General features: G+C 48.1%; 3 protein-coding genes and 1 long non-coding RNA gene across 13 annotated transcripts; 2 read left to right on the top strand and 2 right to left on the bottom strand.

Annotated features, from left to right (window-relative positions):
* The first annotated feature begins 17479 nt into the window (after positions 1 to 17479).
* On the top strand, positions 17480 to 30308 carry LOC149916431 (uncharacterized). The gene is made up of 7 exons (XM_090148220.1): positions 17480 to 17615; positions 18740 to 18802; positions 20223 to 20366; positions 21075 to 21227; positions 22333 to 22482; positions 28109 to 28192; positions 28773 to 30308. The coding sequence occupies exons 4-7, from the start codon at positions 21188 to 21190 to the stop codon at positions 28898 to 28900; spliced, it is 402 nt and encodes a 133-aa protein (XP_090004346.1). The 5' UTR covers positions 17480 to 17615; positions 18740 to 18802; positions 20223 to 20366; positions 21075 to 21187; the 3' UTR covers positions 28901 to 30308.
* Positions 30309 to 30402: 94 nt separating this feature from the next.
* Positions 30403 to 31225, bottom strand: DNAJB8 (DnaJ heat shock protein family (Hsp40) member B8). The gene has a single exon (XM_031607787.2). It carries the CDS (start codon positions 31152 to 31154, stop codon positions 30528 to 30530), a length of 627 nt encoding a protein of 208 aa, XP_031463647.1. The 5' UTR covers positions 31155 to 31225; the 3' UTR covers positions 30403 to 30527.
* LOC149916430 (uncharacterized) lies at positions 31136 to 72533 on the top strand. Of its 6 annotated transcripts, none has more exons than XR_016470107.1 (17): positions 31136 to 31435; positions 36814 to 36909; positions 38719 to 38808; positions 39738 to 39810; positions 42431 to 44483; positions 45085 to 45263; positions 48676 to 48798; positions 50530 to 50584; positions 52412 to 52544; positions 53855 to 54038; positions 56437 to 56489; positions 57787 to 58039; positions 59527 to 59623; positions 60395 to 60466; positions 62156 to 62298; positions 63813 to 63893; positions 65107 to 72533. It is a non-coding gene; the product is annotated as an uncharacterized LOC149916430 (long non-coding RNA). The 6 variants fall into 6 exon arrangements; XR_016470108.1 differs by lacking the exon at positions 65107 to 72533 and adding an exon at positions 64601 to 65088; XR_016470111.1 differs by lacking the exon at positions 31136 to 31435 and having other exon boundaries at positions 36817 to 36909; positions 42431 to 43484; positions 44387 to 44483.
* A 2487-nt stretch (positions 72534 to 75020) lies between these two features.
* GATA2 (GATA binding protein 2) lies at positions 75021 to 91439 on the bottom strand. Of its 5 annotated transcripts, none has more exons than XM_090148218.1 (6): positions 91302 to 91439; positions 85431 to 85866; positions 84203 to 84802; positions 81575 to 81753; positions 78609 to 78734; positions 75022 to 77795 (listed from the first exon to the last, which is right to left on the bottom strand). In XM_090148218.1, the coding sequence occupies exons 2-6, from the start codon at positions 85657 to 85659 to the stop codon at positions 77496 to 77498; spliced, it is 1434 nt and encodes a 477-aa protein (XP_090004344.1). In that variant the 5' UTR covers positions 85660 to 85866; positions 91302 to 91439; the 3' UTR covers positions 75022 to 77495. The 5 variants fall into 5 exon arrangements, with proteins under 5 accessions (XP_090004345.1, XP_090004344.1, XP_090004342.1 ...); XM_090148216.1 differs by lacking the exon at positions 91302 to 91439 and adding an exon at positions 86270 to 86544; XM_031607797.2 differs by lacking the exon at positions 91302 to 91439 and adding an exon at positions 86270 to 86538 and having other exon boundaries at positions 75030 to 77795; positions 81575 to 81720.
* Positions 91440 to 114788: the final 23349 nt, after the last annotated feature.

The following is a 114788-nucleotide window of genomic DNA, read 5'->3' as shown; positions in this document are numbered from 1 at the left end:
ATGCAATAAAAACGTGTGCACCCCCCCCCCCCCCCCGCCCCAACCCCAACTAAATTGATTACATCTGGTGGCATGAAAAAAATAGCCAAAATGTCAGACTGAGTCACACAGCCCCCTTGGGTGGTTATATTTATTTCAGGGTTGGAGCACTCATCAAAACAATTTATCCTTGGCTCTCCTTCTCTGCCTTCCCATCCATGTGCTTACAAACTCTTCTGTGTTCCCTAACACTTACGTTTAGCCCCAAGCTTGCTCCTTCCCTGGACGTTCCTTTCTCCCTCTTTTTTCTCCCTCTCTAGCCTGGCTCCATTCCCTCTCTCCTTTCCCTTTGCTAAATCAACCCCAACAAACCCTGTAGTTGCAACTCTCCACTGGGGATAGCAGAGGAAGCTGGAGCACAGACTGTTTCTAAGACTGTGTCACCTATTTAGTGTCTTGTTTCACATTACTTGGGGTGAAGGGACTTGATAAAAATGAGTGAGTGAGCTCCCTGTTGTTGTTTCCATCATTTCTGCCACCAGTGGAGCAGCCAGTGTGGGACTATCTTGTTTGGACTGCCATGGCTCCATCCCCAGCCTCACTTGTTCTCCCGTGGCTGCGATGGAGGTAGATCTGCCAAGTCTCTTTGGGTGAATTCTTTGTTGGGCTCATCTCACTTGTGTCCCATGTTTTCCCTCTGGCAGGCAGTATCACTAGAAGCAAGTTCAGGGTAAAGAGAGAGTGTGATGCAGCAGGTAAGGAGAACTTCATCACCAAGAACATAAAACCTCATTTTAACCCCTCTTCCGAAACCTCGTCCTTCTATCCAAATCACAAATAGCCACATCCTACCTGAGGATACCCTATATATCTTGGTTCATAAATCAATTTGCTTGCAATTTGCTTCTAGGTTGAGTCTGATTTAGGATGAGAAGACTGGCTTCAAGTTGTGTCAGGGGAGGTTCAGGTTGGACGTTAGTAAAATCTTCTTCTCCAAAGGAGTGGTCAGGCACTGATACAGACTGCCCAGGGAGTGGTGGAGTCACCATCCCTGGAGACGTTCAAGAAATGTGGAGATGTGGTACTGAGGAACATGGTTAGTAGGCAAATTAGAGGACAATTGGACTGGATGATCCTAGTGGTCTTTTCCAACCTTAACAATTCTATGATTCTATGCTCTCATACATTGTGCCAACCACAGTTGTTTAGAATCCTGCTAAAGAGTCTGTCCCCTTCTTTCTTACAGTCCCTCTTTAGATACTGAAACGCCGCTCACAGATCTCCCAGGAGCCTTTTCTTGGGACTCAAACTCTTGATTACTCTTGCTTTGGGGCTGAAGGATTGCCCAGCACGCTGCTTTTCCTCCAACAGAAAGAACCCCTTGCTTTCTCCACTGCTCCTGAGGAACCAATGGCAGATGATGGAGAGAGCGGCTCACTGCTCTCATGGTTGGAGAAGTGGTAGGAAGCTCTTGGCACCATAACATCTGAGTTAATGTACTTTGCTCTGCCCGTTGTGCCTCCTTGCTCCCAACATGGGCATGGGCTCCTGTTATGCAGCGTGCCGCATTTTTTTCCTGCGGTAAATCAGAGCCCCTTGGGATCTGGTATTGTGCTTTTTTTCCCCCCCAGGTATTTTTGTCTGTGAACCACAGAAAGCTGAATAGCAGGAAATGAAGTGCAGATTGAGAACATGGTTGAGTGCACTTGCTAAAATAAAACATTGGGGGGAGGAGGGAGAGATTCTTTTATAAATAGAAAATGAAGTGTGTTTATTTTTTATTGATGAAGTATTTAATTGCTGTGAGGATTTGAGAGATGTTTGTAGCTGTGCATTGACTAGAAAAGCTGCTTGGTCTTTGGTGCAATCACCCTGCTCAATCAAATCACCTGCTTCACAGCAGGAAGGGCACAGGGATGTCAGGATTTCTTGAAGTTCTCTGATTTGCCACAATTGTGCCAGCAATTTTGGAGAAATTGCTGGTTTCTTCTCACTACATCATAGGAAGATGCCAAGACTAGATGAGAGGATGTGTTGGGCAGCAGAAGAGAAAGTCTCTGGCCAGCACACTTGTGCTTTGGCCAGGCTGGCTTACCCAAGCAGTGATTTTGGTCAACACACGTGAGTGAAGGATGTGGAGATAAGGCTGTGACCTTTTAGTTTATTTTGTTCCTCTCCCACTAATGCTGGATGGGTCCAGCCAGGCAGCTGAGTTCTTTTGTGAAGCTAAATTAATCTCATTAATTCAAACGTCTAAAATTAGCAACCTTTAGTAATCAGTGACCTGTACTGCTTTCTTCTGGCATGGTGGTAGGTTAAATCTCTTCAGGCCATCTCTTTTCTCTGGAGCTGTTCTGCTCTCCCTGTGTCTCTGAATTACCGCCTGAAAGATTGCACTTTTAAGCTGTTTGCTTTGCTCCAGTGAAGGGTTATGGGGCTTCAATTGCAGAGACCAGTGTGCTTGGAGTCTCCATGACAGGTCTGGGCACCTTCATAGGAATCATGGGTGTAACCAAGAGGTGTATTAAAGGAAAAAGGGGGGACTGCTTTTGTTTGAGGTTTTGTATAGTCTTAACTTAGTAAAGCGTCCAGGTAAGCTTTGAGGCACATGCTGAAGTCAGTGAGTAAACTGTCTTTATCAAAGCTCACTTGAATTAGATCCCCAGTGTACAGAAATTGGACACAAGAGTTGCATTTCAGAGGGACCAGTCATTGATCAGCCACATGTCTGTGGAGCAAAACCATCATGAAGGAACTCAGGGTCACTGTTTCAGCTTGCCTTCACCCCAGCTGTTCCGATGCAGGAAAAGACATCATTCCCTTTGGCCATAAGAGGCTGTATAGGTGATCCAAGCCCTTTTGCCTCATCTATCTTATCCATTTATACTAAGTCTCTATTTCTGAAAGTCTCACCTTGATCTTGCCTCAACAGAACTCCAGTCCTGACCTTGCCATAACAGAAGAAAATGTCCAGTTATGCAGCCTCTGGACTAAACAGCCACCAGCCCAATGGAGACGACCTCATCTGTGAGTAAACTGCAAGTTCATTTGCCTTTCTTGGAGATGAAAAGCTCTCAGCAGCTCATGAGCTCTCACAAGAAGGTCTGAATCCCTCCACATGGCAGTGGGTAGTCCCTCTGCTGGCTGATTCCAGTGGAAAGCAGAAGGGGGATTCAGGCTGAGGAGAAATTCTAGAGGGGAGAATAGATGCAAGAAATTCCTAGGAATGTCACAGAAACCAACATCCCCCCCTCTGCTCCTTCCAAACCAACCCACCTAAAAAATGCCATTTTGTGGGCTATTTTGGAAAGGAGTCCATGCCTGGGGAATTTTTGGCTGATGCTTATGGCTTTTAGAAGTTTCTGGGAGATCAGACGAATAGAAACAGGAACCAGATGGAACTTCTAGCTGCTGGAAAGAAAGGGAGAAAGAAAGGAAAAAAAATAATCCATCCCTTGTTTAAAATCTGAAGAGCACTTGTTCACTTTTGGGGAGTTTCCCCTTCATCCTGGTTTTCTTATTTTAAAGTAATTTAGCACAGTTCCATTATATTCTCATAGAACGTTTCTCTCTTTTGTTGTTGTTGCTAGGAATTTTTCTTTCTTTTGCAATAAAAACCAGTTTATTCTTAGGAGAATTTAAGCCTTTGCCTTACTAGATAAAAAGAAAGACAGCTGTTGGTTTTGTTCTCACAGCAACCTCAACATCCCTTGGCCATTTACTCACTGAGTTTATCTCTGTGTGGCTGCAAAATACAAAATAAGATGGTGGCAGTGAAGAGTAGAGCAAAGTCAGAGATGGCTCTGAGCTAGCAAAACTCAGTGTGTGTAATTTCCATTTTATGTAAATGACCAAAAAAGGGAAAGTTGCACTATACTGAAATTGAGGTGCACTCAGACATGTACTGCAGATGCCTGGTGCCCTTGATGACCCAACTTGTCGGGTACAGCGTTGGATTTGTAGAATCCTGACTGTTGGGTTTTGGGGGTTATGGATTAAAAAAAAAAAACCTAGCCTGGTCCAGTCCCAGGCTCCATTTTATCAGACCTTGGCTCTGGAGCTGGTTCATTTCTGGAATATATCCCAGAGACTGAATAAGGGCCAAGGAGCATTTTCCAGCTCCTGTGTCCAAGCTGGACTCCGTGCTGGGAGTTGCAGTCCAGCTGAGATCTGACACCATGCTGGAACTGGGCTTAGTTGTGCATCATCCCCATAGTCTTTTCTTTCCATACTGATGGGCCAGAGGGAACCAGTGCCATACATCACATCGTGCCCCTACTGTACTCAGGAAAGACATGGGATCTTATTCCCTGGCTGGTGGGAAGAATGGAAAAAAGATAGCAGCTTATAGGTGAAGGTGATAACTGGCTATTACCATACTTGGAAGCTTTGCCAATTGTCTTCTTTTAAGCATTCTGCTTTTAAGGAATTCTTTTAGTGGTTAATGTGTCTTCCAATTTTCCAGATATTTACTGCTTCCTGGAAAAAAATGCACTCTTCCCAGGATCCTATCTTGTTTTACAGTATTCCTCTCTTAACATCATTTCGTATTATTTCTTGTGCTCTCTAATCTGCAGCCATTCCCAAGACAGGGTCATCAACACAATGCAATGATCCCTGATAAACTTTCACCCATGGTTTGTGTGTCAATATGAGAGGAAATCCATCCTTGGGACTTAATAAATGTGCATTTCTAGGGATTGGATGCTTCACAAACAATGCTTAGACTATACTCTGTGTTATGATACTTACTAATGATGATGCACAAAGTCAACAGTAGATATTTTAAGACATGATAGTTGATGCAAATGTGCGTGCACTTGAACACATGGCTTTGGTTCCAAGGTTCGTCACAGACAGACCTAACTAAGCCAGCTGCTTGAACCCTCTGTTATGGTGACCAATTGATTAGATTAGTTTAGATGAAAAAAATGCCCCCAAATGTAAGGCTTTGGTTTTGTACATCCCATTTGAGTTCTGTCTATGGCTTGCTTTTTTCTTTTGGCTCTAACTGGTCAGGCAGGATGTCCCGTATTAGAATGCTGCTCAGTTGTTGTTGTTCTTTGTGGTTCCAATGAGCTGTTTTTTCAGAAATGTCTGGAAGGAAAGAGACAGAGGGGACTTGGTTCACAGGTTTTGTACAAAAGCTTTTATTTTCCCTTTTTTCCTCCTCTTTTTTTACTTCCCATGGATCTGATGTGCGAGTGCTGTCAGGAGTGACATGCTCAGATTTTGAAGCGAAGCGCTTATCACATGACTCAGGTGACTGCTGTTGCGGTCGAAGCAGTATCATCCTAGGAATTTTGTTTGAATTTAGCTGCCAGCTCAAACAAAAGTCATCTGAGTAGGCAAGCTTTTACTGGTTTCACTTTGGCTTCCCACGTCGGTTTAATTTGGCCCATGCTTGCTCAAAATGTCTCCAGCTGTCTAGAAACTTGTTCCTAGCGTTCTGGAACACTCACAATCCTTTTGGCCAGTGTGACCTTAGTTGTAAAGGCTGGATGTTGTTTATTTCAGATCATTTTTACTAGCTCTATTATATATAAGGCAGCTTGCATAATTGTTAGAGACAAATGTGTTGGTTGCTGTCCTTCTGTTCACAGGTTCTAAGTTACTGTTGTCCACAATGGTCAGGCATGAGATTTCCCAGAGAACGCCACCTCATTTTGTTCCATGGGAGTTTTTGCTAATATTTTCTTTTATATTATCACTCTCATTGTTTCTCTATTGGAAACTTTCCGTGCACTTCACCCTGAGGACCAAAGTGTCAGAAGATTAAAGGAATGTCTTTTTTGCCCAACTAACATGAATTGGATGCTGAACTAGGCACAACTATGCACTACTCAGAAAAAGAAATGCCTTCTAAAGAAGTAAGTGGCTGCAAGGAGGCAGCGAAAATCCATCAGATTTGCATGACTAATTAGCTTATCCACTAGTTATTATCCTTGTGTTTACTTGTAATGAGAATCTTCAAAGATTATTCTATATTGGACATGTAGCTGACTTTTTGCTTACATAATTCTTTCTGTACCCAGATATTGCTGCGATGGTTGTTCTACTTCAGCGAATCAAATTTGCTCTTTAGATCAGGTACAAGTCAGGGAGGCCATAAGAAGGAAGGGGAAAGACTCTTCAGCAGGGTCTGTTGTAATAGGACAAAGGGAAATGATTTCAAAATAAAAGAAGGGAAATTTAGGTTGGATGTAAGAAGTTTTTTACAGCTAGGGTAGTGAGGCATAGGTTGCCCAGAGAGGTATTGGGTGCCCTGTTCTTGGAGGCAGCCAAGGTCAGGCTGAACAGGCTCTCAGCACCTGATGCAGCTGCGGGCGTCCCTGTTCATTGCAGGGGAGTTGAACCAGGTGGCATCATTCCAAAGAGCTGAATTCAGCACTGTTCTCTTTCTGAGTATCACAACCGAGCAGGTCAGTATTGTTTCCTGTTTTCTGACATTCACAAACTTCCACTGGATGCATAAAACTTTACATTTACCACAAAAAGTCATCCAATTTTAACAACAACAACAACAACGGTAAATATTGAAAGTACTTTCAACTTGATGAGGCCTTTATGTATGGAAAAAAAAATTTGTGTTTGTTACCTAACCCATCAGCTTCCTCTTAAGAAATCTTATAATCCTAGAATCATAGAATCCTTGGTAGAGAGAATCTTAAAGACCATCTAGTCCAATTCCCATATCTGAGTCTTATGTAAATGAGGAAGCTTAATTTTCAGCGCAGTTGTCTCTGATTTTGAATACTCTTATACAAAAAAATAAATACAGGTCCTATGGGGGCATGCCAGGTGTGTTTTGCCCAAAATCAAAGTTCCTGATATGTTTGGGCCCCATACCTTCACCTACTCCTCTTTCAATGAGATTGAAAGAGAAGCAGCAATTGATATTCTCTCCAAGCATTCACCCATAATTTCTGTAAGTTTTTTATAGGGCTTCTAAGAAATATTAAGTGTGTGTTGTCTGGAGCATGAAGTGGTTGATGTCCCATCCCTAGAGACAGCCAAGGCTGGATGAGATTCTGAGCACCTGATGGAGCTGTAGGTGTCCCTGTTTGTTGCAAGGAGTTGGACCAGATGGCCTTAAGGTCCCTTCCAACTCAAACGATTCTGTGATTCTGTGTTCGAAGCATCTGCCCTCTGCTGCCTGGACAGTGGAAAGAGGGACATTGCATCTTTGGAATTGTCTGAATTTCTGCAGCTCTCCATGCTTTGGGTCTCCCAGGTTCCGTAGGCTGGCATTTCACGACAAGGACATCCCCAGAGCAGCCTGGGACCTCCACAGTGCACATCCTCCAAAGAAAATCGAGAAACGAAGATGAAAATGGGTCCGGCTTTGCCCTGGGTGAGTCTGGCTGGGCCTGATTCAGAAAAGCCCACCCGTGTTTCCCTCTGAGCACACAAATTGCTGGGACGAGACGTGTCCCCTTGGCGAGCACTTAAGTGCTTCGCTGAACCGGGGCCAAGGTCCGGCCTGGAGCCACCCCGCTCCGCCGGCTCTGTCTTTGGCGCCGCACCGTGGAGTTGGCCCTCCTCTTGGGCTGGAGAACGTTACGAAATCCTGGCCCTGACAGAGAGCAGATGCATTATTGGGAAGCCCTCGGGTCATGAGAGGGCTAATAGTCACATTCCTGGCTGGGATGGCGAAAGATTTACGCTGGGCGCTTGCTCGCCTCGCCCTGCACCAGGCCGGCTCCCTGCTTCACCAGCCCCCTCGGCTTTAATTGTTGTGTTAATGGCCCTTTTATTTGAAGCAGATCCCCTGGCTTACAGAGGAGAATGTCATTATGTCGTATTTTAGATGTATTTACATTCTCCTTGCCACGGGGATAACGTTCTAATTATTTTCTATAGCCGACAGCACCAGCGTCTCTGGTATTAGGGACCCCTTAGACCTGATTACGTGGTCTGTTTTTCTTCAAGTCACCCACAAATGACAGCGTGGAGCAGGTTTATTATCTATTGACGTACCTTTGCTTAACGCAACTTGCTCCCGAAACAAATGTCCTGAACAGATAATACATGTTAAGAGCAAGTCTTTCTGCCTGCGCGAAGGCAGATGGGCTTTGGAGGTCAAGCCAACGGTTGACCTTTCCTGACTCCTCGGCACAGCGCTGGGCCATGTTTCCTATGCAAATCCTATCCAAAGGCCATCAGAAAGGACTGCTGTCAATTATACAGCTACCGTGTCAAACAATTGCATGGGTAGGGAACAGTGGGTACTAGGCTGGTTTTGCAGTGAGGTGTAGGGAGGCACCAGGCTCTTGTGTGAGAAGATTCTTTTTAAGGGGAGAAGAGGAATGGAGAGCTGAAAGGAGCCAAGGCTCCTTGCCGGATAGAGCTGTACAATGCACATTGGCCTTGATGGAAAGGGTGGTGAGAGGAGACGCCTGGCAGGGTGTGTGGGGCTGGGGAGGGAGGTTGGGAACTGCATAGAGAAAAGTTGCAATAGAAGACAATCCAGGAGAAGCCTAACAGCTTTGTGAGAGGAGCTGGATCGGGGACCACCAGGGCCAAGCGCTGGAGACAGGGATGGAGAGGGTGGCTGCAAAGAAGGGTTGAAGCCCTGAAGTTGGCCATAGAGGTATGTGGACATGCAGAATTAGGGGCAGCAATCAAGATGAGGAGAGTGAAAGAAACAGTTGTTAGAACAGAATGATTTGATTTATCCCAAGTCATTTATTCACCAAATTTTCCCCCTGAGATCTTAAACAGACTGAAGTGGTTTCAAGCGTCATTATTTAAGACAATTCAACAAAATGTTTGTTACTTTGAAAAGAAGGGAGAGGCGGGGGATGGAGAAATGAAAGAAAGAAAGAAAAAATAAAAGTCTGGATAGTCTGGTTTGCCACATTTGAATTTTATTGCCAAATTGGGATGGATCAAGAAAATCACTCTCGTTCTCTTCTCTGAACAGGGGACTTGCACTTACAAAGTCCCTTCTGATGTGAATGCTTACCCAAGCCCAGATGCAATCTCCTTGTGTATTCAAACAACAAAAGGCAAGTATCTGTTCTAGTGAAACCCTGTCGAGGAAAAGTTTGTGCACCGGGACATCTCAACATGAAGACAATTTCATTACAAAACTCAGACGCGTCTTAGTGGAGACTTTTCTCCTTGCAGCACCAGAGATTATTTTTTCCTTGTAGCTGCTGGGCATGCAAGGCATTTTAAAAGCAAATAGAAAAGCAAAGATGCTGCCCCAAGGGGAGTTACAATTTAAGTCTGACTAAAGCAGAATGAAAATGCTGGCTGCCTGGTATTAAAAGCCAGAAGATGGGCACTTTTACTTGGAAAGCCAAGACTTCCATTAAGCTATTTAGATTTTTTTGTCTATACGCATGGCTTCTGTAGCCATTTTTAGCTTCTCCTTAAAAGAAATAGGTCTCACTGCTTCCTGCAGTAACTTTGGAGCCTATCTGCAAGGTTCAGTGAAAGGTGGCAGTGGGGTGAAATGTCTTATGTTTGTTGAAAATAAAAAGCCAGGTAGAAGAGAGACAAACCATTTATTTCAGCTGAAGTAAAAGCTGCTTCTTGTGCAGAAGCAGTATTACTAATGTTCAAAAAATCTGAGAGACAGAGAGGGATAGATGTTTTCTTGCAGTCATTGCAACTGCAGCCAACTGGAGAAAATTTCCATCACAGCATGTGCACGAGAGTTGTACCCTTTAAGATGCAGGATAGTTCAACCATGGGAACACAAAGTCCGGGTAAACAGGATTCATGCTTCCACCTCTCTTAAAGTTAATACTTTAATTTTATTTTAATTTGTCCATATGAATTTGGTGGACAGCAGTTTGGAGATTCTTCTTTTGGCTCAAAGAATGTGAATGAGAACCGCATCCTCTGCCTCTGCAGGAGAGCATTTTGGGGTGGAGGTGCCAATGGGTCATCATCCAGTTGGCCACAGTGCGAACAGGAGGAGAGAGGATGAGCTGTAATTTTCCTACCACTTTTCTTATGTTGGACTGAGTAATAGAATTGAATATCTGTTGCCCTGGCTTGATTTGATTATCCGTAGGCCTTAGTATAGGATGAGGATTGACTGTGTGCCACCGGGTTTGTACCAGCATCCATTTGTAGAGTTTCCCTTGAAAATACTGGCATATGTGTGTCTTTTGAATATTTGACTTGTAATTAATACTCGTGGAAAGCAAAGGTTTAATTAGTTCTGCTGTTTCCATACTTTCTTAAAGTGCACTTCAAATCATATATTTTGTTGTGAAATCAGTCATCTCTGCTGTATTTAATAGTTACAGAAGTTGGGTGTTTTTTCTTAGCGTTTCTTCCACAAGAGACCCTGATCACTTGGCTTAATTTTCAGAATACAGCACAAAAGAATAAATTGCAAGCTTTCATTGCAAGTACTCTGTGAACTATTAAAGAAAAATATTATGGATAACTTGGAAGAGGAAATGCGTGCAGGAATGTAATGTCATGCTGGCTAATTGTCCAGTAACAAATGGGAAAAGAAAGACTAACTCCATTAGTTCAGATTATTTTTTAGAAGTTGTTTGCTGATAACTTTTGGGTAGCTGTGCTTGGCAAACCAAATGTTAGTGTGAAGGCCATTCCAGAGATCTGGGGCTTTGATTTATTTATTTTTTAAATAAAAATGATTGGATCGTTCCACCAACAGATAGAAAGATGCTTTTCTCTAAGGGTTACTCACAGGCTGTACTGATACAGTGCTCTTCCAAAGTGGTCAATATGTAGCACTACAGACAGATAAGAGGGGCTGACGCTTAGCCGAAAGCACTGACAGACTCTGGACATGCATGCTGAACATGCTGGAGCAAAACTCTAGAAAAGTTTAGAGTCTATAAATCACTGCTGGTGGAGCCCAAGAGTGACAGCTGTAGCATGGACAGACTTAGGATACTACACCTCTGCTGCATAACAAATCCTCTTGTATGCTGTAGGCACCACCATCCTTATCTCAGGTCCAGTTGGGTCTTGCTGGTGAAGATTGACAAGTCACACTTCTGCATGGAGCTCACTTTATCTTCATCAGGAGGTTGTAGGGCTGAGTCAGCCCTGCTGGGATTTGCACCGGTGGTTCCAGGATGTCTGGGTATTTCAAACCTAAGGCTTAGACCTCTAATCATCCTCTTATCTAAACTGCCTAACATCTGAGTCCGCAAAATTGGGTTGGAAATCTCACACAGTGAGATTTAACCAGTAGCACTTCTGTGTTTATTTGCCAGGGGAGCTTGGGACTACTGATGGGCACAGAAGATTCAGCTTGGAAGCCAAAGGTTTAATCAAAGTATTGCTTGGAAGGTCCAGTCCTTGACTGATAGATGGCTTGTTTGCTGACAGCTGGAATGGTTCATTCTTTGGGGCAGAAACCCAGCGGCAGCACTCAGTGAGGCAAGTGTTGACCTTTCCTGGGCCATAAGACTAGAGGAACCCAGTTATTTTATATTAAGTTTTGAATCCACTGGGGGTGGAAGGCAGAGCTGGTTGCTTCCTTGTACTTACAAAGAAATAGCCTCATCCCCTCCTACCCCCACTCTCCCAGTCCCTATTGCTTGGTGCATGCGGAAATTGTTCAAATTAACCCATGTTGTTGCTTTGTTTTTGTTTTTTTTCCAACCAAAAAATCCAAAGGCAAGTAGTATGAGGTCCTACAGCATCCCAGCATCTCTCTGAATCCTTCCCCTAGCAACTTTTTCAACAGCACTTGGCCACAAAGTCTAGAGAGCTCAGAGATACAAAATTCTTACAGGTTTTATGAGAAGATGGTTGAATGGAGATGACAGACTAAATTAGCACCTCTATTGCAAAAAGTAGTGTTGTAGTGTTAATTAATTCCTTAACAAACAGCAAAGGATCCTCAGCAGAAGCTGGGTCAAGGGGAGCCAAAGGGCTTTCTGATCTTCCCCAGCTGTGGAGAAGCTCCAGTTAAAACTCTCACTTTATCAGCCATCTCATTGTGCAGTGGCACCTTGAAAAACAAACAAACTGGTTTTATTTGTTCCCTGTCTCTCGGAACTTCTTGCTTATGTGACATCTCCATTGATATCTTATGTGCATATGGAAGCTCTTCTGTATCTCCTCTTTAGACTCATTTCTGAAGGAAAGGAATATCCCCTGGCTTAGAGCCACATTGGATGGGGTGATACAACAAAAAGGAAAGTTTCCAGTTTTGTCTTCTAGTCAAGAAAGAGGGCTGGTGTAAATAATTCCTCACAAATGAGTGCTTTGATATGTTTGGCTTCTTTCAGACTATCTGGGAGTAGATGCATGATAAATTTCTCATTTTAACTGATGTAGCAAATCTCTGGAGAAACCAACTGCTGTTTGCTGCACATCTATAGTAGTTAGCCAGATTCTTCTGTTCTGATTTGTCAGATAGAGTGACTGATGATGTTTGTAAATGTAAATTTTAAGTTTCCTCAAATTCTAGTGTGTAGAGCTTCAAAACAGTCATTTTCTATAAACACTGTTGCTTGAAAAAGTCCTGCCACTTGAATATCTGGTGAAGATGAATGCTCATTGCATACAGAGTTGGCAACGAAGCACCCATCTATAAACATAGAGTTACTATTCATGGAGATTTCTTTTATCCTCTTTCCAGTTGTACAAACACACCACCGCCACCACCCCCGGCAATATTGCATTGTAAATTACCCTCCTTTTAAAAGCCCTCTCCCCTTAGTGCTTTTCATTCAAGAGATGGGAGACAGCCCAGGGCTTGCTGTCTTCAGATCAAATACAAGCTGCAGACCGAGTATTCACCTGAATTATATGAACTTCTGCCGTAGCTATTTACTTGTTGTGATACATTTCCTTTTCTTGATTAGCTAAGCTCTGAGAGAACACATCTGCTTCAGCATTGCCCCCTCAAGGCTGTCCATCAGCCCTCTGTCACATCTTTTTCTCCCACCTTTTCCTTGCCTGATCCTCTATGGTCTGCTGCAGTTTTTTATCATATGTTCATGATCTGTGTTACACAGGGGAGTCCTGGGATAGGGAGTGTTTTGTGGTGATTGCCCATGAAGGCTCCTATCCTGCAATGGATGTGAGAAATATTTAGGGAAACAGTGTGCTGCAGTCTATTCTAAGTAGTTATGTAGTGCCTCTCTATAGCATCCTATGATGCAGGTCTGACTGAGCAGTTTGGTCTCTTAACTTCACTGGTGTTCATTCAGCATCTTGGACACCAGGATACTAATGTGCCAAAGTCCTTTAACATCTTAAATATATATGTGTATATGTTGGACACTGCAACAGGCTGCCCAGAGGGGTGGTGGAGTCACCTTCCCTGGAGGTGTTTAAGAATCGTAGAGTTGTGGTACTTATGGACATGGTTTAGTGGGCAATGTTGGTGATAGGTGAATGGTCGGACTAGATGATCTTAGAGGTCTTTTCCAACCTTAACAATTCTATGATTCGGTGTTCAGTGCTATTTTATTAGAAATTGAACAGGACCGTGATTTGTGGTTAAAGTAAATCCAAAGCCATTTATTAGAAGACACTCTTAGAGTCACAGACTCCGCAAGACATTTTCCTCCACTATACTATCCAAGTACTGGAGGTGTTTACTGTATGGTTTACTACGTGTCATCCAAAACGCCTCCATAAACAGCTGTTGATTTGCACATAGGAACCATGCGAGGGAGAAAGAAGAGCAGGAGCCTTAGGCTGAGGCTTTGATCAGGGCCCTGGGACAGCAGCGTGCCCCCACCGCCCAGCAGACCTCATGCCATTGCCACATCCCATGCCCTGCAGTCCTCGCCCAGTGGTGCTGCTATCTGCCACTGTGTTCTGCTCCCCGGCCTCTCTCATCCTTTGAAGATTCCCCATTGTTTGGGCTATTAACATACTTTCGGGGTGGATGTTTATCTTTTTTGAAACTTTTACAGCAGGCGCATTGTTAAAGCAAACTCTTCGAAGCTCCTTGCAGGCAAGCACCACCAGCGCCCTTCAGTGAGCGCAGTGCAGCTCTTCCCTTTATTTGATCAGCTTCTAATACCTAACAGTTCTGTAAGTAAACATTTATAGATCAAATCAAAAGCTCGCAGAAGGAAGCACTCTCGATAGATTAGAAGCTAAACTGATCTAAATTAGAAGAGATGCAGAGATAACCTTGCCTGGCTAAAAAGCATATACTATCGGTTGCACGCAGATAATTAAATGAATGAGCCCTTTTCTATTGAACAACTGATGTGCAATTGATAAACTTAATTAATAATTAACTTTTTAATTAAATATCAATTTAAAACAAGTGTGGTAATGTGCTGCTTGCATTTAATTTTGCTGCCTTTTCTTCATTAAAGAAGCATCATTAGGGTTACAGGTATCTGTTTAAGATGCCTCTGTGCACTGCGCAGGGAATAAGTGTCTGCTGGGCACTTGCCAGTGAGGAGATGGCTGTAAACAACAGCACCCAGAGACAAAGCCAGCATGCAACTTCTGAGAGGCAGCAGGAACTGCAGATAAAAGGCATGTACATCTCCATCCGTAGCTTTCTCAGCAGCAGAAGGCCTACCTGTTGTATGCCCTTGTTTGCATAAGAGAGGCTACAATGGGAGTAGAGGAGCTGAGTCCCTGTAGCAGCCCTTTGGGAAGAAGGTCCCTCTCCAGCTTTATGAGTGGAGTAGCTTGGTGAGGGCAAGGCTAAATATCCAGAAGCACCAGTTATTGCCTTGTTTAGGAAAACAATCCCTAATAAGCACGGGAAAGCTGCGATCTTTTTGCATGCGTCTTCTCACATGATGCCTTAGTGCAATTCCTATTAGTGCTAATAGGGTAATTGGCTCCCCTCAATGTGAACTCCCTATAATGCATCCACATAACTTGATTTGAGAGTGTAAATCCCATTAGCCTGAATGGCGATCTTCTCTGCCTCTCATTTACCCATTTGATCCTGCAAGCACTAACAGCCGATCTCGTCTCCCTTTCAAAGCGATAAATAGTCATCCAACTTCCGCTAAATGGCTCTCAGGCACCTTCCAGATCATTCCTTGCACTGTCCTGCATACAGCAAGGAGCAAGGCAATGTGCAGAAGGCAGGAAATTGGGTTTGCAAACTGGGGAAAAAAAGGTGAAAGGCTGCAAGAAATATTTCCACCAACCCTGCGCCTGCTAGCAACAGGAGAAATATTTGAGCGCCTCGTTGAGGATGTAAGAAAATCTTTCCACTGCAGTGAAGGAGGATCTGGGTGAAGATTAAGGGTTGCTATTTTTTTTTTTTCTGTTAATGACTTGATTTGTTTCCAACTGGAAGAAGTTGGATAGAGGATAAGCCAATGGGCCCTACACTGTCTGTCTGCAATGTGGGGCTTGAAGCCAATTGGAAATGACTCTTCAGAAGGTACCATCTTGGACACAGCACCAGACACCTATCCGGTCGGAATACACCGCCAATGAAAGGATGATTTCTTTTCCTGCTTTGCCTCATAAGAGGATATTCTTGCTTCTCCACATGTGAAGGGAAGATGGGTCCCTCCCATGGGGAATGTTACTGCTGGCCACCACTTCCTTTCTGAAAGCCCCATTTGAAAAGGAGGAAATAGTTGGTGGAGGAAGTTCCTGAAAAGGAATCTTTCAAATCCTTATTTTTGTCAGGTTTTTTTTCTTTCAGGGGACACCCAATACGATGGAAATAATTGGCGTGGCTGCCTCAAGTGATGGAAAAATTACAGAAAACTGCAAGGGTGTGACAGCAAGAAAACCGGCTTCTTCTCCATTTATTGTACAATATTTATCATCAACCCGTTTTGTATATTTTGCTTTCTTTTGTGTAATCTTATCATCACTGGGGTTGAAAACGATGTGATTTTTCTCCTTTGAGTAGTTGCCAAAAAAGCACTTACGTCGGAGTATTAGTGTATCATTTGGCTAGCACATCACATAATGGTTTTTTTACAGCAAGTATTTAACCATATTTTCATCCTGTGGGAAAGAATGATGGGTCTGTTTTGTAAAAATAAGACCTTGTGGCAATGTGGACATGCGAGAGATAGAAACATAATGCAACAAATTAGTTTCAACACACAAAAATGAGGTAGTCCAGGCTCCATATACATTCTGCAGTGCTGGTTTTTCTCTCTCTCCTTTGTCTCTACTTTTGTCTCTTATTTTGAAATGCATTGCCTGATCTTATGGGAAAACTTTGCAGGCAGAACCTATTAGAATTCAACCAGCCACCTACCAGGTTTGGGTACGCAAGCATATGTTCTTTGCATACATGTAGGTAAAAGTGTTTATGAGAACGTGTGAGGGAAGGAATAGTTAGGAGTGCCGTGCAGATATGATCAAATTCATCCATTTTGTGTGATTCAATGCAAGCTCATGGTGTTGTATCAAGAAGCAAATTAGCTTTATTATAGGCTGAGAAGATGCTTTGGTTTTTAGCGACAATGAAGTACGAGAAATTTGATCATTCTAATGTCATCACAGAAAATGAAGACCTGAAGCAAAAAATAATTTGTCTTTAGGTACTTCAGAAATAATCAAACAGTTCATCATTACAGTTTCAAGTGATCCCATCAACTCTTTTCCAAATAGCAGCTAAGTGAATCTCTGTTATAACCTGAAACCCACCATTAACTTGAAAACCATTCATGCTGCGATCCACATCTTTCCAATCTGTGTGTTTTATAACCTGCCCAGAGTAACAGTTGTGCTCACCTCCATTGAGCGGGGAAAAAAAATATGTTTAGAAATGGGAGAACTTTATTCTTTTTAGTAAAATATCCCAGTGAGCTGTGACTTTCTTTTCCTTCCTATGTAAAAATTCATCAGGCTCTGTCTCTATTTTCATAAAGTAACTGTATAATCTGTTTGATGTCCATCTTCCCTCTTACTACCAGCTGCTTATCCTTTTCTGCAGTTACATGCACATTCGTATTTTGTCATGTCTGAATTCAGACCTGCAGTCTGGAAATGCCATGTACGTGCCTAAATGTACTTATGTGAGAAGTGGATTTAAGCATATGGCTACATGATTTCTATGTTTAAAAAAAAATGCCATTCAGTAAATTTATTAGGGCTTTATAATGAGTTATCATCAGTAGTTGCACTAAAATACAACTCGGAAAAAAAAATCCATTGCAAAGGCTTTGTGGCAGAGTGGGCTTTTTGTGTGTCTTTTATTTGCTTGCTAATTTACAACATTCCATAATTCTGGCCCTTCTAAAAACATCTACCAATTGTTCTCCGAAAGCCTTTCATCCTGGAAGGTACTGGACAGGCACAGAGCCTGATGTGAGGCAGGGCGCTTGGATCCTGCCCTTCGGGTGTGCGAGTCACCCCTTTGAACCATCGGGTTTTATGGTAGCAGGAGCACACCTAGGGAGGGTTTCTCTAGGCTGCTTTAGTACTACGGGACAGGGACTATCCTGTTTTGAAAAACAGGAAAGCCCCTGTTGCATAATGCTGCCCTGTTGTACTACAATAACAAGTCATTAGAAAATAGAGGTGGGAGAGAGAGATGAAGGCTGTCCCCTTGTGTCTACAGTCCTGCTAAGAGGATGCACCCAGTGGCACAGCAGTATTTTTCTAACCAGTTTGTTTTCCCAACCAGTTTGCTCTCCTAACCAGTTTTGCTCTCATCACGAGTAGAGCTTCACCTTTCTTGTGCTGTAAGAAGAGTGATTAAAGGCAGCTGAGAGAAGGTGAGTCAACAGTGACTAAAGACCATGCATAAATTCCTAACGAATGGCTAGCAGGGGAGATAAACAGCAGAAACACGAAGCAGCCTTAGAATACTTTGAGTAACGCTTTATCTTCATGGAAACGTCACCACTGTGTTATATCATTTCCTCTCCAGATATGGCAATGGAAGTGCAGGACCTTCCCATAATGGGGCATAAGGTGATTGGGATGCTTTTCATGGCTGCCTGGGGAGTGCCATCAGCCATAACAGAGCAAGTACTTGGGGCAAGGAGAAGAGCTAATAAATGACCTTTGCAATAGTGTGATCAAGTCAAGCCCACCAAAAAATGATAGGTGAGGCAAGAGTTTGCTCAGGAGCTGTGTCCTCCCCTCAGGGCATAACCAGGCAGTCAGCTAGATAGGAACAAACTTGCAACACTGGATTTTTTTGGAGGGCTTGTGTTATCCTTGATAAAAATCTCTTTGGTATTTGGGGCAGAATGGCTCTGCTGGATGCTCCATCCAGCTCTTTCCCATTACCTTTACAAGTATTTTCATTGCCAATCTGCCAAAAATCATGGTGTTTACTAATCCTTGCTTCAAATAAAATGCTCTGGTCTACATGCATCTCCTTGAACTTGGGGATGTCCTTCTCTTCTGCAGGGTCAGATCCTGCTCATGGCACAAATTCAGCACAGAGCATTGCCGCAGGGCTGCACACATCCAGCATTCCTTGTAAAAGACTCCGAAGTAGATGTCTTGTGCAGAAAAAAGTTTAAACAAAACTTAAGCTTCTAGAGAATCTTTTTATTTTTCTTGGAGAAAGAAAAAATCTTCTCTCCCATGATGAATTCTAATTAATTTTGGGGAAATATGGTTTTTTGCAAGGTCTTTCAATATGACAGGAACCAAAGGATTACACAGAGCCTTATGTCAAAATCAGAAATTTAACAGAACGATTTGTTTTCTTATTTAATGTGACTTTGAGCTTAAAGATTTGAATGTTCCATTTCTCATATTTTTTTTTTTTCCCCCTTAAAAAGTTTATCTTTCTGTCTGAAATATTTTATAAACCTTGTTTTTTTACTGCTGTAGAGGGTATCTTTCAGGTAAGTTCTTGTTTCTTGTATTTTCTCTTTTACAGTGATGGGGATGTAAGAGAAGGAACATGCGTTTTCATGGAAGAATCATCTGACATGAACTTATGGTAAATGTATTTGTTCTGCCTGTTTCCTGTTTGTATTGACTTTCCATGAATTTCCTGGCACACATACAGATGAGTATATATGGGAATATGGCTGGCAACAGAGACATGCAACTAATGGTAGAAAATGGTCAGGGGTAGGGGTCAGTTTCAAGCTCTCTTTAGTGTCTTTCTCTAAAATTTTGATGGACTAACAACGTATACACAGTCATCTGACAGGTACATTCACTTAAAGCTAGATGGAAGATGTAATTTCTGTTTTTCAGATGACAAATGCTGCAATGAGTGATGCCAGTAATAAAAATTAGTTGCAGAAAATTAAAAAAAAAAAAAAGATATCCAAAGCCATTGCAAAGTTCTTACTGGCTGTTTGCAGGGTGAAAACAAAATTCATTAAATAAATAATTTGATCCAAATGATTAATTCAGTTGTTGGTGGGGCTAACAGGATGTCTGGGCTTGTCTAGCAGTTTGGTTAGAGTTACAGAGATGAGGAATGTGATGCAGAAATACATTTTTTTTAGAAAGCTGCTCTTTTCTTGGCTGGGAAGGAAGTACTAGTGCTGTATCATGAGACCTTTCCCAGTCTTTGAATGCAACCATTCAGTTAGAAGAAAATGGTACTAATAAGGAGATGGGCCAGTGCGTCTTGGTGTTGATCCCATCACTAGAATACTGAAGCATAAAATTGGAACACTACTTGTAGGAATGGTTGAGGAGCATTTCCATGTAGCTTGGATAAACTGTGTTCATCTTTGGCCCCACTCTATAACATGGAAATCAGAGTGGTTTTGGAATATGCATTTGGAAAACCAGGTGCAGCATGGATCCAGTTTTTGTTTCATCCAAATGAGTGGATCTTAGAGAGCATAGATTTAACAGAAATGGGTTTGGCCAACAATGAGAGCAGTCCAGTAAATTCCACCAGTACCAACAAACGTCCCCAGCCTTACATATAGTTCAGAACCATCTCCAAACTCAGGGACCCCCTTGGCTATGGGTTTTATGTGTCACAAAGGCTGGCTCTGACAAACATTTTTAGAATCACCATCTGTCAGCTTTTCCTTCAGGGATCCCCATTTACAATAGCTTGTATCCAGGCCATGTGCAAATCCCACTGGGCTGAAACTTGGCCCCGTACTAGGTTGGCCTGGATGCAATTAACAAACACAAAATTTATTCAATTTAGTTTGGCCAAAAATATAAGATTCTTTTGTTTGCAGATGCTGAAGTTGAGATGCCTTTCCAAACTTATCAAGGACAAGGGAACTGTTTTGGAGTAAATAACAGCCAACCCCAAAATCATCCTAGAATTCAAGTTGAACTGCAAACCTAAGCACCAAATCATTTGTGAAGCTCAGAAGTTGAGTCCATTTTTTTATTTCTTTAATTTTCATTACTGTCTCTGAAATTCATTGTTCTAGTTGGGCTCTAGACAGAAACATTGGAAGAGGACACCCAGCACTCACAGCATCCAGCAGGAGCAGCAGGAAGCATCAGATATTGTCGGGGAATTCTTCAGTTCCAGAAGTTTTGAAGAAACGTCTGATCCAAATTCTGGAGTGGAGGTTAGAACTCATGGCAGCACCTCTAAATAGCTTCGGTCTGGAGATCTTATAAGATCAGGATCTGTCCCTCTTGATTGTCCATCCAAGACTTCCATTTTTCAGGTCTTATCTGTCTGACTTGAGTGTGATAAACCTCATGGTGCCTGATTAATCTGTCTCAGAAAGATGATGGGCTGAGTCAATCCTTCTGAATTCACATCTTTGTTTCCCAGCTCCCACAAAAACACCAGACCACTTTATTTATTCCCATTATCTGTGCAGGTACTCTGTGATTATAAAACAAAATTCATGTCTAGGACATGAGCTTTCTTTGAGCACTTTTAACCCTTCACCACCCATCTATCACAGTGAGCTCTGGAGTCATAGAATCATCAAAGTTGGAAAAGACCTCTAAGATCATCCAGTCCAACCGTCCATCTTCCACTGATATTACCCACTAAACCATGTCCCAGACCACTAGCCCTGATCCAGGAATGTGCCATGCCTCTACCTGAGTTGAGCAGTGGGATGAGAAGATAAAGGTGAGGTCCTCTGCACATACCTAGCAGCAAGGAGGCCTGAGGCCAACAGTTAATGCCGTGCAGGAAGGAGTTCACATAGGCATTGATCAACGTGGCATAAAATACTTGCAGATGTTGCCTCCCCCAGGTTACTTTATTCTGAGAACTAACACTGGAACATTATTATTATTTTTTTTTACTAACTAAGGGGAAGCTGCCCCCAACACCTCCAACAATGTGAAGACCCAGAGGTACTGATGATGTTGGGTCACCCCTTCTCCATGTCTCCCAGCCATCCCCGCAGCTGGTGGATAGGAGCTGATGGGGTGCAATGAAGCCACCAGCACCTCCACTGTTGCAGGTTAGTTAGTATGCTGGGGCTGTGCGGTTCCTCTGCCATCTTCATTCACCTTAGAAATGTGGAGTTTGAATGGTTTATCTCTATTAATCACCAGCTCAAAAAGCTTTGTGCACCAAGGGCCACAGATAATTAACTTCACTATACTGCTTGTCTTATCAGTATCAACCTCTTGTCCTCCTGTGAAATAGTTAAAACCATCAGCCCCTTTTTACTTTTCCATTTAACTCTAATGCTTTAACACTGATGTTCTAAATGGCCCTGCGATTCATACTTATTAGACAAACCTTTCTTTCTGCATCTCTTATATTTTTTGATAATTGGCCATGTACGTTTCTAAGGGGCTCAACAGCTTTTCATGCCACTATACTAATAATTAAAGGTTTCTCACAGCCTTTCAGATTTCTCTTTACTTTCTTTTCTTTGATAAGTATAATTTGCTGTTTAATTTAGGGGCGGGGTGGGGATGAGGAAAAGTAGTGAGAGGCTGACTGAATAGAAAATATTTTGTTTAACAAAACTCACTAATTTTAAACAAATCTCCATTGCTTCCTCATTTTTGTCACTCCTCTTGCTGGAGACACCCTCCCTCCTGCACTGGAAAGAGAAGTGGGGAGGCAGGAGATGAGAGCTCTGTTCTTGCTGTTCTGCTTGGTTTAGCCCTTTGCTGTGCTCATGTCCTTATCCCCATTGCTCCTGTCACTCGAAGGAGCTGATATGGGACCAAGTCCAGTCTCGTGCAGTGGAGCAGGGTTCTAGCTTTTCGTCTCCCAGGTTGCTTTCAAAGGGATATTTCTCCCAGAAACTTTCTTAGCTCCATCAATCTGCCATTTGGTTCCCCCATCCTATTTAGTACGGGCTAAATCGTGGTGTTTGTGCAACTGATGCTTATGCCGTTCAGAAGTTTTGCTACATTTCCTGCCTGTCTGTCCCTGTTCTTGAGGGCTTTCTTCCTTCTCCCATTTGCATTACTTGAGTTTTTCCCTTTTATTTCACTTGCTTTTGTGTACGTTTGTTTTAATCCAAATTCTCCAGTTCTCAAACTAATATCTTCTCTCTTCTGTCTTTAAGGTTCTTTCATTTAATTTCTTCTATTGTTCCTGCACAGGGAACCTGCTGGGGAGAATGACGTGTCTGGAGCTATCCTTGTCCCAAGCAATAGAGCCATCCCATGTGGAGAACGACCCCAGACGCATGATCCTGCACCCATGGAGAACGCAAGGACAAAGAGGTTTTGGAGCTCTTAGCACCACCCTGGGTGAGTACCACCACACCAATGGAGGGAAGGCACAGAGTCTGGGGCAACCCTGTTATTGTTTGTCATCTCTGCTTGCCTACTTTGAGAGAGGTGTTTAAGGGCTCCTGGAAACAGGGATATTAGGGAGGACTGGGTCTAGTGCAGTGACAGACAATGCTGCTGTCTCTGTTCACACAGGTGAGGCCACCTGAGCTCAGAAGACCCAATGACTTTAGTTTTCAACAAAACTACTCTGAAAAATAGTACTCAACAGCTCCCATTCTAATTTTTAACTGAATTCACCCCAACTCCCTCTTTTGATGCGCATAGGTTCAACAAGCATTGATACTCGTGTAGGACATGTGCTTTGAGTGATATGGTTTAGTGGGCACAGTGGGGATGGGTTAATGTTTGGACTGGATGATTTTTAGTGGTCTTTTCCAACCTTGATGATTCTATGATTTTATAGTGTACACTCTTCCTGGAATCATGCGATGGGAGGTTCTTTAGCTTTCCTTCAAAAGAAAACATTTACACAGTTTTGCAGAGAAGGATGCACATGTGACCCCAGTGCTCTGAAGTGCCTACACAAACATCCAATGCAGTTTTTTAAGGCTTGTGATTTTTACACTACCTCTTGAAGTGAGGAGGAGGTGGGAGCAGAGGGAAGAGCTGATCATAAATTTCTCCTGTTGGAGATGGGCAGCGTGGTGTTGTGCTCCTACAGTTAACACACAGCGACCGTTTCTTATCAGCTCTGGAGCTGAATTGCAAAACAAGTTCATGCAAAAGTCATTCCATTTGCTTTTTTTTTTTTTTTTTTTTTTTTTTGAGCAAAGAATTCACACAACCTGTGATCTGTTCTGGGTTTATTCTCCAGTAGGGGAGAAGAAAAAGACCGGTGATGCCTCTGTAGTGAATAATTCATCCCATCCTCTTTGCTGGGTGCTAAGTGACCCCTTTGCTTAGCTCCCGCTCAGGCTGGGGAGGAGAGCAGGACGTCTCCAGTATCTCCGTTAGCTGCTGGGGGTTAATAGGGGCATTCAACACACACATGCAGGCTCTAAACAGGGTCAGGGGGCAGCCAGCACATTGCGACCTGAAATCTGACAGCTTTTACTCATTCCAGGTTAGGTGACCCCATTTCTCTCTGGGTAGCAGCCTTGCCTGGTGCCCAGCGTGGGCATCTTACACAGCACAGTGGCTTGAGGTGTTTCTTCTCCTTCCCCATTTCCAGTTGTCTGTCTCCCTCCACCACTCTGTCACCCTGATGCTGATGAGTCCCTACTTTCCTCCTCCTTCTCCCTAGTTGGTCCATTCGTTGTTTTCTCTCAGTAGTCCATCCTCCTTTCTCTACGACTTCTTCTGTCTCTTGTTTTTCCCTCCTTTCTCTCTCTTTCGTTTTTCCCCCCTAGTGTCGGAACTTCTTTCTTTGATTCCCCCCCTCCACCTCCCACCCTTTATAGTGCTGTTATCTGTGATTTTGGCAAAGAGCACATTTATTGGGGAGGAATATCCCCATGGCAACGCAGCAGATGGTGACTTTTGATTAGCTTGGCTTTTTTTTTTTTCCCCCGACTGCCAAATCACAATCCGTCTTTGAAATTAAATCAGGCTGTGATAGCATCAGTTGTTCTGGAGAGGGGACGAGAGAGAAACAAGACTGAAGTATTACAGCGGGAGCCAGGATGTAATGCAAATTCGTGTTTTTTAACCCCAGCAATAAAACCCCCTGTTCATTCCGGGAGCAGAAGGAACCACAAGAGAGGGAATAATAAAACTTAAAAAAAAAAAAAAATAAGATTTATTATTTTTTTTAACGTTATCACCCCACATGGGCTCCTCACTCTGACCACAGCGGTGTGTTTGTCTCTGTAACACTGATGTCACCGGAGCTGCTGGGCCTAATCCTGTGGCTGTTTAAACACTGTTGAGAATTTTCTTCCTGTCATGGGTGATGGGGACAGGCCGGGTTCTCAGCTGAGCCACTGGAGCAACTATTTATTAATGGGGTGCGGCATCCCAATTGGGAAGAAAAGCATTAGCAAACAGCTCCTGGAGGGCAGTGGAGGAGGAGGCAAGGGGAATTCAGGATAACATGGGGAAGTGGAGCAGCTGGAGAGGGCGGATGGCATCGGCGAGCCAAGATGTTGAGTGATCAAGGGCATGGGAAAGTGAAGAGCTGTCTGAAATGGCACCAGGGAGGTCTGAGCCTGGGGAAGGAAGGGTGCAAAGCTGTTGCCAGCCACGAAGAGAAAGTTACAGGGCATAGCTCCATGGAAGATGGGAAAGCAGATACCAGAGTCAAACAGTAAGGAACTTTCTTGAACGCTTCAGAAGTGGGTGGTATTCAAGACCCGTGAGCTCTTTTGCCTGGTGCCTTCTGGAGGGTGACCAAAGGTGAACGCAATTGAGTGCTAATCATAGCCAAAGATAAAGGAGGGCTTGAAAATGAAAGCTGCAGAGAGGAGATGACTAATGGCCCAGCCATTTCGTGGGAACTGACGCGGTGTCTCGGGCTGCGAGTCGCCGGGCTGCTATCTCCAATTACCCACGCAGGAGTTTAGAAAGTGGTTGTCTGGTCTCAGTGCTGGCTCTTGTGGAGGAAGGGAGTCTAGTAGTAATGACTAAAGGTAAACAAAGGGCCACGTCCAGTCTTGGAGGAGTTTCATCAGAAACAAAGTGCTTTTTCTATCTGGGATTGTAGCATGCACATTTTCTGGTACTGTGGAGAGCAATCACACATGAGCAAAAGATGCATCTCCTGGAAGAGCTCTGATCTTAACGTAGGATTCAAATCTGTGCCCTTCTGATCTGCAGAATCTCTGTGTATATGGGACTATCCTGTTAAAAGAAATAATTGAGGTCTTCCCACTTCTTCCTGATAAGTACTCCTTACTCTCCTGCTTGCTAGCAGCTCTGGGCCACCACCACATCCCTCCCACTGCTTTTTCAGCCCAACCAGTGCCTTTTCCTGCTGTGCTGCAGGGGACTCTGCAGGCTGTCTTAAGTTCTTCCAGGATAAGCCTTCTGGCCAACAGATAAAATTTTGCTGCAGATGTTGCTTCTGCTGGAGAGCTCAATTCAGGAACATTCTGTGTATGCCTTGCATTACATCTGATGTTCTTTGGGGAGCAGATAAGATTTGGGTGCAGGAGATAAGTCAGGTAGAGATGCTGCTGCACCTTAATTGCCAGGAGATATCTGAGGGCTGGATCCTTCCCTGTGAGATGCAGGCTCAGGGGAGAGCTTCAGCCTGAAGGGGCTCACATGTTGGTGGAGAGCATGGGAAAAGTGTTTCACAAGCAGAGTGAGATCTAAACCTCTAACTGAATCTCAGGGGATGTTCAACCTAAGTTCCATTTTGTTTAGAAGTTATTCCTAAATTAGACAACAGTATGTGGAAGCTGGGCATTGCTTCTTGCATTGGTCAGACAGCTGCCACCCAAATGGCTGGACTTCTTGCCCTGGGCTTACCTTGCTAGTGAATGTCTGCCCTCAAATCTCTTTCCCTTGTCCATCCCCCATTGTCCTGCACAAGTACTTTGCAACCACACTCTTCCTCCCTGGCTGGCACTGGTAGGAACCACTCTGCCCCACAGCACTGCTGTGCCTGAGTTGCTGATCCCCAATAGTGTGCAAGAGGGCTGAGAGTCAGCGCTGCTCTACATCCTGCCCACAGAACCCATCCCATCAGCATGGCGTGCGTGTCCCCAGCGGTCCCAGCACGAGCCTGGCATCTGCAGGGCTGCAATCCAGGCTCGTAGAGCTGCACAAAACAAACCGGCTGTGACACCGCCGCAGCGCGCTCGAGCCTCTCCAGCTTGACACCACATCATTATATATTGATGCCATGACACCAGTGCTCAAAATAGCATCAGGACAATTTGATTTCCTGCAGATCTCAGGATGGGGTCATAAAAACGGAGACTGTTCTGGAGAAATAGGATAGGGTGGAAATGTTTGTAGTGACATCACAGCCGCTTCCATGCCAATGGCCTCCTACTGCTGCAAACATGTGATTGTGATTTTGTTGCACGCTCCATCAGAAGAGAGCCAGGCTGGCCAGGGAGGGAGGAGAAGGGACGGAAATATTCAGTTCTTGTATCTTGATTCAAATATCTGACAATAGCGTTGCAGCCCTGGGGTGCTGAGCGATCAGGAGTGGGGCTACGGAGCTGCTGCCAGATCAGGGGGCTGCAGAATATAACTGGAGGCTGAATATGGACCTTTGGCTTTGTGGTGGAGGATGTTGCTCTGCACTGGGGTGCTTAGTTGGAGAGTTGGGTGGTCTCATGCTCACTCTTCCCTACTGGTCCCTGTTTTGTCTAACATCACTCTTCTTGGCAAGAACCACCTTTAGGCCAGAAATATAGCTGCAAAAGGCTCTGCATAGCTGTCATCTTTAGGGGTTCCTGTTATGGAGAAGAAAAGCAAGAAACAGCAACGAGGGGATTTAAGTAGATGGGGATAAGAGGAGGGAAGAAGGGAGAAAAGAGACAGGGAGAGGAGAGAAGCAGAAGTCAGCCCAGGAGACAAAACCTTGCAGGAGAAAAACTCATCTGGTGACCCCACAAAAGGCTCTGACAACTGCAGAGCCCAGCTCAGAGCTGGGGGCACATGAGAGTGAAGGGATCCAACTAATGCACCCGTCCATCAGATTAGGCTGTCAGAAAACCCAACCACTTCCATCACTGTCTGAGGAGAGAGACTCACTCCCCGCTTAATGTGATCGCAGTCCTGTTGTTGCCACTCCAGGGAGAGGGGCCACCGCCACCGCAGTGTGCAGCAGGCTGTGAGTTTAAAATCCTATTAGGCAGAGACTAACAGTTGCAAAAAGAAAGCAGGTATCCCCTAGTGGGGATTTAAAGATGTTTAGACATAATTGGATTTTCCAAGCAGATGTCATTATTGTTAAACAGTTGCCCACTTGATATGTTCAAGTTGTTGGCTGTAATTGCTAAAATTAGCAGGTCTGCATAGAGCAAAGGTCAGTTGGTTAATATTGTGATTTAGTATTTTATGAAGTAATTCCAAATGCTTTTATGTATGTTTTTGTTTTTGCAGTCTAAGCCCACATTAAAGTAGTTGTGGGGCCTGCTAATAAAATAATGACTCAGCCTCTCCGAGCCGGCTGCTGGCCGGGCTCGAGCCGTCTCTGCTATGTGCTCTTCCCATTGCTCCAGCTCTGCAGCAGGAGACTGCAAACTGCCCCCAGACTCTGCATTCAAGCAGAGCTCATTCTCAACCAACCCATTCCCAGCTGAGCTCTGCTGTCACAGCTTGTGGTCCTCCTTATGGGCCAGCTGTGTGTGCAAGCTCACCAGGGAGAGTCCCAAAACATGGCTTCTTATAGGGACAATGCAGTTCTGGGAGAACCTGTCCCTTGCACAAGCAAATGATTTCTTCCAAGGCCATATTGACAACACTGGCTGAGATTTATTTTTGTAACACAGGCACAACCCATTTCCATGTGTGGTGTGGGCACACCTGGCAGATTTCTCGCTATTGCAGCAATGTGGGCCTTTGCAAGTGCAGTCCGACCTGCTTTCTTACCACCTACCATTTATGGCTCTCTCTCTCCTTTTTTTTTTTTTTTTCCCCCTTTCTTTTATCATTTTTTTAATCTCCACTCTTTTACTTGCAGGAAGTGCTGAGAGCTGCTGTGTGCCCTGCAGTGCACAAGGAGTTGTGGAAGATCTGCATTCCTCCTGGACCCAGCGCTTACTGGGTGAGCAAACTGGGTCTTTTCCCAATCCATGTTCCCATAATCCGAAGAGCAAGTTTTGGTGTATGCAGCTTCCAGAGCTGCTACAGGAGCTCTCTGCTGCTGCAAGCAGTGATAGAAATGTTCTGAGTGAGGGATGAGAAAAGGAAGTGCTCTCTCTTGGATGCTATCTTAAGTAGTGATACAACATCCCAAGCAGACTGGGTCTAGGGTAGGTATAGATTGATCACAGATCAAAACATCTTGATGGACATGCACAAAAATATCAGATTAGGGACAAGACTGAAGCAAAGTTTTAGCCCAGCAAGCTGAAAATGTTATGGACTGGGATTTCAACTCTGCTCCAGATTTCAAAACATGCTATTTTGATCAAAGACCATTTCAGTTTCCGATCCAAAATGTACTTTTTTTTTTTTTTAATAAACCCTTGAACTTCCTCCAAAGTAACATAAGGTAAATTCAAATGGCCATCTCATGTAGTGAGCACAGAGATTATTGGTAGAAATACGTAATTGTGTTTGCTCTGCCCGAAATAATAATCTTTGCCAGTTTGTAAAACTGACAAATTCTTTGCAATCCCCAGGGCTCCAGTGCCTGCAGGGCTCCTTCTGGCTCCCAAACCATGGAGGAACAGCAGACGGGGATTGTACCACTGGCTGTCCCTACTCCCATCACTGCTGCCTTCCTTCTACAAACCCAGCAAGTCCTTAGGCATCCACTTGCCTCTCAGTGTTGTGTCCTTTTCTTATGGGACAGGGACTCTCACAGGGACTTAAGAGGCCTTGACACAGCAAATTCAGTTCTGTTCTGTTTCTTTTCCAAGCTGGGCACAGCATCAGTTTGCAAAGGATACCGATTTGTGCTGTGTTTTTCCTTTCAGAAGTAAAAGGTTTCTGTTAAGTGGCTGCAGTATTCTGGCTAATTTAACTTAGCGTTGGGAGACCTTTATGTATATCACTGCTTTGCAGTCTCCTTCAAAGCACAGGAGCCTGTTATTCCCATTTCACTGCAGAGGAAACAGATGCAAAGACCTGCCCAAATGCAGGCAGCAATTGCAATCTGGATTAGAGTGAAAATGTCCCTGAAAACCAGTTCCACCCTCCAGGGAGACATCAGTGGGCAGGGCAAGCTGGGAAAATCAAGGGGATGTAGTGTAGGACTGAAAATAAAGCGTGTGAGATTTTAAATGCCTAAGGTGATCTGGCCAAGCAAGAAACAAGGCTCTGTGGTTCATGTCAGCACAAGGGGAGGGCAGAAACATGGGGAGCGCGTTCCTCAGCTCAGTGGAGGACGAAAGCAGCATGCTGCCAGGCTGTGCAAGAAATGCATTGTGAGCTGGCTCTAGCAGCTGTGAGCAAGACAATGAGGATGGTAAAGCACCATCGAGCTCCCCATGTTCAGCTTTGCACAAAGAGGGAGCTAAATTCAGCCCCCTGGATTCTGTTTGCTCGTGGTTTGAATTTAGCTGGCTTTGTCTGAACAACTCCAAGCAGAAAGGAACTATAGATTGTCCCAGTTCAAGACCCAAATTCACCTTCTGTCTGCTTGTTTTCAGCCCCCAAACTATGTAGAGATCTCCAGATATAATTTTCAGGGCATTTTCAAGGAATACCCTATTTTCTTTTATGGAACAGCTTTTTCTTCCTTCTTTTCCTCACCAAAATCTCCCTTTGTTTTTTCCCATGGCAGTCCCTCTCCTTACTACATATTGGACTACAGCTTGATACATCCTCACTAGATAAAGGGGACGGGGGAGAGGGCTCTTCATCACCCCTGAACCTCCCCTACTTTCTTGCAAGTGTACAAAAAATGTTTCAATGAATATATCTTGTATTCCAGCGCCTAAAGGCAGGACATCCTTCACTCAGCCTCAGGACTGTGTATGACAGTCAGACAAGAGCCTTTATTTTTCTGGCTAGCAGGCTTGGACCTTTAAAATTTTAAATTTAAAAAGGGTCAATTTCAGGGTGTGGGAAGAGAGCGTCCAGCTTGTCATAGAGCCCTCATACCTGTTCATCAACCATCCTTTTGCTGTACTGACTAACTTGGTCTCTGACAAACAAGCAAAGTAGCTCTTGTGTGTATTTACTCTATATTTACTATGTATTTCCAGAACAAACACTATATATCACCTTACATGGAATCAGTATAGTTCCCTTCCTTAGTTTAGCATAACTCCTTATCTCTACCTGTCAATAATTTGTTCCAGGCTGTTGAGAAGCTGGCATCAGTTGTGCCACGAACTCAGCTTTTATTAATACTGCTCACAGTAGATTCCATTCATTGAGCAGTGAGAGCACATCCCAGAGCTTGCAGCTGATGTGTGTGCTGGGGGACGTTATAGCTTCAGGTGCTCTTTTCCATTTATTGACACAGACCTCAACCGGCCGTCTTCTTCAATTTCTATCTTCTCCTGCCCGTTTTCAATGATTTTCCGGGTGGTGATCCTCTTGCCATTGATCACTTCAGTAGAGGTTAAGACTGATCTGAAACTGCACGGCCCAGCTGTTTCCTCAATGAAGGAGAAGATGGTCTGCCTGTTGTGACCAAATGAAGTAAATGGCATAAAGGACTGCATCAATCCAGAAAACAAACTGGAGCTGCTTCTTCTTCCACTGTTTCTGACGTTGTTGAAGAGATCCATCCCTCCAAAGACTTCCCCAAAGATATCTTCGGGATCTTGGAATATGTAAGTGATATCACAGAAGTTGTTATGGTCCCCCGTGGCACTTCTTCCTATATGGGATCGGCTCTCCTTGACAGATCTGTCATAGAGCGATCGTTTCTGAGGGTCAGACAAAATTTTGTATGCCTCAGTGACAGCTTTGAATTTATTTTCGGCTTCCTCCTTGTTGGTGAGATTCTTATCAGGATGCCATTTTAGTGCCAGTCTGTGGTAGGATTTCCTGATATCATCCTGAGAGGCACTTTTTTGCAGTTCCAGGATTTTGTAATAATCCACCATCTCAGGAGTGAGCTGAGACTGCTTGGAAGTAGCCTGGCACCTCTCTCTCACCACAGATATGAAGCCTGGAGATGTCCAGCACCCAGAGGCTCCTAGACGCCCACTGCCACTGCACTGCTTGGGGACAGGCTCAGTTCATTCCTTGCTCTGCTTTATCCTTCGGTGTTACAGGACCACATGGGAAGCTGAGTCCCGTGTTACGAGATTGTTTCTTTTGAAGCCAGCTGTTCCCGGACCATGAGATTGTGACCTCAGAGTGGATTCAGTCAACTGTTGCTCAGGTGATCAAACCACATTCTGGGGCGGAGTTGGTTGTCATTGGCCTTACATTGCCATTGGCCTTATGTTCTCAAATGTTGGTTGTGTACATGATGTAGTTGCCCAACGTAGCTGTAATATCATAGCTGTGATATATGGCTTTGTCAGATCAGTTTTTGTATGTGCCTACCCAAAAGTGGGATTTTTAGATACTGAGTATAGATCTATGTGCAGTCCAGAGAAGTGTAATATCATCAGGTCATGTTAATTTTATAGGACATATTGCCCTACATGAGCAGCTACAAGAAAGCAGTTTGTAGTTCAGCCACTCACAGTTCAGGGAGAGTGCAAGTTGGAGAAGGCACAGGAAAGAGCCCTAAGATGTGATTAGGGGTTTGGAAAACATGCTCTGGGGTGAAATACTCAGGGAAATTTTCTTGATATTAAAAGGAAGTTCAACACCAGCTTCATCATATCCTGTAAGAACTGCATAGAAACAGAGATTTGATGGTACAGAGGTCTTCAGACTCTCAGGAAAAGCAGTTGGAAGGTGGCACTAGCAAGTTAAAACTCCAAATGTGTTGCATATCCTACTCAGTGAAGGTAGTGAATTACTAGAACCTCCTTGTGTGTCCATTTTTACACCCAAAGTGGATCTTTTACCTAAAATAATGATTAGATGACCATGTAAATTTATGCCCAAACCTAATGCCTCTACAAGAATTTAGCTCCCATGATAGCACCAAAATAAATGTCCAGAATGAAGCTCATTAACAACCTTAGCTTCTTTTCTATGTGCTCTTTGGGATAGTTGGCCTAGGTACAATAGGGATGCTGTGTAAGCTCAATACTGACAAGTTCAGTCTGAGGGGCTGAACTCCCTGATCCAGTGTGAGGTTATCCTGCATCTGTTTCTATTCCCTGGTTTTGTCATTCCTGTGGGAAATGCAATATCTTTGCAGGGAATCATTGCATGAAGGAGGTCTCCAAGGAAGTGCCAACAATGAGAACTCAGCTGTCTGTAACCTTGTCATAAACACCTACTAATGGCAGTGTGGCTTACAGATCACTGCCCTCATTTCCATTATCCCACACTTTGGGTAGGAGTAAACAGCTGATCATACCAAAGAGTGTATGCACAGCACATGAGCCCACTGCTGCTCTAACACATATTGTAAGTGTGGAGCAATGAAGCCAAGAGGAAGCCATGTCAGCTTGTAGAAAGCAGTATGGTGGAGGAAGGAAGAAAAGTGTTGGAGATGGCCACTGAGGAAGGGCTTTGTTGGGCTGGTTTCCTCTTTGGTCAGTGATGGGGCAGCACTATGGAGGTGCTCACTGTATTCTGGCCCTGTGATAGAGGCTGCCATTAGGCAGTGCAGTGCTGGTCTGGTGTACGCTGGACTTGAGGATTATCCAAGTTTCCCACCCACGAGCCACCAAAAGGTGCAGCATTCTCCTATCCTCTGCCACTGTGATCTCTTTGTAGATGCTTGGCAGAAACTTCAGGACCAATTTCTGTTCCTGCTCTCTGCTACCCAGAAGTGAAAATGGGATGTCAGAAACAGGTGAAAGAGCCCTAGTGGAAGCTCCCAGGCTTGTTATCTGCTGCGCACGGAAGGAAGGAGGTGGCCCTGCCTTGGGCTGTCTCTGCAAAGCATCTCCTCCACGACCTGCTTTCACTGCAGAGTGCCTATCACAGACTTGCTGGCGCAGTGGATTATCTGTCCTGGATTTAGTGTGTCCTACCCATCTAAAACATAGGGAGTGTTTTTCTCCTGTCATCCTGTAGCGGGGGACACTCACTGCCCGTTTGTCTGCTGCCTGCAGCAGGCATCAGAGATTAGCAGCCATTCAACAGAGGCCACTGTTGTGAGCCAGAAGGGTTTGCAAGGAAAAAAGAAAGGGTCGAGGAGAAATGGGGAGAAAGGAAAATGGGAGAGACATGAACACTTCAAGTAACTAGACCCAAACTAGCCTGGCAGCCCCATCCCTAGAAACCAAGGCTTTGAAATGAGAAATGTTTTTCGTATCTCAAATCTCAAGTACAAACAATAAAAACCAGCCCAGACTGTGTTCTTTGAAGAGAAAGTACGAGTGACCTGAACAGTGGTTATCAGCAGCGTCATTAAGATAAACCCTTAACATGATTTAAAGCATCCGAAACTGAAGGCAGCACTTTCAGATACTAACAAAATGGTCTGACATTGGGGATGGAAATCAATAGTAATCTGATGTCACTAAAAATACTCAAAAGTGTCCCATGGCTGATGGAGGTGAGATTAGTGTAAATATTTGTATTCTAATCAGTGGCACGCGAGGGCTGGAGGCGGCCTTTCTGTCTATTTAATTAATGGAGTGGCTTTTTAAAAGGATCCTAATCATATGTGATTGTATCTGCTTATCAACATTTTTGCTAATTAGATGATATGGAGGCAGTCACTCTGCTAATTCCCTCATCCAAACAGCATATCCTGCACAGATAAAGTACAGTCTCTTTTTAATAAGAAACAATCATGAGACAGACTAACCTTAATGGTGCTTATTATCCGAGGATCTTTGGGATTTTCTCTTTTACCCACCCCCTCCTTCCTTTTCCTTCAGTCTCTGCTTCAGTATGCCAGATGGATGTGGATGCGGCAGTCCCTGTCCCCTCGGCACCACCATGTCCCACTCTTCCCTCCCAGCCAGGCAGCAGTGGTGGGTCAGGTGGGAGATGAGGAGCAAAACACAGGGCACTCAGGGGCAAAACGCCCCAAGATTTTGGTTCATGGACCACAGATGACCCCAGATTTGTAGCCCCTATCACTGATCTTGCTCCTCGCATACCAAAAACGTCCTGGTTCAGAAAGAAGTGAGCATCTCTGAGATGAGAAAACTTTCTTCTTTTGTTGTTATTATTCCTTTTATTATAGTTGATTCTATTATAAAAGGGTCTGGGGGCCAAGGAATTCTTGATAAGCATTTTCTCACTATCCCCCCTGATACCTTGACAAGTCTGGGTTCCTTTTATCTAAAACATGAGTCACAGACATTTGTTCCAAGTCCTTTGGCTATCTAAACAAACACGCATCGCACTTTGTCCCGCCACTCAAGCTGCCATCGGATGCTTCCCCTTAAGGCATCTGTGCTTGTCCCCTGCCTGCTCCCCAAGCCGTGATCCCAAAGACAACTACAGATGAGCATGTAAGCCTGACCTCCTGTTGAGTGGCAGTGTGGCCTGCTTGCCTTCAGCATGAGGATTGAAAATAAGTGGAAAATTTGTCCCCTCAATGCAGAGGCTTGTGGTGGGATGGAGACTGAAGATCGAGCAGGAGGAGGTCCTGGAGAGCTGTGTCTGGATTAATTTTCTGAGCCTTGAGGCCAAACCAAGGTTCAGGCAAGAGAGCACTCAGCTTCTGGGTGGTGGCAAGGAGCAGGACCTCCAAAGAAACACTATTTTTTTTGAGGTATGAAGCCAAAGAGAAGGCCTGGTCCTGCCTACTGGAGTCAAGGTGCCTGGCATGTTTTTTATGTTAGATCATGCCCAGGGCAAGAGCTTGCTCCAGTCTTGGAAAGCACAAACGGTGATGTAACTTCTCTCCACGGACTCTGATCCCAGGAGAATTCAGAGCACTCCAGTTTCACTGCCTGGGTCATCTCCGTGTGTCATCTGCAACATCCTCACTCAGACACGGCTCTGCTGAGGCTGTACTCAGCAATGCAGTTGGCTGATCCTTCTCTATTCCTGCTCTCTGGCACAGCCCTGGACCCTTCTTCCTCTCCATTCTACATACAAGGATTAATTCAATATTGACCGCTTTCCCAGAGCGCCGTCCCATCGCCAGTTCCGTGACTGAGGTCTACGACTTGAAAAGAGGAGGAACATCTGGGCCAAGGATTGCTCTGCAAGCAGTTGAGTCCCGGGGCTTAATGAGGCGCTGCTTATCAGCAGAGCGTGCTTATCTGGAGCCCGCTGCCGGTGTACCTGCTCCAGCCCCATCGTGAGTGAACATGTTTTACCACCCAGTCGCAGGGAGCCGGCAGCGTGTGCGCGGTCAGGCAGCGCGGCTCAGCCGGTGCGTGGTAACTCGCGAAGCCGCAGCAACTTTATCACTTTGCAACATCCATACATAGCCACAGCCTTGAATCTTCTCAGGGGAAGAAAGGATGATGAGTTACTGTCCTGGGATTTTTGCTCTGTCTCCAGTCAGTGGGAAGTGGCATGTGGAGCATTCATTTAATAAACCAGAGGGGAAAAGCTGTAGATCAGCTTCTCATTATTTCAGAGCTGGCTCACGCCATCGCTTGGGTTTGTGCCTGACAGTTCAGTGTGTTATTTGAGGCCACTGAAGCATTCTGCAGAAATGATGCCACCCTCTTCTGAAAGCATGGGGTTCGTGAAAGCAGGGAGGGCCTGCCTCCCGTAGTAGCTTTACCATTGTCAATTCCATCTCAATTTTAGGTTTGCAGAGGAGGTGCCCACTTTGCAGACCGGTTCCTGTCAAAAGCCACCACTCCAGCAGGAAACCTTCTGAAGATGGTTCTTCTGCTGAAGTAAAGCAGCTCTAGGGGAGTAAAAATGCACCTGTGAGGCTGGTTTGCAGGGAATGGCAAGGTCCAGAGTCCTGCAATATTTAGATTGCTATGTGCACATAAAACTGGTGCACGTCATTAAGGGAAGCAGCATCATCCTCTAGAAGGCAGGAGAGATCATAGGGGATCATTGCTAGCATTCAGCCCCCAGTATTTGCCAATGTGTTGTAACTGTTTCTGGGTGTGGGGAACTGGAGTTGATCCCCCAATGAAGATGTCAGGAGACAAGTTTTGGTTCTGGTCCTGCCTATGGACTCATAGACAAGGCTGCTGGGAACAGTGAAATTTCCACACTGCCTCAGCAAAGGTTTAGTCCAAGTTTATTGCTGAGATTAAAAGACTGGAGAATATAAATTGTAAATGTGATGACTTAAGAGCTCATAAATTCAGTATACAACCCCATTCCAGAGAGCCAGTGAGCAGTGCAGCCATGCTGCCTTGGGCTCGCAAGCTGCCCTGTGCTCAAACCCAAGTTCTCTAAAAAGTCCTTTTGGAAGGGTGGTCACCCCTCCCTGGAATCTACTGAAGCAGCATTACCTGTTCAAGCTGCCAGTGTGGGAAAGATGAACGTTTCTACTAATCCACAGGTTCTTCCACCAGTTTTTTGCTTATTCTACTTCATGGAGCTGGGTGACCCCTGAGAGCAGAGGGATGGGGAGGGCTTTGTGAAGGAGTGGTGAATGTGCCACACTACTTTTGGGGTGAGTTGTGACCTGGTTTCTGCAGCTGGGTTGTGATTGTTGTTGAGTTTGTCCAGTACAGATTTCCTTTAATAACTTGCTTAGGTGTTAACACTTGGCCATTATGTCTTTTCCTTGTTTTTTTCCAGGAATGATGGAGAGTTAGAAACCATTCGGCCTCTAGGATCAGTCTGGTCCACACCAGGGATGCAGATACTGGGCTGTGAGCTATTATGGAATCAGAGGTAAGAATGCAGTATCCAGTGCCAACCTTGCTATCCTATATATGGGAGCAAAGCTTGCGTGAGCAAGAAGAGACAGACAAAATCAAGTGAATCAGGCAGCATGCAGTAAGTGAGGAAGGAATGGACTCAGTGCTCCTTCCCTGGCAGTGTTTGCATTTGGGACTTTCTCTTTTTGCTTTCTTCCACCCAAATTCTTGAAAACTTTTCAGATTCACCCCAAATATTCATCATCCCTCATTGCTGCAGTGCCGGTTTGTGTAACTAACAGCAACTGCCGCTTCCTGGGCCTCGATTCTAACGAGGAGCAGAAATAACATTTAACAGGCAAGAGCAGATGAGAAGGAGATAAAAGAATAAGGAGGGGGGGAAGGGAGAAGTGAGGGAGGGGAAGAGGAATGCAGAGGTATGTGGCTGCATGTTGTGCTGTGTTTATGCACAAACAGGCATGCTTATCAATACCCAGATGGGAGCATGTCTGCATAGCTGTATCTCTGAAGGCAGCAGGTGCCCCTGGGCTGGGCAGCACGGCTGCAGTCACCCCTTGGGATGCTGCTGCGTTATCAGGTTGCAGCAGGCAACCCTTGATCCCCTTCTCATTGGGATCACAGCCCTTGAGCCTGTGTGGGACTCTCAAAGCCTCTCCCACAGCCTCCCTGGTTGGAAGAACAAGAGGGAATACAGATGTCACTCACTGGGGCGTGGGAGCTGGCGTTGTCCCCACGCTTTGGTGGGACAACAGTGGGGTGAGCAGAGGACCTGGAGAGAGCACTTGCTTGGGTCAATGTGGGCAGTGCAGGATGGGCCAAAACAGTCATTTCACCCCATAAATTGGGCTGCCCAGGTGGATCTGTGGACAGTGTGCTGGGGAGACAGCCATGAAGTCTCCTTTTTTATTTTCTCTGTGTTTTTAAAGAGGAGCAAAAAAAGCATTTTTACAACCTTCCTCCTACCTCCACTTCCCAGCACCCAGTCACAATGACCACTAATCTTACGTGGCTCATAACTGCAAATAGCTCAGGAACTAATTAATTTGACTGTGTCGCGCTTGCCTGCCTTTTTCACCAAAAATCAATTAAGGAAGAACACATTTCCCCTTCCCCTCCCTCCCCACTCCATTTTGCAGAGGGGAGATGGGGCAGCGTGGACCAGCACTGCGTTCCCAGGGCTCCCAGGGGTCGGGCGCAGCGGAGGGGGATTAGCAAGGTGGAGAGACGCGGCTTCTGCCAACGGGAGAGGGGCTGCTCCCCAGGGACATGCAGCGGTGGGAAAGCTTGATTGCCACATGCAGCCACGCAGCACCATGCTCCTCCCTCCCGCTGTCCCTGCTCCCCAAAGACCCCCATGAATTGTGTGTGTGTGCTGGGAGGGGATCGGCTGTTGCAGTGTTATTTATTTGCATGGGTAATGAGCCCCTCCAGAAGGGGCTGTGAAGGAGAGATGGGTGGGAATTGTGATGCTGCTTCCCTGCCAAGTGAAGGTAGAGGTGTTGGTTATAAAGAAGTAAGCAAGGAATTCAGGAATATGAATTTTGTGTTTTGTGGGAGATAGTAGTAGGAATTGGAGTGGAGTCTAATGTGGATTTGGAGGCCTTGGAGGTGGGGCCCCTCCACCGCCCCAAAAGCGCAGCAAGAACGGTACTCCTCGATACACATCTCCCCTCCACACTTGCTCTTCTGGCTCTGCTGCATCCCTGGATGCATTCAAGGCCAGGCTGGAGGTGGCTGTGGGCAGCATGGTCTAGTGGTTGGTGACCCTGCCTGTGGCAGGGGGGTTGAAACTAGATAATCATTGTGGTCCTTTTCAACCTAGGCCGTTCTATGCAGCCCCCAAAAACACTTTTCCTGAGAACAGGAGATGGCCTTCCCCAGGACATGGTGCTAAGACACCTGGGCACACCAGGTAAAGCCTCCTGAGCATTATTTTTGTAAATGCCTCCATTTGGTCTATATCGTCTCCTCAGATCTCTATTGAAATGCCCTTCTATTAATAAATAACTCCATTCTCCATTACCCCGCATCCACTGTTCACATTGAAGTAACTGGGAATTCGGGTTTGGTTTTTATAGACATCAGAAATAGATTTTATCTTCAGCGAGGGCTCTCCCTCCACCTCCCCAACCTTTGTCCCATTGCACCGAGCACAGCAGTGGCTGGGAGCATCTCTCATTGGTGTTGGGAAGGATGGGCTTACAAGGGTCAGGTCCTTCCCTCTCTGCTGGTGTGTACATCTCTGTAGCACAGAGTAAAGCACTTGAGAAAACAGGGAAGAAATTTTGAATGAAGTATCTGTGTATCCGAAATAGTTGGTTCTCAAGGCTTTTTGTTTCATTTTGTTTTCTTTGGGAGAGGAGTAGTCTGGCTTGGGAAATACCTATCGGGAATCTTCCTTGAATACGGCTATGACACTGAGCCACTGCATGAATGTGGGGAAGATTTTCCTTTTTTAGACTGTGGGTTGCAAACATTCCCTGGAAAATATTTGAGTTTTGAAGAGCATCAGTTGGTCGTGATTGGGCAAGGAAGTCACAGGGTGATGTTTCTATCCCTGGGTTGGATGGAAGCGTGCTTTCTGGCAGGGAAATCAGTGCATGTGAATTAGAGTTGTGGTTTCCATGAATACTATCATATATGGATTTGAAGCTGATTTTCCAAGAGCAGTCATGCCAGGAAAACTTGCATTCTCACATTGCCCCAGGCAGCAAACGCAAGTGACACAAACACGGCGAGGGCGAGTTCATTTACAGCAGTGACTGTTATTAAAGAAAATAAAAGAAAAAAAAAAAAAAAAGAAGGATGTGTAAAATCTGCCTTCCCTGCTCTCCCTCCCAGATACGTGAGCTGCAAGGGCTGGCACTGGCAGTACAGCACGCGGGGACCGGCTCCGGCGCACACCTGGGCTCAGGTAAGGCTGCATTGGGGTGGGGACTGGATTCCTTCCAGGCCCCATTCGGCAAACAGCTCCTGCCCCGCAGCCCTGCGTGCCTTTGCCCTTATCTCCCTATGTGAGGCGAAGCGATAAGTGTTATTGGCCATGGAGCTATGCATCCCTCCAAAGGTGTGCATATGCTAAATATGTTTCTTGCTAGAAATGGGAGCCTTCTTCATGTAAGAGCTCAATGATTTTATTTCATTTTTAAGAAATAAAAGCCTGATTTATTGCTTGATCCAGCAGTAGACAACTCTGCCTGCGGCAGGGGGGTTGGAACTAAATGAGCTTTGAGGTCCTCTCCAACCCAAGCCATTCTATGATTAAATGTCTAAGAAGTAAAACTATATTAATGAATAGCACTATTAATAGTGGTAGATGTGTGGACCTCATCTATGATAGCGCAGACAAACAACCACGGTATTTCTCAAGAGGTAAATACAATCTTAGCCTGGGAATGGTCAAATCAAGCTGCATAGCAAAGACCTGTCTGGTCCATGCAATTGACAGTGAAAGAAATAACCAGGAGGTGACCTGTGGCAGCTCTAGCTGGAGCATGCAGTTTGTACCATGGGGACATCCCAGCCCCTTGCCCCCTCACACCCTCGTCCTGGAAGGACATGGTGCTGGTCCAACCCAGCGGCTGTCAGCTGGGATCAGGTTTTCAGAGCTCAGGAGATGCCACTGCCTTCTGCTGGGAGTTCATTGCATTCATTCTGGTTCATGACTGCCGTCATTTTAACCCATCTCTTTTCAAGGAATGACTCAGCTCCAGAAAGGCAAGCAGTTATTTTATTCCCCGTGCTCACAAGGAGAATCTGATGGTATATAGAGGAATAGGAGCTCCTTTGTCTCTCCCTGACCCCAGGGCTGGAAGAAGCAGCTCCCATCTGTGTCATGTCTGTTTTGTGAGGCATATAAACAGGTCAGCTCGCTGGTCTCCTTCCATGCTCTCTCTTGGCAGCTCAGATTGCCCTGCAAAGCATCTACCAGCAGACCTGGAAATCTCAATGCCCAAGCAGCAGCTTTCCATCACTGTGCCATGACTCTGCCCTTCTGTGGGGGACACACAAGGGCTGAACAGGAACGGGGGTTTTTGGGGGAAACAAACCCCAGTTTCTGTCCCGCGTTTCAACTTCCGTGGCCGACATCAAACGCGTCGCTGCAGCCCGAGCCCCCACGGGCCTGACAGAGGAGCAAAAAGAGAGGGCTGGAGGCAGCAGATCCTAATCTTTATTAAATAAGAACAAAGCTTATGCCGGCTAATGAGAAAAACAAACTGATGAAAGATCCGGCGAGCTCCTCAGAAGGACAAAGAAATTCTCTCTGAACGAGACCATGCTAAAAATATGCCCGAATATTTATTTTGCTGGCAGTGGCTTCACAGGCTCCAGATTTGATGCTGTCTATTCGGAGACTGGCACAGTGATTTGGGAGCAGGGTGCTCCATCCTGTGCCACATCCAGAGCTGTGGCAGTGCCAGGAGGCAGCCACTGGGTCTATGTGCTCTTGGACCTCCATGCTGCCAGGCCTGTGTGCCACCGGATCTGTGAGGACATAGGGCACTTTGCTATCTTTTGGATGCCCCATTCCTGGAGATGTTCAAGGCCAGGATGGATGGAGCCCTGGGCAACCTGGTCTTGAGCCTGATTTAGTGGTTGGCAACCTTGCCTGTAGCACAAGGCTGGAACTGGATGATCTTTGAGGTCCTTTCCAACCCAACCTTCTGTGATCGTTTTGTGTTCGCTGTCTGATGGTCTCCAGGCAGAGCCCATGCCATGTGAAATTGCCACATAACACAGCAGCGGGCTGTTCTGAAATCCCCTCCCCGGCTCCCAGCTGGCTCCACCTGAGCTCCACTTCAGCTTTGCCCAATGCTGAATGTGACTAAAAATGTCACTTCTAAAGGCAAAAGCAATGCAGTTCCTCCTCCACCTCCACTGACCATGAAACCTCAGCCTCTACTCTTTTAATGTCCTGTGCCTGAACTTGCTGCCAGCAGGTCAAGGGGAACAATTTACTCAGGCTTTGATGCATTCGATACAGGTTGGGGTAAGAGGCAGGGGGGAGGGAGGTTGCCCGGGATGGGTTGGAAGGTGCCAGAGCCCTCTGCTAAACACAAGGTGCTGCCTGGGGGGGCTCCTCGCAGCGGGTGGGAGGCAGCAGGCGTTTGTCTGCAGGCCTCTTCTTATCTCCCACTCTGATGAGGAGATTGGGAAGGAGGGGAGGCTCTGCCTGTGCCCTGCGCTGCCTGGAGAGGTTTCTGAGTTCTCAGGCTACAGACCCCAGAGCCCTTTGCGTCCCCACTCCTGTCCCTCTCACTCCTCCAGCGACTGCCCTCAGCCACGTGCTGCTCAGTGTAGGACTTTCTGTAGGTACAGGAACTGCATCCCATCCAGAAGCAAAGTGGGAGCTGACAGATTGTGCAAACAGCCCCTCCCAACAACATTGCTTTTGGATTACATTCTGCACCTCGATATGAGCACTGGGCCAAAGGCTGATGCTTCCCAGCACAGGTTGATCTCCCCCACCCCTACCTCCCTTTTAGTTTTTTTTAATTATTATTATTTGAGAGTTTCTTTTGTTTTGTTTTCAGGGAGAGGAAACTGAGGAAAAAAGCAACACCCCCAGTGAGAAGAGGTGCCCAGGCCACTGCTGTTCAGCAGGAGGAAGCAGAGTGGTGTGACTGCTGCGGTTTCGGTTCTCACTCCACCTCACTGCCCAGGAACCAGGACATTGGCTTGGGAGAGGAAAGATCCTCTGAGCCAACCTGCTTTGGGGGGCTCCCCCAACCCTACAGAAGGCCTGGAAACATGAGGGGGGGGCTGGAAAAGCAGGACATCCCTGCAAACCCCACTCCAGTGTATTGATATTCAGTGCAGAGTGAGGGGTGTAAATTCAGTGCTATCTCCCCGCCGCTCACCGTTTATGCCGTTCATTTCACATAGATGTCACTACTGCCTTATAAGCACTCCTCCGAGCCAGCCGCTTAAATGGACCCAGTGCATTATAGTAATGGAGTAACTGTATAAAAACAATGAAATCCAATCTCTTTAAACTGATTTGATGTCTGCCTGAACCACAACATTTCCTGCTAATGGCTTCCTTCATTTTGTAACCGTGATCTCCACCTGATCAGATTACAGCTGTTTTTAATTACAAAGCTAATAGAGTTTGTAGGCAGTGTCGGAAGGATGGCGCATGCCCCGGGCAAAGAAGAGCTGGTGGGGCTTGGGGTGGCTGTGCTGACACTCAGCCTATGGAGCAGACTGTCACAACACCAAGATGGGGACAGAATAGGGATGTTGGTGCCATCTGACTGCTGCAGCTGATGGGGCAGGAAAAAGCACTGAGGATGACTGATAGTGGAAAATGTCCTCAAGATTGATGTCTTTCTTATGGGATAGCACAGCCAGCTGCAGGGTTGGATTCCTCCACCTCAGCCTGGATGGTGGAGCCCTGGGGAGCATCTGCGCAGCTCATCCTGGTCCCCAAGGGCCTCGTTTTGTCCAGTAGTTCATTTGTTTGCTGATTGCTCCATTGCTGTGGGTTAGGAGCACAAAGCAGAGTAACTGTGGGTAGAGAAGCAGTTTGAAATCTGTTCCTAAATGGTGATGGCCAAGGATGTTTGATGCCCAGAAAACAATGTGGTATGTTAGAGATGTTTCTCAGTAGCCCATAATGGTGTTTCAGATTGAGCTGATGTTGGGTTCAGCTGAAAAATGTCAGCAGCAAAGGAGAGCAGCATCTCCAGCTCATAGCCATGTCCTGCTGTGAGAATCTCCCTTTTGGAGTGCTGGAGTTGCTTATGTGCCTACCAAGGCACAGTGGTAAGCAATCCACTCCCAGCAGCTGGGGTAAGGGGAGGACAAGGCAGGAGCCCCATAGGGAAGTTCCCAGAGCCCCATGGGGAATTTCATGCTGTTGAGACCTGCTTTGGAGCTGCTCCCACTGCCTGCTTCATCACATTGCTGAGGATGTTCATCCTCCACTGCCTTGGTGCAGGAGTTGCTTGTGCCAGGTGAGGCTTTGTAAATGATTTAGAGTCCACATCAAGAGCACATCAATTACGTACCCCGAGACTTAATTATTTCACTTGACAGAAGTCTCTCTACTTAATTTCATTGTCTTCTTGGTCTCCCCTTTCACAGCAGAGCTGGGCAGTGTGTCTCATTGTGTTTTCTTCTCCTTCCCAGTACTACCCAAACTCAGCTGTTTCCTTTTTCCCTTAGCAAAAACGAGCCCTGAACACAGTGCTGAGGCCAGGTGAGGACTGAGGCTGTGTTCCCAGAGTGTGGGCTTTGGGAGGCTCTGGGGATATGCTGTAGTGAGCTGGAATATATTTGTGCCTTACAGAGCCCTTTTCACTGCCTGGTTGCCCATCAGCAGCCTGGCACAGGATGATGCTGAAAGCCCTCATCAGCCACACCAGAGCTTTTCCTCTTCTCCTTACACCTCTTCCTTCATCTGAACTTTTAAACCCTGTGTCTGGTGAAGCTTTTTGAAGTAACTCAAGCCTTGGAGAATCATTAATAACGTGCTGTTTTCACAGTGACACCAACATGAGCTGCCAAAACACCAAACACCAACAGCCAGTCCTGCCCAGAAGAGCGGAGCGTGGGGACGCACCATCTCCTCCCCATAACTTGGTATGTCTTTAAGCGTGTTTATTTTTCAAGCCTTGAAACTACCCTTTCCTAAAATAAATAAATGGAACTAATACCAGGAGCCTAGGATTTTAAAGCAACCCTACAAAAACAAAGCAGTGCGTGCAGATCAGTTGTCACCAGCAACCGTGCAATAACAAAATAACACACGCAACCCCATGCAATGCTGGAGCAACCACTGTGTGCTTGCAAGAGGGGAAATACATGGAGAGGGGATGTAGGAACCAAACCATGTTGAGCAGTGCAGCTTCAGTGTCGGGCACAAGGCAGGGGGTAAATGGCCATGCATTCAATGCCACTTCATTGGCACATTTTTAATAGCCTGCGAAAGCAAAAGGACTCGAGGTTTTGTGGTGAAACAGGAAGCTCCCTCAAATCCTGGAACCTATGAAGAATTGTCAGTGGAATGAGAAGCTGAAACTGCTCCGGGTTGTGGGACAGGAGGGGCAAGGAAGCATGGGAGAGAGGCTCCAAGCACAGACCTCCCCGATTCCCACATTCTGCTCTTTGTTCCCCTTTTATATATATATATTTTTTGAATTATTTGAGGCTTTCTCATTGCTTGTTTTTTTCCAATGCACAGGCACTCTGAGGTTAGTGAGAGTGTTCTCAGAGCAAACCCCATCCTACACGAGCCGTTGCTGGTGAGACCCAGCTGCGTACGCTGTGCTGCAGAGCAGGATCAGCACTGCCATCCAGACTCTGCCTGTGCCCGATGCACAAAACCGTGCGTTTGAGGAAGTACTTCTGGAGTTTGAAAAGGTCTGGTTACCTCCTTCTTCTTCTTCTTTTTTCTTTCTTTCTTTTTTTTTTTTTTAAATACTTATTTTATAACTTATTTCTGCACCTTCTATTTTTCACACACAGCGCTTCTGTGTGGCTGCGGGAGCTGCTGAGCAAAGCCTCTGCTCCTGGGTCAGCTAAGAGTCACCCGAGACAATTCCTTTAACGATTTCTGACCCATTCTTCTAGATCTGAAACACAAATGTGCTGAAAAAATGTGGTTTGGTGGTTTAGCTGTTACTAGAGGGAATCTGGTGGCCGCAAAGTTACTGCACAGAGGCTGGTGAGGGCTGAGTCTCCATGCAGCCTGTGCTTTTCAGCTGTTTCCAGCTCATGGCTCCCTTGCATGGCCATCAAAGGGACTGGATGGGAGATCTGGACCAGTACTGTGGGGATGCCTGTGGGCAGTAGGGGATGGGGCTCCAAGGCAAACCAAAGGCAGCTCCAAGGGAAATGGGATCTGTCCTTCCCCAGCCCATGATGGGCTGCCTGTCCCTAGCAGGGGGCCCTTCCCCGTGCCCAGAAATGGCAGGGGAGCATTCAGCCATGGGGCTGACAAAGGGAGCCCAAGGGAAGAGCCAAGAGGCTGTCATGACACCGTGCTCTCCTCCGTGCTAATTGTACACTTGGGACCAAATTTAGCCTGGTGGAACTTTGCTGAAGTCACCAGGGATTAATTTGGCCTCTGGTGGCTCCATTGTTTTAGCTAAATGAGTCAGAAGAAGCAGCCTATTCTTATCTGCGCACAGTGGGGCAGTGACAGTAATGGCTCGGCAAGGCAGACCCCAAAAGCAATGCGGCTCAGACCTGGGGTCAGGACTACCATGAGCAAAACGGGGCTGCAGGAGGAAATGTTTTGACGTTTGGGTTACAGATGGAGGCAGGCTCAGTGTGGGCGTGCTGTCAGCGCTCACCGCCACTGCGGGTGGAAGGGAAGGGGGCTGCCAGGTTCCCTGAATATTTGGTGGTGCCGTTGGAGTTCCTCAATTCTTTGTCGGACGGAGAGGGAAGCTGTGGCTCTGGAAAGGGGCATGTGGTGTCGGAGGGGATTTCACACCCGGTGAGAAAGGGAGCCATGGGTTGGAAACAGCTGAAAAGCACGAGCTGCATCCCTTGCAGGGCTTGCATAGGGCTGGAGGTGTCCTGGGGAAACGGTTTTGTGTGTTGAGTTTCCCAGCTTCTGGGAAATTCGGTATAAGTTGGGTCACTGTGATCTTCCAACCCGGTTGGGGTCAGAGCCATTAGCAAGCAGAGAGGAGATGGCTGGATGTGCCATGGTAGCCTTGGCCAGCTGGCACCCAGGAGGGTTTGGAATGCAAAGCTGGCACTGAGCAGGCCATAGAGATGGGACTGCTGTCCCTTTTCCTGCACCCAGCTTCCCTTTTCCATTCCCTTGGCAGATCAGCAGAAAGCCTTTGGTCCTCAGGCTGCCGTGCCTCCCAGCACCTTTCACTGTGGCCAAACACACTTTAAATGAACTCGAAAGAAAGGTTTGAGATGAGGCCGGGTGGACACGGGGTGCCTCAATGGGCACATCCCAGTTGGGCAGCGAGTGGGGCCACAACGCTGTGCTCTGACCCTACCGAGGTAACTACATAATGAGCCTCTTGGAATCCCTCTGTCCCTGCCAAAGGGGTGGGATCGGGGGACGCTTTTGTTTGCCGTAATGAACCTGTAATTATGCTGCTTTTCTTGGGTTTAACCGCATTTTTTTGCATGTGCGTCGTTCTCTTTGTATTGACAGATTTATGGCTGGGATACCCCGCTGCAGCCCGGCCGTGCAGCATACAGGGCCGACAGCTGCCGGCTCAGAGAGCTGCAGGGCGGGGATGGGGGCTTTGCATTTGCCCGGCTCCCAAAGGGTTAAAGAAAGACATGGAAATTAATGCACACGCAGAGGTGCCGCCTCTCCAAAATCCACTGCTTTTGGCTCAGTTAAAAATACATATACATATATATATATATATAATTTTATTTTTTTTTTTTGAGGTCCAGGTGAATTAAAGAGGAGAGAAAGGGAGAAAAAAAAAAAAAAAAGTAGGGACCGATTAAACGGCATAAATAAATAAATAACACACACCAGATTTCAGCTCCGAGGCGCTCAATAAAATTACACTTTGAAATGCAAGGATTAAGCAGGGTAGGTGACAAGGTAACTTTGTTAACAGGCTAATCTCTCGCCTTAACAGAGACAGGGGATTTACATGTGACTGCACAGAACTGCTTTATGGCCTCTTTTTTTTTTTTTTTTTTTTTTCCAGCTGGAGATGGTAGGAAGGGGCAGGATGAGATGGGACACGGCTGAGTATTTTAAAGCCATTTGTAAAACGGGTTTAAACTGTTGGGTTGTTTTTTAAAGGTTGTTCTTGTGTTTGTTCGATTGTTTTTAATGAGCAAGGCTGTAAGAAAATGTGTAGCCAACAACCGGCTGTCTCCAAACAGTCCAGGTAGGCAGAGCTGAAGATGTCACAGGCGATGAATAATTGGATGGAAGCATTGGTTGTGCCATCTTATCCCAGGTGGCTTTATCTGCCTTCTTATAAAAAGCCAGCCAGCAGCACGAGCTTTTTGAAATGTTATGTCTGCATTTCTTTTGCCCTGGGCCTTCCCCCTGAGTTTCAGCATTTCTTCACCCAGAAATGTATAAAATGAAATTCTGGGGAAAAAAAAAAAAAAGAAAAAAGTGCTTCATTTCTTGGTAGGATGAGAGGTAATGGCCTGAAGTTGTGCAGGGTAGGTTAAAGCTAGATGTTAGGGAAAATTTCCTCTCAGAATGAGTGGTGAGGTACTGGAACGGGCTGCGTAGGGAGTGGTGGGGATGCCGTCCTTGGAGGTTTTGAAGGGTAGATGTCACAGTGAGCGATGTGATTTGGAGGTGTGGTGGTGATGGGCTGATGGTTGGACTAGATGATCTTAGTGGTCTTTCCAGCCTTAATGATTCTGACTCTGAGATTCTATTCTGTGATTTCTTTACTTTTCTGTCCATTAACTAAAATGTGACAGTGGCAGGAGGATGAGCCTGAAATGAGACCTGGATCCACCTGCATGGGTTTGTTCACCCAAACCACGCAGTGCCTACCTTGCTGTGTTGGGGTTCCATTCGGGTTCCACCACTCCCTGCTTCCCTCTGCTTGAGCTGCTCGCTCAACCCTGCAGCTCTGTGAGAGTGATTGAGCTGCTGAACCATCCATGGCAAAGCAGAGGAGATGCAAGGAGCCAGCAGAAGTTCAGGCCTTCTCCAGGCTTCTTTGTTTCTGGATAAAGATGACAATGAGAAAGCCATCTCCTCCAAAATCTTCACTCGAAATCCAACAGAAAGCAGCGGGGTGAACATGTTCTCTGGTTTTAAATAGCACTGGTGACAGTATTTATCATTCTATTTTCATTGCAGCATTGCTGGGGTTTGAGCTGGCTGCGGGTGGAAGGACTGAGCCTGGAAGGAAACCCCATGTGAAATCCCCAGCCTGCTTTGCAGATGTTGGGCTGCTTCTGGGTGAGATTTCAGCTTTTACAGGTGGGTGAAGGTGAGCTTACCCAGGAGCTGAGGTCAGGGAGAGATGCTTTTCCCACAAATGTACACAGGGCAGGAGACAAGGTGTATTCATGCAGGAGGGCTATGCTACATCAGCTGAGTGTGACTTTTTAAACACCTCCTAACCATTAAAACCGAATAGACTTCTAACAGTGGAAAAAAAATGATGTGGCCAAGCACGGCCTCTCAGCCTCCAAACCTCGGGTTTATGGCTCCAAGCTGCCTTTGCAGGAAGGCATATGCCTTCCTCTGTGCCGCTTTCTCAGGCACGAACACCCACTTTAAACATAGGGCAAAACCTCAGCTCTGAAGTTTCTCCATCATTTGGGCGCTAAAACCTATTCAAACTGAGCAGCAGACGCTTATTCTGTGCAGGAATCCGGCCAATTGTTTCTCTTCCCTCTCTCCTTATACCTTAAATCATTTTGACCTTTAATTGGCCCTAATTTGCCCACAGACGGCCCTGGGACCCTTCAACACATTTGCTTGTAATTGGGTCTCTTTGTTATTTTTCCAGCGAGCCGCTCGCTGCTTGTTTCTTTTTGAAAACATTGCGGCGTGTCATTGAGAGCGGAGCCGCTTTTAAATGAGCCCTGCTGGGGGCCAGGAGAGCCCTGTGAAAAGCCCAGCAGAGAGAGACAGGGCTATCTAAACGCAATTATCATATCACTGCGAAAACGTGAAACCAGCCCCGGCTTAAGCAAACACCGCACGCCCCTGGGCTGGCGGCTGAGCGGCGGGTGGGCGAGGCGTGGGGTGGGAGAGGTTTGTGCTGGGAGAGCTCGGGGCTGGGAAGGGGCTTCTGCCATCCCAGCTCCATGCGGGGATGCTGTGAGCATCGCTGCTTCGTGTTCGGTGCGAGCGTCGCTCGGCGATCCCTCGGCCACGCGTTGACTTAGGGGGTTGTGCTTAAATCCACCTCGTTTCGGTGTGCCGGTTGCGAGTTTGGCTATGGGGAGGAACAGGGAAGTTCGGGAGCAAAGCAGCATTCGCTTCGGTATTGAGCAAAGGTGTCAGCCCAGCCCTGTGCACGCTATTAATCTGGCTGCGGCCACGGTTTGCCCCTAGCCCCACTCATAATGTCATCAAGATCTTAACTGTCCAAAGTGAAGTTATAACAGTGAGGGATAATACCACAGCCAGATAACATCTGCGCTGCCTCCTGCGCTAATGGACAGTTGTTCTGTAACAGAGCCTCCCAGCTCCGCTCGCCCTGCAGCACACAGACCTCGTGTTGGTATTCGCTCCGTGCAGACCTTAAACTGAGTGAAGTCACAGTGCTGTCAGCCCCATGAGCTGGGCTGTGGTGCCGGTGTTGGCCCTCATCCTGCCAGCTGGGGTCGGAGCATCCATGCAGGCAGCACCCGCAGGCTGGGTTAGCAAATTGCACCTTGTGTTGTACAGAAAACCGAGAGAGCGTGGCTGGCAAAGCTATGGCTGCACTTCTGCCCTGCTGATGGGAGCTCTGTGTCAATTGGTCTGCGTGCAGCTCCAGCAAGGCAAAGACACCATCCTCATGAGTGTGTTCAGATACACGATCCTTCCCCTTCAGCTCGAGTGCCCAGGATTCTTGCATACGTAAATGTTTGCAGAGTCGGGGCTCTGTTTGTATTGCCTGTTCACTAATCTAAGTTATATTTAAGCTTCTGATGTTCAGTTCATTTTTTTAAATCCATGTATTGCATTAAGGAAAGGTATTTGTTTTGTTTTCAGGCAGATGTCTGAAACACTCCTGGTGGGATCGGTGCCTCGCTGCAGTAAATTCAGGGTGAGTCCAATGGTTTGGGTTGGGGGCTCCAGTTTTGAGCAGTGATGGAGAATGAGAATTATGTTGCACACAGATTGTCAGACTGTTGTACAGCTCTGTGCTCCATGCTGGCTCAGCAGGCTTCCAACTGGACAAGCACAAGGAACACCTGCATCTCACAGCGACTCCTCCAAGCCCAAATACTTCCCAGAGACTCATCCTAGAGATGTCCATGCCATGGAAGTCCTCCGATAGTGCTGCCTTAGTCTGATATGACTATCCCTCACTGGTAGGGCATGGCACAAAATGGATTTTACTCCCCATGCTCTGACTACTGTGCATAGAGCTGCAGTGCTGTTTATCCAGCAGTAAAAAAAAAAAAAAACACTTTTTAACAATGCTCTTTTTTTTAATTAAAACAAACAAACAAAACTGAACGACCAGGCAGGAAGAAGTCCTCTTTTTTCCAAAATAATCAGTGGTGAATTTGGGAAAACTGGACGGAGGCCAAGGAGCTGCAGCAGAGTGAAAGTTAGGTGACTTTCCCAGCAGTGGGCAGGGACATGTCCACAGCATCCCCCCACTGCCACAGGAGCATCGAGCCCTGGCAGGCAGCGCAGCCGCTGCCTCCTTCCCTTGCTGCCAGATAAAGAGGGCTCTCCTTTTTCAGCCCATTCTGCTCACACAATGGGAGAAGGGGATCAGCGCCAAAATTACAAGTGTGAGCCCTTAATGCACCAGGTTGAACAATGGGCTTTGGAGGCGTCTGCCTTGTACAGCGAGTTCTGACTACCCAGCGCCATGGAAAGAAACCTCATTGTGCTGGCGAAATGCTCGCCGGAATGAAAACAGCCTCCTCCTCCTTTCTTCAGCTTCCTAATGGGAAGCAAAATAACAAACCGGGCCCACAATTAAACAAACATGCCACTAACCGAGCAGAGCTCAAGTGGAACAGATGTTGCTGCAGTTGCACCAGGCTGGGGGCCGGGAGCAGCCGTGCTGGCTGTGCTTCCCAGGATGCTGTGCCACTCACCTCCTCCTTCCCACCCATCTCTCATTCCTTTTCTCCAGTTTACCCTGTCCTTTCTCTCCCCCTCAGTTTTCAAGTCAAAAACACTGCCAGTTTGCTAAGGTTGGTTTTGCTGGGCTAAGGAGCTCTCCTTTCAAAATGTGGCATCTCTGCAATACAAGAGATGTAGTGTTGCAGAGGTGAGAGAGATGGCTGAAGAGTGGAAACCAAAAGTGAAGCTGTCTGAATCCATCTTTTCTGTACAGTCCATGATGGGGTCTTATTACTCTGAGGATTAAGGCCCCTAAGTCCCCACCTGTCACCAACTGATGCTCCCTCAGCTTTACTGGGATCTGTTCCCTCCATCTCCATGGCAAAGGGGACAAAATAATTTGGCACATCCTGGAACAGGAGGCTGGATGGCCTTGCTCGCCCCCTGCAAAGCTGTGTCAGGGCCATTGCTGCTGGAGGAGTCAGAGTGACTTGGGTTCAGAGGCAGCCCAGCAGCCCTACAGGATTGGGTGCAGCCTGGTCAGATCTTGGGGTCCTTCCCTGGGGCAGAATTACTGAGTCCAGAGATACTGACCACAGCAGGTTCCAGACTCCCTCTCACCTGGGAGCCACGTTCACCAACACCTCACTTGTTTAGAAAAAGCACACAGGGCTGTGATAAGGAGCACAGTTATGACTCTTCTTGTTTTCTACCTGCTCTTGCCAGCAAGGGACCTGTGCAGCAGAGCTTCACTTTGCCGTGGGCTGCTGTAGCACTGCAACTTCTGCAACTATTATTAGAATCCTGAAGATGAAAGAAAAGTTACTTCTCTTTCTCCTTCAATCAGGGGGAGCTGGAAGAAGTGGGGAGAGTCCTGATACCTTCCAGGAGCTGTCTCAGGAGAGGGACTGGACCAGCCTGAAGGCCACAAGAGCCAAAGTCCAGCAGCACAGCTAGGGACACAAGCATCTCACACACAGGTAAGAAGCTCAGTGGAAGCCTCGCTTGGGTCAGGTTTACCCAATTTTTTGGTGAGACCTGCTCTGTGAATGCTCGTTGCTGGATATCCTGGGAACACTGGTGATTGATGTTCAGCCAGTGGCACCTCTCACTGCTCTGCTTTGGTAAAAGGCAGCCAAATGTATGGCTCCTATGTATCACGTCTGCTTAGTCACCATCTCGGTGGCCAGGATGGCCGTGGCCAGTGCTAGCCAAAATTGACTCTTGTGTGCTCCCAGTGCTGAGTGATATTCCCACTCACCTGACAAACCTGCAAACAAACAACTTGGGCACCTTAGCAAAAAAGCACCCCTGCTGCCAAAATCCCAGTTCAAAACAAAAACCAAGGTGAACATCCAGGTATTCCAGAGCACAGTGGCACCAAGGGTAAATCACAGCAAGCCAACCAGCCACATTATCGGATTACCTTTCCCCTAAGATTTGCTTCTTTTATCTTACTTAGCGAGGCAAAACACCTCAGATGGAAAATTTGATTGGAGTATTGGTTTTGACTTCCTTTTTCACAGTCGATGCACACAATGTATGCACATATGTGACTGCACATTTGATAAATTCAGCAGCAGCTTTACAGAGTTGGCTCTATTAGAACAGCTGATGACATGAGCTAAAATGACCGGGAATTAACATCCAGAAGTGGATGTAAAATTATCAGACTTCAAGAAACTCAAGAGAAATCCTGTCCCATAAAACAGTGGTGCATTGTTCCTAAAAGGCATCTCTTTTCTCATCACCCTTCATTCTTCACCCCACCCCCTTCTTTCTCTCATTTGAAACTCAAATTTACCTCTGTTCAATTCCTGCTCTGTTGCCCACAGCATCTTTTATTTTCATAGTAGGTTGGTGATGCAGATTTTGAGACTAAGACCTCAAAAGACACACACCGTGTTATAATGTTGTATCTGGGTTTTGGCTTGCATGGATACTGTGCTGAGCCAGCTCAGGATACTCAGCAGCAAATAATAACATGAATAAAAATTAAAAAGTCATTTATAAAGTCATTTTTGGTTGGGTTAGATTTATGCCAGCCCAACACATGGAGGCAATTCTCTGCAGGGTCAGATGAAGAAATAGGGTAGAAAGTGGGGATAATGGAGGACAGTTTGTTAATGTTGGTGTATGTATCTCATTTGTGTTTTTGTGCTGATTCTTGCTCAAGGCATTGACCTGACCATGCTGGTTAACAACAGCTCTTCATTTAGTCCTATCCGAGCAAAGACTTATGTGGCTTTTGTATTCTAAAGCCAATTTAATTCAGATCTTCTCTAAGCAGGACTATTTTGATGGAGCCGGAGAAGTGATGACACAAATAGCTGATGACACAGATAGTTCTGCTGGCAGAGCAGCAGAGGTGGCAACCTCTGGATGGGATCCATGAGCAGCAGCTGCAGACAGGCACCTCTTCATGGAGCTGGAACAGGATGTACGGCCCAGGGCTCCTGTCACCATCCCTCCAGGTCAGTGGAAGGGGCTAGAGCAAGTGAAAACTATTCTGAATGTCTGCTCATCAGCAATAATTATTATTATTGCTGCAGTTTGAAAATATTTGCCTCATCTTCTGCCATTCTGTAATTTCTGTTGACGATCTGTGCCTGGTTCAATTCCCATCCCAGACAAAAGCAGAAATGTCAGGATACCACAAGTTGCTGTTGGTCTCTGTAGCTTTTCAGGCCAGGTAGAAGCAGAAGTAGTGGGGATTTCTCATGAATTATCCACCCTGTTTCTAAAAGTGTGTCTGTACAGTTGCTCAAGTGCCTCAGCCTCAGATACTGCAAGGCACCAGCAGCAGCAGTGTTTCTGGCTGTGATTTTGCTGCAGCGTCGCAGATGCCTCAGATACCATGAGCTCTTGAGGTATGAAGCCTGCATGCATTACTCTGGGTCCAACTGAGCATTTACTGGAAAAACGAAGGCAAAGCAAAGGGGGAGCACCCGATGTGACTCAGGGCTGAGCGAGGCCAAGTGGTGCTGCGTGACAGTAATTCCCAGCCATTATTGTAGCCCTCAGGAGATCTGCTACAAACTGGAATAGTTTGTAACAGCCCTGAGGGACCAGGGCCAGAGCAAGGGAGATAGCAGCCAGCTTTGTCCCCCTCACAGGCCTGAAGCTCAGCATGACTTGGAAAGCAGAGGATTTGTGTTCTTCTCTCTGGGAAATGGGAATCCAAGGATGCCAACAGATTGGAATTCTTCTGTTGGAAAGTGCAAAATAGGAGCGCTGCACAGCCTGGCTATCTGTTGCCCTTAATCCAGCAGTTGTTACTGATCCTTCTTCTTCCACTCCTCCTGAATGGGCTCCTCACTTCCGCAGAGTAATGATGTTGTCACGGTGTTTTCGTGCAGGGCTGCAGGGGCAGGAGGGAAACGCAGCACCCACCTACCCCTGCAACCATGCAGGGCCATCTCTTTGATGCAGAGCCCCTTTGGCCCTATGCTCCCATGTGAGGCAGCTCCCCGCTTTTTGCATTTCAATCACATGCATCTAAATCCAGTCATCTGGGAATCTTATCGGAACTCACGCAAAGGAGTCCTCTCTGCTGTGTAATTACAGGGCCCCACGAGCGGGTCCTTAAACGCTTTGTGAGTCAGCTGATGGGGACGTGGCCTCAGGTACCCAACCCTCCAGCAATGAAGGCCATCATCATTAGCTAACCTCCTCCAGGGCCGGTATGTGGCAAGCACTGGAATTCACCACTTTTCTTTGTCAGCCTTTGACAACTACTTGCTTGATATAATTACTTTCAGTGTTATTTAAGGCTCTGACTAATCGCATGGCAATGGCCAGGTTTATAATGCAACAGTGTGTAGCCTGGAGCAAATTCTGACATAATTACACTGTATAAATTCCCCCATTAGAAATGACACTGCATTGGCATTATGTACAAAGCAGCCATGGTCCAGTCAACTGGCTCTGTGAAAATCTGTCTGACAATTGTTTACCCTGTTGGTATCTTATTGACACTTCGTACAATGATGAAACTGTTACATGACAGCAAATGGGAGCCAGAGACCTGGACGAATCTCTCATTTCCTCTCTCTTCCTTCAAGTGTGGTTATTTTCTTGCCTGGCTTACTCAGGATGGTGTTTTGCCGGCTTCTGATGGCTCTGAAACAGAAAGAAAAGCCAATGGTTGCAGCACAAATCACAAAAGCCTATAGAAATCTGCTCAGGTTGCATCATCTGCCCAAAGGAGTCCCTGGAGGATGACTGTGGCCAAATTCAGCCCCATGGCATAGCACATTGTGGTAGGGTTGTTTGCAAAAACAAAGGCTTGAAGCATGCTGCAAAGACAGCTTTGTCACCTGCCTGAGCCAAGCACGTATGCAACTTAAACTAGGAAGGACATGCCAAAAACATGTATTAAACAGCAAGTGGCAGAATAAAGGAAATGTTGATACAGCATGGGGTTGGAGGAGGAGGTTTCCAGTCTCCCTACGGCCTGGGACACCTGAGAGCATTTGAAGGGCTGGGAATGGGATCCGGAGCCTTTCTAAATCTTTAGTTTCAAGCTGGCTCCAGAGACCTCCAACGTGGGCAGACTTAGAGAAGCCCAAAATTGAGTTTTGAGTTAGAGCTGAGAAAGAGGGATAAGCTGAATACCTGTGTCCCTATCAGTGTTCCTCACAGTATGTTGTCTATACCAGTCGATTTATGAAGCCCCAAGAGTTTGAATGTCTTTATTTCCCCATGGAATAGACTGTTCTTTAAAGGAGCTACTGTCATGTCCATTTGGAAACCATTTGGTGTTTGTGCAATATAAGCAACATTGGAAGCATCTGTCCATTTTCACCAGTAAGAGTCAAACCCATTAACCAAACCTGGAGCAATAACCCACACCTTTCTTTTGTTTTCAAGTATTACCAGGAATGCTGTGACCCAGATGAGCCACTCAGCCTCCTTCCTGAGCAGTAAGTAGTGCCCTAAGAAAGAGATGTTTCTTGATGGCACACAGAGGCTGGAGCAAAGCCCTGAGATGCTGCTGTACGTATGGGGAGAGTGGCAAGGTCCCTACTTATGATTCCCCCCTCCTAAGGCTGCATGTCCTTGTCAGGGCAAGGAGCAGCATGGAACAAGTGAGCACTGCCATGGCAAACTGAGCTGTGGCTGAAGGTTTATTCTGATACCCCGGGCTGCCAATTCAGAACTTGCCTGAAACCCGCAGTAAAATTCGCCTCCGATTCCTTTTTAGGAAAAGAAGGCTGTAGTATAAAGTTCCATTTTCTAGGCATTAAATTTTACAGTCTGCACCATTAAAAGCAGCATTCTGTGTCAAACTTAATGTTTGGTCTTCAGGAACAGCTCAGAGGAAAAGAGAAGGTTCCCTGTTTGTTCTACAAAACAGGAAAGCGGTTGCTTTCTATACTGTAAATATGCATTAGGGAAGCTCTTATAGACTCGTGCTGGGGATTTGATGTTTTTAACTGACTACATTCCTTACATTTTTGTATAACTGCCAAGAAAGCTGAATAAAATGGCTTTTTTAGTGTTTTCTCTAAGAATAGCCCCGCTTCTTTGTAAATATAGCAAAGGAATTGTTGATAATAATTCTTTGGGAGAATAACTGGTGTTATTGATGTTAAAAGGAGAAAGATTGCTGTTTCTCTGTCTCAGAAATACAGCTATCCAAGTGGGCTGGGACTTCAGAAAGCCTGAGCATTCCTCAGCCAGTGACTGAGATTAGACTGGTTTCATTCCTGTGCCAAAAGGTGTAGAAATCAGAGAGAGAAGACTGGCACTGATGTTCAAAATTAAAAAAAATAAAAAAAATAAAAAAAAATAAAAAACAACCAACCAACCAAGATTTGCATTTTCTTTCAGGATGCAAAACTGAACTTTTTTCCTCCTTGTTTGCATTTCTCAGTTTGCAGATAGTTCTGCCTTCTGCCAGCTTGCCCTGAAAAGCTGCAGGTTCATCTGCTCAGCCTGACTCAAATGTGCACCATTAACAGCTGAGCACCCCTATACTCCTGCAGTGTTAGGTCAGGCCCCACACTCCTGAAGTTCCAGGAGGTGAAAGTCATTCATTCTCATCTCCAGGTTGGTGGGCTAAGCCAAATTTTGACTACTGAGCCATAGCTGTTGCTGGTTTGAAGATCTTGGCTGGTCCTTGCAGAGCCATTGATTTAATAGCGGTAAAAGCAACTGTTGCATGAAAAATTGAACCAGCCTATGCCACGCTGACTGCTGAATATTTCTGCCTTTCAGGATAATAGTGGGAAAAGAGTTAACTCATCAGTCAAGCCCTGAAAGATGGTCTACTTCTCAGTGAGACTTTGTGCCAGATGGCATTTGGGGCCGAGCATCTTGGCATCTTTCAGCCAAAGGAATTGCTCTGCACTTCACCTTCAAGCCTGTGCTTGTGCCACAGCTTTGGCATTGCTTTCTGCTCAACACTCCAATACTTAGAATGGCAGTGAAACGCATGGAGCCCAAAAGGGAGAAGCATCCCATCATCTGTGTGAGTGACTTGGGGATGTAAGGTGAAGGAGGTGGAGGGCAGAGTTCCCACCCGGAAAGGATTTTCAAGATTTGAAAAATCAAAACAGCCCCCAGTGTTCCCCTTATCTATCAATTAAAATCAAACTAGTTTCTTTTTATCAAGATTGAGAGATGCCACACAGGCTGACTGCAGTATTAGTGAGGTTATCTGTGGTGTAGGAAATCCAGATCCAAATGCTTCACCAGTGCACATCTGGGCTGTTGGCCGCTGTGTTTGTGTTCCTAGATCTCATGTTGTCACTGTTAGTTCTAAGCTTGTGTTGAACCTCAAGCAGGTCAGACTTTGTTGGTCTGTGATGAGACACAGCGTTTGTGCTTGACAGCACAGCTTTTATATTGCACAGGCTCCTAAAGATCTTGTTCTAATGATGGGATAAAACAACTGCTGCCTCCCTGAATCACTCCATGTGCTGAAGACAGGGGGATGCGAGTGAGGGCTGTTCCCAGGGTGGGTGCTGGGAACACAGTGTGAGAGCGTGCAATGCTGTGCAGAAACACAGCTTAAGGTCAGACTCAGCTCTAAAGCTTCCCCAAAATCCCAAATCCTCTTTTTATATGAGTTCTACCAAACACAAACAATTAAAGAATTTCATCTTCTCCTACTATGGTGGAAAAGCCTGAATGCTTCTCTACACTTTATTAAAAAGCTCCAGCATGTTCCCTAGGTGAGAGTCCTGCTTGGCTTCTGAGAGCCCATATCGTTGTGTTTGGTGCGAATGAATCCGTCATTGATGCCAGTTGGCAGTGGGGAAGAGAAATAACACAGCCCATTGCAAAGAGGGAAAAAAAGCAGCTATAAGCCTCGTGTCTGCCATTTGACAAGGACTTCAGTCAATGGCAGCTTTACAGAGACCTCCACGAGGGCTATTGCACATCCCTGCTATCTGCCTCCACTTACGTTCCTCTCCTAGGGATTACCCCAGTGCCAGGTTTCGAGCCTAAGCACCATACATTCCAGTGCCAGCCTAGAGTACAGGGAGAAGCATTCTGTACTTTAGTTTTGGAATGTACCCCACTGGTAGCAATAGGCTGGTGGGATAGGCAGGAACCTTCCCCTGGGCCAGGTCTCTCTGGCGGGCAGCAGCTCTCTCATCACCAGGGGTTTGTCAAAGCGTGTGGTATGCTAACATCCTGCCAGCTCACCTTTCGTAAGCTGAGTCGAAAGCATTATTCCCACCAGTGCAAACACGGCGTCTGCCACATGTCTGCTGGTTTCTCCCCGCTGCACTGAGGCAAAGCAGCCCTTCCTTGTCAGTCATTGACCAAAAGCTGTTGATTCTGGAACGACTGACTGCACTGGTTGTAAGGGATGCCAAAACCCCCTGAAAGCTGGGAGGCAAAGGTGTTTTCTTTTTAAATGAATTAAGCTGTAGAAGGAATTTCCCTGAGAGCTTGTTTGATATCTGGAATAGAAATGGCTTTCCGTCTCCATCTCCTCCTACTCAGCACTCAGAGCCACATCCAGAGAGCCTGCAGACACATCTGCCCTCTCCTCTGTGTTGGAGTTCCTCTGCACCTTGTTGACAGCTGACAAACATTCCAGGTGGGTCTGCCTCCAGTGTGCTCACTGGGTCACTGTAAAGCTTAGCCTAGGGAGAACACTGTCTAGGGAGAACACAGTTGTAGAATTCATTTTCTGTTGTATCAGTATCAGGCATTTCTGGCAGGGCTGAGCTGGAGTTTGGTCCAGTTTGTTTAAACCACAGCCTGTTCCACAGCCATCCACTAGTGCTCAGGCCTGGCACATCCCACATTACGGACATGCTCTGTGCTTTCCCCAGAGGGAAGCAGGCAGCTCCCCACTTCCTTCTGAGCCTGCATGCAGAAGCACGGTGCAGGCACACAGGAGAGCAGCCCCACAGTACGAGCAACGTTTAAAAACAAGCCTTTGTCAAGAGGTAAAGCAGCTCTACGTGTACCTAAAGGCACAGATAACACCTGGTGGCACCAATAAAGCACTGGCACTGTGAGCCTAATGCCCCATGGTTCCCGTAGGAAACAGGACCTGTACCAGCATCTGTAAATAAATATCCCACTGTGCCTTTAGACACTTAAATACCTTTCCAAACCTGGCTGCTTGCCTGTTTCCCATGCTCTGCTGTTGCTGCTTTACTTTTGCACGGCAGCGGGAGTAAGGAGCTCAGCTGCATGGAGGCTGTGTTGTGCCAAGCACAGTGCAGGCACCAAACAAAAGCCCTCTGACCGCTTCCCAGCATCGAGCTGCTGTTATTTTAAAAACAACTCTCCTTGGCTATTTTCTTTTGCCTTTTATTCATTGTTTTCTTGCTTCCTTTATATGTCTGCTGCCTCCCAGCTAGAATACCTTTGCTGAGCTCCTGGGTGGAAAAAAAGGAGAATTTACCTGAGTCCAACCCATCTGCACGTGGTAAGTGATGCAAGGGCTGAAATGAGGGTGTTGGGGGAATGCAGAGCTACAGACACAGTGTTCCAAGCTTCCCACTGGGATTAGGGAACATAAGCACTGCTGGGGAGAAAGAAAATGAGAGAGTTCAGATCATGGAGAACGGAGCAGATGCAAACATGTGACACACTACTGAGAAGCAGTGCTCCAAGAGAGGCAAATTTCCCCCAGCTGTGCCTGGAGTGGGTGGGTTGTGCTTTTCCTGTGCCTGGGCTAGTTGACAGCAGCTGCCACAATGGGATTTCCTTCATCTTCTTGTTAAGGAGCTTCACTTTGTGCAGCTCGAAGCTTATCTAGGTAAAAGTGATTTTATTAACAAACAGCTGACCTTGGGTTCAAGCTCTGAGTGGCAATTTGAATCTCTCCCAGAGTTAAATAAATCGAAGTCACCGCATTGGAAGTAAAAAGTTGCCAAGCTGCTCTTTGTTGTGAAATTCCAACAGGAGAAATGTGTTTTTGAGGCGCTCTGATGCATTTCAGGTTCACTTTGGGGCTCGGCATTTCATGGCAGCTGGTTCTCTGATTATTTTCTATTAAGGACCAACTTCCAGTAACATCAGTGGGAGCAGGATTTCAGCTCTAAATCTATTATTAACTAATACAGCACAACAATGCCTGGCTTTTGTTCTGTTTTGTTTTCTCCCGGGGTCGGAACGTGTGTGTATCCCATTAACTCTGTCCTCGCTGCTCTCAAGATGTCCCACACAAATGATTTTATTTTTTTGGTAAGAAAATATATTTTACTAGGCAGTTTTATGAGAGCTGACAAAATGCCTCATAAATAACCCAGCAGGAAATATGGGGTAAATAAAATTTTTACAACTTTATCATAAACCTGAGAAGTCTTTGGTTCCCTTTCGAATGGAATGAGCGAGGTATTTCATTAAAGGAAAAGACATGCTCTCTAAAGCCCAACAATTACAGACACAATGCCTTTTTAACCTGCAATTCAGTCAAACAGGTTTGGTGGCAGTGGAAAATGTAAAAGGCCCTGTTTTGACACTTTGGGTCATGCTCCCCATGGGTCAGTTTGTGCTGTGGGTTCCCTGCACAGCAGAGCTGGAGAGCTGGTGTCTGCCTGACCTGCCCCGAATTACCCAGGACCTCTAAGGAACCACATATCTGGGGAACGTGCTTAGGGCAGGCTGCAGTTTTGCACAAGCAGATGCGATCAGGGCCCTGAGTGCAGGGGGAATACAAACAAATATGGTCCTCAGGTCTTCAGCACAAGCCTGAAATGCAATGAGTTGGTCAAAGACCAAGTGTCTGAAATAGAAACACTTGGAACAACCCTCAGTCCCCAAACTTTGCATGAAGGGGGAATTCATCTCTCAGCAGGAGCATCTTTGACACGTGATATTTTGGTACTGTGGGAAGATGGGAGGGGGTGCCACTTTTATGTCCTTTGCACTTGTAAGAATTCATGCTGACAGCCATGACTGCTTTCTACTTAATGGTGAAAACAGAAATCTGGCACAATACATCCTGGGTTGTATGTATGCATGTATAAGAAGTGTGGAAACTGCCTTCCAAAGGAAGTAATGAAATGCCACTCTATGCCCACTTGATCTGATCAGAAAACGATCTGGAGTGAAGGAAGGCCTTTACCCTTTCTCACACTTCTGGTCTACCTCACTTGTGTTTCTGTGTCAGCTGAAAACAGAGAGGATCAGCAAAACTGGAACTGTTCAGAACCACATGTTACCTTCCATGTGCTGTGAGTGGAGCTCTCAGGCTCATCAGAGGAAGATCAGAATGAACTCCACCTCCGTGGCCTCACCTTGCTGGCACTGCAGGTTGTACCACTGTGACCCCCCACCTCTCCTCCAGGGCTCGATTGCATAAAGCCCACCACCCTCCCTCCCAGGCACTCTTGCATTCCCCTGTGCTCCCATCCCTCCAGGCTTACCCTCCCACCCTCAGATCACACGGGTCCTTAGGACATCTACAGCAACTTCCTACAGGCATGTCACATCAGGAAGATATTTAAAGCCTTTGTAGATCTAATGCTTTCTAAATAGGAGGTAAGCTCACCCCACACTACCACTCCAGAGTGCTTTTGATGCTGATTTCTTTTATGAGCACTTTGGGAATGGGGCACTTTGGGGATGGCTGCTCCCTGCACTAACAGGTCTGCAGTCCCCTGCCTGATCACACACCGTGCCGAGTGCTCAGAGCTGACACTGGAGCCAAGTCAGGGTGTCCCTGGGAGCTTTGCCTGTATAAGGGCTCCAGGCTCTGGCACGTTGTCTGGAAAGCACTGTGTAAATAGGAGAGACAATTACTGCAACCCTTTCCCAAAAGGAAGTTCCATATTGGCACCGAATGGGGCGTTGTATGGCAGAGCACAGCCCTGACGGAGCAAACTGCCCTGGCAGCAACTGACAGCACACTGAGAGAAATCGGCTTTTTGGTGGGACATGTGCTTTAGTGAAAGCCCATATGTTACAGAGTTATCTGCTGTGAATCCCCCAGCATTATCCCCACGCCTCTGTCACCTCCCCCCTGCTTCTGCCCTCCCCTCGGGCCCCCACCTCGACGCAGAGGTTAAATAAAATATCATTTCCTCCTGATCTAGCCTTTGTCTTTGGCAATCAAAATGCCCTTCAGGCCCCCATGGAGTCAATCTTGCAGGTCAGGGTAGGACATGGGAAACCCCTTCCCAGGCATTTCACTGCAGATAATGTCATGGCTGATTCATGAGATCACTCCAAGTGCTGCCTTCCGCCACAGCTGCTCCTTTCGGTGCTGAAGCTTCTTGGCTCCTTGCTTCTTTTCCCTCCTGTGACAACACCTCTCCTGCTGGCTGGATTTTACAAACCGATTCCTGGGCAGCTGGGAGAGATGGAAGGGGTACTCAAAAGGAAAAGAGGAATAAAGGGGGGGCTCTGTGCAGGGCAGGAGCAGGCTAGGAGCCACCAAACTCTGTCCCTCCTCCAGCCTCCAGGAGGGACAGAGGTGAGGGAACATGTACACTTGCCTATAAATTCAGCATTCAGCATCACCTGTGTGTCACTCCTCAGTTTAGGGTTCAATACCAAATCACAGAATTGTAGAAACACAGAATGGCTTGGGATGGATAGGACCTCAGAGATTATCTAGTTTCAAGTGATAGCATATAACTGTTTTTGTTATAGCTCTTCTGATCTCCTGCTTGGTGACTCTTTGGAGAGTCCCACTAACATAACACCCAATAGAGATTATGTTAGTAAAAGCATAACTGGTGGAAGGGGAAGACCTATAAATGTCAGTATATTCTCTGTCTTTAATTATTGACTGCTGTTATTTTAACCTCTCTTTCCTCCTGTAGTTTTACATACTCGGGTTGAAAGTGCAAAGAGGCAACAGGGAGATGGAGAGCGCTGACTTCACCCTGCAGTGCACAACACAGGTAAAACGGAAGGGAGTCAGCAGTGGTTTTGTCATTTGTGGGGACTTGAGTGGATGGGTGTGGAATGAGCCTCCATTGTCAGTGCCCAGCCTACAGAGCCACATGCTCAGCCCTGTGTAACACCCTTGTGTTTTGCATGGCTGACCCGTGGGCCAAAGCACCCTGTATCTCTGGTGTATGGAGCTGTGGGGAACTGGCTCGCAAGAGTCTAGGCTGTCACGTTTTCCCTTGCAGAAATAGAATCTTATTTTAAAACGTAGTTTTTATTTTCTACTCAGCCTGCTAATTATCTAAAGCACTTCAAAGAAGTGAAAATCAGAGGGATACAGCCAGAGTGGCGGAAGGGAGAATCAGGAATGGAGGACAAATGGCCCCCGCCCTGCCATGGTCCCAGCCCCCATTCGCACCCAGCTAACATCCCTCCCTTTGGTAAACAGAGACAGGCAGGTTGGCACCTTGTCTCCTGCCAGGAAGGCGCTGGCCCTTTGTTTCCTGCCTGGCAGATGGGGGCTGGAGCGTGCCTGAGGGGTCTGGTTTGGGGAAAGCCTCCAGCAGCCCACAGACAGGACAGCTATAAGCTCCCCCTATGAAAGAGCTGGGCAAAATAGTTTCTATCCTCTGATGTGTTGTTGTGTTTTTTTTTTTTTTAACTTTGACAAAATATAAATACTCTGTCATTTTCCTAGCTGAGCCTCTTGTTTATATAGGAACTGAGAGGGAAACCTGGGATTTGGAGCCAAATTTTATTTCTGGAGCAGGAGAAAGCCAAAATCCTGATGGCAGGAATGTGTGCATATCTGAAATGCTTCAAATCCTTGCGCAAACTTTCTTAAAAGGTTAGAATTTGGCTCACGAGTCAGTGAAATGCAAGTTTTACAGAGTCCTAATATGTGCCAATCCCTGCTTCCAGCCCTAAGGGATTTGCTGGGTGTTACCCTTGGTTGCTGTCTGTGGGGCTGACCAAGGCAGACAAAGAAAAAATAACCTAGCTAAGGCAACACAAGTCAAAGAAAGGCCCATAGATATTTGGACATGTTTTAGCAAGGTCTTCTTCTGAGGCCACTGCACCACATACATGGATAACCTTAACTCTTTCAGACTCCTACATCACAAAAATCCAGGCAGTTTCTCCTCCATCAGCCCCTGCTGTTTTATTGTATGAGCCTGCCTTAACTGGGGCAGTCACTGAAAATATTCATCTTGATTTCTTCAGGGAAGGTGTCAGGTGTTGCACAGAGCTTCATGGCACATCTCCATACCCAGCTCAGATGTCTGCTTGTGGATAAGAGTCTCTGGGTCGAACCCTACCTCAGTTATGGAGGTCCCAGGCTGTCTGGTAGCAGGAAGATGCCCACATAGCTCTTGGCATGATTTGTCCCCTTGTTTCATTATTTTCCTTCCCTACTCTGACCTATTATTAACAGACCCACCTTCTACCTAGTGCTTCTGTTTCCCCTGATATATTTGTAAAAGGCCTCTTATTCTCCTTAATCCCTTTGGCTATAATTAACTCATTCTGCATTTTTGCTGCCCTTATCTTTTCCCTGCAAGCCTTAACTGACTGAATATTCTTGTTTGGTTGCCTCCCTGTTTTCCATTTCTACTAAAGGTTTTCTTTTTAATCCTTAGATCTCTGAGTGGGCTTTTGCACGCTCTTATTTCTTGCCATCTTTATTTACTCGTTTTTTCTATTTTCCTTTAATTTTTGTTCCACATAATGACTCCATCTTCCTCACACCCAGGTAGAGTTCAGGACAACCTCAGGTGACACCTCAATTTCTTAATTCCTTTCAATGCATTTTTCTATTTTTCCCTTGGCACTACACTTCTTCTTCTTCTTCTTTTTTTTTTTTTTGCAGTGTTCAATTTGTCCCTTCCACCCTTCCACTTTGTAGATTCCCATGTTCCCTTCTTTCATTCAGTACCTTTTGTTATACAGAAAATGTGCAAAGTAAAAATTGTCTTGTTTTACTTTGTGTAAAGTTTATTTTTGACCCAGCAGTGCCCCAAAATTAGAAGAGCTGAATGTGCTCTATCAAGCAGATCTCCAACATCGTTGCCAAAACTGCCTTTAGAGTTTGGGCCTTTATAACTTTCCAGCGTTTCTTCCTCAACAGGAGGAGGAAATTTGCAGCACATGATGCAGATCCAGTATATTTCCCTCAGGGAAAGGTGCTGGGGTGGTGAGAGCTTCGGTGGGGATGGCGGAGGGCTGTCCGCCATCACAGGGCTGAGGCCTGTCCCGGCCGCCATTTTAGGCTGCAGATGGAGGGGGCTCAGGCTACAGTCTCACTGCTTGGCCCACTGCTATCAGGAAGCATGGCAAGAGGAAAACTTTGCTGCTAACAAAGAGCAGTAAACAGGAGTGAGGGCTCCAGGCATGCTTCCCCTCTCTCCGCCTGATGTGGTGGGTGGGAATGGTGACACACGCCCTTTTTTTGTCCCCATTGTAGTGAAAATAGGCTAAAAGAGACTTGATGGAGTGATATTGGTTGGAGGAGAGTTGCAGCCGAAGTTGTCCCCTAGGAGGCTCTCATCCAAGCCTCCATCTTCTCTTCAGCCTCGCAGCCCGTGCAGCTCACCCAGGGAGAAGACAGCAACCTAGCCATGCTTTGAAGAGGGAAGAAAGAAAACCAAACTTTTTATCCTACCATCAGCTCATTTTGCCCTTCCTGCCATGCTCCCCCAGGCCTGAGCCTTCACAGAGGCAGGGGTCGTGCTACTACAATAGTAGGATGGCAGCAGGGAGGAGGGAACTGGATGATGGCTGGCGGTGGCTGCCTCCTTCACTCTCCTCCAGTATCAGGTTCTGCCGCTCTGGTGCTGCGGTTCAGCAGGGTGGGGCGGGGAGGGAAGGAGGAAGGAGTGGGGGGAGCTGAGAAAAAAGAAGAAGAAAAAAAAAAAAGAGAGAGAAAAGGCAGTCATTTGGGGCCTGGGCATGGTGGTGGTTTCACCGCTTCCGCTGCCTGATCCACCTTTTCAGACACGCATGAGGAGATTTCTGAGAAATGGCCCTGGGCCGGCCCCAAGCACTTCAGCATAACTGTGCACACGCGTGTGTTTGTGAGCACGCAGCCCTGCTCACATGCTTGCACGCTGGGATCCTTCCCAGCACACACTCTCACTGCACACCTCCTTCCCTCCTTCCACAAAAGAAGTCTCTTTCATTTCCCACCAGAGGAAGAGGTGAGAGAGGAGGAACTAGAAGGCTGCAAATTGCTCAGCCTCATATCTCACACCACCCTCTCTGTCAGGCTACAAGTAGGCAAGGCTGGACAAATGTGCTTTTCACCTTGAGACAACTTTCTGTCGCTTCGTAGAGTGGCTTTTTGTTGTTGTTCTTTTCAGCATTTGTGTGCTTTGTCTCTCAGAGAAACCTTAATACTGTTCTAACTCTACAGGGCTAAGCTGCTGTTTGGTTGTGAAGAGCGTGCCTTGTGCTGTGCTTGTAGCGTTTTCTTTCCCTAAGTTATCCCCTCCTTGCTGCCAGCCAGCCCCAGGAGGCTTGTCTTCATGCGTATTGACAATTACCTTGTGCTAGAGCAAGGCTTTTCCAAACCCTTAGCAAATCTGGTATTTCAAAGGGATGTTGCTGTCAAGCGCCCAGCTTGTCACAGGACTGTGAGCTGGAGCCAGTAAAGCAGCAGGTGGTACCCAGGTGTGTTAGGTTAATCCTCAACTCTTTTAAGCCAGTTACCTTCTCTTGTGAGTAACTAGGACGAGCACAGGGGAGGCAGAGGGTGTAGCCTTCATTGTTTCGGGTTGTTTAGTGTTTGTAGGCTCTCCCTTATTTCTACAAGGTAGTTGGTATTGCTTCTCTCATGTCATGCATGGAGACGTTTAAGGCAGTGGCTAAAGTCTTACTCTTTGCAGAGCTGTGGCAAAGCAGCTTACATCAGGTAGCCAGGCCTTCTGTGGCTGTGAGGTGGTGTTTCTGAGCCTGTTCAGAGCATCCTGGTATTGTGCTGTGGCTCACATAGAGCAGATGATGTAGGAGGGAGTCTAGCTGGTACTCTTGTTTCTTTGCCTGATACTGCAGTTATAAACAACTAGTATCAATCAGAAGCTCTGCCTGAAAGGCAAGTAGGCGTTGTCTCCATTTTAATAGGGGAAATCCTGTGCACAGAGATTTCAGGACCTGGTGGCTGGAGTGCAGAACACATGGAGAGAAAGCTCGCTTTTGCAGAACATTTCCCAAGGCATCCAAGGACTCTTGCAAAGCCACAAAGCTTGCCCTATAAACCACAGCTGCAACAAAAGAGGAAGAGTCCACAGCAGAACTTGGAGCATATTAAGCCTTGAAAATAGGTCTCTTTTTGTGGTGGGGTGTATTTGTTTAAATACATACATATGCGTACATAGAGAAAAGAGCTGGGTTTGTTCAGCATTGGGATTAAAAGTGAAAGCAGGCTGTAGGAACGCCAGCAGGGCAGTGATGTCAGGCAGAGCTATAGCATTGACAGGGATGGATCACATGGTGGCATGCAGCAATGGCATCACAAGGAGAATGGTTGGTCTTCCCACACCCAATAGACACTAATGGAGCAGAAGTAAAGGAACGTGGCTGGTTTGTGAGCCACAAAGGTAAATTCTGCAAGGGTGTAAATGTGAGAGACATTGGAAAGGGAGCTCTGAGAAAGAGGGTGCAGGTGAAAAGATGCACAACTGGTGCAGAGAGCTTGGGCCAAAGGAGCACAGTCTCTGTGGGGTACTAAGGAATAACATAGTGGAGGAAAAAAGTGAAATGAGATTTAAAATGGGAGCATCTGGTCCCATGCTGGTCCCATGTCAGTTCCTGCTGATCCTCATGCAACATAATGTGGTTGCTGTTGAGTTCAGAGTTGTATGGGCTCCCATGAAGGCAGTGCTGTGCTCAAGGCTGGCTCTGGTGAGACTCCACCTGAGGTGGCTGCATTCCTGTGCATTGAGTCAGGAGCTCATGGTTAACTCTTTAAAGGATTCAGGACCCTTGCTGAGGAGCCATGGGTCCCTCATGGACAGTTTTGCTGGAGCTGGAATGACACTGACCAAAGGAGTCTCACCACGGACAGGAAATTCAAAGAGCCTGTGTCTGAACAGTGTCGGTAAGAGAATTTCCTTCATTGGACAAACCTGGTGTATAGTTTGTCAACATGCCTATGGCATTGTTTGCGGTCACAGCTGCATTCTTTAGCTGCGGCACATTTTCAGCTTTATGCATTCATCCTTTAATGCATTGTCGCAATGCTTTGTGAGGGTGGTAAATCCTACTTTAACAGAGTGAGTAGAGGCACTACACCACCTGGATCAGATGGCATAGAGCTCATTGTAGATTTCTGGAGTCCATACTTCTGGACAGATTGCCTCCTGGATCACTTTGGAAAGCACAGAAGGAAATGTACTGGAGATCCCTGCTAATATTATCTCAATCCTTGTGAGTGCAAGGTCAGTAGAGGAAAAGTTGCTCTCTGCTATGTCTGGACTGCAGGCAGACAGGCTCTGCTGGGCAGGTCACAACCATTGTTCCCTGGTCAGCCAGGCCAGAGATGTGGCTGGAGCTCCCTAACCTCTTTTAGCCTGCACACCCAATCCCAAGGAGTCAGGGCAGAGCTGCTGCAACCATCAACATGAAAGAACGAAAGGCTGGCTGAGACCAGGGGTTACAGTAAGTATTGTTTCCTTCCCTGAGATTATCTGCACCTCACCTTCTATTGGAGCAAAATTCGCTTCCTGGTGTGAAAGTGGTGGAGAAAGAGATTAAAGCGAGCAGATAATGCAGTGGGAAAGCATTTCTTTGCATCTTTCCTGGATAGAAGCGCTGTCTCTGTTCCCATCACTTGCAGGACCAGCTGTGGTTTCTGGCAATGGCAGACACAGACATTGCCCTCCAGGTTCCTTTCCCTTTCATTACCCCTCTGGAGAACAGGACTCTCGTTAAAAGCCATGGATGTATCACTGGGAGCCAGCTCTATTATGCACCAGCCAGTGAAGCAAGATAGGCACACTCTCCCACAATCTAGGGATGCCCCTGCTGATCTGTTACCAATGGGACTATCTTCAGTGGGATCAGAGCCTGCCCTTTTCCATGTCCCAATGGGACAACACCTGCCCACCAAAGGACAAAGAGGAAACCTGTTGCGATGGGAAAAAAGACAGAGTTCTCCCCAGAGAGGCTGTTTAATTAAGAGCGTCTTTCTGCTAGCCAGCTGGTTTGTTAGCAAAGCATCTAACTAAGCTTCATCTCTGTGAAGAGAGCAAATCTCTGTGAGGCAAATGCCATGAATCCAGTTTTACAGTTTTACTCTCTCACATAAACCATAAGAAATCTGGTGAAGTCATTGTGGAAAAAAGCCTGTAGGATAAACAGGCTCCAAAGGGTCAGAAGAAAGCAATCTATGGCCCAGAGGCTGCTCTGTGTCACACAGTCCATTGGCCCTGTCCAGAGCTAGGGTGGAAAAGCTGAGGCATGGCTGGATGTGTTTATATACGCTGGTTTTTGGAGTTTGGGGGATTCTGGCTGGAGTGTGAATGTGAGCAAAGCTTTATTTCACTGGATGCAGCACGTAACAAGAAGTTCACCTTCAGTTAGAAAGGATCTTAATATGACCTTCCCTTTTTTTTTTCTTTTTTTTTTTTTTTTAAAGAAAAAAAAGGGGGCATTGTTTTGAGTTGTTAAACAGCTGCTGTGTTCCACCCCAGTAATGGCTGCAATTGAGTAGTGAATAATATAACACTTAGATAAACAGCCGGTAAAATAATTTGGGATCTTTCCTTAGGGGGCAAAGCAGGCAAGTTACTCTTCAAAAATAAATCATTATTCGCTCTGCCTAGGAAATGAAGTGTTCTCCCTTCCATCACCAAGTGGGCTGTCACGCATCTCCTCCCTCCCTTCTGTGCTGGAAGTGTTTGCAACACTTTTACCACCTTCAGCTTCCGAGGAGGTTTGGATTCATGCGTCTTTTCTTTTTCCTCTTTCCACCCTTGGCTTTTTCTCCATCTCATCCCCAATCTCCTTAAAAACAACCCTCCCAGCTGCCCAGCTGCTGTCCTACACCATCTCCTCATTCAGAGTGGCCGCAAATTGACCGTATGAGAAGTTTGTCTCCCGGCGCAATGCGTGCTGCCTCTGCAGGGCAGGACCGAGCAGCACCAGGCCTTGGGTCTTGGCCTCCATCGGATGAACAATTTCCCGTTGAAGGTTACTCACTTCCTGTTTTCTGTATTTAGACAATCTGGGCCTATAGGGAGGCTTTGATTTGTTGTAAACTTCAGCTGGTTTAAGCGTTAAGCAGCGAGAGAGCACGGCGGGCGGAGGAGGGGAAAGGCCTGGAGACAAATTAGTGCTGTTTCATACGGTGACTGTGTTCTCTCGCAGTTTTCTAGCGACCATCAGGGCATGTGAAAGGAAGGCCAGCAGCTAACAGCATGGGAGATGGAGACAGCGTGGCTTCACAATGGACAGGCTGCATGCAGCACAGGGAGCAGGCGGGCAGCACAGAGCAATGACTAATTCCTGCGATGTGTCACTTTTGCCCTGCACACAGCTGCATGGAGGAGGCAGGGAGGAGCCTCTAACCTGGAGTGCTGTGCCCTTCCTCGATGCCTAGCAGCGCACACCACACGCCGAGCTTTGTTCCGACTTGCCCAGAAGTCTGCTGGGATGAGCGAGTCGGCACTCGCAGGCAGCTGATAGGGCAGGTTGTGTCTTTGAGATGCCTGTTTCGCAGAGGGGAAACTGAGGCACGGAGTCGTGCACCTTTGCTCGTTATCAGAAAGCGAGCGTGGGAGGATCGCGGTGAGCCCTGGCGCCAGGAGAGCAGTGCTCTGTCTCCTGGGATGCGTTGTCACCAGGAACGTGTTCCCTGTGCTGGATCTGCGCTCAGCTGGGGAGCTGCAGTGTCACAGAGTGCCTGTGGGCACAGAGGTTACCTGAGTGATGTGGGTCTGTCTGCTCCCTTCTAACAGGTCAACTGTCAAAATGGGGTACTTTTACTTGGGGCTACAAAAAGGGGGGGGGAAGAGGGGAAAGAAAAAGATTAGAGAAAGAACTGAATTACAGTAGGAGGTGGTAAATGAATGTAAATTTTACAGTAAAATCCTTTAGGAGTTTCCAGAGACACCCAAAAATCCCTCCAGCAGTATAACCTGCTACCAAAATGCCAGTGTGGGTAGGTGGGAGCAAATGGAAGATAATCATAATCAAAACAGTCAACATAAGTGTTCTTTTACTCTTGTGTCCCAAGAAAAGAAATCTGCTGCATCCTCTCTTGTGATGGAGGGTGGGCACAAGGAGTTGAGCTCTAGAGGAAAACAAAGCAACTGAGGAGGACTTTGGTGAAGCCCTGAAGTGTTCAGAAGAAACAAGTCCATGCTCACGCTCTGCCATTGACAGGCCCAACTTCAAATGATTTATGGATGCCGTTGGCCCTCATGAGCCAGAGCCAGCTTTCCTGCAAGTAACTCCCTGCAGCCCAGAGCGCAGAACCGTACGGACATGGGAGCAGGATGTAGGCAGGTAGCTGGTTTCTCCTTGGCATTGCCGCATAGGCTGGGTTAACATTATACTTCCCTGATGCAGTTTTTATAGACCAAACAGTAGCAGTTCCCTCCCTCTGCGGTATGTAGAAACCTTCCCTTGCAGGAGGGGTTGATTCTCTATTGTGTTACCTGGTGGCTAATTTTATTCTTTTTTTTTTTTTTTTTTTTCATCTGAAAGTGACACTCAGACTGAACCAAGAATCACTGCAGAGAATTGCACCCAGTGCCATTCAAGCAAAGGGTGTTTCTGAATCGGCACCAGCCGGCTGCTGAGGTTTGATCTGTTAGATCCAGAGCAGCCTGGTTTGCACTCAGATCACCATGCTTAAAGAACAGTCACTTAATCTCACTTAGAAATGTTTACTTGCAAGGACCAGATGGCCCAGGGAGTTGGGTTAAATGAAACGTTTTACTTCTAGGTCATGTGTTCTAATCCAGCCCAGGTTGGTAATAAATGAACATATTCACCTGATAGCCACTTTTGGCTCTGTTTTTGGTTTCCAAGTCGAGATATCACACCACAAAATCTCCCTCTGTGCCATGCCATTGTCAGTACTGATTTGACCATCTCAGTGAAGAAGCCAAGGATCAAATGCTCCACGGTGCCAGACTTTTCTTTTTCAGCCTGCAGGTAAGGGGAAGTTGTGCTGTGTTGTGCCTCTGCCAGGGGCAGCATTTCAGTTTGCAAGGCCGCCAGTCCAATCCCCTCCACCAACGTGAAATTCATTCAAAAAGATTGGGAAATGTTTAATTGCAGTTGACATATAGGCACTCTCTGCTATGAACTTTACACACAATCACAGATAACAGCATCAGAATTAATGCCTGCTTCCCACTTGTCCTGCTATAAGCAATAAACGTTTGGCAAGTCAGTAAATAACAAAATTCTCATGTGGCCATCTACAGGTCACCAGGATACTTAAGAAGTTTGCGTTAATTATACCATGTTTGCCATCAAAGGGGGGCTATTAACCCTTTGAGCTGTTGCAGGAAAGCGGTGGAGTTGTTTGGAAGCAAATGAACTATTGCCACTAAAGAAGTGCAACCTTTGCAAAAAAAAAAAAAAAAAAGAGAGGTAAAATCCTCACTAGACATCATGGAAAATAGGCTACCTTTTCAGCTTTCCTTTTATTTATTTTGTATTTTGACATCAAACACTCCCTGTAACCTAATCTTCTCAGCTTTTGATGTGGCTGTGGAGACATGACAATTAAGCATAGCTTAAAACAATAATCCCAACAACGGGAACCAAAGGCAAGTGGTGTCAGGGTTCCCTCCTCACAACAAGCCTGTCCCCTAGTATTTGGCAGTAGTGAAAGGACCATCCATCCCAATTTGTTGTCTCTGTACCAGCTCTGTGCTTCCACTTTGTGTTGAACTTTACACGCTTGCTCCATTTCCATTCCCTGCTGTTTGTTTTCCTTCTGCTCTGCAAAATGTCTGGAGACAAACACGACATACGCGTTGCAGAGGGGTGGTCTGATCTTTTGCTGCTTAGTGGCACCTAATGAACGTGGCACTGTTTGTTACCTGTGCTGCAGGAACCGGGTCCATCTCAACATGGGGATGGAGCACAGCCCCGGTGCTGCCAGCAAGTAGCACAGAGCCATGAGATGCCTACAGAGAGGCAACACCGAGGTGAATCTTCATCAAAGCCTGGGCTTGGGCGTGTGATGTGCAACAAAAGCAAGTGGTTGGATTATTCTAAGTTTTTTTTAAAATGATGTGGTTGGTGCTGCTCCTGTTCTCCCGAGAGTGTGTCTGGCATTCAAATATGGAGTAAGGGTGGGTGACTTTACTTATAACCCCATTTTAAACCCATCTGAGGATGAACGTGTTTCTTCGTAAATGAAGCTTGCATGGTATGCCGTAAATTGCTGTTTTTTTTTTAATGGGTGTTTGCACTAAGCCTCGCTAAACAAGTTTAGAGAGATGATTAACTCGTCTGAAACGGCACAGGAAGGCCTTGTCCTGGCCATGTGGGCTTTGTGCAGCCCCGTCTCATCTGCTTGCTAGCTGGGCCTGCAGACGGGGCCGGGGAGGAGGCTGCGCCGCTAAGAAGCAGTGATATGAAAGGTTGGAATTTGCACATGTTCACTGAAAAAGGAACTGGTGTTTTTTTTTTCTTTTCTCAATAAGCAAGGAGTTATCCCAGGCTGGCTTCCACAGAAGTGATCTGCAACTCCCAGGGGGTTAAAGGAGGAAACCCAAAGTTCATTAGCAGTTTTCTTGCAAACATTGTTTTAGTGGCAGCAGCACTCACCCCTGTGCATGGCAGGGACACTCGCGGGGCTTTGTTTCGCTTTGTACGGCCCCAAGAGTTCCTCGTGTGGGTCAGACCAGAGCATGTGATGAAAGCACCACAAGTGTTGGCCATGGGAATGCTGTCTGGTGGTGAACCCTCATCCCCACGAACACAGACAGCAGAGGGGCTCCGGGCTGGCTGTCTCCCCTTGCTCCTTTCATGCCATGCATGACACCAAATGGTAAGAAACAGATTTCTGTGTTTGTGGTGTTGCCTGTCACACCAGAGTGGGAACCTACAGCGAGCTGCGCCTGGTCTAACAAAGGCTCTGCCCTGAAACCCATTGGGATGCTTTTCCACATCTACAGTGCAACTTTGCCAACTTAACGTTTCCTTGCTGAAAGCAGCCCGTGTGACAGAAAACTGGGCACAGGTCATTTCACAAAAAAAGGTATTTTATTATTCTTAGCAATATTCACCTTGAAGGAATATGAGGAAAGCATACGCTTTTTACAGACAATATATAAACATGTTGTACATAATTAACAATAACTTAGTTCACTAATCCAAAAATAAGCAAAATAAAAAAATTAAAATAAAAACAGAAAATACTGCAGATTTTTTTTTTTTTAATATGCTGATACAAGTACAAAATAATTTAAATCTCAACTGCCATTGTCTATGCTGCAGTGACCGACAATATATTGCACTTTGTCAACTGTATCAGTAATCCCTGTCTTCCACCCACGTCCCTTCCCCACCCCCTGCACAAATCCTACCGAAATTTGAGTCGGGTACAAATAATGTACAACTGTACCATTGTAAAAGGTAGAAAGTAAAAAAGGATCCGATTCTTTTTTTTCCCTCAGTAGATTAAGAAGGTTTGTGATTTCTCTCAACTGCTTTTGTTTTCCCGTTCATTTCCACTTCTTTACAAAGTGCACCTATATGCCTATGCAGACCAGGAAAAGGATGCAAGCAGGATTTTCCATGTCTGCCTGGTTCTTAATTCATTACCAAATTTTCGAATTACATGGTTAGAAAAAGAAAATTAACATACATCTGTTTTTATTTGTTTCGTTGTGTTTTTTCTTTCTTTAAAGCAGGACTGTTGCAGTAAAGATACAATTGGCTTGATCCAAAATAAAAAAAAAAACAAACCCCATCAACAACAAAAAAGTTAAAAGTTAAAAAAAAAAAAAAAAGAAAAGAAAAGAAAAGAAAGAAGCTTGTCACAGAGTTAAGCTTACATGGTTTACATTATCAAACCCCTCTGCTCATTGGGGCATTTTCATCAGAAGTATAGCTAAATATGTACACTGTATGTTATACTGGAGCTTGTGTTCACGAGAGGCATCAGATCATAACAATCAATAGAATACACTTCACATTGGCAATAGCTTTGTTTTCGATCATTTACGTACAACGTGGTTTAATAATGGGAGCTCTAAATTTTTTTTTCTTTTTTTCTTTTTTTTTCCTTTTTTCTTACAAAACGCACTACGGAAGGCGGCCGTACGGCGCTTTCCCTCATCTCATCAGCTGTCGCTGCGTCTGGGATTTGACGGATGTGTGAAGCTCAAACTGATTGTCTCTCCCTTTCCCTTCTCCAGTGATCTCAACCTCATTTCTGCCCTTCCTCCCTGCGAAGTCCATGGGGGCTGGATGCCTGAGACAGCACACGCTGCCGTGCTGCATGCGGACCCGCTGCCGCGCTGCCCTAAGTTTACCCAAGGAGCTGAGCTGCATTTTTTAAGCAACAGCTGCCAACACAACAGAACAAAATGCTTCAACCTCTGCAGTCTGTGAGTTGGATGGGTTTATGCCCTGCCATTTTTTTTCTGTTGTTTTGCTGCATGTTAGCTGCAGCGATTTGGTATTTTACCCCTCGCTAGTGCAGGACTGCCTTCCGGGAGCGTCTTCCCACCAGTTATTGTGATGGAGCTGTCTGGTTCAAGGAATAATATGGTAGCTGGGAGGGGGGCTGTTGTGTGGGTTTTTTGTTGTTGTTGTTTTTTAAAATAAGTCATTCTTTTCCCTAACATGAAAGAAGAAATTGTGTCAAAAATAATCATCGTCTTGGGCGCTTTGAAATCCCATACTGCGGCTACAGTTCTTGCTTTGCCCACCCTCTCTTTCTTCCCTTCCTAGGGGATATTTTGGTATGGAAGATAGATGGAGCAAATCCAGGAGGGCCACTGAATATTGTCCCTCCCCATATTTACGAAGGCAGATTTTCATACAGGGTAGCCATTGCAACCAACAGCACAAAAACATGCACTCAGAGGGGTTGAGGCTTTTTGTGGAAAACAAGAGCAAAATAAATATGACTTTGTGTCTGATTTCATTTTAAAAATTAAGTTTTTATAAAGACATCCTTTTTTTTTTTTTCTTCCCCCTCCCCAAACAGAGTCCACAATAGAAATCCAGCATGTGTGGCTTCCAGTGAGCCGATTCCATCCTAGGAGGCTGCTTATATCTCTTCACAATATTCACAGTAATAACAAAGAGAGAAAGGAAAGCCAGTTCCAGCCTCTTCTTTCTGCTTCTGCCACCTTTTCTGCTTTCTGCTAGACAACTGAATATCGACCAGGTGAGTTCTTCTTTTCCTTATACCTGAGGGGGCAAAGTGCATTACAGGCACCACTACACGTTTCTGCAGAAGACCCATCTCTTGCAAGGCTTTAGTCCAGCACGAAGAGTTAAACCACACGGGAGCACAGATCCCCTTTTTTGCCATCCCTACATTCTCCTCTTGGCAGAACATTTTCTTACTTGGTGTCGTCTTAGGTAAAGCCCCATGTTCTCAATCTCTGGGTGGGTCTCTCGGTCGTCAGGTTTTATCCCATGGCTGTAACCATGCTGGATGGGTGCGGATGTCCAAATGAGATGCTGGAAGATGGGTGGATGGGTGTAGGTGTTGGTAGGATGTGTCCAGAGTGGCTGAAAGGTGGCAAATGCCCCATAGGTGCCATGTGACTAGCAAGGGCAGCAGCGCTGAAAGGAGACGATTTCTCTTGCATGCACTTGGACAGTTCCTCAAAACACTCGGAGCCTTTCTTGCTTTTCTTTGATTTGTTGGACATTTTCCTATTCCTGGTCTGAATTCCTTCCTTTTTCATGGTCAGAGGCCTGTTCACCTGCAAGAAATGAGAAAATCAGGCTCATGCCGACAAAATGACTTTATTGTGCAAAAATGAAAATATTTGGACAGCCCCCATGTGTTTTTCCTGGATGGAGACCTTTTTCTGGCCAAAAAAAAAGAAAAAAAAAAATGGTGTTTCTCTCTGCAGAACTTGTTTATATTGGTTTGTTTAATAAAACCACACACAAAAAAAAACCCTAGACATGAAAAACAAATTTAACTGAATTTGGCAGCTGATGACTCTCTTTCCCGTAGGCTTGCCCTCAGTCATTCATTTCCTAAGAGAATGAGATCAAACCAGGAGGCACACGTTGACCTAAATTCAGACCTAAGATGTGAACAACCCAAGACCAATAACCTCGGTTACCTGTAGTTTAAATAACTTTACAACACGACAAGTGATTCCTGCTTAGAACAAATTTCTTTTTAAAAAAATGACAGTAACACATAACCTTAGATGCAGTATTATTTTGAAATCAAAACGAAGATGCTCCATTGAGATCAATTCTTGCACAGAGCCTATTTCCAATGGCCAAAAGATGCACAAAACACGCTTAGTTAAAACCAAGTGTCATGCTCAATTTTGCCTGCTTTGCCCAAGCGTTAGAAGCCAAGCTCATACATTGTAATGTCACCGAACTTAGCATCACTATGCCGACAAAGAATGGCTGTCACTCCCCAGGGGAACCTTAGAGATGAGGGAAGGAATAAAACAACAACCAAACCCCCCAAAACCAATAAAAGCCCAGTGTACAGCGCGCAGTTAAGACATCAATCCCCGCGACACATGAGATGAGCAAATACTCACATTGTGCAGTTTATAGTAGAGTCCGCAGGCATTACAAACTGGGTCCCCGTTGGCGTTGCGTCGCCATAAGGTCGTGGTGGTTGTCTGACAGTTGGCACAACACGTCCCTGCTCTCCTGGCCGCTGACTAACCAAAAGAGAGAGAAAATTAAAAATCTATCAGCAGCAGGAGGGGGGGGGATCATGAGAAAGGTCAACTTGGGCTCGATATTTAGGATGGGTAGATCTATACCGAGGTTTTGCAGAGCGTTGGGGCTGAACGAAAGCTCCTGTCAGTTTTGCATGCTGTGGCCGTTGGGTTTTTGTTTAATGCACGTATTCTCCTATGCAGGCTGCAGCACTGAGCCCCATGGCACCATGTGTGCAGAGGAAACAATGCGTCTCTTCAACTCCCCGAACAAAAAATTTTAGGAGGGGGAAATCGATGTTTGATTTGTTCAAGGCTTCCCTTTGCAGGATTCTAGAACGTGTCAGGAAAATGTATTTTTCTTTCTCCCCCCCTCTTTTTCTTAAGTGACCAACTTAAGTCAGTGCCAGGGTAGGGTTTGAAAAGAGGTAATGATCTTAAAGAATGTGATTTTTTTTTTTCTCTTCACCTCCTCTGTCCCTTTAAAGATGTCCACAAAAGAAAACCAACCGCATTGCTTAGCTGGGTGCAGTATTTATCAGAGCCATCACTGAAAATTCAGTTTCCATTTACAAGTGAAAGGGAGAAAACAAAACTGGCTCCAACTTTCTTTAAATATTTAGCAAACCAAATTTCATGCCTCGCAGCAATGATTGCGCTGACCCAGCTGCCGCCTCTGTCCCTACTCAGTCTCGGGGCTGACAAGCCTTCAGCCAACCATCTTTAAAAAAAATATAAAAGAATCATTTAAACAGCATTGTTCTGCCGAAACCAGGGCGGAGGGGGGGGCAAAAATATCCCAAACATTCACCCACCTCCCAAAACAAGAGCAGGAAGAGCAGAACAGCAGGCAGCGGGTGATTTCTGGATGGGCCCTTCTCTAGCAGGCCCTACGATAACACGCTGCTCGTTGGTTGGAAGCGCTGTGGACTTGTCAATGGCACCCCAAATTTTGGGAAATAATTTTATATAAGAAAGCTGCAGCTCTGCTTCCGGAAGCAGGCGAAACACAATTCAATTTGTGCGATTGGATTAAAGGAGGGGACCCGATATTTTCTTTTCTTAAATTAGCGCAGTTTGCTTACTAACGCACATAAATGGTGTTAATTTCCCCGGGGCCTTGCTCTCTAGGTATTTCTGCAATTAGGCACAAGAACCACGCGCCGAAGCGGCAGCAAGGTTTGCATTAAGCACCGAGCACCTCTGTGAGCCGACAGCGGTGTCCCAGCGCTTGGCCTTTCCAAATGAGAACACTGAGCACCGACTGGCCCGGCTCGCAGAAGGGCAGCGCTGGGTTTGTAGGCACTCACTGCTGATTTTACACTCCGGCTCTGTAACTTTCCCAAAGTGATGGACGGCTTAGCAGCTTAAAGCAGGAATCAGCCCTCTGGGACTTGTATATTTCAGCCCCTGCTCACTTGTGAGAACAGGCCGAAGGCAGAGAGAAGGGGTACCCCCTACTGCAAGTACGCTCATGCAACCCAAACACAATTAATGCCAGACCTCCGAGCACTGACATTAATGATGGCTTTGCTATTGCATGTCAGATGAACGCATTCCCAAAGATGGCCATCTCTCTTCTGCAAACAAGCAAACTACAGTGGAAAAAGGGGCAATAAACAAAGCTGTAAATCAATTAAAACAACAACAACAAACAACCAAACGAAGAGAAAAGCTCTCTGGCTGCTTGCAGTGAGGTAAGTACAGAAAACAAAGTGCAACCCTCTCCCAGCACGGGGGAAGGTGGAGCGCTGTGTTTGTGGACGGGACGCGGCTCACTGATACCGCTCGGCTCTATGGCCTGTCCCATTCAGACTGCAAAGTACTTGAGCCTGGGAGACGATAATGTTACACTGTTGTCTTAACATTTTTCTGTGTGTCAGTCACTAAGCAGCCTGCATAGCTGAAATTCTGACTCACGACAAATCTTCTGCATCTCATCCCAGCGTCAGAGCAGCGGTGCCAATTTTCTGCTCTCCAAACCTCATTGAAACGTGCCCACGAGTAGCTGAGGGACTTAGGCACCATAAATCACAAAGCTCCAAAAAAATATATTTATTATTCTTAGCATTTTACGCCTTATTTGTGGAATAGAGTGTATTAGAAATTTCAAAACAGCGAGCATGACTGGCAAGGCTCGCCTATAGAAACTCTCTAAAGCTTTTAGAGTCAGGAAACAGATACACAAAGTTTCCTTATCTTTAACGTACAGATATCCGGATAGGAAACTACTACCAGGAGCTCAGAAAGGACATTTTTTTTAAATGGCTCAAATGAAAATACAAAGTATAGGTGACTCCATGGAAAAATAATAGGATTTTTTTTTTTTAAACAGTAGGGGATTGTCTGGGGAGGGAACCAATATTAGTATTGCCAGAGAATATAAGAGTGAAAATTACTTCATGGCTTTTATACAAATAATTATTAAGTAGGGAGCAGTAGCTTTGACTCATCTGATTTGTTTTGCTTTTTGGAGCTGGAACTTTTCTTTCTTTTTTTTTTTTTTTTTTTTTTTAGCACACGGTGGAGAACATTCACGCTCATAACCCTTTCACTCCCAAAACGTCCCAAGAGGCCAAATGAATGAGGAATTAAATTAAAAGCTGTCATCTGAGGATAAACGGGGAGACGGATACCCGATCTCCCGCTGGCCTGGCCGCGCAGGAGCTCGGCTGGGGGCTCAGGGCACGTTGGGGGGGTGGGAGGGATCTGCCTCCAGGCATGGCCTGACCCCGCTGTGACTATGGGGCCGAGCACGGTAGGACGCGTCGGGCTCGTGCCTGCGTGTGGTCCCTTTGCCACATGTATCCCCCAACCCAAGGAAAGTCAAAGACACCTACCAGCCTTCGTTTGGGTTTAATGAGAGGTCGGTTTTGACCGTTCATTTTGTGGTAGAGCCCGCAGGCGTTACACAGGTAATGCCCGGTGCCGTCTCTTCTCCAGAGAGGGGTAGCGGTTGCTCCACAGTTCACACACTCTCTGCCTTCTAAATGGAAACACGAAGAAACCGGATTTCTTTCTTTAAAAACAAATTCACAAAAGCTTTTTGCATTGTCCTTTAGGCATTTTCCGAAAGTCAAAACAGAGTGTTAGTTCAAGCACGGGCAGACAGCAGGGACACACGCAGCGCATGCAGCAGGGACTGCGAGAGCACCGCGAGCAGTGCGTATCACCAGCAGAGATCAGCTCGTGCTCCCCGTGGGGAGGGAAGGACTGACCCGGTTTTGGTGCTGGGAAAACAAGAGCCCCCTCCCGTACCCACAGCACTGCGGTGCTCGGGCTGTGCCTCCTGCCACACACACACACACACGCACACACACCTGTGAACACACAAGATGTAAAACAAACAGATAACAGCAACAAAAAAAAAGATGAAAAAGAACCAAAGAAATGGGTTTCCTAGAATTAAATCTAAGCAGCAAGACCTCCTCTTCTGGGCTTGCTGCAAATACTACCAGGCAGGAAAGCAAAGCTGAGCAGGTTGGGAATAGACACAGCGTGCCAAAGGCTCGGTTATGAATTTTGTTCTAAAGGCACAATACTGATCTTTTAGAAACTTCAGTTCCAGCACTGACTTTGGGAATTATTGTAAAAAAGTCCTTTTCTGTCATTTTTCCCCCTAGATGTAGTGCGGAGCAGCTACCCATGTTACTGCTTTGTGCTTCAGCACAACATGGGAAACACGGCACGGCAGAGCGCCCCACGGAAACCCAGCATGCAGCTCCTACGTGTGTCTGTGCCTCGGAAAGCCCTCTGCTAGAAGTTCATTCGCCTCCGACGGTTCGAGGGCAGGTCTGCTTAATATAGAAATCTCTTCATATAGTTTATGCAAATCCTACAGCGTTTAAGCAGAGAGGAAATTCTCCTTTTGCTAATAACTGCAGCAGGCCACGCCGAGTTCAGCGGGGTTGTGCCTCCTTTAATCTAGGGAGTGGGTGGCTTTTAAACAACACGGTGAAAAATGAGGGGAGCTCTCGGTGCTGCGTTTGGAGCTTTTGTCCCTCCTTGGGCAGGAAGCTGCCGGAGTCGCCGTGTCGTGAGCCTGAGCTTTCCTACAAAAACACCGGGTGGTCACGAACTTTCCCCAGTTCCCCCCAGCACGGGGGGCTCCCTTGCAGGAAAAAAGAAAAAACAAACAACGGAGCCCCAAGCTTCCCCCATTTAATAAAGCCGCCGGCGACCACAGGATAAAATAAAAAGCTCCTCGAGATCCGGTTATCTTCAGAGATGGGGGCCTTGGGTCTGTTTGTAAGTCAGGGGCTCAGGCTGCTAATTACATCTTCTTACTGTGCTGTGCACCACTAAAAGAATGCATGCACATAGCAGCAACTGCATTTAAATAGTGGACCATGGTGTTCCTTTCTGAGGGGCTGTTTGAAACAGAGCTGGTGAGGCTGTAAAGTATCTGATGCTTTTGTTGCAAAACTTGTAAGGGAACACACTTCTGAATTGCTTTAAAAATAATTGCATGTGGTGTATTCAATGATATTTAAGAACATACACACAACAGCTTATATGGTCGCTAATTTTCAAGGGCTATCTTAATTCAGTACCAATACACCATATTGAAATACATCATACATCTTTTCCTTCTGATGATGAGGATTTTAAAGCAGGAAGGTCAGAGTTACAGAAACATCCTTAATTTTCTATGTCTGGTTGTACAATTGGAGTCATTTCAAAGCACGATCGGCATTTCAACCATCACAGTTTGCTGATTTGGAACTGCACTGCCAGGTAGAAATGCAAGGCAGAGCTGTGGAAAGCTCTGCATTACGGAGCAGAGAGATGTGTGGATCAGGAAAGAAGGAGTGTTTTCTGGTTGGGCTGCAGTAAGTTAGCGATGACTGGACACCTTAGTCTTTAGCACTGGTATGTAAACTATATTTGAACTTTTGCTCCTTTAAATGTGAAGGAAATAGGGCCCGCACGGAGCGGCCGGGGAAGTTTCGCTTTCACCCTGCTCTGGGGCCTTCTCTCTTATTGAAGAGGAGACGTGAAAAATTATCAAAGGGGAAATAACTCTGAGCAGAAAGTCCCCACGTGGAACTAGGGGGGTTAACCACTTCGGGAAAGCGTGAGCCCCTCGGGGGCTGCAGTCTGCCGGGGGCTGTTTGACATTCTTCCCCATATAAATCCTTCTTTGTAGTGTGATCTGCTGTGCCGCTCCGTGTCCCTCGGCCCCATCTGAGTGCCCCAGGGCTCAGCGGCTGCCACCAGCACGATGGCACCAGGGAAGCCTGGTACAAGCTCCATTTAAAAATGCAGCACAGCGAGACCAAGCAGTCACCTGCCCTTTTGTCCCAGGGAGAGCTAGCACAAACTCCCGGCCCTAAGCCGCCTACGGCTTCAACCTTATACCACAAGCACAGCCAACCACGACACGCACGCATGCAGCGCAACGGCCCTAAATTTAGTTCTCCCACCCCAGAGACAGTATCAATGCATGGCAGGGGTGCTCCGCTTACCCGAACAGGATCTGGCCTTGCTTCGTGGCTTGGGGGTGAAGCTGGATGCCGGGCCCCCCAGGAAGCTGCCCGGGTGGAAGAGGCTGCTGCTGTAGTCGTGGGCAGCCGGCACGTAGGAGGGGTATGTGGGGATGGGGTGGTGAGTGGAGGGCTGGGCCCCCATGCTGGTGAGGCTGCTGCGGAGCGGGCTGGCGCTCTCCATCTTCATCCCTTCCGACAGCGACACTTGGTACTTGATGCTGTCTTTGTCCTCCTGCCGGGCCCCAGCGGAGGACGAAGGGGAAGCAGCGCTGGTGGAGTTGGGGTCCGGAGACACTTCCTTGGGAGGGGTCGGGGGGAAACCGAAGAGGTGAGAGCCCGAGTGCGAGGCCGGGGTGAGCGACGAAACGGAGGCGGTGCTGGACGTGCTGCTGCCGGGGTACACTGAGATGGCCCCGGGTGCTCCGGCCGCCGAGGGGTGCAGGGGGGTCTTAGTGAAGGGGTTGACGGTCCAGGGGTTGTGGTGATGGGCAGACAGTGCCGCCTTGCTGCTGTCCAGCCAAGGGATCCCGGGGCTGTGGATAAGATGAGGCCGGCACATTTGACTCCCAGTCAGGCGAGCTGTAGGAACACAAGAGTGTCGGGGATCTGTGAAATATCCCAACTCCCGGCCTGGAGAGCTGCAGGGGAGCCAGAGCAGGGAGAGATTTCCCAGCACAGAGAGCAGCAGCCACGGTCCACGAACAGCCCTTTATCTGCATGCCCTCCAAGGGAGACCTCAACCACCCGGGGAAACTCGGAGGAATAGAGCCAGCCGGGGAAGGAGCAAGGGACCCCCTTTTCCACCCCACCCCACCCTACAGCAAGCAGCAGACCCCCTTCTGTGCTGTCTTCTGAACTGCCACAGCGCTGTCTCTTCAGATCCTACAAACACCCCAAGTAAAATCCATTGCCGATTCGAATCTGTTCGTATTTTGCATCCGGGAAGCAGCCGTGTTTGAGAAGTTTGAGCCTCCGCACACACTATTTCCCCTTCCTCTCTCACCCTCCCCTTCTTTCCCTCCCCTCCACCAATGCCCGGTCATCGCTAGGGTTAAAATATACCCGTGCCTCCCTTTCTGTTCTATTTCCTTCCATCTCCTTTCCCCATGGCCCCGGCACACCGGAGCGGCCGCAAGAACATCTCCCCACCCACACGTCGGAACGGGCAGAGCTGGGGAAGGGGCCGAGGATCAGGATGTTCATTTACCGTGTGCCTGGCTGTAAGAGACCCGCGCCCGGGCATGGGCAGAGTTGGCGTAGTAAGGGTTGCCCTGGGAATCCAGGTGGTTGAAGAAGACGTCGACTTCGTCCGGAGGTAGGAGCTGCGCTGGTTCCATGTAGTTGTGAGCCAGTCCCGGGTGGTGGCTCTCGGGGTGCTGCCCGTTGAGCACGGCGTGGTGGGTCATCCAGCGAGGCTGGTCCGTGGCCACCTCCATGGCCTCGGGCCTCCCCTCCCGCCCACCCGCGGGGCAGCGGCGAGCGGCGGTCGGGGTCGGCAGGCGGAGGTACCGGGGGGTGTTTAGCAGACGGGCGATTGTTTAGGAGAAAGCCGTCGGGTGTCCGGAGATCGCCCTCGGGAGGATGCGGGGTGGGCCCCGGAGTCAGCGCGTCCCTCTGTCCGCGGGCGGGTGGCGGGGCAGCACCTGTAAGAGACACGGGGTGAGCGCGTCCCCCCTAAATGTAGAGGGAGGTGGCGGCCGAGCCCCTCCCCCTTCCTAAAATATCTGCTCCCCTCGACTCCTCACCCTGCGCCCTCCCGTCACTAAATAAACAGATCTCATTTCGAACTTAAAAAAAAAAAAAAAATCCAAAAGCTTCCTTTCCCCCCCACCCCCCCCAGCCCTCTCGCTACAAACGTCAACAGGAGTTTTTCCAGCTGGCTTCAAAAGGGGAGAGGGGGAAGGAAGGACGGCAGATCCCATAGAGTCCCAACGAGAACTTGGGCTGACACAAAAGGAAAACGAGGGACTGAGGAGAAAAGGATCGGGGGCAGAAGGGTGGGAGGAGGGGGGAAAGCGGCGATGCCCCCCCGCGCCTCACACTTACCCAGGGCGGGAGGCAGAGAGGCGGCGGATGCCCGCTCGGAGGCTGCGGGAGAGAGGAGAACGAGAGGGAGAGAGAAGGGGGGAAAAGCCGAGCGAGCGCGGGAGGAGGAGAGCGGGAGGTTGGATGGAGGGTGTTACTCAGATGGCAAAGCCGCGGCTCTGGCCGGCTCGGTCCCATCCCCGCGCATCCTATATGAGCGCTGGCGCCAGCTGGCCGCGGCGCCGCAGACGGGCCGGGGCGCGCAGGGCCGGCGGCCGGGCCAGCCAATCCCGCCGCCCCACACCGCCCCCAACCGCACCCCCGGCCCCAAACGGAGCCGGCCCGGGGGGGCGCGGCGCGGACCCCCTCCTCCGCCCCCTGCCCCCGCCCGCAGCATCCTCGCCCGGCAGCGCCGTGGGGGCTTTCCCCGCCCGGGCTCTGCACGCCCCTGTGGGGCGGGGACGGCGGAATAGGGGGGTCCCGGCTGGGTGCGTGGAGATGGGGGGGGATTGGGGCGGGAAGGGTTCGGCGCCGGGGGGCGGCTCCGCCGGTGGTGCCCGGGCGCGGAGCTGCGCTGCCGCCGGGATGCGCGGGGCCGGGGATGGAGGCCGGCACCGGGGAGATGGAGGCGGCACTGCTCCCCCCCAGCCCCCCCGATCGGGGCACAGCGGGACGGAGCCCAGCGCGGTCGCTGATGGCATCACGTTAGTTGGAAAACGGCAAAAAGAAACAAACGCGAGGCTCCGCTTCGAGAGGGCACGGCCGGATCCCGTCCCGCAGCGCTCGGCCGGCCTCGGGGCAGGGCAGCGCTCCCGGGAACCGTCCGCGGCGTGTCCCTCCCGGTGGGGCAGCGGCGCCGCAGCTCTGCCTTTATTTTCCTTCCCCCCTCGGTTCTTTAAACGGTGTGATTATTCGCAGTCACCCCCGTGCTTCGGGCCGTGCGTGCCCGGGAGCTGCCCCGCACGGCGGGAGTGCCGCGGCCGCAGCGGGGTTCAGCTCCGGGTCTTCCCGAAAAGCGCCTCGGGACCCATCCGCTTTTGGGGCAGAAAAGGAAAACAAAACAAAACAAAACCAACACAAGACCAAAACCGACGCAGGGAAAGTCGCAGCCAGACGTCCGCCGCGCTATCGGAGCTGCCGCAGGTCCCGATGCACAGACGCTGCCTTCCCGTTCCTCAAACCTCTGCTTTCGGAGGAAAAGGGAAACGAGCGTTGAAGTCTCCGAACGAGGAAACCGTGGAGCAAAGCCCGCCGGGCAACGGCAGCGGCTCCGACCCGACGGCGCGGCCGACCCGGGGGTGCCTGGAGGAGGCGGCGAGGGGAGCACAGCTCCGAACCCCCCCGGGCAGCGCTGGGAGCCGCGACCCCCCCCGACCCGACCGCCCCAGTCACTACGACGCCGGGGCTCTGACGTCACCGCCACTGCCAAATTCGCCAGGAAATGAACTTTCTTTTAAAAAATAATAACAATAATAATAATAACGACGGTAATAATAATAAAAACCTCCCTTTCCTCTCTGCGCTGCGCGAGCGAAACGGGGCTCCCTCGCTCCTGTCCGCTCCCCACCCGCTGTGCCCTACGAGAGGCCCCCGGGAGGGGCTGCGGAGCACCCCATCCCCGCAGCCCTTCCTCTGCCGCCTCCCGGACCCGAACCGGGCTCGGGGGGCCCCGGGCCGGGCAGGACGGGAGCGGCCCGCTGGATGGGAGGCGGTCGGGGCTGGGGAGGACAAAGTGCCCCATGCCCGGGGCGCCTGGGGCCGGAGCTGCCAGGGAGGAGGAAAGGGAAACAAAGCGAGGGGAAAATAAAGAAGAAAAAAAAAGAAGAAGAAGAAAAAAAAAAAAAAAAAAAAAGGAAAGTTAAAAGGCAGAGCGAGAACAGAGCGAGCTTTCTAAAAATCCGGCTTCTCCATCTGCGGCCGAAGGTATTTTCTTTTCACGGGCAGAAATAACTCTACCAAAAACAGCTAGATATCCCCAAACCGAGACTTTCCTTTTGTTGTTATGACTATTTTATAAAAAGGGCGAGTAGGAACCAAAGCGGCCGCTCGCAGGTAGGTCTCTGTTCGCAGTACAGCCGGGCCGGGTGCGGGCATCCCCCTGCCCGAGTAGGGCCGCAGCCCCCGGCCATGCCCAGCGCTCCGATGATGATTATTACGGATGTTTTAATTACTGCCCGGCTGCCATCGGCACGAGGCCGAGTTTCGTGGGTTTTCTTTTTTCTTTTTTGTTGTTGTTGTTGTTGTTTGGGGGGGGGGGGGGGGGGGTCAGGGGGGTGGGCTGTTTGTTTTAGGCAGGTGATAAAATCGCAGTTAACGAGCTGATAATTCGTTCGTGTTTGTTTTAAAAGACAAATTGTAAAGATTAATCAGGCGGCTTGATTTATGGCGAGGCAGACCCCGGAGCTGCCCGCCTAGGGCTCTCTCCCCGAAGCCCCCGGCTCGGGTTACCCCGGGGCCGGAGGGAGAAGCACAACAAAAGGGCCGAACGGGCTCCGGCTCCGGTCGCTCTGCCCCGAGCCCGGCCCCGCCCGGGGGGTCCCGCTGCCCCGGCGCCTCCCGGAGCGCCCAAACCCCCGCATCCCCCTCCCTGAACCCCCCGCAAAACGAATGAGCGCTCCGGCGGGGAGAAGCCGGATTTCAACTCAACTGAACAGTGAGGATTCCTACCGAGCATTCCTTGGAGCGTTTTTCATTCCTTATGTTTTATTTTATTTATTCTTTTTCACTCCTATCTCACATCCCCGCTGCCGGTGACCGAGCTGCGGGCCCGAGGCTGGAAATGGAACGGATGAATGAGTTTCCCCCGGGGAGCGCCGCGCAGGGCAATGCGGGCAGCCGGCTGAGCTCTGCTCCGCAGCCCCTTCCGCGGGCAGCCGAGCCCCGCAGCTCCCGATCTCTCCCCATTCTCCTTCTTTGCCCTTTTCTCCTTCTATATATTTTTTTCTCTCTCTTTTTTTTTTAACTGATATCCGGCCTCACTTTTATCAACTTTATTTTCTTATTGCCGTCCCATTATTATTATTTCTTGTAATAAGGGAGATTTCCCAGTGCTGGCTGCACAACTGGTCCTCTGGATGTGATTGACAAGTGATGTCACATCGCTCCGGGGGGGGCAGACGGCGCCGTGTTTTAGCAACAGTTAGCGATGGAGCTGACACCTCTGCCCGGGCAGACACGAAGCCAGAAAACAAATATCGCAGTATTTATTTACACGTCCGGACTGGGGCTCTTTCCTCCTCCCCTCTCCCCCCCCATTTTATCTTTTTCTTTTCTGGAGGGTGAGGCAGGGTGGGGGATTATTCTCTTTCCGCCTCTTTTTTTTTTTTTTTTAATTTTCGCTGTTTTTTCCCTCCGCTTTTCTTTTTTTATCTCTTCCCCCACCTCCCCCCCCAATCCCCCTCCCGTGTGCATTACCAGCACGTATTAATGGCTGCTAATAGGGTTATAAAATGACACAGTTACCTCTTAACCACAAGACCCAATTTAGGCTGCATTAAAAAAAAAAAAAGAAAAAAGAAAAAAAAAAGGCTCGGGGAATAAACCACGAAATAATCTCTTTTGCTTCCCCCCCTTTTTTCCCCCTTAATCTCACAGAAGCCGCCTTGCTGTCCTCACCTCCCCCCCAACCCCACAAACGTTTGTCCCCCAGCGTGGGAACCTCGGGTCCCCCAGTGCCCATCCACCCCCGCGCACAACTTCACCTCCTCTCTGCCCGCACTTTCCCCTCACTTTGCCCCCCAGCCCACGGATAAGGAGCACAAACCCCACCGCCCTCCCCCCGGCACCGCCTTTTGTGCACGTTCCCAAACGCGTGCGGGGGGCTTCACACGGACACATTCACTCGATGAAAGGTATACCAAAAAAATTCAGCCGCTGCCTCGGAAGATTTCGTTCTTAGCAGCCCGCTGGATTTCTTTTTTTTTCCCTTCCTTTCCCTCCTCTCTCACCCCCCCCCCCCCCTTTTTTTTTTTTTCTTTTTTAAGGTGACTTCGGGCTCAGCCGCTGCGGGAGGTGCCCCGCAGGTCGCATTGCTTTCCCCGCAGCGCAGCGGGTCCGGCACCGCCCGCGGAGCGCCCGAACCGGGCTGACACTTCCGATAGTTTTTTTCTTCCTTTTTTTTAAATTGCTTTTAATTCATAAAGATGCTCTCGGGGAGAACAATCCCCGGACAGAGAATCCCGCACCTCCCTGATGGAAAAAGCTTTTCTTATTGAAATCGCCTCAAATCCACGCTCCTGTTGGCTATATATCTTTTTTTTTCTTTTTTCCCTATTGCCTTCCAGCCTCGGCACCCCAAAGCAAAAAGCGGATAAAGAGGGGGACTTTGCACATGCACAAAAAAAAAAAAAAAAAAAAAAAAAAAAAAAAGGAAAGAGTGAGCGGTGGAAGAGCAGCAGAGAGGAGCGGGCCGTGCTGGGGTAATTCTAAATCATGCAAAGCCCCATAAAGCTGCCGCACGGGACTGGGCCGGGCGGCTCCCGGCGGGCAGGTGCTCTCTCCGGGCAGAACAAACCCCGCATCTTTGTGTTTGCTGTCCAAATCTGCCAACAATGGGAGCGAGGAGATATAGGATGCGGGGAGGGGGCGAGGGGTTCCGCACACACACACACCCTTTTCTCCGGGAAAGTGGCTGCCCTGGGTGAAATGCAAACTTTCAAAGATGGAGATTTAAATAATTAGCGCGGTGATAATAAGAAAAGCTGGGGCGGGTTGGGGGTGGGGGGGGAGAAAAAGGGAAAAGAAAAGCAAACGAGGGCGGCCCCGCTCCCCGCAGGGTGCCGAGGAGGGGGGGGGAAAAAAAAAAAAAAAAAAAGGAAAAAAAAAAGGAAAAAGAAAAGCGAACGAGGGCGGCCCCGCTCCCCGCAGGGTACCGCCGGGCAGCGCCGCACAGCCCCGCGGCTCTGCGGTGCCTCCAGCCGGGGCTGCGGGAGGAGGAGGCCGGGGAGGGACGAGGGGATTTTTTCGTTCTTTACCAAACCGCCCCGCTCTGTTCCCCGGGGAAAACCGCCCCGGGCGGAGGGACGCGGATCGCTGCGGAGCCGCACGCCCTTACCTTGCCTGCCTCCCGCCGCGGATCGCCGCCCGCTGCCTGCGGAGCGCCCGCTCTCCCCTTCGGGCTGGGGAGGGGGCTCCGGCCGCGGGTCCTCCCCCGCCCGTGGGTGCGCGCAGCCGGCGGAGGGGCTGCCCGAGGAGCGCTCTGCTTCGAACTGGCGGCACTTCTCGAGCTGAGCCCTTTTTTTTTTTTTGCCTCCCTCCTTCCCCCCTTCCCTTCCTCCCTCCCTCCCTCTCTTTTCCTCTCTCCCTTCTTTCCCTCCCCTTCTCTCTCTCACTCTCCTGCATTCAAGGATGGCACGGCGAGCCACTGTGTATTTATGTACATAATAAGGCAGCTCGTCCCCTCCACTTCATTTGCATCATTACAATATCTGTACAAGCACATCACATTGTCTGTTGCTTGCACCTTTTGTTACGGTTGCTGTCACAGTCTACGCGACTTGACTTTCATATTTTAAATGAATTGATATTATACCAACACAACACACGCTCGCATCCCCGGCGCTGGGAACGGGGCTCCTCTGCCCGCAGCTCCGCGCCGCTCCTCCACCACCGGACCCCGAGGAAGGTGGGGTGGGCTGGGGGAGCGCTTTGTGATGTCAATTATGGATATTAAATATTCCTATTAATTTTTCTTCCGTCCTTTGGTGCCGGGCTGACTCTTTTTTTTTTTTTCTTTTTTAATTTTTTGCGTTGACCAGCCTGTTTTTTGATTAACCTCGTGTCTCTTCTCCCCAGTCTCCCTTCCCAAACTCAGTCTTTCGGGCTGTGCACCTGCAACTAAGAGAGGCGGCAGAGGAGCTGGGAGAGGCACAAGCCTCAACGAGTCGTTGTCATAGCTAGAAAAGAAACGGTGAAATACAAATTTCGTAGCACTGGGCGATTCAGCCTGAACGAATGGTTTGGGAAATGTCGCCGCGCCTCAGCCCCCGGCTTGGCACTGCTCACCTGCTGTGCCTTTTGCTCCCGCCGCGTGCCTGTATGCGGGGCTGGGGTCCCCTCGCCGAGCCCCGGAGGCTGCATGGGGTCGGCGGGCGCCGGGGTTGGCCGCGGGGGCAGCGCCGGGAGCGGCAGTGGGGGCAGCGCCGGATCGCCGCGGGGCGCGGGGGGATTTTCTGATGGAGGGTCGGGGAGACCCCCGGAGCGGGCTGCGGGCGAAGCGTCCTAATGGAAAGACAAAGGCCGGAGCGTCCGGTGGGGGCCCTGTGGGAGCGGGGGAACGAAATACGGTTCGGGAAGGGAAGGAGAAAAGTTTCGCGGGAGCGGAATTATCATCATAATGGAGGTAAAAATGTGAGCAGGGAAAGGGAGGGGGGAATCCTATTCTGCTGGCATTTTCTGTCTGTCTTTGTGATATGGTTCGGGGGAAAAAGGGTCCTTGATATGCGGGAGATAATTCTTATCAGCTCCACGCAGCCCATTTCTAAAGTAAGTGTTTTAATTACTCCTCCTGTATTACCCTTCATCCTCTGAGAGAAGATACGTTCTCAGATTTATGCAGGAGAAAAAAATAATACAAAAGAATGCGGTATTAAAATATATACATATATACATATCCCCCTCTTTTTCCCTTGTGCCCAGGACGAGGGAGACGGCACCGCATCCCCGGATCGCCCCGGCACGGAACGACTCCGGAACGGGGGAGCGTCGCCCTGGAGTAAAAACCACATGAAAAGCGGCTTTGGGAGCGTGCAGAACAACCCCGGGCAGGGGCACACGGGGGTGTCCGAAACGGGGGCAGGGGGGGCTGAGAGCCGCGGAGGAACCGCTGCGCTCCCGCGGCGATCCGCGGTGCTCTGCCGGGATATCCCGGGCTGTGTGCGGGGTCAGGGCCGCCCCCGAGTGCCACCAGAAGCACTGGGGACATTGGGGTGGACGCGGTGTCCCCACGATTCCCCCTGGAAGAGAAGGACGCTTTCCTCTGCTGTTTGCCTTCTGTACTAAAGATGTCATCTGAAAGTCTGGGAGGAAGGAGAGACCGTGCTCAGCTCTCTTCCACGGTAACCACCATATTCTTCATATGGAGAAATATGATAGACAGCGGGGAAGGCTTTTTTTAAAAAAAAAAAAAAAAATTCTTTCTTAAAAATAAAATAAGAAAAGAGGGGGGAAAAAAGAAAAAAAAAAAAAAAGAAGAACCAACCTTTTCAATATTGATTCAACAAAAAAAAAAAAAAAAAAAAAAGAGAGGGAGAGAATTTTAAAAAGAGAAGAAGCAGCAGCAGCAGTGGGGAGAATATAGGCTCAGCAACTCTCCAGGTTCGCTTCCTTATTATTACTATCCAGGGGTAATTTTTCATCTCTGCTAGCTAATCTTTGTTCCTTGTGAAGATAATGAATAGCCCAATCCTTATCTCCTGGGCTCCTGGAGGCTGCTGGAGAATGGGGTTGAACAGGGTTGAAAATTGGTTCCAAAGTGCTGCTGAATAAATGGTGTTCCTTATCTCTCGCTTCCAGATTATCGGAACCCTTTCAAAACTCACACAACAAATACAGCCACCGCATCTAATGCATCATTTACCAGAGCAGATCTCCGCGTTTGATCGGCAGATAGGCAAAATCTATGTATTCCTTGCTGTACTTAGTATGCATGGACGCCGGGCTGCTGTGCACGCGGGGTGCCCCGCCGGGCCGGGACACCCCCGGGGCTGTCAGAAGTGTCCCCTGCCCTTCCCCGACGCGGGGAGCGGGGTGGGAGAGCGAAGCACGGCGCAAGGTGGATTTGGCCCCTCTGGGACCTGCGGGGGGGACCCGAGGTTCCCGCCTCGCCCCGCGCATCGCCGCCCGCATCCGCTGCTCTGCGCTGTGGGGCAGCCGGGCAGGACCCCAAAGCGGGGCGTTTCGGCACCTCCGGCTCGGAGCTGAGCGAGACCCTCATCCTGCGGGAGGGCCGGGACACCCGGGGCGGCAAAACCCTATAGAAGGGGAAATCCTCCCGCCTGGAGTTAGCCTGAAGTCTGCCCGCTCAGAGAAGCGCTAGGCTCTTTCCTTTCTTCCTTTCCTTCCTTTCTTCTTCTTCTTCTTCTTTTTTTTTTTTCTTTTCCCTCTTTCTTCTTTTTTTCCTTCCTTTTCATATTTTTTCTTCTTCTTTCCAACTTTTTTTTTTTTCTCCTTCTCTTCTTTTTATTATTAATTTATTTTTATTTTACCCACTACCAGCCTAACAACAAACACCTCTCAGCCCTGGCTCCAGAGCAATTGATCCCACAGCGTTGAGCAGCCCTCATCACCCCCTTCTTCCCCCTGCAGCCTCTGACCTCGTGCTCAGATCCCGAACAAGACGGCATTTTGCTCTGCACTCCTGATGTCCCCAGCACTGCCCCATTAAGCACACGGTGTCCGCAGTGCCCCGGTTCCCTTTGCCCGTCCTCTGCAGAGGGAGCCGTCCCCTCCTCCAGGAAAAGGAGAGAAACTTTGATGGAAGTTGTGGGTGAGCAGCAGCCCTGCCCATGCACAGGAGTTTTGCAAATGTTCAACTTGTACTAATTTTTTTTATAGTTGTATTCACAGTTGTTCCCTATAAAAAATGGACCTGTGTTAGTTTATTAATAACCTAAACATTACGTATTAAAGACCTATGAGTGACACGAGATGACAAAAAGCTGTATTTTTCCAATATACACAAGCACACATTTAATAACCTTCTATTGCATCTCAGCTAGGCCTTCTCTCTGATGGTTCCCATGGCAACCGAGATAAAAAAGCAGCCATTTTCCATATCTCTATGAAAGTCTATTATATTGCAGGATTAGTTCATCTTCTGCTAAGGTCAAACACAAAGTCATACAACCTGAAATATTTAGAATCCATGTACATTCATTTTTTTATATGCCCTTTCATTTCCCACAAAAGACGGGGCTCCTCTGAGGTTTTATTCCCCGAGAAAATGCTAAGCAAAGCAATAAAAAAAAATCACGATTAGCGGCTGATGAAAAGTTCAATTGTTTTTTTTTTCTCCCCAAAGTTTTTTTTTTCCTCTTAAAAAAAAAAAAAAAAAAAAAAAAAAACCCACACACTATTGTTGCGCAGATAGCGCCTTCCCCATTTATCTCTATCAGCAGCCGTGATTGCGGCGATACGGCCGCTAATTGGGGCCGGCAGCGATCTGCGGGCGGACGGCGTCACCTTCTGGCCGAGCCGGGCACCAAACCGAGCATCGCCGAGGGATCGGGCAGAAATCCCGGCTGTTTGAAAAAACACGCGTTAAAACACGAGTGGAGAGGTTGGCTGTCATCCGCGCTACGAAGAGCTATGGCTCTTTCTTTGTTTTTTTTTTCTCTCTTTTTACCCAAGGTCACTCTTGAAAACCCAAGAAGGGAATTTTGTGTGTGTGTGCGCGAGCACCTGCTCACGGTTCATCCTGTTCCCCCACCTGTGCATCCATAAAAGCCCACACCTGTGGCTCTGCCTGCTCGCTCTCAGGCTCTGACCCTATAAAAAGGGAGCAGACAGTGGTGTTTTTAAGGCCAGTGTGTAGTTTTGTGCTTTTAAACTTTAGGTCCTGGGAGCTGGACTACTTGCTTCTCCTTTGGTGTTTGTGTTTCTGGTAGTGGGGTTTATAGGAAAGGCAGAGTGCCAAAAGTACACCCTGAGCTGCAAGTCTGAAGAGGAGTGCAGAGTGTCCCCAAATGTAGGTGGGTTTTTTCTGGTTTTTTTGTTTGTTTGTTTGTTTAAGCCTTGTGGTTTCTTCCCTTCCCTCCTGCATTCTTCTCATCCTGGCAACAGCAGATATGCTTTTTGGGGTCTGCAGCCCTGAAAAACCCTCTAGAAGCATCAGAGGAGCTGCACCCTCTGCCCAAAGCTGTGTCCCATAGCATACCCATTCCTCAGGGCAGTGCTTTTGTTTCCATTGGGATTCTGCTTGTACCCCAGGAGAAGGGTCTGCCCCTAAACCTGGCTGCTCAAGGATGGCCTTAATGGGCATTCTGCTCCCCCAGTCTCACAAACATGGCTCAGAGTGGTATGGGATTTGGGGGAGGGTGAAATGCCCCAGCTTGGCCCTGGCTGTTATTCTGTCTCTGTGACGCCTGGTGCATTGCTGCGAGTTCCCAGAAAGAGGCCACGATGGAGGACACTGGGGTGGGAAGAAAGGAGCTGACCTCGCGATTAAAAGCCATAGGGAATGGAAATGCTTCAGACAGCTTCCAGCAGATGTCTCTGGGAAGAAAATCTCCTTGTTCTGCTCCATCGGGCTCTGGTGGGCAGCTTTGTCTGCTAATTGCCCGCTTTGTGCCGCGCTGGAGATGCGTGATTTATCCCCGCTCCTGTCGCCGTGCCTGAAAAGATCTTGTGGAGTTGGAGGATTTAAGCCCCACTGATCCCTCATGGATTCATACTCTCATACAGTCTTATAGCAGTGCCAACAGACCCTATGGGCTCAGATGAAAGATGCTCATCTCGAGCTGGAGCTGCTGGGATCCCACCCATCCCAGTGCTCTCAGTAGTGCTCAGATCTCAGCTCCCTGCTCAGAGCAGGGTCCGGTGCAGGGAGGAAACCTTCACACCGCGTGGTGCTCTCTGCGACTGGGGGAGAAGCAGAGTAATTATCTGATTAGCAGCAATAAGCCTTGCTTACAGCTTGAGATAAATGAACGTTTGAAGCCCTCTTGGCTTTTTGGCTGCGATCAAACGTGGCATCAGTTTAACAACTGTATCCTTTATCTGGGGAGGGGAAGGCGAACCTATCTTGACGCGGGGCATGAACTTGAACTAAAAGGGCTCTCCTTCAATTTTTTTTGCCTGTGCTGTGTGATACTGCTGGGTGATAGCGTGGGGAGCATGGGGCTGCAGTGCCAGGAGGATGGGGACGGAGTGTGAAGCTGCACAGGATATTTGGAGAATGGTGAGAAGAACAGAAGCCCCTTCCCTTGTTTTTCCCAGCTCTGTTTTTGGAGATGGCTGGGTGGTACTGGGCAGAAACCTGCCCAGCCCATAGAAGCCACAGCAGTGCTTCCTATGGGGCTGATAAAAGCAGGATTACTATTTTTATATTTTTTTTTCTTTCTCTGGAATCCAAACCACTCACTTCAATGCTCCAGGCACACTGGGGGGCCAGCCCAGTGTGATGGCTGTGCACCCTGCCCTTGGTGCAGGTGAAACAGGAGCATCCCCACAGGCAGCCCTTTCCTTAAGGCTGAATCCTGAGCCTTGCCTGCTGGGCTCCTAAACAAAGCCCCTTCATTTGTTACCATGGCCACGTTTTTTGGATGAAGGGATGGATTTCTCCATAAATCACTATTTTTCATCAAATTAAGAGGGGAAGAGAAGTGGGGAGGAAGGGGAACACCCCAGCCCTTGTCTTGGTGGCTCGTCATGCTTGCTTTTAATTGACAGAGCCCATTATTAATGTTTTCCAGCCGCCTCTCATCCAGGGCTCAAACCTCCCTTTTAAAGCCCTGTCATGTTCAAAATTGACGTGTGTTGACTTTGGCCTGGGAGAAGCCAGGCCCTGGCTGTAGGTAGGAACTGCATGTGTTTAGTCTGGCATATGTTTTATTTTCCCCTTTCATCAAATTAGTTCAGCTGTTTTTTTTTTTTCCTAAAGGAAAGAAAAGAAAAACTCTTTGACAACCCAAAGTTCTGGGTTAGAATTGCAGCATGGCGTTAAAACAACAAAAAATAACTCACAAGTGTGGGCTGGGCAGGATGGGGATGCAGTCCCTGCAAGGCTCTGTCTTGAGGAGTGGCAGATGCTGGAGGAGAGGAGAGCTGGGATTTAGTTTAATTTGAGCTGCCTATCTCAGCATATTCACCATTAGTCTCACCCATTCATGTGCCATCTCTTTCTGTGTTGACACTGTGTTGTATCTGCTCATGCAGCTGGGCTGCACCAGGGCATCACCTTTAGCATCTACTAGTTCCTGTTATCATAGAATGGCCTGGGTTGAAAAGGACCACAATGATCATCTAGTTTAAAAACCCCTGCTATATGCAGGTCACCAACCACCAGACCAGGCTGCCCAGAGCCACAGCCAGCCTGGCCTTGAATGCCTCCAGGGATGGGGCATCCACAGCCTCCTTGGGCAACCTGTTCCAGTGCATCACCACCCTCAATCAGGCTGTGACCTCACCTTGGCTCAGCCAAAAACTGGCTGTGAGCCTGGCAGGGTGAATTGTTGGGTGGCTGGGAAGCCAAGACATAGAATCGTTAAGGTTCTGAGGCCATCAAGTCCAACCAAAAAAAGCAAGGCCTTCAGTGACCAGTATCCTCAGGAGGTTTTCCATCCATGAACTAAGTATGACCCTGCCTAGATTCTGAGATGCTGAGACGCTTCCCCACTGAGCACCTGGGACCAGCAATGATGTGGTGCATCTCACTGGGATGCAGCCCGGACCCAGAGCACATCCATCAGGGATGCAGTGCCCATAGGTGTGGGAAGGAGCTCCCATGAGTGGGGCAGAAGTGCTGCCTGAGGGCTTTACCAAAATGGTGGTGCCTTGTTGTGAGAGCTGTCTCCATACCGTCCCAGTATTGCCCCAGGTGCTTTGGGGTCAAACACACCAGAAATATCAGTGGTGTGCATATAATATAGAGCAAATCAAGCACTTGGCTCCCCAGTGGACCTCAAAATCATAGAATGGTTTGAGTTGGAAGGGACCATTAAAGGCCATCTGGTCCAACTCCATTGCAATGAACAGAGATGCCCACAGCTCCATCAGGTGCTCAGAGCCATCCAGTCCAAACTTGATTGTCTCCAGGAATCCACCACCTCTCCAGGCGGTCTGTGCCAGTGCCTCATTGCCTTTACTGAAATGAAGTCCTTACACCCAGGGAAGAGTGTAGGGAGATGGAGTGCTGCTGCCTCTCCCCATGATCCCTCTCCAAAGGGTCTGGCCCCGTACAGAGGGGCTGAAATATTTCCTAGCAGCTACTTCTGTAACATTAGTGAAATCAAAGCAAAACGTGTCAAAATTCCCATTAAGACACATTTGACTTCCCTTGTTTCAAGACAAAGTGTCTTTGCCTGCAGGCAGGTTTTGGGTTCGCCTCGGCGGCCGTGGGAGACTATTGGATTACAGGGCAGCTCGGAGCCAGGTTTTGCTCTCTTTGGGGTAAGGGCTTTTTCTAATCAGGATCGGTTTAATTCTGTCATCTGAATTATGAGCTTGGCTCTGTTTCTGGCTGGTGCAGGAAAGAGCTGAGAGGAAGGAGTGTGCTGCTGGAGGAGGGGAGCAGACAAGGGCAGATCCCTGGGACCTGCTCTTTGCACTGCAAGAACTTCATATTCACCTTTCAGATGATGATGGATGGTGGAAGGTGTGAGTCTTCCAAGGGTTTTACAGATACAGACTAAACCTCACCTCCCAACTTTGCCACTGACGAGCATTGGACTGATTTCCAGGTGGGGAAACTGAGGCAGAGGGTATGCTGCCTGTCTCTTCTGCAGCAGGGAAGGAGGCCAGGGGATGTGGCACTGCTAAAACCGAGCGAATTCCTCATTAAACAGAGAAGATGGCAAAGTCCCTCCTTTCTGCCTGAGAAAGGCAGTGTCTCCATATCCTGGCTTGCGTGTCAGGGGAAGCTGTCTGGCCCTCACCACATCCTTGCACTGAAAAGGATACTTTTATTTTTTCCCATTCCTTTTTATTTATTTATTTCCAAGAGCGGGGCTGGAAGTCGAAATGCTGTGCTTTCCCTGTTATTCTGCAAACTAGCATGAGGCAATGGAGGAGGCAGAAGAAAGGAAGCAAGTGGATCTGTTGCTTAGTGTGAGCTATTTGGGGCTCCAGACTCTATCTGAAAAAGGGAATTGCTTCCAGTTGCCTGCAAGGAGAGGAGCAGCTGCCAGGAGGAGTTTAGGCAATTGCTGGGTTAGCCACTGGAAAATGCACTGCAGTACATCCTCAACTTTGTGCCAACATGGGAAGTGGCTCCTTCCACATTTTCTCCCTGTGGAGAGAAGCAATTCAGTGAGACCTTTCCCATCTCATAGCAGTGAGATCCTTCCATATGATAACCTCTGCTCCTTGGTTATGCTCAGACCACAACTGTTCACAGGTCTGGGCCCAAGTTGGACTCAGATATGTTGGCAGAGATGGAGAAAATAGGTGAGCTGCAGAGGAGTCTTCAGCAGATCTACCATTGGGTCATGTCTTGCCGGGTTTTTGAAAGGTTTCTTAGTACCAAAGAGATCTAGTTGGTATGTGAAGTGTCTTCAACTCACTGGATTTGGGGACAAAGAGCTGTCTGCTCCCTGGCTGGGCCAGTCCTTGGCTGGAGCAGGGAAACCCAGAGTAGGGCAGTGGGATGGCACAAATAGTGCTGGGTCCGGCTTGTTGGCATTGGCCCTGCAGCAGTAGCTTGCTGCAGGGCTCAGCTAGAAGGGGACAGAGGCTGATGTGATGTTTTTGGCTGGGTTCCTTGTTGGCATAATCAATCTTCCAGAAGAGATGCTCTCTGCTCAGCATCTCTGATGTTATCACATCCCCACTGTCAAGTGCAGGGTGAAAAAACATCCCAATGCTTTCATTTTCAGTTACTTAAGCCCTGAGCATCTCTGAAGCCTTGGTTCCATGCTGCTTTCTGCATCCTCACCTCCCTGCTGACGAGTGGCCCTTACACAGGGGAGACATCCCGCATCAGCAGTGTCCTGCTCTGCAAGGTGCAGCTCTGTTGCAGCGACATCTCCAGGGGAATTTGGAGTTGGTAATGGGTGCCTGTCTTGGAAGGGCAGAGTTTTGTCTTGATTTATGCACTGACGCATTATGCATGGAATATTTGTGCAAAATGCCCCTTTCTGACTCTTTGGATCGTAGACAAGAAACATGGCTTGCATCTTACAGATGCTGGCTCATCTGATTCCTTTTCCCATGGCCTGGTTTGTTTAATCAGTAGAGACCTTCATGTCAGAGAATGTCTTTCTTCCTAAACTGGAATCTGATAGCTGCATATACTGGCCCAGGAACTCAGTAATCCCGAAATTCTTTTCTTGGCCTCTTTAAGTCGATGGAGTCAACGTGACATCTCTTTGACAGGGCCCAAAGGTATTCCAAAGGTATTTTTATGGGGTTATTACTTCGGAAAGTGCTGGTTTGTCTGCATTTGGGACTCCATTGTGTATTTCATGCCTATTGAGCATCAAAAGATATGATGATAATCTACAGAATGATGCTGAGAGTCAATGTTTCCTTAGGTCATTGTTGTAGGCTTCTACCACAGAGATGCTGGAACTGGTGTCTGGGAAACATGAGGTTCTTGTGTGTCTCTTTGAAAGTCTTTACCAACATCTGCCAAAAAAGGAGTCCATATATATCCTGGACGCCTTTTTTCTCCCATTTAGAGAGATATACTGAAGGGACAGTACATGGCGTTGGCTCAGGACATGGAAGGTTGCACACTCTGGCACAAGCCACCAGGCTGAAGGGGGACAGGGATGGCATTTTCTCAGGACCATAAAGAGGGACAGCCCACAGCCACTCCTACAAGCTCCACTGTACTTCAGCAGCATGTCTTCTCTGGGAGCTTGGTGCCAACTCAAGCCCTGTCTTGCAGCTATGTCTTGGAGAGCCTGGACCATCCCTGCAGCTCCAGCCAGGCATTACCAAGTGCATTGCCACACATCCATGGGAGAGGGATTTGTGCTGGGTGCTGTGCTGGGGCAGAGCTGCCCAGAGCTGCTGGGCTGATGCTGGCTCCCCTCGCCCCAGGGTGCCCCACCAAAATAGCTGCTATGGAAAGAAGTTTGTTGACTTTTTTCTTTTCCTTTCCTTTTTCTTTCTTTTTTTTTTCTTCCTGTGTTCAGACTTCCCCAGGCCTCCTCAGAAAGCCCTGGCATATCATCCTACAGATGTGGCATAAAACCCCTGGTTGCAAAATATATCCGTCATGGCAGTTGGTAGTGTTGTGCAATCTCCATCAACTTACGGAAACCACTGTGAGATCCTATTAAAGAGAAACTCCAGCCCCATCCATCACTCCAGCCACAGTCACGTGTCCGGCTGTCAGGCAGGAGGGCACAGGCAGGCTGTAGGCACCAAGAGAGCTTTCCCTTGCAGTGGGTGCTCTATTGCAGGAATGGACAGGATGGGAGATCTGGATTGGCACCAGCTCCCAGTGTGTACACCAAGGGCTGTGGGATCACCTTCAGCCCCAGGCAAACCTGAGCTGGAGGATGTGGATCTCATCAACCCCATCCATCCCTGTCCTTGGGCACTTTTCTTCCAGCCCCATTGTCAGACTTCACAGTGCATTGGGAAGGGACTTAGTGTTGGTATGAGCATCCGTTGCTGATGGACCCCTCTCAACCTGGCAGCTTTATTGCGTGATACCTCTCCTTCTCTGCAGCCACATTAATCCCCGAGGGCTGCCTGGCCAAAATTGCTGGTGCTCCATTACTCTGCTGTCAGCATCTGTTTCCCTCGTGAGAATCAGGCTCCACATCAGAAAATAATAAAGGCGATATTATGAGCAGAGGGGAGAGGAGATTAAAAAACCTGTTCAAAGAGTCTGCTGCTCCCTGTGCTGTTTATTGCACGTCGTGGCTTTGCCTTGTTTTTGTTGTCACTGAAGTTGGACTTTTAATTTTCCTCCGATCATGAAGTGACTGGTTTGTAATTTCCCTATAGCTCTGAGGATTCAAAATTCGAAATTGTTGCTGTGGGTTTTCTTTTTTTTTTTTTCAAAGTACCTGTTGCTCCCCAGGATCAACTGGCAATGCTCTCACTGCTCATTGAAGTGCTAATAAAACCCTTCATTCTCTCAGACCTTGACAAGCACTGGACTCAGCCCTGGGGTTAAGCCAAACTCCGTGGCAGGGATGGGGCTGTTGGGATCTTTGTGCCCCAGCACTGGGCTGGCTCTGCTCCCCTTGAGGTCTTGCTGTGATATGTGCCATCATACAAGACTTTTTTTTTTTTTTAAGATACGATTTTTTTTCCACAATGTTTTGGTCAATTTTCACCCTTAATGCCTTTGGCTAATGAGCCTGCTGAATTTCACAGAATGTTTTTTATGCTCTGACACATTTGTGCTGCAGGTTGGCAGCTCTAAGAGAGAAGGTATTTAAGTCCTGAAGCCAAAAATACTGTCTCCTTAATTCCTGTGCCAAATACTTTATCTGTGATAGTTGTTTGTTTTTTTTTTTTCTCCCAGTTGGTGATGTTTCTTTAATTAATGGGGGACTTGTGTCAGTGCAGAGCTGGACAGGTAAATCGTGCAGGGTTGTGCTGGGATGATGTTATAACTGAAGTCTGCTGGCAGGGCATCACTGGTGCTCCATCCCAGCCATGTCCTGCACACCTCTGTGGGTGGGGCTCCTAAAATGATAAAATATCCTGAATTGAAAGAGAATCATAAGGATCACTGAGGCCAACTCTTGGTGGCAGGAGAACAGCAGGACTCTGCCTTGCTTCTGGTCCATCTTGACAGCCAGGTTCAGGGCTGCCCCACCAACATTTTTCATTGGCACACACACAGAAAAAGGGGGGAGGAAGGGGAATAGTGAGAAATTAAAAATCCATTTATTTCTGAAAGAAATTTCCCAGCTGAGCTTTCCCAGCTGGACGGTAGGGGACGGTTGCTTTGTAATCACACCCAGCTTACTGTTGAAAACATTTTGGTCAGATTTTTATCTGTGTCGGAACAGGAGCAGCCTTGAAGAACTGTATCTGGGGAGATTAGGTGGCTGCCAGTGCAGGGCAGGATCCTACTCAACCAGCTGGGACATGCTGCAAGTGACACTGATTTGTGCCTGCCTAGAGATACATCCCCTCTGTGCTGTGGTGGAGCTGGGTGGCTGCTATCTGACCAGGTGATGTCTGTGGTGGGACTGGGAGTGGGGTTGCCATCTGCCCACAGTATCAGGAAAGCTCAAAAGAGAAGAGAGATGAATCCTTGTCCTCATAGTGGTGTGGAAGGAGCGAGGAGGCAGAGGGCTGCCCTGTATGGACAGCATCTGTGTTGGCACTGAGTTGCCAAGAGGGAACCCAATGGCAAAATATCTTTGAGGAGCTGGAGACAAGATGAGAGACCAAGTGGTGCGTGAGAAGCTGGAAGTGGTGAGATTTCATGGAATCATAATGATTGGAAAAGACCTCTAATATTATTTAGTCCAACTGTCAATCCACCACCACACCCAATAAACCACATCCTTCAGTGCCACATCTCCACAGTTCTGGAACAACTCCAGGGACAGGGACTCCACTCTCTCCATGGCAGCCTGTTCCAGTGCCTGACCACTCATTCAAAGAAGAAATGTTTCCTAATATCTGACTTGAACCTCCACGGGGCAACTTAAGATCATCACCTGTTGTCCTATTGCTGTTACCTGGGATAAGAGGTCAACCTCCACCTTGCCACCACTTCCTTTCAGGCAGTTCTATAGAGTGATGAGGTCTCCCTTGAGCCTCCTCCGGACTGACCATCCCAGTTCTCTCAGCTGCTCTCTGTAAGTCTTGTGCTCCAGACCCTTCACAGCTCCTTTGCCTACTCTGGACAAGATCCAGGGCCTCAAGGGGTCCAAAACTGAACCCAGTGCTCAAGGCATAGCCTCATCAGAGCTGAGTACAGAGAGGCAATCACCTCCTGCTCCTGCTGGCTGTACTGCTGATGATACAAGCCAGGATGCCATTGGTCTTCTTGTCCTCCTGGGCACACTGCTGGCTCATGTTCAGCCATCTGTCACCTAACACCTCCAGATCCTTTTCCTCCATGCGGCTGGCAGGTGTTGGAAGAAGAGCCCACCGTGCAGCCAATGCTGCCTGGGGAGCCCTAACCCTGCAGGGACAAATCCTCTGCTCACCCTCTGCTCCCCTCTTTGACTTTTATACTCTTACAGAAAGAGAACAGTCCCAATCCATAGCAACAGCATGAGCCAGTAGGAAGGAGGACAGCAAGGCAGAGGCTCACACCAGCCCGGTGACACCTGGAAAATGCTGGTGGCTGCACTGGGCAGTGCTGGGGTTTCCAGTAAGCCCGGTGCTGGGGCAGGAAGCGTGCAGCGGGAGGCAGGAAGCTGCTGCTGTGCTGTCCTGCATTCCTGCGTGCTGGAAAGCCGAGTCACACTTCCTGCAGCCTGCCTGGAGCTCCAACGCCCTGAGCTGTACCCAGCTGGATGCGGCCCTGCTGTTCTGCTTGGGAATGGGAGCACAGGGGGCTCTGATCCACCCTTAGGTGCCCAGACTCCAGTTGCAGACCCTCTGGTGTTTGCAGCATAGAAGGGAGTTGGCTATGCTCAGGGGAGATGAGGTGCATCTCCTCCATGCCACACAACCTCCTGTTTTCAGATCCCATCTCCATGCACATCTCTGCTCTCCTCTTCTTCAGTTTGGATCCTGGAGAAGCCTAACCAGAATGCATGCCAGCAGCTGGCAATGGACCTGCCTCTACAAGTTGTTTCCCCTCCTCCACTCACCTACATCAATGGGGTCATGGCTAACAGGACGGCCCCCTTCCATGCTTCCCTCAGGATGCACCCTTGGGATCTTCTCCCCAAGCCTCTTCCGTGCCCATCTTTGGGTTATTTCCTTTAAGGTCCTTCTGCTTTAATGCTGGTAAGATCTCAGCTGGCTCTCATTGTAGTTTCTATTTGTTTTCCTTCTAGATATCTGCAAATCCCATTTGCTTGTGGCCACAGACTGCTTAATTTATCAACATGCCATTTAGCTGAGCCTGGGCAATGCACTGACTCTGCAATGCATCACTGAGAGGTTTTCAGATTTGTTCTCCTCCAATAGCCCATTGGGTGAGCTCAATCCTCTACAAACTTCAAATGTCCAAGTTTGCTCATATTATTTTTTCTGCTTCTTTGCTTGTTTATTTTTATTGTATTAGTGATCTTTCAGTTTTGGGGCCCTCATTACAAGATATCAAGGCCCTGGAGCATGTCCAGAGAAGGGCAACAGAGTTGTGAGGATCTGGAGCAAAAGTCTATGTCAAGCAGCTGAGAGAACTGAGATTGTTCAGTCTGGAGGAGGATCAGAGGAGACCTCATTGCTCTCTAAAACTGTCTGAAAGGAGGTGGCGGTGAGGTGGGGGTCAGGCTCTTCTCCCAAGTAACAGCAATAGAATGAGAGGCGGTGGCCTGAAGTCACCCCTGGGGAGGTTCAAGTCAGATATTAGAAAATATTTCTTCTCTGAAAGAATGGTTAGGCATTGGCACAAGCTGCCCGGAGAGGTGGTGGAGTCTCTGTCCCTGGAGGTGTTCCAGAACTGTGGAGATGTGGCACTGAGGAATGTGGTTTATTGGGCACAATGGTGGGTCAGTGGTTGGACCGGAATATCTTAGTGGTTTTTTCCAACCTTAATGATCCTATGATTCTCTATTGTTTACCTGGTTGACTTGCATAGAAAAGCCCATCTGAGAATCACATCCTGGCCTCACTGTTCTGCTGCTGTTCACAACACTGCTGCTGTTCACAACAGCTGGAAGCAACCTGGCCTCTCTTGAGAGCCTACCTCTACTCATGAGCTTCTCTGTGCCCTTTGAGTGTTGTTGCAGGCTTTGATGTCCAAAGCAGCTCAGAGCCAACACACGCTAGTGATGCCAATGTCCCTGCCTTGTCCAGCAGCGACCCCAGACTGCACAGAAACCCACCCCATAGGAAGCGGGATCACAGCTGGTGACTGCGGTTTCCCATGCAGCCACCATCCCCGCTGCCATCGCCCTGTTGATGGGGCTACAATGCACACCGCAGGGTGCCGACGTGGGGATGAGTTATCCAGAGCTCTGAGCACAGCAGAGCCGGCGGGGTTCCCAGGGAAGGAAATCCCAGCACTTCATGAGCTCCAAAGAATGGCAGGCAGCAAGGAACAGGAAACGCTCGTTAGGAAGGAGCGAGGAAATGGAGCCTCTGCCCCAACCCAAGCAAACTTTTGAGGACCGGAAAGTGGGAGTAGGAAGGTGTAAAAGTGCTTTGAGCTTTGGCAGAGGATTGCAGAGGTCAAAGGGTAAAGGGAGAGGGACAAACACTGCTGCAGAGCTCGAGGAGGGGGCAGCTCGTGTGTGCGTGCCATGGAGGGAACTTCACGGTGGAGCTGCTAATTAAATAAAGAAAGGCTCGTCGCCATGCCTGTTAGGTTAACTCAGCAGGGATATTGCAAAAGCAAATTCCTCCCAGCAAGTGTAATTAGGGGGCCGGAATTCCTCCAGTTCCTTGTCCTTGCTGTGGATTCTGCTAAAGCCATCAGGTGAGGGGGAACAAGAAAGTCCTATGCAATAACAACCCCCTCCTGGAGAGGCAAGGATTTCACATCAAGGCTTGACACTTTTCTCGCTGATTATTCCAGGGTGGAAAGTACGTGTCAGACAAAACAGTCGGGGTCGTAGGGCTGCTTCCCCCAGGGCAGCACACTCACATTAGGGGTGGAAAGAAGATAGCAAGAGGTCTGGGCAGGGCACTGTCAGGATTTGGGAGGTGCCCACATGCAGGATCCAGCCCCATCTACTTGGCTGAGAATTCACAGCACTCAGACTGCTACATCCCAGTGCATCACTGGGACACTGGGATCCCTGGGCTCATCGTGGTATCCTATGCTTACATGGGGAGGGAAGATGCTTGTAGGAGTCAGCACGTGAAGATATCTCACCTGGTTCTGGGGGACAACAGGTACCTGGGGAAATGGGGACAAGGCAGACCGCATGGTGTGGGTCGAGGGGAGAGCCTGGGGCTGGGCAGTGGGGATGGAACGCATGGGGTAGGGGAGAGGAAATGTGGGGGGAGGAGAAAGGGTGAGCCTGGGACCTTAAAGAGCAATTAGTCAAAGTTGAATTGTTTTTCTAAACTCTTAATGAAAACAAAGAGTGGGGCATGGCCCAGATGGTGCCAGGGGATCAAATAAATGTCGCGCTCAGGAAGCAGCTGCTACTGGGAATGTTTCCTGCCAGCTCCGCTGCTGCTCGCAGCCACTTTTATTATTTGTTATTTTTCAGGACTGCAGCTGGGGTTTCCCTCCAGCTGTGTGGAATTACACTTAGAGCTGGTCCACCAAGAGCCCACAAGTCCCTGTCTGAACATCCCTGGGGCATGCAGCATCCCTGCCTGCTGCCTGACCCCCCCACTGCACAGAGAGGTCTCATCCTCTGACCCAGATGCCTCGTGCCTGTATAGGGGTTTATCCAAGGTGAGCATCCCATTTCCCTGCCCAGCCCCTGCATAGGTCCGTGGGGGTTCAGTCTGTGCCTGCTCCAAGCCTGTAGCTGATGTGAATGACCAAAGTTGAGAAATTTGATGAAGATGAATAATTTAGGGTGTTATTTTCACCTGCCTGCTGCTTTTAGGGAGACAGAGAGATATTTATCTGTTATCCCGAGGTCTATGAAGTCTGTGCTTCTATTAAAAAAATATAAACCACAACAGAAAAACACCTGACTCCAGCAGCTGGGGATTTATGGAACCCTGTCCCTAATTAGAAATTTAAGAAACTTGCTGGCCCTTGTTATAGCCAGCAGAGACTCCATGTAGGAGTTTTGTGGCAGTAAGCAGTAAGAAGCTGGCTTGGTAGGGTGGCTGATCCCAGAACAATGTGCCCTCAAGGCAGAAGACCACAATGGGATGGTAGGTGTTAATGGTTGTACCTTTTCCAAGGGCCATCCAGATGGTGATACCACTAGGATCCCTCCCAAGGAACTAAGTGCTCATCTCCTGGCCATTTGCCTTTTATACAAGGAAAACCCCACAAGCACAGCAGGGCAAGATTTTTGACATATAACCTTGTCACAGGAGCTCTGCCAGAACCAAACCCCCAGTTGCTGTGGGATTTGGAGATGCCCACCTGGGGTCTGGTGGTTGCTGCTTCCCGGCTGTGACATCCAGGGCTTGGCCAGCTCCTGCTGGAGGCACTGCTTCCCTGCCCGTCATCTCGTGCCCCGGGGCTCGCTGTTATGTCCTCAGAGCCATTTGATCCACAAAAATCACAGCTGATCAAAGGGGCAGCTTACGGGAACACGCTGCTGGTGACTTCCTCTGGTGGTGCCAGGGGCTGCGCTGCAGAGGCGAGACGCAAGGGAAGAGATTGTTAACTGCTCAGCCTCTGCTCCCTCTGACAGGCAAAGAGATTTTCCTAAAAAGATTAAAAAAAAAAAAAAAAAAAACAGCTAATGGATTATTTTGAATTTCCCCCTTTCTGCAGAAGCACATTTAAAAAAATGTGAATTCCCACAAAACCACGATGGGCTCCTTGGGTTTGTGCTTTGCACATCTGTTGGGGAAGAAATGATAGTAAAAACAGGGACCCCTGCCAGCCAGCAACAATTCCCCATTCCTCCCATGTTTTTTTCTATGAATGTTTTGGTTGTTAGTGTGTAATGTAACTGTTTTTTCTTGGACAAGGGAAGAAAAAATTAACAGTGTCTGTCCTGCAGCAGCAACCACATGAAGCCCTCTTTTGGTGCACAGGGAGTGCCACCAGTGTGGGCAGAGATCACCTCAGGTGAGTGCTGCCAGGCTGGGCTGCACCCACAGGGGAAGTTCAGGTTGGATATTAGGAAAAAATTCTTTTCAGAAAGAGTGTGATGGAGTGGCAGAGGCTGCCCAGGGAGCGGTGGAGTCACCATCCCTGGAGGTGTTCAAGATGATGTGGCACTGAGGGACGTGGTGGGCGTGGGTTGAGGTTGGACCAGATGATCTCAGTGGTCTTTTCCAGTCCTTATGATTCTACAGGTCGCTATGCTGCCTCACTCTGGGCTGGTGACATTCAAAACTTCCTAAGGTGTTTTTCACCTCTTCTAGTGAACCAGCCAGGAGGTTAGCTTGCAAACAAGGCCAATGTTGGGCATTGTTTCTGGAAGCTGGACCATCTGCAGGGTCAGCATGGGAGGGGCGGGATGACCTCCAAATGGAGGGACCATGCAGGGATAATTGCTGATCTGAACTGACTGGGACCTTTCTGTGCTGAGCCAAAGCATCAGACTTGCTGAGACCTGAACTGGTCCAGTGGCACAGGACAGAGCAGAAAGTCAGCAGGCAGTGGGAAACATCACAGAGGCAGGGCAGACATGTGGTTATCCCACCCTGTGCACTGGAAAGAGACCGCTCCCAGGTAGAGGGGGAAGCTGGTGGTGATGATGCATTCCAGATGACACCGTGAAATCAGAGAGGCTATTTATAGGTGGCTAATTGATTAGGGCGGCAACAGCGGGAGGAAATGACTTTCAGGGGTGCCAGCCAGCTTTGGAGAGTTGTCAGGGAAAGCAGAAAGTCCCCAGATGATCAAAAGGCTTGAGAAAGAGATGTTTCTGTGGGTTTTCCTGACTTGGGTATGGCCTGAAGAGAAATCACGTCTGTGCTGCTCACAGAGCCCGTTGGTAGGACAGAGCTGCCACCATCAAATATTGGTGGCTGTGCATGATGCTAGGGCAGGAGACAGCTTTTGACTCTTCATAGCTGACCTTGTGAGTATTTCTGTTCTTTTCTGAGCTCCACTTAGAAGCTTGAATTTCTCATTTTTAATTCACTGAAGGCTTCAGAGAATGCCCTAAAATCTGCTCTACATCTTCCTAGGTGGGATGATTTTATTCCGTAGCTTCTTGAGCAGAACCCATTCCCTCCAACCACAGGTTCATAGAATAATTAAGGTTGGAAAGATCACTAAGATCATCTAGTCAACCCATGTCTCTGATCACTAGGCCATGTTGCTCAATGTGACATCTACCCTTTTAGTGAACATCTCCAGGGATGGAGATTCCACCAGCTCCTTGAGCAGCCTGCTCCAATGCATTACCACTCTTTCAGAGAAGTTTTTCCTAACATCCAACCTGAACTTTCCCTGTAGGTACAACTTAGGCCTTTAACTCTTGTCCTGTCAACAAGGTTGACGTTGCTGTTGGCCGTTGGTCTACCCAAGTCAGCATCTCAGAGCAATGCCAGTTCTCCCCTTGCAGCCTGAAAGACACAGAGGTGACCTCCAGAATAAATCTGTGCAACATCACATGCCTGTGACAAGGAAGAGGCCATTCTGAGGACGTCAGAAGGCAATATCCCGGCTGGCATGGATGTGGTTCACAGGGAGGTGGTGCCAGCCGTGCCCGAGGGAGTGTGCAAAGCAATGTGAGCAGCAGTCCTGCACTGTCTCAGAGTCTGTTCATTTGGAAATGGTGCTCTTTTCAACGGTTCTGTTATCAGATGGAGCATTTCCTTCATCAGTGTTAATATCCATGTAGTGAAACAATGAAAGGGCTTCCTATCAGTTCCAAATAGGACGTGAAAAGCTCTCAGCGTTAAGAGTAGAGGATGCTGGAATAGGGCAATGGGAAACGCCTGAGTCACTGAAATGCCTCTTTGATTCCATTAGGCTGATATGTTCAAAAGGGAAGAAGAAAAAAAAAAGAGAGCGAGAGTGGAGCTAGTTAATGATCTGAGAGACAGAGGGCAGGAAGGGCCAGCACTCAGCGTGATCCCTGCAGAGGAGGGAAGGCACGGAGGGATGTGCTGGCACGGGCTTTGGAAAGTGGTGAGCACAGCAGGGGGCTGTGTGCAGGGAACCACACGGTTTGTTTTTGGAGAGAGGGGAGGCTCAGTGGGGGAATGGAGAAAGCCTTAACCCTGTGCACTTTGTCCTGCTGCCTCCTGGCTGCTGAAGTGTAGCGTTGTTCCTCAGCCTGAGCAGTGTTCTGTCTGTGATCTGTATCAGGGTAGGGCTGTGCAGTGATGTGCAGCACAGGACAAGGAAACAGCACAGGGAAAATGAAAGGGCTGAATGTGATTTAAAGGTCCCTCTAAGTGCTGCACACTCAGGAGGGGAGGGAAAAGCCTGTTTGCCAAGCATCCAAGGCCACTAGCCAGAGCAGGAGCAGTGCACCTGCCCATCACCCCATCCGGGAGGGCACATGGCCATTTGTGCTGGAGCTGTGGGCACTAGTGAGGGATCTGCCAAGGCTGGGAGCACCTGCAGCCTGGGGCACAGCAAGCAGGATTTCCCGACTGGAGTGGGGCAGGCAGCCAGGACCATGCGGTCACTGGCTGATGCTCTGCAGGGATTGAAGGGCTCCCTGCCCGTCCTGCCGGCCAGGTGTCAATCCCAAGGCCGCTGTACAAACATGCAGGCTTTGACACGTGCCAGGTCAGGGGCCGTAAGCAGATTCTTTTTACTTTTTATTTGCTATTGTAGGAAGAGCTGCAAAGAGAAGGGTATGGCAGATCTCTGCGGAGGGTGACCAAGCTCTGAGTTCCCAAACCCCTCCTTTCTTGGCTACATGCCCCATTCCTGCTCTCCGGAGAGGTGACCCACTCCCCATTTCTCCCCATCCTTTACAGCGAAGGTGCGCTGGGCTCTCAGGGACAGGGCTGCCCTTTGTGGCAGTGAGATGGGAGGTGCTGAAAAGCTGGGGAGCTCTGCCAGCTCCGCTGAAAACCTGCCCTGGGGAGCGGGTGGCCAGGAGGTTGGCACACAAAGGGCCGTCCTGTCCTCAAACCTGTGGGGAGGCCGGGTGCTGACAGCTGGGAGATGGTGCCCCTGGAGGGGGGGAAGGTGATCACTGCGCCTGGGGATGGTGCTGTGCAGAGGGGATGGAGGAACATGGGTAGTTCTCTCTCCCATCTCTCCAGCACTCAAACCAGGCATCCAGGTGGTGCTTGCTGGGATGCACCTTGGCCAATCTATTTTCTGTCACTGTAGGAGAAACTGGTGCCATCGCTGAACTTCAGCACGGGCGAAGCTTGGCCGATGGTGCCCTCCCGCGGCACAGCAGTCCTGCTGCGAGCCGCGTCCGTGAGCGGAACTGCATCCAGGCCGGGATGCTCGCAGTGCCCAGGGGAGGAGGCGGCTCTAGGGCTCTGAGGTCAGCCTCACCCGCGTCCCGTGGGCTGCGCTCGTGCTGGATACCCGCCGGGACCCCGGGGCTGGGATGTGACAAAGAGGTTCAGGGAGCTTCAGGTGGGGCACGAAGGGATGGGGTGGTCCCAGAGGAGCCTCTCGGGATGGGCAGCCTACGGTGGGTTATGCTCAGTGCTCATACAGCCCTGCTGTTCGTGCCCTGAGCAGGGACAGAGCGTCTCTTTCCTGTCCCAGCTGGGAAGGGCTGGGTCCCTGCCAGCTTTCCTGTTTGTGTTCCATCCTGCCGCTCCCCAGCAGCCAGGCCCTCGGAGATTCCAACCCTGCAAGCCCCCACCTGCACTGTAGGATGATGCTGGGCCATACAGGCAGCTTGTTACCTGCTCCACATGTCGCCAAGGGCTGTGCAAGTCACTGGGCAGGAGGGAGAACACTGAGTATCAACCAGGTCCTTTCAGAGTCTGAGCAACACTTGTAAGCCTCCAAGTCACAGCCTTTGGAGCTGCATGGATGTAAGGGGTTGTTAAAACTCCTTGTTTTGCTGGGGCAGGGGGAGGAGATGGGCTCCCTCCAGCTGGCTGTGCCAGCCTGTCCACAGGCACACAGCGGTGAGAGATGCCTCCTGGAACTGTCAGGACATGAGGACAGAGGTTCCAGCCCTGCCCTGCAGATGGGCTGAGGCAGAGCTGCTATCAAAGCAAAGCCTGGAAGCTCCCAGGTTTAGGAAATTAAGGGCTTGCATTGTTTTCCTCAGTCCAGATGGGGTGGATACCTGGCAGGATTAGTCTGGCAAAGCTTCCCAGTATTCTGCAAGGAGCACAATTGGACCTTGAAGAGAAGAAGCTGCATTGATGACAGGTGAGAGGCACATCTCTCAGCAACCTCTGCCTCCTGACGCACACGGGATGCACTCACTGCAGGTGCTGCTGCTTTGTGTTCCACTCTGCCAGGGAACACTTCCCCATGTACCCCAGCACCACTGGGCTGCAGGGTGGGCTCAGAGGCACCTGCCCTTTTAGGGCATGGGGAGAGGAGAGGTAGGCCGTGGTGGGGAGGGATGGGTGCAATGTCTGGGAAAATAGGGGTGTGCAGGTAAATGCATGGGAGTGATAATTTGTAATTAGCAGGTAAAACCTAGAGAGCCTGGAAAGAGGTGACAAAGACCCTGCCTTGCTATGTGGCTCTGCTCCCCAGAGTTCTCCCACATCCTGGGACCTGCATCAGCTCCTCCAGTGCAGCTGTACAGTGAGGTCACATGGGGACTTGAGCAGCCAGCTGCTAGGTGGCACCTCCTGCCCAAATACATGCTTTCCTTGGGCATGGATGGTGAACCCTGATGAGACTGGAGGACAACTGCTTCCTCAGGGTGCAGGGTGATGCTCCAAGTCCTGTGTGCCTTACATGGGATTTCCCAGATTTTGGTGCCTGGGCTCAGACTCCTGGCATAGGAGAATGATGCCTGTGTTACAGACTGTATGAGGATGCGCCTCCCCCTCTGCAGCTGGTTCCTGCACATAGGTTGTGTTGTGGGTGTCTGAAACTGGTTTGAGGTTGTTTCTGTAAAGAGGAAAAGGGGAAGGAGGGAGGAGAAGCCCTTTCACATACCTTCAGTCCATCCAGCAGCAATGCTCCTGCTTCTGAGTTTTGCCAAAACCTGTATTGCTAAGAGCCAAATATAAATGAATAGAGAGATGCACCCGAGCTGTGGAGGGTGGTAAGAGAGAGCCAGGGGTTCACTGCAGCCTGGGGAGCCGCTACGCCAGTGAGCTGCAGTGATTG

Source organism: Phasianus colchicus, chromosome 11, assembly GCF_987193195.1.
Source record: "Phasianus colchicus chromosome 11, bPhaCol1.hap1.1, whole genome shotgun sequence".
In the NCBI taxonomy this organism is placed as follows: Eukaryota; Metazoa; Chordata; class Aves; order Galliformes; family Phasianidae; genus Phasianus; species Phasianus colchicus.
This window is presented reverse-complemented; position numbering and strand designations above follow the sequence as displayed.

What these genes read in the sequence shown, in the direction of transcription:
- DNAJB8 (XM_031607787.2), bottom strand. Translation starts at nt 31,154, where the DNA reads ATGGTGGATTATTACAAAATCCTGGAACTGCAAAAAAGTGCCTCTCAG.
- LOC149916431 (XM_090148220.1), top strand. Translation starts at nt 21,188, where the DNA reads ATGGGGTGCAATGAAGCCACCAGCACCTCCACTGTTGCAG. An exon ending in AGCTCTTAGCACCACCCTGG is followed by an intron (nt 22,483 to 28,108) that starts GTGAGTACCACC and finishes TTTTACTTGCAG; the next exon opens with GAAGTGCTGAGAGCTGCTGT. An exon ending in CTGGACCCAGCGCTTACTGG is followed by an intron (nt 28,193 to 28,772) that starts GTGAGCAAACTG and finishes TGCAATCCCCAG; the next exon opens with GGCTCCAGTGCCTGCAGGGC.
- GATA2 (XM_090148218.1), bottom strand. Translation starts at nt 85,659, where the DNA reads ATGGAGGTGGCCACGGACCAGCCTCGCTGGATGACCCACCACGCCGTG. An exon ending in CAAGGCCAGATCCTGTTCGG is followed by an intron (nt 81,754 to 84,202) that starts GTAAGCGGAGCA and finishes TTGTTTTTAAAG; the next exon opens with AAAGAAATCCGGTTTCTTCG. An exon ending in TCTACTATAAACTGCACAAT is followed by an intron (nt 77,796 to 78,608) that starts GTGAGTATTTGC and finishes CATTTCTTGCAG; the next exon opens with GTGAACAGGCCTCTGACCAT.